General features: G+C 42.7%; 1 protein-coding gene across 2 annotated transcripts; it reads left to right on the forward strand.

The window, feature by feature from the left end:
- Positions 1-25,090: 25,090 nt before the first annotated feature.
- Positions 25,091-116,536, forward strand: kif3a (kinesin family member 3A). 2 transcript variants are annotated; one of them, XM_078551099.1, is made up of 17 exons: positions 25,091-25,243; positions 38,112-38,394; positions 44,498-44,642; positions 54,440-54,524; positions 54,985-55,090; positions 68,998-69,137; positions 72,465-72,662; positions 75,255-75,429; positions 75,512-75,620; positions 81,516-81,668; positions 91,130-91,310; positions 100,698-100,808; positions 101,206-101,331; positions 102,770-102,823; positions 105,414-105,482; positions 108,681-108,808; positions 116,080-116,536. In XM_078551099.1, exons 1-17 carry the CDS (start codon positions 25,199-25,201, stop codon positions 116,126-116,128), a joined length of 2,157 nt encoding a protein of 718 aa, XP_078407225.1. In that variant the 5' UTR covers positions 25,091-25,198; the 3' UTR covers positions 116,129-116,536. The 2 variants fall into 2 exon arrangements, with proteins under 2 accessions (XP_078407225.1, XP_078407226.1); XM_078551100.1 differs by having other exon boundaries at positions 75,512-75,607; positions 81,512-81,668.
- The last annotated feature ends 27,643 nt before the right edge of the window (positions 116,537-144,179 follow it).

Below are 144,179 nucleotides of genomic sequence, written 5' to 3' on the forward strand. Positions count from 1 at the left end.
AGGGGGCGGGGCCCGCTCGCCGATGCGTAAAATGATGTGGGATGATGTCGGGCAGAACCCCCGACATCATCCTGGCCCATTTAAATTTTCAGGAAGGCGGGGGGACAGCAAAATCAGCTGCGGGCCCGCCGACCTGCCAATGGCCAATTGAGGACATTGACAGAATCAATTATACAATTAAAGGACCTGCCCGTCCAACCTTAAGGTTGGTGGGCAGGCCAGGAGCCCCGGTGGCAACTAGAAAAAACATGAAACCTCATCCACTGGCGGGGTGAGGTTTCATGTAGGGTTTAAAAAAGTTTAATAAATTTATTATGTAAATTATGAACATGTCCCATCTCATGTTACATTGTCACATGAGGGGGACATGTTAGGGAATTTCTTTTTCTATTTTTCATATTTTTAAAAGTGTCAGCGATCTCCCTGAGGCAGCGCTTAGCCTCAGGGAGATGTGCGCATGTGCGAAAGAGTGCACTCTCGCTTTTGGGGAATCCCACCTCCCCCCACCCCACACAGGAAGCGTATAGCACTTTCCGTCCGGCAGGCCTTTATTGGCCCACCCACGTAAAATGGGGGCGGGGCTTGCTTCTCCGGCAAGGATCAGCTCCCCGCCCGCCGGAGATTGGGTCAGGCCCGCCTGCCCAACAGGCAGAAAATTCTGCCCTATGTGTGAGAGAGAGTGTGTGTGTGAGAAAGAGTGTGTGTGTCTGTGAGAGAGTGTATGTATGAGTGTGTGTGTGTGTATGAGAGAGAGAGTGTATGTGTGAGAGAGTGTGTGTGTGTGTGAGAGAGAGTATGTTTGTGTGCGTGTGTGGGTGGGGCCAGAATTTAATGCGGTAGTAGCGGGCACGCACCTGACCTGAAAGAGCTTAAAACTTGTGAGATTGCACTGGTGGCGATATTACGGTCAGCAGGCATGTGCAACAATTCATCAGCCACTTAAGGCAGTTGAAAGTGCAACTGAAAGCAATTTTACGTTGCCCGTGCGATCTTGTGCTCTCACGCGGGCAGGTGGCCAACTCATTTTTTCACTTTTCTCATCCCAGTGCAGGATAAAAGGGGAGCGGAGCATTGCCTGTGTGAGTTGTTAGGAGTTCAAGTGAGAGTTTGCTGCTGCTTTATTGCTGAGATTTCAGACCTTTTTCTGTGGTTTCTTCTGAAATATTTGCTTCATTAGCTTTCTTTTGAGGACTCTTTTGTTTTGTCAACTCTCTTGGACCATCTGCATTTCAGCAGATTGGGATTGTGTACTCCACTGGGGGGAACCTCCTCTGAGGAGGAAAAGAGGGGCAGAAGGGAGAGGAGGCAGGTGTCCGCAGGCACTGTCACAGGGGAGGATGTGCAGGCACAGGGGGTGCAGGGCCAGCAAGGAGAGCGAGGCGGAAGGGACTGCAGAAGATTCCATGAGCAGAGATTACATGGCTGCCAGAGTGCACAGGCAACAATCCGGCTACCTCAACATGTCTGAGATCCAGTGCCAGAGGAGGGTCTGCCTCTCTATGGATACCATGACATCAAGATAATTGGTGCAGAGATCGTCTCCAGCTGTGTGGGTAGGCACCCAATGCCAGTGTCTCTGAAGGTCACAGTCCGGATCTTTCCGGGGTTGGTGTGGGATCTGAGTGGAGTGTCCCATCAGCAGTCCACAGTTCTGTCAGGCTCTTCACTGATGCTCTGTTCAGACGGGTCCTCATTCATTACCAAGCCAACCAGCCAGGCTGAGCAAGCCAGGGACTTTGCAGCTATTGCTAGGTTCCCCCACATCCAGGATGCCATAGACTGCACTCATGTGGCCACCAAGGTGCCAGCGGGTTAGCCGGGTGCCTTCATGAATAGAAAGAGTTACCATTCCATGAATGTGCAGATAGTATGCGACCACAAGACCCAGATTCTGCAAGTCTGTGCAAGGTACTCTGGGATGCATACACCCAGCCACGCTTCCAGGTGCCAAGGCTGTTCATGGCTCCAGCTCGGCTGGATGGTTGGCTGCTGGGTGAGAATGGATATCCATTGAAAAGGTGGCACATGACTCCATCCAACACCCAAGGACAGAAATGGAAGAGAGGTACAATAGGAGTCATGTTTCCACAAGGTCACTGGTTGAGGGGGCCATTGGGCTGCTGAAGATGAGGTTCCGCTGCCTGGACCAATCAGGAGGTGTCCTGCAATATCCTCCAGAGACTGTCTCACTTATTGTCGTTGTCTGCTGCACCCTGCACAATCTGGCAGTGGTAAGGGGGGTACGCATTGGAGGATGAGGATAGCGAAGCAGCTCCACAGGCCTCAGAGGAAGATGCTACTGATCGATCTGATGAGGAGCCCGGGCAGGCACAGGGTGAGGATGTGGAGACAGACTTAAGGAGCCTTCAGGGAGGCAGGGGCATCAGGGAGGCCTATATTCAACGCACCTTCAGCTAGGAGCCAAGGTATGGCTTCGATCTCATTGCAAGGGCTTTTCCTCCTTCACAGACATTTCTGAGGAGGAAATCCTAATGTCACCTCACAACCTCTATAATAAAGTTTGTTGCCCCTGCTATCTATCATGAAGCACTGATGAGGCCTGCACCTATCAGGGCATTGAAACAAAATCTTGATTTATATCTTTACCAGAGTTGCAAACAAGGAACATAACATAATATGGTTGCTACTGTCAAACAGGAACAATACATAACACTGATGAAGTGAAATAATGTCACCTGTGATAACCCATCCTGTGCTCATGGTGCCTTAAACCTATGCTTGTGAGTGCTACGTCTTGGTGCTCCCTATCATTGGGAGCGGCATTGGAGGGAGATTGCTGACCCTGCCGTCATGTTGGCCCTGATGACCTCGGCGGTCATCTTCTGGCTGGTTGGGCCTGAGCAGGCTCCACCTGGGAGGATGCAACCAGTGACAAGGCACTCATCAGGCCTCAAAAGATGCTATGGCCACTGGCAGAGGGGCAGAGGAGCTGCCTCATCCGGAGCGCTGTGAGAGGAGCCCACAGAGATGACTGGCAACTTGTTCACCAGTGTGAGGCACGTCAGGACCTCTCTGCTCACCATTGATGAACAGGCACCTAACAGACAGACTCTCACATTGGCAGTGACCGCCTGAAGTCACTGCCGGTGTATGGGCGTGCAGGTCTGAGCGCGACCCCAGGGAACTCCTAGCAGCCTCTCCATGAGAGTCACCATACTCTCCACAATGGAGGAGGCTGTGCACTTGGTACTCAGGGTCAAAGCAGTGCCATGACAGAGACCATGGTATGCAGACTCTCAGGGATCTCCGTCAGATCTTCCTGTGCATCCCACTGGACATCTAGCATCTGCTGCCTATTGACGATTCCAGAGGCTCATTATCTGCCTTGAACTCAGCATCGTACTGGTCTCCAGCATTCCTCCAACAGATGGAGCCCTGGCTACTCTCTGCCTCAGCCAGCTCCTCATGCGAGTGTGCTGTGACCTCCCCACAGTGCACAACCATCTGTGCCAATGAACTACAGCCCACTGATGTCCTTGTATCTGAGCTGATGCTTAGTAGCGAGAGGGAGTGTGAAGTGGATGGATCTGTATGTGTGTGGCTCCTCCTCCGGTGTCAGTTGAGGGTCCTGGGGGTCCCAAGTGCCCCTGGAGGATGGTGCATCTGAGGGAGGAAGATAATATGTTAGTGGTATCGATCATCACATATTGAATGCACATGCTAGGCGGCCTGGTGAACCTATGGACAACAGCATCATGGTGGCATCGTCATTGCTGGATCACTGGGGACTCTTGATTAGAAGTTATCTTTTGAGATGAGAGGACCCTACATTGTTTGCAGTCTCCGCATCTCCTCTGGACTCTTACCTTCCTCTGAGATGTCTGCCTCTCTGCGACCTGACGACCTTGGTGCGCGCTCGCACTGAAGCTCTAGGGCATCCACATCACATTTGCACAGGATGAGTAAGTTAGCCACCCCGCCACCCATTCTTGTGTGCTCAGCGACATTACGGCTTCTCTTTTCCTGTACAGAAAAAGGACAATTAATTCGTCCACTCTCTACCTGCAACACCATACCAGGCTTACTCTGCCGCACCACACCCGCCTCCGCCCCCCCCCACCCCCACCACCCCGGGAATCAGGTTTAAGTGCCCATCATAATTGCAAAATTGACCCTTATATGCACCCAGGGTACCGATCTGATCTCCCAGTCTTAATAGGCACAGGTAGATGTGTCATCTGCTACTCTGACTCTTACACCCCTGAACGTCACAAAGGACAGCCGCCCTTCAAGATTTCTCCACACAGTATTATGGCAAGTTAGTACTCAGCCATGCCGAACGCAGAAGATCATTAAACCTTTCTCGGCACTGAGTCCAAGTGTGGTGCACCACGTCATGCCCGCTGACCTGGGCTACCATCGCTGCCCAGGCCTTCTTCGTTTGGTGGGGTGGGCTCCTCTTGCCTTCCCGTGGCATCAGGATGTCCCGCCTGCCACTCACTGCCTCCACGAAAGTGCGCAGACACTCTTCAGAGAAGTGGGGGGAGGGGCAGAGTGCCCACCTGCATTGCCCTCCCCCCTGGCGTTTCGAGCGGGAGCTGATGGCATAACTTTAGCTTATATTTGAACAGGTCCCTCTGCCCCCTCTGGAACTCCTAGCAACCTTCAGTGTGCTGCCTCAGCTGAGTTAAAATCCCCTGCCGGGTTCCCATTAGACCCGGTGCACACCATGCTCCCGCCCACGCTGGCAGCCCTTCTCCAATGTGGAGGCGCCATTTTGGCTAGCCAGCGTGAAATTGCATTGTTTCAACATTTGCGGGTGGAAGCGGAAATTATGGCCACTTCCAGTCTCGTTGATCTCGCGTGCCCGACAGGCATGAAATTAAGGTCTGTGTGTCTGTATGTGTGTGTGTGCGAGAAAGTATGTGTGTGTGCAAGAAAGTAAGTGTGTGTGTTTGTGAGAGTATATGTGTGTGTGTAAGAGAAATAGTGTGTGTATGTGATTAAGAGGGTATTTGCGTGTGTGAAAGACAGAGTGTGTGAATGTGAGTGAGGGAGAGTGTTTGTGCATGTGTGAGGTAGAGAGAGTTTGTGTGTGTGTGTGCAGAAGAGAGAGTGTTTGTGTGTGAAAGAGAAAGGGGAATGTGCACGTGTGTGTGTGTGAGAGAGGAGAGTGTGTGTATGTGTGAATGTGTATGTATGAGAGAGGGCAGAGTGTGTGTATGGGTGTGGATGAGAGAGAGAGAGAGAGAGAGGGAGAGGAGAGTTTGTGTGAGAGTTTGGTTCACTCCCAGTCTCAGGGTTTCCATTCACCCTCACCCCCACACACCAATACACACTCACACCCACTCACACAGTGGGTGAGGGTGAGTGAGTGAGCACCCTGAGACTGGGAGTGAGCTGGGTGCATACAGTCTCACCCTCTCACGCTCTAATCCTTATTTATTACTCATTTTAAAAAATGATCAATTTATTGCATTGATGTTTTTTTTGCTGAGCAAGTTGTTTCTTTTCATATCTCAGCCTTTTAAAAAAAATTCATGTTTAATATTGTGCCAAACCTTATCTTTCTGATATTCACCATACCCCCTGACCTTCCCCTCTCCGACGCTGAACATTCAGTGCTCAGCAAAGGACTTAGTTTCATACCCTTACGCCCTCATCTCAATGAATTTCGGGCTCGGCACGATGCTGAACTCTTCTTCCGCCGCCTTCTTCTCCGTGCTCACTTCTTTGGGCAGGAGTCCTCTCCCTGTTCAACGGATCCTTTTGCCCACCTCCAATATTCTCCCTCCACCTGGACCCCTCCCTCTGGATTCTTACCTTCTCTTGATCTTTTCATTGAGAACTGTCGGCGTGACATTAGTCATCTCAATTTCTCTGCTCCTCTCACCCACTCTAACCTGTCTCTCTCTGAACTTGCTGCACTCCGTTCTCTCAGGTCGAACCCTGACATTGTCATCAAACCTGCTGACAAGGGTGATGCTGTCGTTGTCTGGCGCACTGACCTCTACCACGCAGAGGCTGAGCGTCAACTCGCAGACACTTCCTCTTACCTCCCCCTGGACCATGACCCCACCACTGAACATCACGCCATTGTTTCCAGGACTGTTACTGACCTCATCTCCTCTGGAGATCTTCCTTCCACAGCTTCCAACCTCATAGTCTCCCAACCTCGGACGGCCCGCTTCCACCTCCTACCCAAAATCCACAAACAGGACTGTCCGGCAGACCGATCGTGTCAGCCTGTTCCTGCCCCATGGAACTCATTTCTTGCTGTCTTGACTCCATTCTCTCTCCCCTTGTCCAGTCCCTTCCCACCTACATCCGTGACTCCTCTGACACCCTACATCATATCAACAATTTCCAGTTCCCTGGCCCCAACCGCCTCCTCTTCACCATGGACGTCCAATCCCTCTACACCTCCATCCCCCACCGGGATGGTCTGATGGCTCTCCGCTTCTTCCTCGAACAGAGGCCCGAACAATCCCCATCCACCACTACTCTCCTCCGTCTGGCCGAACTTGTTCTCACACTGAACAAATTCTCCTTAAACTCCTCCCACTTCCTCCAAATAAAAGGTGTGGCTATGGGTACCCGCATGGGCCCCAGCTATGCCTGTCTCTTTATGGGGTGCGTGGAACATTCCTTGTTCCAGTCCTACTCCGGCCCCCTCCCACAACTCTTTCTCCGGTACATCGATGATTACTTCGGTGCTGCTTCATGCTCTCGTCTGGACCTGTAAAAATTTATTAATTTTGCTTCCAATTTCCACCCCTCCATCATTTTCACATGGTCCATCTCTGACACTTCCCTTCCCTTCCTTGACCTCTCTGTCTCAATTTCTGGTGATAGACTGTCCACCAATATCCATTACAAGCCTACTGACTCCCACAGCTACCTCGACTACAGCTCCTCACACCCTGCTTCCTGTAAGGACTCCATCCCATTCTCTCAGTTCCTTCACCTCCGTCGCATCTGCTCTGATGATGCCACTTTCAAAAACAGTTCCTCTGACATGTCCTCCTTCTTCCTTAACCGAGGCTTTCCACCCACGGTGATTGACAGGGCCCTCAACCGTGTCCGGCCCATCTCCCGCGCATCCACCCTCACACCTTCTTCTTCCTCCCAGAAACATGATAGGGTCCCCCTTGTCCTCACTTATCACCCCACCAGCCTCCGCATTCAAAGGATCATCCTCCACCATTTCCACCTACTCCAGTATGATGCCACCACCAAACACATCTTCCTTTCACCCCCCCTGGCGGCATTCCACAGGGATTGTTCCCTCTGGGACACCCTGGTCCACTTCTCCATCACCCCCCTCCCACGGCACCTTCCCATGCAACCGCAGAAGGTGCAACACCTGCCCCTTTACTTCCCCTCTCCTCACCGTCCAAGGGCCCAAACACTCCTTTCAAGTGAAGCAGCATTTCACTTGCACTTCCCTCAATTTAGTCTACTGCATTCGTTGCTCCCAATGCGTTTTCCTCTACATTGGAGAGACCAAACGCAGACAGGGTGTCAGCTTTGCAGAACACCTATGGTCTGTCCGCAAGCATGACCCAGACCTCCCTGTCGCTTGCCATTTCAACACTCCACCCTGCTCTCATGCCCACATGTCCGTCCTTGGCTTGTTGCATTGTTCCAGTGAAGCTCAACGCAAACTGGAGGAACAGCACCTCATCTTCCGACTAGGCACTTTACAGCCTTCCGAATTGAACATTGAGTTCAACAATTTTAGATCATGAACTCTCTCCTCCATCCCCACCCCCTTTCCGATTCCCCCCCCCCTTTTTTTTTCCAATAATTTATATAGATTTTTCTTTTCCTACCTACTTCCATTATTTTTAAATGTATTTCCATCCATTGTTTTATCTCTACCTTTTAGCCTTTTTTGATTCCTTCACCCCACCCCACCCCCACTAGGGCTATCTGTACCTTGCTCGTCCTGCTTTCTATCCTTAATTAGCACATTCCTTCGATAATATCACCACCTTCAACACCTCTTTGTCCTTTTATCCGTGACATCTTTTGGTTAACTCCACCTATCACTGGCCCTCTATCCAGCTCTACTTGTCCCACCCCCCCTTAAACCAGCTTATATTTTATCTCTCTTCTATTTTTACTTAGTTCTGTTGAAGGGTCATTCGCACTCGAAACGTTAACTGTGCTCCTCTCCGCGGATGCTGCCAGACCTGCTGAGTTTTTCCAGGTATTTTTGTTTTTGTTTCTTATCTTTCTGAAAATTGCTCATCAACCCCTTGAGTGAGAAAAAAATTGAAATGTGCCCCCAACCCCCTTTGCAGATGAAGAGGCAACACCAGAGGAGCCAAACTAAGGTTTGCCCACAAATTGATAGACATAAAACACTATGAACCATATCAGTATGAAAATAACATGTACTTATTGATATGCTGGAAAAATTCTCCAAAGTCTGAATTTCCAGTGTGGTACCAGTGCATCAACATACATTTCAATGAATGCTGTTTTTGATGGATTCTGCAGCTGGTACCATGATATATTCTGTTGTCACTATGCTTGAAGGATATTGCTTGGCCACGTTGAAGCAGTCTTGTATAAGTTACAAGGAAGTCTTCATTAGCAATATTGAACCAAGCACATATTTACAGCAGGTATGGAGAGGGCTCCATATTAGGTCCTTACACATTGCTACTCATCTCTACACTGGCCCTAGCTCTAGGTCATGTGCCTTCCTACATCACTGTGTCAATGGTACTATACTCATTCTTATGTTAACCCTTTAAGTACCAGATCCTTCTATTACACCTCCTCCAAGTCCTTATCCCCTGGATTGAGACGGACATTAGTTTACTTCAAGTTTGCTTCAAGTCTTACATTACTATAAGTCTTGTGTACCAACTTTAATGTTACGACATTAACTATTCTAACCCTATGTTATTTCATTGTAAACATTAACAAAATTAGTATTAACGGCATGCATTAACAATGTTCTTATTACCCCATCTTCCCCCTTCAAGTCCTTGACATCAGAGATTCAGGCGGTCTGGAGGTCATATACCCCTGCCACATCTCGTGTGCCATCCGGTCAGAAGAGTAGTAGGCTCTAGAGGTTCTTGCTCTTGGCCGTGGTTTGGAGATTGCACTGGGATGCAGGCATGGCTTCATTCGCTTCATCCATTGCTGGATGGTGCTCCATGCCTGGTTGGTCTGGATGGTTTGGCAGTGACTAGTTGCAGTTAATCGTGATTGTTTCTTTCTGGGTGGATGAAACTGGTATTCATCAGGTTGTCAATATTTTTTCTTCTTCTTTCACCATTTTGGTCATCTGGAAGCTCTTTGCAGTTGAGGGAGAGCCTTTCTGTACATAGAAGAAGACTAGGTAGCTCACCTTTTTTTAGTTGCGTAGGTTGTGTGAGGTTTCTATCTGGTTACAGCAGATGCTGTGGTTTTGGCACACCGGCTGGAGGTTGCCGGGTTTACGCGGTGGTTGGTATGTCTACTGTCGCTGGTGGAGGTAGAGGCTTCTCTGAAGATTGTTCTGGCTCTGCCATCATTTCCACCAGGAGTGCTGTGGTAGCCTCATGCGTGGTAGATTGGTCTGGTGCTTGGGAAGGTTCAGGGACCTGGTATGGAGAAGAACAGACCTGCTCCACGAAAAGAGAAGAGAGGTTACAAATGAATTCAACATTTGAATGCTGTTTTATGATTGAACCTTTGGGAGGATGCCATTCTGGCTGGATGGGGACTGTGGTTGTCTTCACCTCTTCTGCTGGCTGGAGAAGATCGAGAACTATGCAGGCATCCCTGCTGAGGAGAGAGAAGGGTTGATTTCACATGACATACACCATCTCCGTGATCTGCTTATTGCCATACCTTAAGGATTCCTGTATCATGCCAATGACCGGGAGTTGGACTTCCCCTGCGCTGTAAATTGGGGTGTCCATCTTTTGGATCCAGAGGCTTTGGAGCCAGGGTTCCTCAATGGATAGGACTGTCATTCCAGCACCTGAATCTAACTTAAAGTTGGTTAGATGGCCAGAATGAAGAGCCGTACCCTTTGATATCACCCAAGAAGAAAGGCTGTGTGTGTTCTGGGTTGCTGGCCTCGACCTCGTGGATTGCTTTTGAGTTGCATGTGCGGTGCTGGGGTTTTGACTTGCACAACTTACTGAAATATCCCTATCTGTGGCAGTAGAAGTATTGGCACTACATTGGTCTTTCCTGTCAGGGCGCTTCACCTTGTGGTTCTGTGGCTTGATATGGTGATTTGAGGTGTGGCTTCGGTCCCATGGAGTGTTGACTACCCTAGGATGGTCGTGCCATGTTCGTGCAGCTCCAGTAGCCTATTTAGCTGGATGGCCTTGTGAATGGTAAAGAAGCCTGTGGCTAGCAGGCTTGTAGCCTTTGTGTTGAGGTCTGGAGTAAAGAAATTTTTGTGCAAAGGCTCTGAACTTGTGGCTGATCTGGGGGTCAGGAACTGGTTGCGGGTACAGAATTCTTGCTGGCTGGGGAGCCAAAGAATGTCAAGGTACTGGACTTTATGAAAAAAAATTTCTCTGTCTGTATTTTCCGTTCTGTTCCAAACTCGGGCACCACATGGGGAGGACACCAAGTCGGGGATTGGGCTAGCAACTTGAAATTAGCAACAGTGTTTCTGCTTGATGTGATTAAAGAGAGAAGGATTCACATGACTAGCTCGCCTGGAAATTTAAAATAATTTTCTCTCACCCTGCAGGCTGCTGGCTCTGCTTCTTTGAAGCTGAACTTCCACAGGGGATTCAGTGGAGTCTTCTGCCTGAGTTTAAACTTCTACCATTTTCCTGCTTCAGGCTCTCGTATCTCTGGAAATTCCCTGGTGAGTTTTCTCAGCATCTTAGCTTCTGGAGTGAGGTTGCTTCAGTGCAGAAAGTGTTGAAGGTGTCCTTTTCTTTAGTTCTTCAGTATTATAGTGAGGATGTAGATCTTTTATCCCTCGCTGCCACCATGATGGATTCTACCACTGGTACCATGGTATATTCTGTTGTTGCTACATTTGAAGGATACTGCTTGGAAACCATGAAGCAGTCGTGTATAAATTACAAGGAAGTCTTTACTAAAAATACTGAACTATGTACATATTTACTGTAGGTATGGAGAGAACTCCATACCAGGTCCTTACACAACTACTCATCTCTAGACTGGCCCCAGCTCTAGGTCATGTGCCTTCTTAGATCACCTTGTGGGTGGTGCTGTACTCAGTCTCTTGTTAACCCTTTAGGTACCACATCCTTCTACTACAGTTTTGATAGGATAGATTCAGACCATCAGACTGACTAAAGATCAGTCAGCAAAGACAGACAGCAAAGACCTGGAGCAAAAAAGGTAAATTTCCTTTTCTTTTGCATCTGGGGAATTGGTAATGGAAATTAGGGAGATGGCGGATGAATTAAATAGGTATTTTGCTTTGGTCTTCACTATGTAGGACACAAGTAACATCCCAGAAATAACATTAAATCAGGAAATGGAAGGGAGGGAGGAACTCGGGAAAATTACAATAACAGGGAAATGGTATTGAGCAAATTGTTGGGGCTGCGAACCGCATAACTAGGGAAGTAGCAAGGATTTTAAACAAAATAGTGGGGGCAAGAGATCAAATGTACGGTATATCCAAGAGTAGAGACAAGGGAAGAGAAGAGAGGGAGGTATTAATATGGGAAATGATAAACAGACCATGACAGGAAGGGATGGAGTCAATATCTAAGAGTAAATCGACAGATAAAGCTAGAGGTTACAAAGATAAGAAAAGGACAAAGCTTGAGACTCTGTATCTGAACGCACGTACCTTTTGAAACAAAACAGATGAACTGATAGTGAAAATAGCAATTAATAAGTATGATCAAATAGCCATTACAGAGATATGGCTGCAGGATGGCATAGATTGAGACCTGAATATTGAAGGGTGTGTGACTTTTAGGAAGGATAGGAAGTGAGGAAAAGATGAAGCAGTGGTTCTGTTAATTAAAGATGACATTAGCACAATAGAGAGGGGTGATCTAAGTTCATGAAACCAGGATATAGAAGCTGTTTGGGAAGAGATGAGTAATGATTAAAGCAAGAAGTCACTTGTGGGAGTGGTGTACAGTCCCCCTAAAAGTAATCATACAGTATATCTCAACGATATCAATAATGGGAAGCTTGTCAGAAAGGAGCAGTGATTAACATGGGGGATTTATCTACGTATAGACTGGAATAGTCAGATGAGCGTAGGTGACGAATGTTTTTGGAATAATTTCTTAGATCAGCATGTTCTGGAACCAACAAGGGAGCATGTTATATTAGACCTGGTGTTGTGCAATGAGATAGGATTAATTAGTGACCTCATAGTGAAGGCGCCCCTTGGTAGCAGTGATCTCATAGTGAAGCTGCCCCTAGGTAGGAGTGATCATAATATGATTAAATTTTACATTTAGTTTGAGGGAGAGAAGAGTGGGTCTAAGACTAGTATTTTAAACTTAAATAAGGGCAAATATGAGGACATGAAAGCAGAGCTAGTGAAAGTGAACTGGTAATTTAGGTTAGGGGATAGGTCAATAGAGATGCAGTGGCAGACATTTAAGGGTATATTTCAGAATACACAGAATAGATATATTCCAACGGGAAAGAACAATTCCAAGGGGAGAACCCGCCATCCGTCGTTAACTAAAAAAGGTAAAGACAGCATCAAACTTAAAGAAAAAGCATATAATTGCACAAAGCTGGGTGGCACATTAGAAGATTGAACAGAATATAAAAAACAGCAAAGAATGACTAAAAGATTAATAAAGAGGGAAAAATTAGAGTAAAAGAGAAAGCTAGCTAGAAATATAAAGACAGATAGTAAGTGTTTCTGTACATATTTAAAAAAGAGTTAACAAAGTGAGCATTGGTCCTATAGAAAGTGAGTCTGGGGAGTTAATTACCAAAGAGAATTCAAAAAGGGAGGGAGACAGAAAGCAGAAAACTAGGTCAGTTAGCCTAACATCTGTCATAGGGAAAATGTTAGAAGCTGTTATTAAAGATGTATAACAGGGCACTTAGATAAATTCAAGTCAATCAGGCAGAGTGAACATGATTTTGTGAAAGGGAAACCATGTTTAACCAATTTATTGTAGTTCATTGAAGGAGTCACATGTCCTGTGGATAAAGGGGAACCGATGGATGTACTGTACTTAGATTTCCAGAAGGCATTTGATAAAGTGCCACATCAAAGGTTATTGCAGAAAATAAAAGCTCATGGTGTAGGAGGTAACATATTGGCATGAATAGAAGATTGGCTAGCTAACAGGAAACAGAGTTGGCATAAATGGGTCTTTTCCTGGTTGGCAGCATGAGATGAGTGGTGTGCCACAGGGATCAGTGCTGGGGCCTCAACATTTTACGATTTAAATAAATGACTTGAATGAAGGGACTGAAGGAATGGTTAGGCTAGGCTTGTATCCACTGGAATTTAGAAGAGTAAGAGGCAACTTCATTGAAACCTTTAAGATCCTGAGGGGTCTTGACAGGGTGCATGTGGAGAGGATGTTTCCTCTTGTGGAGAATCTAGAACTAGGGGTCATGGTTTAAAAACAAGGGGCCACTCATTTAAGGCAGAGATGTGGAGAAATTTTTTCTGCGGGTTGTGAGTCTTTGGAACTTTCTTCCTCAAAAGGCGGTAGAAGCAGAGTCATTGAATATTTTTAAGGCAGACCTAGATAGATTCTTGATTAACAAGGAGGTGAAAGGTTATTGGGGGTAGGCAGGAATGTTGGTTGAGGTTACATTCAGATCAGCCATAATCTTATTGAATGGTAGAGCAGCCACGAGGGGCATGATGGCCTACTCCAGCTCTTGATTCGTATGTAGCTGACATGAAACCAGGAATGGAAGTTGGGTGGTCAACAACTTAATGATATTAGGGTCAAGGTAGCAAGATGTGGGCCTCAGAGATGAGATGAGCTTCCAGAATGTGTGGAGGAGATGGAAGGGGAAATAAAGAACAAAATGAGGGGTCTGGGTCTAGAATGAAGAGCTGCAGAGAGGCTGTTTTCCATTATGGGCAACAAAAAGACAGGAAGCACCCAGAGGCAGCTGAAGAAAAATAAAACAGAAAACGTTGAAAATGCTCAAATGGTCAAGCACCATCTGTAGAGAGGGAAACAAAATTAATGGGGGGGGTTTTCTGGCCCCTCCCTTTGGCGGGATCTTCTGGTTCTGCCAAAGTCAACGGAGGATTGAATGGCTTGCTGCAGCGGACGCATGGGGAACCTGCTGCGATGGGGCTGGAAAATCCCAGACAATGGCCAGAATCTTGGGGTCGGTGTGTGGGGGTGGGCCCTGCTTGCTGACGTGTAAAACAACGCGCGGTGACGTCGGGCATGTGTCCCGATATCACCGCGCGCCGTTTCGATTTTCAGTTCGGCAGGCGCACACCGGAGTTGGCTGCGCACCTGCCGATCTATCAAAGGCCGATTGAGGCCATTTAAATATCAATTAAAATAATTAACGGAACTGCCCATCCAACCTTAAGGTTGGCGGGCAGGCGGGGATCCCAGGCAGCCTTCGTAATTATCATGAAACCTCATCCACGGGCAGGGTGAGGTTTCATGAAGTGTTTATAAATTGAATAAAACTTTTTATTAAAGTTCATTGACATGTCCCAGCTCATGTGAAACTATCACATGAGGGGACATGTCTTAAAATTTTTTTTTTTCTTTATTTAAATTTTTAAAAATCAAACTAATCTCCCTGAGGCAGCTCAGGGAGATTTCTGCGCTCTTTTGCGCACAGGCCCCGACTCGGCCTACTCCCCCCACCTGCACAGGGAGCACACAGTGCTTCCAAGTGTGCATTATGCTGGGTGGGCCTTAATTGGCCTGCCCACGTAAAATAGTGACGCACAGCCAATCACCGCATGCCCACCCGCACCCGCTGGGGAGAAAATTCTCCCCAATGTTTCAGGTCAATGATCTTTCATCAGTGCAGGCAAAAAATTAGAGATGCAGCAGGTTTCAAGCAAGCAAAGAGGCAGGGGGAGAGGGGAAAGGAAGAGAGAACAAAAGGAAAGGGACTTTATAGGGTGGAAGGCAGGAGAGATTAAGTGACAAAAGGGTGCAAAGCAAAAGGGGATGATAAAGGGACAAGGTAAGGAACAAAGGGTGGAATTTTCCATTCCTGCTGTCATCAGGCATGTTTGGCGGCTTGAGCAGACAATATGGCGAGATGGCCAAAAATCAGTTTGACGACATCGTGAAACCATTTTGCTATCATCCGCTCAGCCTGTCGATGGTGGGCTGTGTTACCTGCCATCGGACGTCAGGCACCTCATTGTAATACATCCGCATATCATTATAAGTCTAGCCTGGCGGATTCATCCCCTCATGCTGGATCATCCACCCACGTCAGCGTGATTGCATATCGGTAGCTTTAAAGATGCAGGCGGTGGAATATATTGCAACAAGATTCAAGAAGTCACCAGGCAAGGATTCAACATCTTTAGCAGGAGATAAGAAATTTGGCAAGACAGAACAAAATTAAGTTAAAATTGTAAATATGAAGAAAAAGGAAATAGAAAAAAGAATTGGGTGAAGAGAAAATATATTGAACACAGTAAAATATTGTAAACTTTTGGAATCATTTTAAATGTATATTTTGTTAATATAATAACATTATCACAGTGTTGCAACTTCTAGAATGACAACAGCATTACTACTGTGAATTTAAGTGATTTTTCATTGCCATTATAGGCAGAATGTTACGGCCCTGTCAAGGCGTGAGCAGGGCTGGAAAATGCAGCGAGCCATTCAAAGCTCCATTGACTTTGGTGGGAAAGGAAGATCCCACTGGCAGGAGGGGCGATAAAATTCCGCCCCATGTGTAAGATTAAATCTTTAAGAATATTTGGCCCAGGGTACACAGAGTTCCCAGAATTGCAGGGAGCTTATGGAATGAAAAAATGCTTGTTTAAAAAAATATATAATGGTATTGTAAAATTTCGAAGATAAAATTCCAATTATTGTTTCAGTTAAAACATTATTTTTGCTGCCATACTTTTGTAGTATTCAGGTCTCTCAATAAATGGTGAAAATGATTGCTGCATACTTTCATAGTATAAGTGGAACATGAAGAATAAATTGTCAATCTAATTATAATCTGGAAGGTACAATTCACTTGTAACTTCATCAGATGGTCAGATAATGCATGAATAGCGTATGTATTCAATAACTCTTTGCTGCACAATATCTCTTTATAACAATGTCACAATAAAATCAATGGTTTAAGAAAGCTGAAAGTAGATCAATCCAGGACCATATAAACTGTGCACATCAACCTTTATTCTTTTTTTTGCTATTTTAAAATGGACTTTTGCTGAACTAAAGATGGCTGCTATAGGTCAAATGACTCACAGGATTGGCGAACTATCCTGGAAGCTTCCAACAGGAGTTAAAAGAACAAAAGAGTTCCCTTCCATCCTTGTGGAATCTCACACCCCATTGTAAGGACATTATAATCATAAAATCAGGGGTCTCACAGAGATCAAAACTTGTTGTTCCTGCAGAGTCATTAACAGACCCATCTCACACCTGGCACTGTCCAAGTTCATTTCAAAAGGCACCCATTGAAGGGAAAATGGACATCATTTGCACCTCGATAAGCTTACCCCTCTAGCAGAGTCATAGGATCTGCCCAGACAATGGCTTCCTGAAACAAGGTCCTCAACATGGATGGTGATTCTTTCAGAGGCTAATGACTGGGCTATTATAAGCCATAAAACAAAAACCAGACACAGACACCAGATCCCTTTTGAAATCATTGTGGAGGAAGGAGGTCACATGACTCGTGAACATTTTTAAATCTCTATATTCAGTTGAGAACTGAGGAACAAGCAGTCTGCAGATTACCTCCAACTTGTCTTGGGTGACCAAGCAACCTATCACCACCTCTCAACTCCTCGAAGCCTGTTTTATTTTAATAATATCTGACCACCACCTGCCAAGCTGTCTATGTACAGAAACCTCATCATCCTGCATCATCATTCGTCTCCAACCAGGGACTCATCTAAACTGAACTCCTCCACGAAGGAAACTCTCTCTGGACTTTGACTTTCTGGACTCTGGAAATCACATGAACTAATATTCATTTCTTTAACTGTTGTTATCCATAGTTGTAATGAGTTTGCTATGAGTTACTTATAAAATTGGACCACACAAACTGTGGGTTTGGGGAAACCTGCCACAGCCTAGTTTAAAAACAATTAAAAACACCTCTGCTTACAGACAAACAGTGAGATGATAAAGGAGTTCAGTTTGCCTCTCTCTCCTGTCCGTAATAATGTACTTTGTAGTAAAATGCACATTGTGGCATATCCATTTTGTTACTAAAAATGTGCTTAATAATGCTGGACTGCATAAGGTTATGGGAAATCTGTAACTTGTCTGTCAGTTCCACAGCCCTAGTTTTCTCAGCAGCCATCATGGTAAAATCTGTGTATGTTTATACATTCTATACTGAGTGAGAGCATTCTGTTCATTTGTGGTCTAAAAGTGAATCTGCATCAGATTCCTGGTGCAATAGTGAAGCTCAATGTATGTGTTTTCCCAATAGACTTGTAGACAAATCTTAGTCATGTGGATCAATGTTGACTTCACATTGCGAACGCAAAATCTCTAAGGTCTCTGAAACATGGGAGAGAATTTTGTGCGGGGGCGCGCGCATATCTGATTGGCCCCCCAGATCAGGTCTGTGCCGCTATTTTAAGGCCCGTCCAGCATGACGCGTACCCGGAAGTGCCCCATGTCATTTTACACCTTAGTGAGCGGGCCCCTGCCCCCGCTCACCGAGCCGAAGATTCAGCCCATGAGAAATACCTGACTGTTCAACTATAACTTTAGACATTTGAGAATTCTAACAGGAATAGATTTGATTCAGAAAGATGTATACAAATAAAAATAAAGAAAAAAACTACCTGATCTTGCACTTATATGATAGTTCAGAATCTGCTAAAGAAACCTACAAGATTAAGTTAATGAATAGCTGACTCAGGCTTATTTGTACGGTCAATATAATTTCTCCAATTTCCCCTTTTCTTTAGTCTAACAGCAAATGTCAGTATTGCAGATTTTTTTGCAACAAAGTACACAGACTGGAGATTTTTCATCCACTGAATTCAATTCAACAGAGTGTCAGCATGATTCAGCACAAAATACAAGCCCTTCTGTACACACAATCTGCTACATCACTCAAATAAAAACAAAATACTGTGAATGCTGGAAATCTGAAATTAAACAGGGCGCTGCAAATACTCAGCAGATCTGTGGATCTGTTTCAAGTCAAATATGACTCTTAATTAGATCCCAAGCCAATTGGCAAAGTATGAAACTAGATGCCAATCCTCTTCCTTGATAATAGGTTTATTTGCAGAGTGCAGAATTACATATATCTGCCTCTGACCAACTAACACCCCTGCATCCCAGCTGTCTGTCTTTATATATGTATAGGTACTTAATTAAACAATGTCCTTCACCCCTGCATCCTTAACCTTGATAATGGCCCGAATCCTCTGTGAAGCAACAATCACTGTTGGACTCTCAGAGGCTTTTGCGGAGGGTCCCGGGGAGTAGTGATTGTCCGTCGGAAGTTCAAACTTCTTGGGCAATTCCCATGGAGTCAGTGTGTCAAGACTTTCACAGGGTCCTGATGCGCATCTTGGGGGTATGTCCAGTTTCCGATGATCTAAAGACTGGAAGATCTGGCCCAATATATTTAATTTATCATTAACAATGACTCTTCTTCATCAGTCCTGAAGAAGAGTCATATTCGACTTGAAATGTTAACTCTGTTTTTCTTTGCCAAACCTGCTGAGTATTTTCAACACTTTCTGTTTTTATTTCTGCTATGCCAAGGTGGCTTAGTTGTTATATGACTGGACTAGTAATCCAGAGGCATGGGCTAATAATCCAGAGCTTCCCACAATTTGAATTTAGTATTAAAAGATTAGAAGTAAGAGCTGGTTTCAATTAAGGTGACCATGAGATTCCACTCCAGGCCATTTGCACAAAAATCAAGGTTGATATGCCAGAGAGGTGCTGTCTTTCAGATGAGATGTTAAATCGAGGCCCCATCTGCCCTCCCAAGTGGATGTAATTCCATTACACTATATTGAAGAAGGGCTGGGGAGTTATCCCCAATGTCTCGGTCAATATTTATCCCTCAATCAGCATCACAGAAACAGATTATTTGGTCATTTTCACAATGCTATTTGCGTGAATCTGCTGTGGTGAAATTGGTTGCTGAAGTACCTACATTATTATAGTGGCTACACTTCAAAAATACTTCATTTGCAGTAAAGCAATTTGAGATGTCTTGAAGTTGTGAAAGACCCCACATAAATGCAAGTCTTTCTTTTTTTTTGAAGTTGTTAGGTTGTCATAAAAACTGGTTTCTTTTATACGGAAGGAAACCTGCCATTCTTACCTGGTCTGGCCTATATGAGACGCCAATCCTACATCAGTGTGGTTGACTCTTAACTGTCCTCTGATGTGCCTAGCAAGCCAATCATTTATATCAAACTATTATCCAATGGTTGAAGGAGAACCAGCACCTTCTCAGGGCAATTATGGGCGGGCAATAAATACCAGTCTTGCTAGCGATGTTCACATCCTGAGAATGAATTTAAAGAAAAATCATTACCTGAACTTGACACATGGTTTTTGTGGTAATCTATTGATAAGTCATAAGAAATGATGAGCCTGAATTTGTAGTCAAAACAACTGTGAGGCTAATGGCACTTGGCGTAATTTATGTGCGAATGGTACATCAACTTCAGGCAAGAGGCAGGTGTATGGTTAAACTTAGGTATCTAAAACTTTCTGTCTGAAATGTGTCAGTCCACCATTAGTGAACAAAAATGGCACCTGCTGTCTGCCTCACTATTGAACGGCATTAAATGGTGTGAAGTTGCTGTATTTGCATGGTAGATATGAATTAAACTCACCACAGAAAGTTAATTCTTGTCCACTTCAGTCCGAACACCATTTGAAATATGTGTTAAATACTTCTCTTTCACTAAAGGTTTACTATTACAAGTGTGGAGACTAATACATTCAAGTTTTAATTAGGGGAGATTTTAAAAACATAAAATGCAATTTTTTTTACACTGCCTTTTTGTCTCTTCTTTCTCTTTCTTAATCCGCACTTTCTTTCACCGTCTGTACCTGATTTGACATTGAGTTCACCCACTCTAATTTACACTCCCTTCTAAGTTGTTTTATTGTTAATTTCACAATCCATCAATTCAATTGGCTAAGGGATACACTGTTGCTAATCTTGTTTACTCAAGTTATAGATGTGATATTTCCCTGATTGTAAATTGTTAGCACACGCTTTCAGCAATTTGCAACAAAATATATTTAATACCTAAAGATGCAAGGGCAGGTCTAACTAAGGGTAGAAGTTCAGAGAAGGTTTACTGGAATGGGCGGCATGTATTATGAAGAAAGGTTGGACAGGCTAGGCTTGCATCCGCTGGAGTTTAGGCGAGTAAGAGGCAACTTGATTGAAACATATAAGATCCTGAGGGGTCTTGACAGGGTGGATGCGGAAAGAATGCTTCCCTTGTGGAAGAATCTAGAATTAGGGGCCACTATTTAAAAATAAGGAGTCGTCCATTTAAGCTGTGAGACGAGGAGAATTTTTCTCTCTCAGAGGGTTGTCAGTCTTTGCCACGCTCTTCCTCAAAAGGCAGTGGAAGCAGAGTCCTTAAATATTTTTAAGGCAGAGGAAGATATATTCTTGATAAGCAAGGGAGTGAAAGGTTATTGAAGGTAGGCAGGAATGTGGAGTTGAGGTTACAATCAGATCAACTATGATCTTTTTAAATGGCAGAGCAGGCTCGAAGGGCTGAGTGGCCTACTCCTACTCCTAGTTCGTATGTAGATGCTGCTGATACCCTGCTGTAGCAAATTATAGCCCAGTAACTTTGTATCCAAAAGAACAAAGTAGTATAATACTAAACAAATTGTTAATAATTAAACAAACACCTACTAGCTTATTGAGGAAATGTACCACATAGAGGAAGAACTCCTCTGTCCTATGTATAACAGATTGGCAAAGTAGTTTATCAAAAATGGAATTTCCATTTTGTTCCAGTGAACACCATATCATTGGAGGGACTGAAGAAATTTCTAAGGCCACAATCTGAAGATGAACATGGCAGTGTTCAATGATGGAACTGATGATATGTGTAGCAGAATACCAATAGATGCAGTAATTAGACCCAACCACCAAGGTTGCATGCAAGCCATTCTGAACTGCCGGTCAGACTGTACTGTACTGAAGTAAAAGATAGTAATACACTAACTGAACAAATTCAAATAAACATGGTAATGTGAAGGAGAACATGTAGTCAGACTTTGCCAATATTCTTTTGTCTTTCTTCTTATTCACAAATTTAAATCCGTATTTATTTTGTTGCAAATTTGCAGTGATAGCATTGTACTGATGGGACAGTACAGATCATAAATGCAATTCAAACCATAAGATCATAAGGAATAGGAGCAGGGGTAGTCTATTCGTCCCATCGAGTATGTTTTACCATTCAATAAGATCATGGCCAATCTGACTGTGGATTTAACTTCACTTTCCTGACTGCCCCCCATAACCTTTGACTCCATTGTAAATCAAAAATCTGTCTATCTCAGGTTTGAATGTATTCAATGGCTGAGCCTCCACATCTCTATGTGGAAGAGAATTTCAAAGGCTAATGACTGAGAGAAGAAATTCCTCGTCATCTCAGTCTTAAATGGGAGATCCCTTATTTTGAAACTGTGTCCCCTAATTCTAGATTTCCCCAGGAGAGAATTCATCCTCTCAGCATTGAGAGATGGTGGTCTGGTGGTATTGTCACTAGACTAGTAATGTGAAACCCAGCTAATGCTCTGGGGACAAGGGTTCAAATCCCATAATGGCAACTGGTGATGACAGGAAATCTACCATCCTTATCTGTCCTGGCCTACATGTGACTCCAGACACACAGCAATGTGTTAAACTCTTAGCTGAACTCTGAAATGGCCTATCAAGCCACTGGATGAGTGGGATGGGCAATGATGCCCACATCCCATGAAAGAATACAGGAAAAAAAAAGCATGTACCCTGTCAAGCTCCCTCAGAATCTTAAATATTTCAATAAGATCGCCCCTCATTCTTCTAAATGCCAATGAGTATTGGCCCATTCTCCTCAGCCTTTCCTCATGAGACAATCCCTTCATCCCAGGAATCAGCCTGATGAATCTTCACTGAACTGCTTCCAATGCAAGTATGTCCCTTTTTAATTAAGGAGACCAAAACTGTACTCTGGGTGCGGACTCTCAATGTCCTGTAAAGTTGTAGCAAGGTGTCATTACTTGTATACACCACTCCTTTGCAATAAATGCCAAACATTCCATTTGCCTTCCTAATTATTTGCTGTACTTGCATGCTAACTATTTATGCTAACTTTTAAAAGGACACCCAGAGCCCTATGTACAGTAGCATTTTGCAGTCTCTCTTCATTTAAACAATATTCTGCTTTTCTATTCTTCCTATCAAAGTGGACAACCTCACATTTTCCCACATTATACTCCATCTGCAAAATTTTTTGCCCACTCACTTAACCTATCTATATCCCTTCCCAGACCCTTTGGGGAATTCAGCAACGGTAAAGCCATTGAATGTCAAGGGAACTGGTTGGATTCTCTCTTGTTGGAAATGGTCATTGCCTGGCCCTTGTGCAGTGCAAATATTGCTTGCCATTTATCAGCCCAAGCCTGAATGTTGCCCACGTTTTGCTGCATATGGGCATGGACTGCTTCAGTATCTGAGGAGTCGCGAATGGTGCTGAACATTGTGCAATTATCAGCAAACATCCCCAATTCTGACCTTATGGTGAAGCAGCTGAAGATATTTGGGCCTAGGCTCCTACCCTGAGGGACACCTGCAGTGATTTTCTAGGACTGAGATGATTGGCATCCAACAATCTCAAACATCTTCCTTTATGCTAGGTATGACTCCAACCAGTGGAGAGTTTCCCCTGATTCCCCTTGATTTCAGTTTTGACTTGTATATGCATATATAAGCCAAGTCTCTCTGTTCCTGTACCCCCTTTAGATTTGTGCCCTTTATTTTATATTGTCTCCCCATGTTCTTCCTACCATAATGAATCAATTAACACTTCGCTGCATTGAACTTCATCTGCCCCCGTCAGCCCATTCCACCAACTTGTCTATGCTCTTTTGAAGTTCCACACCATCCTCCTCACAGTTCGCAATTATCCTCATCAATCCTCTCTCTTACCTCTTCAAAAAAACCCAGCAAGTTAGTTAAAAACAATTTTCTATTAACAAATCTGGGCTGGCTTTCCTTAATTTGCCCAAATGCCTATCAATTTTGTCCGAATTATTGTTTCTAGAAGCTCTTCCACTACTGAAGTTAAATTGACTGGCCTGTAGTTGCTGGGCTTATCTTTACACCCTTTTTTGAACAAGAGTGGTCTTGCAATATTTGCAATTCTCCTGTCCTCTGGCACCAATGCTGAGTCTAAGGATGCTTGGAAAATGATGGCCGTTGCCTCTACAATTTCCTCAGTATCCTTGGATGCAAGTCATCCGGTCCTGCTGCCTTATCAATTTTAAATAGAGACAACCTGTTGAATACTTCCTTAACAATTATAAATATTTCTGGTGTATTAATTACCTCTTCTTTCACTGTGATCTGCACAGCAGCTTCTTCCTTGGTAAAGACCAATGCAAATTATTCAATTAATGTCTCAGCTATTCCCCCTGCCTGTGTGTAAATCCCCTTTTTGGTCTCTTATCAGCCCCACTCCTCCTTTTACCACCCTTTTACTACTTATGTGCCTATAGAAAACTTTGGGATTCCCTTTTGTGTTAGCTGCCAGTCTCCTTTCATCCTTTCTCTTTGCTTCTCTTAATTGCTTTTTCATTTCCCCTTTGAACCTTCCATTTTCAGCTTGATTCTTGTGTTATTATCCACCTGACATCTGTCATAAGCACACTTTTTCTTCTTCACCTTAATTTCTATTTTGTCATCAAGGGAGCTCTGGATTTGTTTTCCCTACCTTTCCCTTTTGTGGGAATATATCTGGACTGTGCCCGAACCATCTCTTCTTTGAAGTTAGCCCATTGTTCAGGTACTGTTTTTCACATGACCTGGCCCAGATCCATTCTCACCCCTTTGAATTCCGCTTTCCCCCAATTAATTATTCTTACTCCAGATTATTCTCTGTCCCTTTTCCATAGACAACCTAATATGATGATACAATGATCACTGTCCCCTAAATGTTCTCCTCATTCCCAAGAGCCAGGTTCAGCATTGCCTCCTTTCACGTTGGACTGGAAGCATAATACTGTAGAAAATTTTCCTGAACACATTCTAGGAACTCCTGCCTCTTCTGCCCTAGACACGACTGCTATCCCAGTCTGTGTTTGGATAATTAACGTCCCCCATTCTATAACAGAATTAAACGTACAAAAATAAATTGCGTTTCAAAAGAATGCAATCAGTAATTAAAATGATGCTAGATTTGACAAGTCTGACAGTAAGCATACCACTATTTAAAGAGGGCTGGCTGGTTGGTGCAGTGGCCGCTAGGATTCACAACTACCTCAGTCTCAAGGAAAGGAAATCTCTTCTGCCCACTGGCTGTGTTTGGTCTTATGTGAAGTGAGTTTCAGCAGTTTCACTCCTGCTGGCACAAAGCCATGTTTGCAAATCTCATTCGAATTCTCATACCACAGGTTGTGGAAAATTGTTCGACCTGCAGCTGGAAGCTGGTGTCTGAAATGGAAAGTGTTTCATTCCCCTTCATAATTTATATAATAAAAAGACAATATACGCACGTAATTTTTTTTTTACCCTCCCCGCTGCCATATATTTTCCTGCTGCGGACCTCTCTGGGCCATTGTTATTTCTCTGGTTCTCTCCTTTCTGTCTGTCAGCGGTGACCATGGAAACGTGACGCGCCCAGTCGCGGCATTGCCGCCCTCCGCCGTTCTGATTGGTCGCGGCGTGGCTGATCCCCGCCCCATTCCGCGAGTCGAGCGACGGCGATTGGTGGACGGGCCTGTCCATCCGGCGCCGGGGGGCGGGCCGGGGTTGCAGGGCGGCAGTGAGCCTGCGCAGAGCGGAGTTTTAGTTGGAAGCTCTTGTCGTTTAGGCTCGAGCGGTTTGTCGGTGGTCTCGCGGCCGGATTCAAATTTGAATGCGTTCGAGGCCGGCGGCTTCGGGCAGAGGCTTCAAGATGCCGGTGAGTGAAAGGGGCGCGTCGGCCGGCTGGTGGGCGGTAGGAATACGGCACGGCTTCACGGGCCTTTATTTAAACGGCCGACCGAGCTCGGGTGTGGGAGTCCACCAGCGGAGGATGGGCTGCGAAAAAAAAAACAAATCCCAATGCGGAGTTAGGCCTCGGTCCGGAGCAAAGCTGGACGGTGTCAAAAAAAACCAAAACAAAACAACCACCACCACCCCCGGCCGGGTACCAGTCAGACTGCAGTGCTGGGGAAATGGGTGGCTGCGGCAGAAATTGTGCCCGCATTAATCCAGATCTCCTCCCTGGATGGGAGGAATGAATGAATGAGACCCATGTATTTTTCCAACTCTTCTTTCTCCCCCCCCCCCCCCCCCCATTCATTTATCTTTAGGGCGAGGGAGCAATTGTAATAATAATTCTGCCAGCTATCCTGAGGGTAATGCTGTGATGGATGGGTTTGAGAAGTGGGGATGTGTAGATAGGCCTGTTGTATCCCCCCCCCCCCACCCCATCTCCTCTCTCTCTCTCTCACACACACACACACACATGAGAAGCTGTGAACCAAGCACAAAGCTGTAAACAGGATTGCGCTGTCAACAATATCAGGGTCGGCCTGAAGAGCTGATGACGTGCCCCTGAACTGCATCTGCAGCTTGATGGATGAGGAGGCGAATTCATCCGACTGTATCAGCGTAGATGGAGAGGCCTGTGTGCTTGTCCGCGAGATGGGTTACAATTGAAAGATTAATGCATGCAGCACACCTCGGTGGATGTCTTTGCAAATATCGACAGAATATAGTTTTTAAAAAAAAAAATGCTCTCTCTCTCTCTCTCTCTCTATATATATATATATATATATATAAATATATAAAAAAATGCTGTATATGTCCTCCGTTCCCTGGGCGCAATTTTTGGGAGTGGTCCTTCACCAGCATCTGTGTTATTTCATTTTTGTTCAAAAATTTTTACTAAGTTAGCAGGAACAGCGAGGATGGAGGATTTGCAAAATGATTTGGATTTGGTTATGCAATTGGGCTGACATGGTAAATTACTACTGATAAATGTATATTATACAAAATAATGAGTGGCAATGGAATGGAATTGGTGCAGGGAGATTTACTAAGTTCCTAACAGAAAAAATAAACTTGCAATGCTACAATTTGTTGACAACATGGAGAAAGTAAAAAGGAAACAGAATCATGGAATAAACTTGTTTGTCTTTGTCTCTAGTCTTGACTATTCTAATGCAATCCTAGTCAGCCTCCCATTTTCTGCTTTCTATAAACTTGAAGTTCTTCAAAAATTGAACCCCTTTCACTTGTCACTCCTGTGCTTGCTCACCCACTTAAACAGTGCCCCAATTTTTAAGTTCTCACCCTTGTTTTCAAATCCCTCCATTGTTGGCAGGAGGTCCACTAGATTGATTCCAGAGATGTGGGGCTTGTCTTATGAGGAGAGATTGAGCAGATTAGGCCTATACTCGCTAGAGTTTAGAAGGATGAGAGGAGATCTATTTGAAGTATATAAGATGCTAAAGGGGATAGACAAAGTAGATGTGGAGCGGATGTTCCCCCTTGTGGGGCATTCTAGAATGAGAGGCCATAGTTTTAGGCTAAGGGGTGATAGATTTAAATCAGAGATGAGGCGGAATTACTCTTCTCAAAGGGTCGTGAATCCGTGGAATTCACTACCTCAGAGTGCAGTGGATGCCGGGATGCTGAATAAATTTAAGGAGGAGATAGATTTTTAATTAGTAACGGGTTGAAAGGTTATGGGGAGAGGGTAGAAAATTGGAGTTGAGGCCAAAATGAGATCAGCCATGATCGTACTGAATGGCGGGGCAAGCTTGAGGGGCTGAATTGCCTACTCCTGCCCCTAGTTCTTATGTTCTTATACCTTCAGTGGCCAAGACCCTAGGCTCTGAAGTATGGTCCTTTAAACCTATCTCATCTGCTCTAATATTTTCTTATGTCATTCGGTGCCATTTTATTTGGCAACACTCCTGTGAATCAGCTTGGTTTTTTTTACATGTTAAAATACCATATGCACACAAGCTGTTGTTCTGAGCAGTTGTAGTGTACTGGTCCAAGACTGCACTTGGACTGCAGTCTACGCTTTTGGTAATCATGATTTGATAATTATACATAACAGTGGAAAGGGCGCAGAAAAGAGCAATAAAGATGACCTGGAGCCATGCTAGAATGTTAGCTTGCTTGTCACATTACATCATTATTTAATATATTTTTGCTTGGAGCCTTTGAATAGTGGCTTTTTAATTTGCAGGTTTGCAGGAAGGATCAGAAGTTGTTCTTATTATTCTGTTAGGTTTGTTAATTAATACATACTGTTCTATTAGTAGTTGGGGTTTTTGCACATTTGCAACAGTGTAAAGAAATTTCAATTCATTTAAAAGTTACAATATTAGCATTCATCCTAGATTTCAGGGGCATTTGTTTTCACCACCATTCCTTGTTCCATTTCTCTTCTTTGTAAATCTGAGATTACTATTTTTTTCTCGTGCATAAACCTTGGAAAGTCAAGATAATTCCAGATGACTTTTCTCAACAAAGAACTATCTTCTGACCCACCCCTATACCTGCCATTTGTGCCTCCAACACCAAGCGCAAGGGATAAGGGACTTTTTTTAGTTTTCAAGATTGAAAGTATCCATTTGGCTGCCTCAGTCTCTCCATTCTGCCCTTCACATCCTAGTCCTGACATTGTATCGTTTATGTAGCTTCTCTCCCCGCTCACTTATCCATCCCTCACTATGCTTCAAGCCCTTCCCAGTCCACCTTTGACCATGTAACCACATTTCCTTAACTACTGGCTCCCTTGATACAAGCGCTAGGAACACAAATTGGTAGATGAGAGAAGACCAAGGCACATCTTGTTTGCTACTTAATATCCTGGTAGTCACATTATACAATGAGCAATTAATCTGAATTAGTCTACCATAAGCCCATACACTTTATTTCCCTTCATTCCACCTCTGTCCTCTTCAACTATTTTTCCATATCTAATGCCCTTTTCCCTTTTTAAGATCACTGAATACATTGTTATCTACTAGTTCCTTACTCACCTCTCTTACAAGTCCCTGATAAAAAACCTTTAGGTGCTTTCTGCTGTGTCCATAGCACTGAATGCCTTGGTCAAAGCCAGGGTGTCCACTAATAGCGGACACCACTGCAACACATGGGGATTATGTCATCATGTGTGGAGGTGGTGTCATCGTATACTGAGGTTACGTCATCGCATACAGAGATACATTGTGGTTCAAGATGGAAAAGGCCCAGTTGCAAGTAAGCGTGAGATGACGGGGCAATAGTGGGGTGGGGGTTGTGGGGGTGTGAGAAAAAAAATGAAAACTAAATTTTGTTTGAGGCTGCTGCAGGTGGGGAAAGGATTGAGCACAGGCCTTGCTGGTGCTTCACTGCTGTAAGTGTGCTTACAAGATACTGGACATAGAATGGTTACAGCACTGAAGGAGGTCATGTAGTCCATGCTGGTTCTCTAAGAGCATGAAGCCATTCAGTACCACTCACTGGCCAGACTGGTTAAAAGACCGAGTTGAATGGCCACCCTGGTCACAACCACCACTGACATAACCTCCTGTAATTCACTTCTATTCCTCAGTCCTTCGGTGACATTCAACATAGACCCAGTAGACCATTCACCTCAACCTCTGGGGTATCATTACTTGGTGTACTCCTACCTCTTTACAAAACCCAAACCATTTCTAACCATCCATTGGCAAAACTGAAGCCAATTATTTGGCTGTCACCAAAATCCCCTGTACCCTTGCTCCAACCTTTATGGTATGTAACCTTGGTGTTCTGTTTGACCCAAGATGAGCTTCCAGAACCCCTTAATTCTACAATTGCATTGCTCCACCCATATCTCACCTACATTCTTACTGAAATGCTTATCTAAACTCTTTTTAAGCTATAAATTCAATTTCTCCAAAGCCCACAAGCTAGCCTGCTGAGCCACCCTACCTAAAATCTAAATGGTTGGGGGGCGGGGGGTGATAGCAGCATAGTGGTAATATCACTGGACTAGTAATCCAGAGGCCCAGGATAATGCTGTGGGAGACATGGGTACAAATCCCACCACGGCAGCTGGTGGAATTTAAATTCAATTAACAAATCTTGAATATAAAGCTAGTCTCAGTAATGGTAACAATGAAACTTACCGATTGTTGTAAAAACATATGGTTAGGGAAGGAAATCTGCCATCCTCTCCTGGTCTGGCCTACATGTGACTCTAGACCCACAGTAATGTGGTTGATTCTTAACTACCCTCAGTTCAAGGGCAATTAGCGATGGGCAACAGATGCTGACCTTGCCAGCAGTGCCCACATCCCATGAAAGAATAAAGAAAAAAACTCTTCCAAAACTTAGTTGCAAGCATCCTTTTATGTAGCAAGTCTTACTTGCTTATGACCCTTATCCTCATTTGCCTCCATTGGCTGCTTGACTCCTGACTAATTGAATACAAAATCCTCATCCTCATGTACAAATTCCATATACTGCTTTGTACCACCTTGCTTTCCAACCTCTTCTGGTCTTGTGTTCTTTAGTCCAATGGCTCTGGCTTTGCCCTCTAGGTCAAAATTGGGACTCGATCATACTATTTGGAAGAACTTCTTTTAACCTTTCCACCTTGCTACTTCACTTCTTTTAAAAACATTCTCAAAACTACCTTTAACTATGCTTTTAGTCGTCTCTTCTAAACCCCTTAATATTTGTTCAACATCATTTCTCATTTTTCATATATTAAAGAATTCTCTATAAGTGCAAGTTGTTGAAGTGGTGAACCTATATAAAGTTGCTGTTCATCACTAAATATCTCTAATATCTCTTAATAGACATAACAGTTCACCATCCTTTTGTATGATGTGCTTTCATAAATGCTATAAGAAATAAATTATTTCTGTACATACTGTTGTGTACTATAATGTAATTGATCTACATTTAGAAGTGATTTAGAGAAGTACTTGTACGGTATTGCTGAAGCCTGGTGTAAAACTAAGAAATTGGATACTAGAATGTATAGGACAGGAGTGCCTTACTCATTAACTAGATCTGGAAAATGACTTGATTCCCAATATTGGTGCATTCATTACCCGGTCTGGTCTAACCCTAGAAATGTTGCATGGTAAGTAAGTAGCAATACGTTCGTTGAAAATCATTAGGGTAGTTTTTTCTGTATTCCCCATGTGTTGTCTTAAAGGTTACTGAATTGGAAATGGCAGTGACTGGGCTGTGCTCTAATATGGCTACTGTTTCCACAGAATGGAGTTCCCTCCAGAGGAATGCTCCAGAAGCACTATCATAATAAATTAATTTTACTGAGTGCCTGTCACTATCGTTTTATGAAATACTTGATTACATTTTCAACTTGAAAGGGGTCCTACTCCTTTGATCCAAGTACTTCAGTGTATCTGGCTTGTTAGACTGCCACAAATGTAAAGTAGTACTACTTAGCTTGTTTCATTTAATGTGAATTAAAAATGTATATATCTACTATATCGCCTTCATATTTTCTCTCCCCATTCCCAATACATTTCTAAAAATTATAATTCTGTCAGATAAATGAAACCCTTATACCTTACTGGCTCGTCTCTTACATTGTTTTCCTATTCCTCCACATCGTTGTGCCCTGAAAATTGGTTTATGCATGAACCCACAATACTTAATGGTTGTTTATTCAATGTGGTTTTCAACAATTCGTTCTGCAAATAAGTTTTATTCAACTTCCAAACTGGCTGTAAGTTAGAACAAGTCATCTTGTGTTAATCTTTATCCCAGTACTAAAATAGTATTTTCCAGGTTATTTAATTATTTTAAAAACCTGTATCATATTTCCCCCTTAACCTTTATTTGCTCCACAGCAAGTAAACTAAGCTCTGTCAGCTGGTCCCTAAAGCACTTGGATGTGAGCCCAGGCGTTGACTATTTGCTCCACTGTACTCTTGGTAAAGCAATTGTAGCCTTCACTGATTTTCTTTTTAAGTTTGTTATTTCATGGGCTAAGCCAGCATTTATCACAGAGTTACAGAATTGTTATGGTGCAAAAGGAGGCCAATTAGCCCATTGTGTCTGCACCAGCACTCCAAATGAGCAACTCACCTAGTGCCATTCCCCTGTCTTTTGCCCGTAACCCTGCATATATCTCCTTTTTAAATAAGTCTAATTCCCCTTTGCTTCAATTGAACCTGTCTCCACCACACACTCAGGCCATTTATTGCCCATCTTGAATTGCCCTTGAGTAAATGGTGGTGAGCTGTCTCCTTGAACTGCTGCAGTCCATATAATGTAGGTATAGCCACAGTGCTGTTAGGAAGGAGTACTATAGTTCATGTAGTGTACGGTACACTCATAGTGCAGTTAGGAAGGAATTTCCATGCTTTTGACCCAGTGACAGTGAAGGAATGGCTATAGAGTTGCAAGCGGTGGCGTTCTCGTGCATTTGCTGCCCCTGTCCTAGTGGTAGAGGTTATGGGTTTGGAAGGTGCTGTCGAAGGAACCTTGATGAGTTGCTGCAGTGCATCTTGCAGATGGTACACACTGCTGCCACTATGCATTTGTGGTAGAGGGATTGAATGTTTAAGGTGGTGGATGGGGTGCCGGTCAAGCTGGGCTGCTTTGTCCGGGATGGCGTTAAACTTCTTGACTGTTGTTGGAGCTGCACTCATCCAGGCAAGTGGAGAGTATTCCATCATGCTCCTGACTTGTGCCTTGTAGATGGTGGACAGGCTTTGGGGAGTGAGGAGGTGAGTTACCCACTACAGAATTCCCAGACTCTGACCTGCTCTTGTAGCCACAGAATTTATATGGCTGGCCTAGTTCAATTTCTGGTAAATGGTAACCCCCTAGGATGTTGATAGTGGGGGAGTACTGGGGAAAGGGGGGGCTGTACCTTTGGGAAGGTCTACACTTAAACTATGCTGAGTCCAATGTCCTTGAAAACCACATAACTAGGGAAGTATCGGGAATTTTAAACTAAATAGTGGGGGCAAGAGATCAAATGTGTGGTATATCCAAGAGTAGAGACAAGGGAAGAGAGGAAAGTATTAATATGGGAAATGATAAACAGACCATGACAGGAAGGGATGGAGAATCAATATCTAAGAGTAAATCGATAGATAAAGATAGAGGTTACAAAAATAAGAAAAGGACAAAACCTGAGGCTCTGTATCTGAATGCACGTACCTTTCAAAACAAAACAGACGAACAGATAGTGAAAATAGAAATTAATAAGTACGATCCAATAGCCATAACAGAGATATGGCTGCAGGATGGCATAGATTGCAACCTGAATATTGAAGGGTATGTGACCTTTAGGAAGTGAAGAAAAGATGGAGCTCATTAGAGATTAGAGATGTGCTCATTAGCACAATAGAGAGGGGTGATCTATGTTCATGAAACCAGGATACAGAAGTGGTTTGGGAAGAGATGAGGAATGATAAAAACAAGAAGTCACTTGTGTGAGTGGCGTACAGGCCCCCTAACAATAATCACACGGTAGAACGGGGTATCAAAGAAGAAATAATAGCTTGTCAGAAAGGTGTGGTGATTATCCTGGGGATTTTAATCTACATATGGACTGGAATAATCAGATGGGCAACGGTAGTGTAGATTCATAGAGCGATTTTGGAATAATTTCTTAGGTGAGCACGTTCTGGAGCCAACCAGGGAGCAGGCTATACTAGACCTGGTATTATGCAGTGAGATAGGATTAATTAGTGACCTCATAGTGATCATAATATGATTCAATTTTTTACATTCCGTTTGAGGGAGAGAAGAGTGGGCCTAAGACTAGTATTTTAAATTAGGGCAATTATGAGGGCATGTTAGCAGAGCTAGTGAAAGTGAACTGGCAATTTAGGTTAAGGGATAGGTCAATAGAGATGCTGTGGCAGATATTTAAGGGGATATTTCAGAATACACAGAATAGGTACATTCCAATGAGAGAGAAATTCTAAGGGGAGAACCCACCATCTGTGGTTAACTAAAGGTAAAGATAGTATCAAACTTAATGAAAAGGCATGTAATTGCTCAAAGATGGATGGCACACTAGAAGATTGAACATAATATTAAAATAAACAAAGAATGACTAAAAGATTAATGAGGAGGGAAGAATTAAATTACGAGAGAAGGCTATCTAGAAATATAAAGACATTAAGAGTTTCTGTTGATATTTTAAAAAGAAGAGGCTAACAAAGTGAGCATTGGTCCTATAGAAAGTAAGCCTGGGGAGTTAATTGAAAATAAGGAGATGGCAGATGAATTGAAGAGGTATTTTGCATCGGCCTTCACTATAGTGGATACAAGTAACATCCTAGAAATGGCTGTAAATCAGGAATTGGAAGGGAGGGAGGAACTCAAGAAAATTAAAATCACCAGGAAAGTGGTACTTGTCAACCTGCAGTTCCAGCAATTTGCTAAGTCCCCAGGCCCCGATGGATTTCATCCTAGGGTCTTAAAAGGAGTGGCTAGTGAGATAGTTGATGCGGTGGTTTTAAGTTTCAAAAATTCCCTAGATTCAGGGAAGGGTCCATTAGATTGGAAAATGGCAAATATAACTCCTTTATTCAAAAAGGGAAGGAGACAGAAAGCAGGGAACTATAGGCCAGTTAGCTTAACATCTGTCATAGAGAAAATGTTAGAAGCTGTTCTTAAAGACGTTATAACAGGACACTTCAATAAATTCAAGGTAATCAGGCAGAGTGAACATGGTTTTGTGAAAGGGAAAACATGTTCAACCAATTTATTAGTATTCGTTGAAGAAGTAACAGGTGCTGTGGAGTTAGGGGAACTGATGGATGTACTGAATTTCGATTTCCAGAAAGAATTTGATAAGGTGCCTCATCAAAGGTTATTGCGGAAAATAAAAGCTCATGGTGTCGAGGGTAACATATTGGCATGGATAGAAGATTGGCTAGCTAACAGGAAGCAGAGAGTAGACAGAAATGGATCTTTTTCTGGTTGGAAGGATGTGACGAATAGTGTGCCACAGGGATCAGTGCTGAGGCCTCAACTCTTTACAATTTATACAAATTACTTAGATGAAGGGACTGATGGTATGCTTGTTGAATTTGCTGATGCCACAAAGATAAGAAGGAAAGTAAGTTGTGAAGAATACATGAGGCAACAAAAGGATATCGATAGGTTAGGTGAGTAGGCAAAGACCTGGCAAATGGGATATCATGTGGGAAAATGTGAGATTATCCATTTTGGCAGGGCGAATAAAAAAGCAGAGCTCTGAGATGCAGAGGGACATTGGTGTACTGGTGCATAAATCGCAAAAGATTAGTATGCAGGTGCAGCAAGTAATTAGCAAAGCTAATAGAATGTTATTGTGAATACAAGAGTTGGGAGGTAAGGTAATGCCTCAGTTATACAGGGCATGGGTGAGACCACATCTGGAATACTGTGTACAGTATTGGTATCCTTATTTAAGGCAAGATGTACATGCATTCGAAGCAGTTCACAGAAGGTTTACTAGCTTAATACCTGGAACGGGCAGGTTATCTTATGAGGAAAGGCTGGGCAGATTAGGCTTGTATCCACTGGAGTTTAGAAAAGTAAGAAGCGACTTGATTGAAATGTATAAGATGCTGAAGGGACCTAACAGGGTGGCTATGGAGAGGATGTTTCCTCTTGTGGGAGAATCTAGAACTAGAAGTCACTTTAAAAATAACAGGTCGCCCATTTAAGACAGTTGAAACATTTTTCTCTCAGGGTTGGGAGATTTTGGAATTCTCTTCCTCAAAAGGTGGTTGAGATCAGTCATTGAATATCTTTAAGGCCGAAGTAGATAGATTCTTGATGAGCAAGGTGGTGAAAGGTTATTGGGGGTAGGCATGAAGTGAAGTTAAAATGAGATCGGCCATGATATTGAATGGTGGAGCAGGCTTGAGGGGCCAAGAGGCTTACTCCTCCTCATTCATCTGCTCGTATGTATGTTCACATGAGAGTCATTGCCTGGCACTTGTGTGGCATGTATGTTACTTGCCACTTATCAGCCCAAACCTGAATATTGTCAAGATCTTGCTACATATAGGTAGTGAAAATGAATATTGACGATGAAAAGCAAACCTAACTACCGATTTTCTTATGGCTAAAACCTAATATCCCTAGTTTTTGCTAAATTTAGTGGAAAAAGTAGATGTCAATAAGTAATGGAATTTTACTACTCTGTATTCACATTAGCAAATCTTTTATTCAAATTAGAAAAAACAGCAATTTCAACCTTATTAAATGAGCGTTTATAATGCAGAGTTATTGTCCAATTAAAGCGATTTGCTCTTGGGATCAGTGCATATCCTGTTGTATAAATGCAGTTATAGCTGATCTGATTCCAGAGGAAGTCACATGTGAATCCAGTGTGGTGAGAAACTTAGTTTACAAAGCCAGAGGGTTAAATGGTTAATTTGGACTGTTTTATAAAATTTATCTGATAATTTAAATGTTTAGAGAGGGCAATTTCTCCATGCCTTCCCATGCATTTAAATTTTTTACAATATCTGGGTGTATCAATAGCTCTCTCCTGGACAGGCCTGAAGTTCCATCTATGCAAAAGCCAAGAAATGTAATCATGGTTCTGCCTGCTTGAAATCTGAACAATGGCTGCTAGTAGCTGTAGTGTAAATGACCTTTGGTGTGTCGTAAAAAATTAGCCAATATCATTAAGTTAATGTCAGGTTAGTCTTTGGAATTGTATATCCCTCCGGTTGTGGATGCTCCATTGTTGAGTATGTTTAAGACCAATATAGACAGATTTTTGGTCTCAGGAAATCCAGGCATATGGGGAACAGAAGGGAAAGTGGAGTTGAAGCAGAAGATCAGCCGTGCTCATACTGAATAGCGAAGGAAACTTGAGGGGCTGTATAGCCTGATTCTATTTCTTATCAAAAATAAAAATACCTGGAAAAACTCAGCAGGTCTGACAGCATCTGCGGAGAGGAACGCAGTTAATGTTTCGAGTCCGTATGACTCTTCAACAGAACTAAGGAAAAATAGAAGAGAGGTAAAATATAAGCTGGTTTAAGTGTGGGTGGGGGGGATGGTGGGACAAGTAGAGCTGGATAGAGGGCCAGTGATAGGTGGAGATTACCAAAAGATGTCATAGACAAAAGGACAAAGAGGTGTTGACGGTGGTGATATTAGCTAAGAAATGTGCTAATAGGTGACATTAAGGGTAGAAAGCAGGATGACACCAGCTTTGCTAGCACCTTGATGCCACACTTGGTCAAATGCAGCCTTTATGTCAATGGCAGTCATTCTCACTTCACACCTTGAATTCAGCCCTTTTCTTCCATATTTGGACAAAGCTCCTGACCTCATTACAGCCTGAGTGGCCCTGGTGGAGCCCAAACTGAGCGTCAGTGAGCAGGATTTTTCTGATTAACTGCCGCTTGATAGCACTGTCGATGATCCCTTCTATTACTTTGATGATCGAGAGTAGATTGGTGAGGTGGTAATTAGTTGGGTTGGACTTGACCTGCTTTTTGCGGACAGGACATACCCAGGCAATTTTCCACATTGCCAAGTAGATGCCAGTGTTGTATCTGTACTGGAACAGTTTGACTAAGGGCGCAGCTAGTTCTGGAGCATGAGTCTTCAGTACTATTGCTGGAATGTTGTCAGGGCCCATAGTCTTTGCAGTATCCAGTGCCTTCACCCATTTCTTGATATCATGTGGAGTGAATCAAATTGGCTGAAGGCTGGCATTTGTGATGCTGAAGACCTCAGGAAGAGGCCGAGCTGGTTCATCTACTCAGCACTTCTGGCTGAAGATTGTAGCAAATGCTTCAGCCTTATCTTTTGCACTGATGTGTTGGGCTCCCCCCATCAGTGAGGATGGGGATATCTGTAGAGCCTCCTCTTCCAGTGAGTTGTTTAATTGTCCACAACCATTCACGACTGGATGTGGCAGGACTGCAGAGCTTAGATCTGATCCATTGGTCGTCGGATCTAATCTAAATAAATGCCTCAGTTTAGATTCTCAACAAAAAAAAAAGCACCTCATTTTAGATTGATATAGATTTATCTCTGCTAAGCACAGCCCTCAGGGCATGAGAATACTGTGTCAGTAGTTCAATGTAAACCTAATCCCAAGTGCCTCCGTTGAGGCCTGCCTTTGATCTGCTTCTGTCTCCAGGCAGTAACAAGAATTGTGCCAAAATCCCTTTGGGTATAAGGTTTAATTTATATTTACCACTTCAATATGATGCAGATGTTTTGGGCGTTGAAGAATGTGGAAATCTCTAAAGATAATTTATATTTCAGTGTTTGGCTTTATAGCCAGGTCTGTCCAGATACCAGTGTAGAAAAAGTGCAAGCATATTATACATTTCAGAATTAAGCGTGCAACATCGACTAGAAAGTATCCATAATGAATTGACAATAGACCTTCCATTCAATTGCCTGACCAGAATGCCTTGCATGTAACAATGTATTTTATATGCACTAATCCATATGTAATTAATTTTAACGGAATAACTAAAATTGGCTTCCATACTCCTGGGCTATTGAAGAACTGTTTCATTCATGATAACTGACTTGATATTTACTAGAGACAGTAGAGGAAAGGATAGGATTCAGTTGTGATACCTTCGATAATCAATAATCCACTAATGTTGTTAAATGGTCACTTGGGGTGGACTGCAAGTATCCATGCAACTGTAATGTGCATGAGCCAGTGCCTTCAGAAGAGGAGAGAAAATTTAAGGATGGATAAGAGAAGGTTTTGTTCAAGGTTGTTTCACTTAAAGTTGACTTTAGCAGAAAGGGAAAATGTTGTAACATTTTCCTATGTTATTGGTGATCAGCCATTCTTGTTGCTTTACCCACAGAGTAATAAATTGGAGAAGATTGACCGTGTCGAGGCCAGTGATAATGTGAAGGTTGTGGTACGCTGCCGGCCAATGAATGAAAAGGAAAGAAATATGGGACACCGACAAGTGGTGAATGTGGATGAGATACGAGGAACAATCACTGTCTACAAGACAGATGCTGCCAATGAGCCACCAAAAACATTTACTTTTGATACAGTCTTCGGCCCAGAGAGCAAGCAAGTAGATGTGTACAATCTCACTGCAAGACCCATTGTTGATTCGGTTCTGGAAGGATACAATGGTAACTCGTAGATTTATAACTGCTTTCGGCTACTTATTTTATTTAAATTATTTTAATGTAAAGTTCCTATCATTGTTTTAGAGTCAGGATTTCAAAACCAGGAGGTTATGCAGACTCCTATATCCAGTTTGTGAGAGTCCAGTAACGCATACAAGGAAAATTATTTCACAGATTAATCTAGTTCATTATAAAATATTTATTTTCCTCAATCTGTTATTAAAAGAAAATAATGCAACTATCACTTAACCATAACCTTTATTCATTCTCTTCATTGGAGACCTGCCATCTTGAATCCAGTGAATTCCAAATAAGCATATAATAAATGCATCCCTCTGCTCATTGCTTCCAGTGTGGGGTGCTGTGGTCGGGGTGGATCATAGCTTCTAGTTGGTGTTGGTTGATGATCGTTGTTGGTTGAGCTGAGCTGTTACAAGCATTAGGTTGGTGGAGGAGGGAATTCCCTTAATTGAATCCAAGGAGGGCCGATTGCCTGGAAAAATACACTTTCTGAAGAATAAGGCTTTATTTAGGTGTATCCTTATCCTTATTTTCATAAATAATTTATGTTAATAACTACTTAACTATTGGGTATATTGTACATGGCTACAAATGTGTTTTTTTCAAGTCGAAGCTAATGAATTGACCAGAAATTGTGGGCCTAAACTTCTGGGGAGAGGCATTCAGAGTCAGATTGCCACTCTGCTCCTAGCTTCCTACCTGGAAATCCAGGTGATCCTTCCTCTCCCGACCTTCCGATGCAGGCTGAGGCCTTTTGTTGAGTGTTGCACAGTCGAACATAAGGAGGCCACACCCCTTTTTTATGGCACTAGCTGCCGTAAAGCAAGTACGTTTAAAGGTCCAGCCATTTTCAAGCCAGGGAGAAGGTAGGTTTGTATGGTCAGTGGGTAGGATTGGTTGGAGGGTGCGAGGGGGGCAGTGCTGGTTGGGGAGGGGTTTGGGTAGAAGTCAATGGGGGGGTGGGGTTGGGTGTTTGGAGTTGGAAGGCGTTCGGTTGGTCGCTGGGGGGTTGTAGTTGAGGTTGGGTGTGTTGTCGGCGGGGTGAGTGATCCTTTGCAGGGGGTAGGGACATCCTGTCTTTGGGGCACCCCCCAGATACAATGCCCTGGAGCTCAGATGTTATGGGCCATTGTTTCTGTTCTATGCAAAATAGAAAGTGGGTGAAGGGAAATAAATGATTTGACCTGGATAATTGATCATTACCTTTCTCTTTCAGTACTGTTCTTTTTCAGCACTTTTTGATTTTTAATTTGGATTTTAAGCAGTTTCATTTTTTTTTCCTGAGTGACCTTGATTGAACTACGATCATATTTGCATGTTGCAACTTGAAGGGCATTAGGTGTTATTCATGGTGGTTATTTTCACTGAGAATTGAACCACTTAAGCTTAATTAGTCTTAATTCACAAAATGAGATATTGCATTTTTCTTTTGTTTGTGTCAAATTAGCGACCTGCTTTCGCAGATGATTAAAAGTAGGCATGCTACTTTTGTCAATAATTATTAACAAAATTTGCTTTTCTAATTCAACAGACTTGGTTTTTAAATGGGTTCATCTGTATTAAAAGGTTTAACTGTCATCTTCCCTAAAATTCCTAAACAATAATTTTTTGTCTTTTCAGTAACATACTAAAAATAAGGAGGGAGAAGATTAAATATGAGGGTAAACTAGCCAGTAATGTAAAAGAAGATTGCAAGAGTTTTTTTAGATATATAAAGGGTAAGAGAGAGGCAAAAGTGGAATTTGGGCCGCTGGAGAAGTAGTAGTGGGGAACAAAGAAATGGCGGAGGAACTGAATAGGTACTTTGCGTCAGTCTTCACGGTGGAAGACACGAGTAACATCCCCAAAGTTCAAGAGAGTCGGGGGGCAGAGGTGAGTATGGTGGCCATTACCAAGGAGAAGGTGCTAGGAAAACTGAAAGGTCTGAAGGTGGATAAATCACCTGGGCCAGATGGATTGCACCCCAGAGTTCTGAAGGAGATAGCTGAAGAGATAGTGGAGGCGTTAGTGGTGATCTTTCAGGAATCACTGGAGTCATGGAGGGTCCCAGAGGACTGGAAAATCGTGAATGTAACCCCCTCTGTTTAAGAAGGGAGTGAGGCAAAAGACGGGAAATTACAGGCCGATTAGCCTGACCTCGGTCGTTGGTAAGATTTTAGAGTCCATTATTAAGGATGAGATTTCAGAATACTTGGAAGTGCATGGTAAAATAGGGCAAAGTCAGCATGGTTTCATCAAGGGGAGGTCATGCCTGACAAATCTGTTAGAATTCTTTGAGGAGGTAACGAGTAGGTTAGACAAAGGAGAGCCAATGGATGATATCTACTTGGACTTCCAGAAGGCCTTTGACAAGGTGCCGCACAGGAGGCTGCTCAGTAAGTTAAGAGCCCAAGGTGTTAGAGGCAAGGTACTAGCATGGATAGAAGATTGGCTGTCTGGCAGGAGGTAGAGAGTGGGGCTAAGGGGGTCCTTCTAAGGATGGCGGCCGGTGACTAGTGGAGTTCCGCAGGGGTCAGTGTTGGGACCACTACTTTTCACTTTATACATTAATGATCTAGATGAAGGAACTGAGGGCATCCTGGCTAAGTTTGCAGATGACACAAAGATAAGTGGAGGGACAGGTAGTATTGAGGAGGCGGGGAGGCTGCAGAAGGATTTGGACAGGTTAGGAGAATGGGCAAAGAAGTGGCAGATGGAATACAACGTGGGAAAGTGTGAGGTCATGCACTTTGGTAGGAAGAATAGAGGCATAGACTATTTTCTAACTGGGGAGAGAATTCAGAAATCTGGAGTGCAAAGGGACTTGGGAGTCCTAGTCCAGGATTCTCTTAAGGTTAACTTGCAGGTTGAGTCGGTAGTTAGGAAGGCAAATGCAATATTGGCCTTTATTTCGAGAGGACTAGAATATAAAAGCAGGGATGTGCTGCTGAGGCTTTATAAGGCTCTGGTCAGACCACATGTAGAATATTGTGAGCAATTTTGGGCCCCATATCTCAGGAAGGATGTGCTGGCCCTGAAGAGAGTCCCGAGGAGGTCCACGTGAACGATCCCAGGAATGAAAGGCTTAACATATGAGGAATGTTTGAGGACTCTGGGTCTATACTCGATGGAGTTTAGAAGGATGAGGGGGGGATCTGATTGAAACTTACAGAATACTGAAAGGCCTGGATAGAATGGACGTGGGGAAGATGTTTCCATTAGTAGGAGAGACTAGGACCCGAGGGCACAGCCTCAGAGTAAAGGGAAGACCTTTTAGAACAGAGATGAGGAGAAACTTCTTTAGCCAGAGAGTGGTGAATCTATGGAATTCATTGCCACAGAAGGCTGTGAAGGCCAGGTCATTGAGTGTATTTAAGACCGAGATAGATAGGTTCTTGATTGGTAAGGGGATCAAAGGTTACGGGGAGAAAGCGGGGGAATGGGGTTGAGAAACTTATCAGCCATGATTGAATGGCAGAGCAGACTTGATGGGCCGAATGGCCTAATTTCTGCTCCTATGTCTTGTGGTCTAAACCCAGGTTGAGGTGCTTTTTCAAATCAGTTTTCAGTACTGTTGGTTTCATTTGGTAACAGGACTTCTGATAGTTGCCCTAGTATAGATCTGTGCCAAAGTTTTCAGCACTAGAACTGCTTGATGCTTAAGGATCCAGTTTGATTATTTGGCTAGACCTGGTATTAGCATTACTGATATCAGAATGTAGTATTACAGTGATGTTTATGCCATCTCAAACCTCACACAAATATTTAACAGATTCTAACAATGTCCATTGTGAATACCTTTTGCTTGATCCCTAATTTGTCCTTTTCAAGATACTGGCTTTTGTTAAACATGCCAGGGAGCATCGTACAAACCTTCACTTAATTTGTATTTACAAGAGAAGCTGAATGCTGAATTCATTTCCATGACGTGCTGGGAAATAAATAGAATATTCTTTCTATTTTTGACATTCACAAGCTGGGTAATATATTGCCCCCATCATGGTGATGTAAACCTTCCAATATGCCTATTTCTGTATTGGACTGTTTTCATTTATTCTCCAAACTGGTCACCCTGGTCTTTTAAAGTGAGGTGGTTGAACTAGTGCCAGGGTTACTTACTGACTGTTAGGATGGTTCCCTCCTGGGGATTCTAGTATACCAGAAATTAAAGACTTTCCTCCTCAATAATTAGCAGGGGGAAAGTGGAGACAATTCATCCTGTTATCATGAATTTAAGTGCATAACCCAGGAGTGAAGTAAAAGAAAGACTTACATTCCTGTTGCACATTTCCTGATCTCAGGATGTCCCAAAGCGCTTTACAGCCAATGAAATATTTTTGAAGAGCAGTTACTTGTAAGATAGAAAATTCAGAAGTCAGTTTGCACGCAGCAAGCTCTCTCAAACAGCAATGTGATTATAACCAGATTTTTTTTTTGGCGCTGTTGATTGAGCGATAAGTAATGGCCAGGATATCGGAATGAGTCCTCTGCTGTTCTTTGAAGTAGTGCCATGGGATCTTTTGTGCTCACATGGGAGAGCAGATAGGGCCTCATTTAATGTTTGATTTGAAAGGCAGAATCTGACTGTAGTAGTTCAATACTGAATTGGAATGAAGTCTCCTATAGAACCACATTATAGACTAGGCCTGTGTTGTGGATACATGATATGTGTATGTGGAGTGGACAAGGACCAAAGGGTCAGAAGTGAAAGGCAGCTATTTTGTCCTTGTGCACTAACCAGTCCCAGCCTCCACCCTCAGTAAACTTCAGCTGAAGCTGTGTTGCCGATCAGGTCCGACTCACTCCTGCCCTTGCTGAACTACATTGGCTCCCAGTTCCCCAATGCCTCAATATTAAACAAAAACTGGAAATACACAACAGGTTCAGCAGCATCAGCGGAGAGAGAAATAGAGTTAACATTCTGATGTTCTGATGAAAGGTAATTGACCTGAAATATTAACTCCGTTTCCCTCTCCACAAATGCTGCTGATTCTGATTATTTCTAGTATTTTCTGTTTTTGTTTCAATTCCCAGCATCAGCAGTGTTTTGCTTTTACCTCATAGTTAGTTTTCTCCCTAAATCTCTCCGCCTTTCTATCTCCTTCTCATCCTTTTAAGTGCAACCTTTATGACCGTCTTGACCAAGCTTTCGGTTGGTCCTCTCTGTATCTCCCTCCTCTCCGCATACATTTTTGTTTGATTCCAACCTCTGTGCAATACCTTGAGTGTTTTTTCTACCTTAAAGATGCCATAACAGCGAGTTATTGTTACATAGAATTTACCACACTGAAACCAGCCAAGCTGCTGTCTATAAAAGCAAAAAACTGCGGATGCTGGAAATCCAAAACAAAAACAGAAACAGAAATACCTGGAAAAACTCAGCGGGTCTGGCAGCATCGGCGGAGGAGAGCACAGTTGACGTTTCGAGTCCTCATGACCCTTCGTTCATTCTGTTGAAGGGTCATGAGGACTCGAAACATCAACGGTGCTCTCCTCCGCCAATGCTGCCAGACCTGCTGAGTTTTTCCAGGTCTTTCTGTTTTTGTTGAAGCTGCTGTCTATATTTTGTGTGAGCCTCTCCTCGCTCAGGAGCTTCATCTCGCCCTATCAACTTATTCTTCTATCCTTTATTCTCCATATACTAGTTTCCCCTTAAATGCACCTGTTGTTCATGTCAACCACTTCATGTGATAGTTAGCTCTACACTTCCACCACTCTAAGTAAAAATATTTCTCCCAAATTCCTTATTGGATTAATTAATGGCTTGTCTTTATTTATGTCTTTAGTATTTAAGTTGCCACTAGTAGAAACACCTTCTCTATGCCTCCCTTATCAAACCCCGTCATACTTTTGAAAACCTCTATCAGGTCACATCTCAATCCTCACTTTTTCTTGAGAAAGGAGCCCCAGCTATTTTAATGGATTAGCCATCTAAATCTTAGATTGCTGAAGCAATAGAGAATTTCCAAAAGTGAATTCAGAATATTTATCCCTCACACTGTCATTCACAAAATTTTTCACTTGTAAAATTTTTAACATTATTGTTAAGTCTCATTCTGTTATATTTCAGCTACAAATCACAAAATACCTTTTTCCGTTTCCTCAGGTACTGTTTTTGCTTATGGACAAACAGGCACTGGTAAAACATTTACCATGGAAGGAGTGCGGGCTGTGCCTGAACTTAGGGGCATTATTCCCAATTCATTTGCTCACATATTTGGCCACATCGCAAAGTCTGAGGGTGACACCAGGTAAAGTTCCAACGTTAAATGTGTCTTTGGTCTGCAAAAGCATTATAGTAAAAATAAATGCTTATTTGTTCAAAAACTAATTCTAGATATTTTTGTAATTCACATTACAGACTCATTTAAAAAGTTTCTGCATTTGAAGCGTTAAACAATACTAAATTGTACTCTTGCTCTTGAAGGGGTTGGAGTATGTGTTCAATCCTTGGTTGAGTAATCTCATTTTAGCGATGGAGCCTGGCTTCTTATCAGTTCAGTGATGTTATACAGTCCCAGCCCTGTAAATCCATATTTTTAGTTTTATGGAGCCAAGTAAAACCATTGATTGGCACAGTCAGAATTTTTCACTTCAAACCGTATTCTATATGGTGAGGACCATGAATTAGTGAGGATGAAATTTATTACAAAGACTTCTCATTTGTAATAAGTACCTAATCCCATGTTTACTGATAAAGCATTAGTTCAGACTTTAGATACTGCAAATTTATTCGTAACTAATGGCCAATAACTTGGCATTCAACATGCAACTTTTTGGCCGAGAGTGGTGCAAAGAAAATTAACAAAACCGGGGATCAGATTATATGAATAATTAAATATTGATTAAATTGGGATTTTTTGTTTATTTTTCTTCATTCATGGGATGTGGGCATTGCTGGCTAGGCCAGAATTTATTGCCTATCCCAGCTGCCCTTGAGAAGGTGGTGGTGAGCTGCCTTCTTGAATTGCTGCAGTCTGTGTGATGTAGGTACACCCACAGTGCTGTTAGGAAGGAAGTTCCAGGATTATGACCCAGCGACCGTGAAGTTCCAAGTCAGGATGGTGAGTGGCTTGGAGGAGAACTTCCAGGTGGTGGCGTTCCCATGTGTCTACTGCCCTTGACCTTTAGATGGTAGCGGTTGTGGGTTTGGACGGTGCTATCTATGGAATTTTAGTGAATTTCTGCAGTGCATCTTGTAGATTGTACACACTGCTGCTACTGTACGTCGGCGGTGGAGGGAGTGAATGTTTCTGATGGGGTGCCAATCAAGTGCGCTGCTTTGTTTTGGATGGTTTTGAGCTTCTTGAGTGTTAGATTTGGCAACTCATCCTGGCAAGTGGAGAGTATTCTATCACACTCCTGAGTTGTGCCTTGTAGATGGTGGACAGGCTTTCGGGAGTCAGGAGGTGAGCTACTCACCACAGGATTCTGAGCCTCTGACCTGCTCTTATAGCTACAGTCTTTATATATGGCTAGTCCAGTTCAGTTTCTGGCCAATGGTAATCCCCATTTAGTGGGGGAAATCAGCAATGGTAATTCCATTGAATACCAAGGGTTGGTGGTTAGATTCCCTCTTGTTGGAGATGGCCATTGGCACTTGTGTGGTGCGAAGGTTACTTGCCACTTGTCAGCCCAAGCCTGGATATTGCCTAGCTCTTGCTACATTTGGACAGGGACTGCTTCAGTATTTGAGAAGTTGCAAGTGGTGCTGAATGTTGTGCAATCGTCAGCAAATATCCCACTTCTGACCTTATGGTGGAAGGAAGGTCATTGATGAAGCAGCTGAAGAAGGTTGGCTCAAGGACACTACACTGAGGAACTCCTGCAGTGATGTCCTGGAACTGAGATGATTGACCTCCAATAACCACAATCATCTCCCTTTGTGCTAGATATGACTCCAACCAGTAGAGAGTTTTCCCCCTAATAACCATTGACTCCAGTTTTGTTAGGGCTCCTTGATGCCACACTTGGTCAAATACGACCTTGATGTCAAGGGCAGTCACTCTCACCTCACCTTTGGAGTTCAGCTCTTTTGTCCATGTTTGAACCAAGGTTGTATTGAGGCCAGGAGCTGAGCGACCCTGACAGAACCCAAACTCAGCATCAGTGAGCAGGCTATTGCTAAGCAAGCACCGTTTTATTTCACTGTTGATGACCCCTTCCATCATTTTACTGATGATTGAGAGTAGACTGATGGGGCAGTAATTGACCGAGTTGGAATTGTCCTGCTTTTTGTGTACAGGACATACCTGGGCAACCTTTCACATTGCCAAGTAGATGCCAGAGTTGTAGCTGTACTGGAACAGCTTGGCTAGGGGCACAGCAAGTCCTGGAGCACAAATCTTTAGTACTATTGCCAGAATATTGCCAGGGCCCATAGCCTTTGCACTATCCAGTGCCTTCAGCTGTTTCTTGATATCATGTGGAATGAATCTACTTGGCTGAAAACTGGAATCTCAAATGCTGGTGTTATGATACAGCAGTTGGTAAATGCTGAGCTGTTCAAATCCCAGAGGGAAACTTGAAACAACTAATTTTCAATTTATATGTTTCGAGATGCGGGCTTTGAATTCAGTAATAAGACCGAGTCTAAAGAGGTTTTTGTAAAACTAAATTAAACATTTATTAATAAAAGAAAAGATTGTAAGCACATATGTATGTCTACAAATTACTACTATAATAACTTCTAAATCCCCTAATTAATTTAACTCCCAGTTACACTTTTGTTAAGGCAACAGTAAGACACACAGATTTCAAAAGACCCAGGCAAAGTAAAGGATACCCTGAACAATCGGATTCAATATGAGTTCTCTTAACTTCAGTCCCTGGAGGTAGCAGTTTGGTACATACAGGCTGCAGGCTTTTTCACATTTGTTGGATCTTAAACTGCCTCTCTTACAAACAGCATTTGCTCCTTTATGCATATTTTCCCCTTTGAATGCAAATATCCATTGTTTCACTGTCTATGGACTTTACCCTCCTGATAATAAAAAGCTCTCATAGCACTAAGTTTTACCATAGAACCATAGAAAAGCTACAGCACAAAAAGGAGGCCATTTGGCCCATCTTTTCCATGCCAGCCTGAGGACACCCAGGTGCACTTTCTAATCCCACCTCCCTGCAGCCCATAGCCCTGCAGCTTACAGCACTTAAGGTGCAGATCCAGGCACTTTTTAAAAGAGTTTATAGTTTCTGCCTCTACCATCAACTTGGGCAGCGAATTCCAGACACCCACTACCCTCTGCGTAAAAAAGTTCTTCCTTATGTCCCCCCTACACTTCTGCCACTTATCTTGAATCTATGTCCCCTGGTTCTAGAATTCTCCACCAAGGGAAACAATTTTATCCTGTCCGCTCTCTCTACTCCCCTCATAATTTTGTACCAGTAATCTTTGGGAAAAATAAATAAACACGCTATTTCTTAAGACTTTTATGCTGGCTAGATATACATTAGACCCCCATTTTTGAATTCAAGCCACACTAGTTTGTTTAGAAATACAAATGTTCCCTTGATACCTATGTTTCTAAACTTCCCCATGTTTACCTAATTAACATTTCAAACCTAACTTCTCTTACATCAAAGCACCGAGACCACCTGGCTCTAAGACAATTAAGTTTCACATTCTCTCTCTCACGCTCTTGCTCGCTCTCTCTCTCTCTCTCACACTCACACTCTCTCTCTCACACACACACACACACACACACACATCCCATTATTATGCTTTTTGCAATAAATTCCAATAACATTATGGAAATTATTATATCTTCCTGACACTGGGGACCCCTGGAAGAGACCGAGGTGAGTCATGCACTTGACATTTCTGGCTGAAGATTCTTGCAAATGCTTCAACCTTTCCATTTGCACTGATGTGCTGGGCTCCCTCAAAATTGAGAATGGGGATATTTGTGGAGCCTCCTCTTCCAGTTGTTTAATTGTCCACCACCATTCATGACTGGATGTGGCAGGACTGCAGAGCTTACCAGTGGCTGTAGAATCACTTAGCTCTGTCTATCATTTGCTGCTTATGTTGTTTGACATGCAAGCAGTCCTGTGCATTAGCTTCACCAGGTTGATACCTCATTTTTAGGTAAGCCTGATGCTGCTCCTGGTATGCCCCTCCTGCACTTTGAACCAGGGCTGACCCCCTGGGTTAGTGGTAATGGTAAAGGGATATGCCAAGCCATGAAGTTACAGATTGTGGTTGAATACCATTCTGCTGCTGATGGTCCAAAGCACCTCATGGTTGCGCAGCCTTTAGTTGCTAGGTCTGTTCCAAATCTATCCTATTTAGCTCAGTGGTAGTGCCACACAACACAACGGAAGGTATCCTCATTGTGAAAACAGGACTTCGTCTCTGCAAGGACTATGCGGTGGTCACTCCTACCGATACTGTCGTGGATGCACCTGCGGCAGGCAGGCTGGTGAGGATGAGGTCAAGCATGTTTTTCCCTCTTGTTGGTTCCCTCACCACCTGCCGCAGACCCAGCCTAGAAGCTATGTCCTTTAGAACTCAGCCAGCTCAGTGTGTAGTGGTACTTCCGAGCCACGCTTGGTGATGGACAATGAAGTCCCCCACCCAGAGTATACTCTGCGCCTCTGTTACCCTCAGTGCCTTCTCCAAGTGGTGTTAAACTTGGAGGAGTACTGATTTATCAGCTGCGGATGGTGCGGTATGTGGTAATCAGCAAGAAGTTTCCTTACCCATGTTTGACCTGATGCCATGAGACGTCATGGGGTTGGAATCAATGCTGAAGTCTCCCAGGACAACTCCCTCCCAACTGTATACCACTGTGCTGCCACCTCTGCTGAGTCTGTCTTTCCAGTTAGACAGGACATAACCAGAGATGGTGATAGTGGTGTCTGGGACAGTACCTGTAAGGTACAATTCCGTTAGTATGACTATGTCAGACTGTTGCTTGACTAGTCTGTGAGACAGCTCTCCAAATTTTGGCACAAGCTCCCAGATGTTAGTTAGGAGGACTTTGCAGGGCCGATAGTGCTGAGTTTGCTGTTGATGTACTTTATGTACAGATATATTCTTTTAAAATATTTTAGCACTTTTTAGTGATTGTGCCAATCGTGGTATTTATCTTACAGTCTAACTGTCTTTTGCACAGCATGTAATGAAAGGATAAAAGCAAAAAACTGCGGATGCTGGAAATCCAAAACAAAAACAAAAATACCTGGAAAAACTCAGCAGGTCTGACAGCATCTGCAGAGGGGAACAAGTTAACGTTTCGAGTCCGTATGACTCTTCAAGAGAGCTAAGGAAAAATAGAAAAGAGGTGAAATATAAGGTGGGGGGTGGGACAGGTAGAGCTGGATAGAGGGCCAGTGATAGGTGGAGATAGACAAAAGGACAAAGAGGTGTTGAAGCTGGTGATATTATCTAAGGAATGTGATAATAAAGGTACAGATAGCCCTAGTGGGGGTGGGGTGGGGGGAAGGGATCGAAATAGGCTAAAAGGCAAAGATAAAACAATGGATGGAAATACTTTTAAAAATAATGGAAATAGGTGGGAAAAGAAAAATCTATATAAATTATTGGAAAAAAGGGGGATTGGAAAAGGGAGTGGGGATGGAGGAGAGAGTTCATTATCTAAAATTGTTGAACTCAATATTCAGTCCAGAAGGCTGTAAAGTGCCTAGTCGGAAGATGAGGTGCTGTTCCTCCAGTTTGTGTTGAGCTTCACTGGAACAATGCAGCAGGCCAAGGACGGACATGTGGGCATGAAAGCAGGATGGAGTGTTGAAATGGCAATCGACAGGGAGGTCTGGGTCATGCTTGCGGACAGACCGATGGTGTTCCGCAAAGCGGTCACCCAGTCTGCGTTTGGTCTCTCCAGTGTAGAGGAAGCCGCACTGGCAACAGCGAATGCAGTAGACTAAATTGAGGGAAGTGCCAGTGAAATGCTGCTTCACTTGAAAGGAGTGTTTGGGTCCTTGGACGGTGAGGAGGGGGGAAGTAAGGGGGCAGGTGTTGCACCTTCTGCGGTTGCATGGGAAGGTGCCGCGGGAGGGGGTTGAAGTGTAGGGGGTGATGGAGGAGTGGACCAGGGTGTCCCGGAGGGAACGATCTCTGCTGAATGCTGCCAGGGGTGATGAGGGGAAGATGTGTTTGTTGGTGGCATCATGCTGGAGTTGGCGGAAATGGTGGAGGATGATTCTTTGAATGTGGAGGCTGGTGGGGTGATAAGTGAGGACAAGGGGGTCCCTATCATGGTTCTGGGAGGGAGAGGAAGGTGTGAGGGCGGATGCGCGAGAGATGGGCCAGACATGAAAGGAGTTATTTTCTTCAAGTTCTTGTTAATGTAACTCCGATAGTGACAATAACCATTGCAGCAAAAGCATACCCTGGCAAAATCCAATGTCTGTTTTAGGATGCACCTATGACATTAGTGCTTTGAATAGATAGCCTTCTCCATGTCACCAAAAACCATTTACTTCTACCAAATAACCAAAAGATTTTATTGCAGGTGAGGTTTAATGAATTAAAAACTTAGAATATATTGCAAATTAATCATTTAAATATTCAGTTTGAAATGATGAAGCCTGATAATGGCCTGGTAAGGTTACATCTTTCAACTCTGGCCTGAGAACAGTTTCCAAGCAATGGTGCAGAGAGGGGCCAGAAGATTGATTCTAAATTTTAGAGGACTGAGTCACAATGAATGAACAGAGTTATGAACTATAAAGAGGAAAATGAGAGCTGATTGATAAAATTGTATAACTGGAATGGAGTAGGTTAATCCAAAGCACTACTTCAAGTTCAACCATAGCTGCATGCAATGGGGATAAACATGTAAGCTGATCAAAGGCATGTTCAGGACTGATATCAGTATACAATTCTTCTCTCAGATTAATTTGAATCTGGAGTGTCTTCTGTGTTGGGAAATGGAACCAAAAACTCTGGAATCATTCAGGTAGCAATTAGGTGATAGATGCACTAAGTTTTTATGGAAGAATTAGCTAGTTAGAACAGATAGCCTCTCTTATCTTTTCCTCTGATCATGTTACTCCAGGATGTTGATTCCAAGCTAAAACCACACAATATTCTTTTGTTATGTACACTAATAGGAATGTTTTCTTTTAATTTTAACTCTATTTTCTTGCCTAATTTCTTTTCTCCCATCTCTCTTGAAGAAGTTGACTCCTTTTTATTTGCAGAGAAACTATGGTGAATGGCCATCACAGAGGTGTAAAGGAGCTGAGATAAATTAAGAAGTAGTGATCACAGAATAGTTAAGCACAGAAGGAGACCATTTGACCCATTGTGTCTGCACTGCCTGTCTAAAAGAGCAGTTTACTTAGGGAGAAGGTGAAGGAGTGGCACCATTGCCCTGCACACTCCCCCTTTTCAGATAATAATTCAGTTCCCTCTTAAGTGCCTCGATTGAACCTTCCTCCACCACACTCAGGCAGCACGTACGTACCACTTGCTGCATGAAAATTTTTTTTCTCATATGTCCATTGGCTCTTTAGCCAATTGCTTCTTGCACCAATGGGAGCAGTATTTTCCCAATCTACCCCACCCAGACACTTCATGATTTTGTGTACCTCTGTCAAATCTCTTCTCGACCTTCTCTTCTATCTACATAACTGAAGTTCCTCATCCCAGAACCATTTTCGTGAATCTTTCTGCATTCTCTCTAATTCCGACACATCTTTCCTTAAGTGTCTCACTCAGAACTGGGCACAGTACTCCAGTTGAGGCTGAACCAGTGTTCTATACAAGTTAGCAATAACCTCCTTGCTTTTGGGCATTATGCTCCAGTTAATAAAGCCTAATATGTTGTATGCTTTAACTGCGTTCTCAACCTGTTCTGTTACCTTCACTGACTTATGCACATATACACCGAGGTCCCTCTGACCCTGTACCCGTTTTAGAATTATAAACTTTATTTTACATTGTGTCTCCATGCCCTTCCTACCAAAATGAATCACTTCACACTTCTCGGCATTAAATTTCATCTACTACTTGTCAACCCATTCCACCAACATATATATGTTCTTTTGAAGTTCTAAACTATCCTCCTCACTATTCACAATGCAAATTTCGTGTCATCCCCAAATTTTGAAATTGTGCCCTGTACACCGAGTTGTAGGTGATTAATATGTATCTGGAAGAACGAGGGTTCTTACACCAACCCTTGGGGAACTCCACTACAGACCCTCCGCCATTTTCACCTAGAAATTCAAACGATAACTCAGGACAAAATTAACAGCCACTTGGGGTGGGGGTAAGGAAAGCAAGAATGGACTTGTTAAAGGCAAATCGTGTTTAACTAACTTGGAGTTTTTTGATGAGGTAACAGAGAGGGTTGATAAGGGAAATGCTGTTGAAGAGGTGTACATGGACTTCGAAAAGGTATTTGATGAGGTGCTCCACAACACACTGATGAGCAAATTTATAACTTACAGAACAAAAAGGAATGGTAGCCACATGGATACGAAACTGGCCAAGTTAATGGATGTTTTTCGGACTGAAAAACGGACAAGGTTCTTCGTACCCTTGGATACACCTCTTCCGTTCCTAGTACCTTAGCAACTTTAAGTACTGACAGCCTAACCAATACCACCACCTTATCAATTTTAAACCCTTCAAGTGTCTCACGTACCTCCTCTTTCACCATGACCTGGGCAGCATCTTCTTTGGTGAAGACAGATGCAAAGTATTCATTTAGTGCCTCCCCTTTCTCCATGCGTAAATCTCCTTTTTGCTCCCTAATCAGCCCCACATGTCCTCTTCCCACCCTTTTACAATTTATATGCCTATCGAAGACTTTTGGATTCCATTTTATGTTACCTACTGGTCTCTTTTCTTACTCTCTCTTTGCTTTTCTTTGATTTTTTCACTTCCTCTTTGATTAGGTGACTTAAGTTTAGGTTGTAAGTATCTGCAGATTATGGAAGAAAGGGGAGATTGAGGAAATAGGAAGTTTACAGATTTGAATTTCTAGGGGAAAATGATTTACAGTGGAGTCTAGAATGGAGGAAAACTTAAAAGAATATTATTTTTGGAATTTAGAATAGAATTAAAGTTCAGCGGAGTCCTTATCACAGTCGTGGTGATAGATCGAGAAAGACACATCAGTTTCGTGTGAGCAAGTGCCCATCAATGATTAACCTTTTTGCTTGTATTGGAGTGATATAAACAAACTTGGCAGATCTATGAATAGTATTGAAATAGTTGATAACTTCAGGTTTGCAGACTTGGGTTGTTTAGGGCAACTCATATTTGGCAAGAAAGTGGAAACCAAGCTCCTTGGAACCAGAATTATTAGTGGAAGACATCTGGTACTTGTGTCATATGACTATAGAAATTTACAGTGCAGAAAGAGGCTATTCATCTTGGTATCTATGCTGGCTTTTGTTAAAGCACTTTGAAACCTAAGTTCACTGTCCAGCTATGTCGTCATACTCGTGTTGTTCTCTGTTTCAAATGCTTGCTGTTCCCTTTAAAGGTTACAATGGGTTACAACTCGACTACAGCCTGTGATGAAGAATCCTATCCTTTAACAACTGTCCATAATAAAATTCCTCTTCTCTCCTCACTGTGACCATTTTAATTTGATGACCTCTTGTCAATGACTCATATCTGTGATTCATATAACAAACTTGAAGAAAGAAAATATTGCATTTTTCCAAATGCAGCCATTGAGTTATTGATTTTATATGTAGTGTGAGGTAATGCTTCTACTGCATGACTAGTTTGACAAAAAAAAAGCATGAAGAAAATAGACTCGTTAAACATGTTTAATAAGCAAGACTTTAACTCCACGTTGCTGATTAATTAGGAGATCTATGAGGGTAAATTTATCTCTTCCATGCTCCCAGTGAAGAGCCATACTTGAAATGTGCAAGTTAGAGAATTCTTTATTATTATTATTATTATTATTATTATTATGATGTAATCTTATCTCTAATCCATGCTCTCTTTGAGTGTGGCTCCCTGCTGGCAGTTTAAAATTATTGAATTTAACCTCAGAAGTATGAATACGCTTTTTCCCCCTCCCACCCTCACCTCACCGTTTAACTTTTTAAGGTTCCTTGTGCGAGTATCCTATCTGGAGATTTATAATGAGGAGGTTCGTGATCTTCTTGGAAAGGATCAGAGTCAGAGGCTGGAGGTAAGAAATTCAGCCCTTGTACAACCAATTAATGAGAAATAAAGGAAAATATCCCTGAACTGATAATTTTATTTGTTTCCCACATGAGAGTAGAGATTACAGGCTTTAGGATGCAATGATGGCTTTCACCAGATATGAAGGGCTATTTCAAATGTTTAGTTTCTTCTACTAGAGAATTCCACAGAGGAGCTTTTGATAATACTAATTTAACTTAATTTATATTTTAATGAATTCCTCTCTGACTTAATTGTACAGTTGACTTATGAGGGTAATTTTCAAGCTCAGTGCCAGGTGATAACCTGGCAATGCCACTTGATCTTTATCCACTCCTCCAGGTTACTTTCTGGACAGTAACATTGAAAATTACTCCTGTTATTTCGGTTCACATGGTGATGAGACACATGTAGGAATGTCTCATTTCCATGCCTTTCATTTCTAATTTTTGTGTTTCATTGAGCAGGTCAAGGAGCGGCCTGATGTTGGAGTGTACATTAAAGATCTCTCTGGTTATGTGGTAAACAATGCAGATGACATGGATCGTATTATGACTTTGGGGAATAAAAACCGTAAGTTTAAAAAAGAATTGATATGCAATGTATGAAAGTCACAATGGCATCCAATGTGATTAACCATTTTAATCTGCCCTTTCTCGAGCTGCCTGCAGCTTTGAAACAGTTGACCACACCACCCTAATCCAACATCTCTCCTTTGTTGTACAACTGGAAGGGTCTACTGTTGCTTGGTTCCATCCTTGTTTATCCAGTCATAGGTGAAGAATCACCTGCAATGGATTCTCTTCCTGCTCCTTATCGATACCTCTTGTGTCCTCGAGGCCTCCTGTGATTTCTGATATGTACACTGCTTCCAGGTGATGTCATCCGAAAACAGAGCATCAGATTTCACACGTAGTCTGATGACACTGCCAGTTCTGGCTCACCACCATCCACTGTCTCAAACCTGTCATGTTGCTTGTCTGACATCCGGACGTGGATGATCAGAAATTTCCTCCAGCTAATTATTGGTAAGACCAAAGCCATTGTCTTCAATCCCTGCTGAAAACTCCATGTGAAATCATCCAAAACCCTGCTGCCTGTATCCTAAGTCATATCAAGTTCTATTCAAAACAAAAACAAAAATACCTGGAAAAACTCAGGTCTGACAGCATCTACAAAGAGGGATACAGTTGACGTTTTGAGTCCGTATGACCCTTCATCAGAACTAAGATATACAGAAATGAGATGAAATATAAGCAGGTAGAGGGGGGTGGGACAGATAGCGCTCAATAGGGGGCCAGTGATAGGTGGAGGACAAGAAGAGACTGCCAAAGATGTCATAGACAAAAGGACAAAGGAGTATTGATGGTGGTGATATTATCTAAAGGACGTGCTAATGGGGACGTTAAGGGTAGCAAACAGGACAAGCTAGTGGCAGATGGCCCTAGTGGGGGTGGGATAGGGGGGAAGGGATCGAAATGGGCTAAAAGGTGGAGATGAAACAATAGATCAAAATTAATTTAAAAATAGGTGGGAAAGAAAAAAATATTTGTAAAAAAAATTATAAATTATTGGAAAAAGGGGGTCGGGATGGAGGAGAGAGTTCATGACCTGAAATTGTTGAACTCAATATTAAGTCCGGAAGACTGTAAAGTACCTAGTCAGAAGATGAGGTGCTGTTCCTCCAGTTTCCGTTGAGCTTCACTGGAACATTGCAGCAGGCCAAGGACGGACATGTGGGCATGAGAGCAGGGTGGTGTGTTGAAATGGCAAGCGACAGGGAGGTCTGGGTCTTGCTTGCGGACAGACCAAAGGTGTTCCGCAAAGCGGTCACCCAGTCTGCGTTTGGTCTCTCTAATGTAGAGGAAACCGCACTGGGAGCAGCGAATGCTGTAGACTAAATTGAGGGAAGTGCTAGTGAAATGCTGCTTCACTTGAAAGGAGTGTTTGGGTCCTTGGATGGTGCGGAGGGGGGAAGTAAAGGGGCAGGTGTTGCACCTTCTGCGGTTGCATGGGAAGGTGCCGTGGGAGGGGGTTGAGGTGTAGGGGGTGATGGAGGAGTGGACCAGGGTGTCCCGGAGGGAATGATTCCTGTGGAAAGCCGCCGGTGGGGGGTGAAGGGAAGATATGTTTGTTGGTGGCATCATGCTGGAGTTAGTGGAAATGGCAAAGGATGATCCTTTGAACGCGGAGGCTGGTGGGGTGATAAGTGAGGACAAGGGCGACCCTATCATGGTTCTGGGAGGGAGAGGAAGGTGTGAGGGCAGATGCACGTGAGATGGGCCATACACGGTTGAGGGCCATGTCAACCAGCATAGGTGGAAAACCTCAGTTAAGGAAGAAGGAAGACATGTCAGAGGAACTGTTTTGGAAAGCGGCATCATCAGAACAGATGCGACGGAGGCGAAGGAACTGAGAGAATGAGATGGAGTCCTAACAGGAAGCGGGGTGTGAGGAGCTGTGGTTGAGGTAGATGTGGGAGTCGGTGGGCTTGTAATGAAAATTGGTGGACAGTCTATCACCAGAAATTGAGACTGAGAGGTCAAGGAAGGGAAGTGTCAGTGATGGACCACGTGAAAATGATGGAGGGGTGGAAATTGGAAGCAAAATTAATAAATTTTTCCAGATCCAGACGAGAGCATGAAGTGGCACCGCAGCAGTCATCGATGTACTGGAGAAAGAGTTGTGGGAGGGGGCCTGAGTAGGACTGGAACAAGGAATGTTCCACATACCCCATAAAGAGACGGGCATAACTGGGGCCCATGCGGGTACCCATAGCGACACCTTTTATTTGGAGGAAGTGAGAGGAGTTTAAGGAGAAATTGTTCAGTGAGAGAACAAGTTCAGCCAGACGGAGGAGAGTAGTGGTGGATGGGGATTGTTCGGGCCTCTGTTCGAGGAAGAAGCGGAGAGCCCTCAGACCATTCCGGTGGGGGATGGAGGTGTAGAGGGATTGGACGTCCATGGTGAAGAGGAGGCGGTTGGGACCAGGGAACTGGAAATTGTTGATATGATGTAGGGTGAGAGAGGAATCGCGGATGTAGGTGGGAAGAGACTGGACAAGGGAGAGAGAATGGAGTCAAGATAGCAAGAAATGAGTTCCGTGGGGCAGGAACAGGCTGACACGATCGGTCTGCCAGGACAGTCCTATTTGTGGATTTTGGGTAGGAGGTAGAAGTGGGCCATCCGAGGTTGGGAGACTGAGGTTGGAAGCTGTGGAGGGAAGATCTCCAGAGGAGATGAGGTCAGTGACAGTCCTGGAAACAATGGCTTGATGTTCAGTGGTAGGGTCATGGTCCAGGGGGATGTAGGAGGAAGTGTCTGCGAGTTGACGTTCAGCCTCTGCGAGGTAGAGGTCAGTGCACTAGACAACAACAGCACCACCCTTGTCAGCTGGTTTGATGACAAAGTCAGGGTTGGACCTGAGAGAACAGAGTGCGGCAAGTTCAGAAAGAGACAGGTTAGAGTGGGTGAGAGGAGCAGAGAAATTGAGACGACTGATGTCACGCCGGATGTCAACTTCTATTCATCCATTTTCCCTGTGCTGCTGACCAATATTGGCTCCTAGTTGATTAACGCCACAATGTAAAAAATTCACTTCCTTTATTATCAAATCCCTGCATAGCCTAACCACTTTCTATCTCCATAACCTCTTCCCATTCTGCAACTTTTCATGGTCTCTGTGCCCCTCCAATTCTGACCTCTTGCACATCCCTGATTTTAATTATTCCACGGTTGACACCTATGCCTTCAGTGGCTTAGACTGTAAGCCGTGGAATTCCCTTCCTGACCTCTCCACCTCCATATCTCTTTCCTCCTCCTTTAAGCTCCTTAAGACGTACCTCCTTGACCAAACATTTGGTTATATTCCATAATAATTCCTTGTATGGGTTGATGTCCAGTTCTGATGATAACACTCCTGCGAAGCCCCTTGGGAGGTTAACTTCATTAAAGACACTATATAAGTGCAAGGTGTTATTGGTTTTAAGAATACTCTTTTTGGCCCAGGATTCTTGATCTGTATTTTGGACATGTGAGATCTGGTGAAGTTTTTCAATTTTTTTTCCTCTAAAAGCCCCCAATCATACACTGGTCAGATTGCATCCTCTGTCAGTTGAAGCTGTCTACAAATGGAAGAAGAGATATCAGCTCTAATTAAAGGAGCAAAATTGAATTTCTTCTAGCAATTTTTTGGATTACGTCAATGTAAAATAGTCCAGCCAATCCCTCTGAGCTGTCTCCAGGTTAGCTAGAATGATGGATTGAATAAATTCACACCATTCTTTTTCTGTAGGTCTAGAAAACTGAATTATGTTGAATCAGACAACGAATACGCAATCCTGAGTCCATAAGCATGTCCATATGGAAAATGGTGGCTCTAGTATCATGCCTAGTCATTTTTGTTAACTTCAGTGAAAATTTAGAATATAGTCACTTTATTTATTATTATTATTATTATTATTCCAATTGCTATTTTTAAAAAATTTACCAAGATGTTAGGCATAACATCATCACAAACAAAATCCTAGCAACACCACAATGGGTCGCTGGGTCCAAACCCTGGAACTCCCTCACTAACAGCATTGTGGGTGTACCTACACCACACCGACTGCAGCAATTCAGCAAAGTGGCTCACAACAGTCTTCTCGTGGGAAATTTAAAAATGGGTCTTTCTGGTGACATGCATCTCCCATGAATGAATAAAATAAAGTTCCTTTATCAAAACCATAATGTTGGAGGTGTTAATTGTTGATGCTGGAGTGCTTTAGCTCTGACCTTGGAGTGCTTTTGTGCTGATAGTACAGCTAGTGTGACACCCTGAGCTATATTGCTAAATTCGTAAATGTATTAATGTTAAATTAAAAGTTCAAGAAGGGAGGAGGTATTAGTGGTTTTAGATTGCTTAAAAGTGGATAAATCCATAGGCCCAGATGAGATGTATCCCAGGCTGCTATGTGAAGCAAGGGAGGAGATTGCAGGGGTTCTGACACTAATTTTCAAATCCTCTCTGGCCACAGGAGAGGTGCCAGAGGACTGGAGGATAGCGAATGTGTTACCATTATTCAAGAAGGGTAGAAACATAGAAACTAGGAGCAGGAGTAGGCCATTCGGCCCTTTGAGCCTGCTTCGCCATTCATTTTGATCATGGCTAATCATCCAACTCAATAGCCTGCTTCCGCTTTCTCCCCATACCCTTTGATCCCTTTCGCCCCAAGAGCTATATCTAACTCCTTCTTGAAAGCATACAATGTTTTGGTCTCAACTACTTTCTGTGGTAACGAATTCCACAGGCTCACCACTCTCTGGTAAAGAAATTTCTCCTCATCTCAGTCCTAAATGGTCTACCCAATATCCTCTGGGAGGGTGAGCTGTGAGGAGGATGCAGAGATGCCTGAGTGTGATTTGGACAAGCTGAGTGAGTGGGCAAATGCATGACCCCTGGTTCTGGACTCCCCCACCATCGGGAACACCCTTCCTGCATTGGCCCTGTCTAGACCTGTTAGAATTTTATAGGTTTCTATGAGATCCCCCCCTCATTCTTCTGAACTCCAGCGAATATAATCCTAATCGACTTAATCTCTCCTCATCTATCAATCCTGCCATCCCAGGAATCAGTCGGGTAAACCTTTGCTGCGCTTTCTCTATAGCAAGTACATCCTTCCTCAGATAAGGAGACCAAAACTGCACACAATATCCCAGGTGTGGTCTCACCAAGGCCCTGTACAATTGCAGCAAGACATCCCTGTTCCTGTACTCGAATCCTCTGGCCATGAAGGCCAACATACTATTTGCCTTCTTTACTGCCTGCTGCACCTGCATGCTTACCTTCAGCGACTGGTATACAAGGACACCGAGGTCTCGTTGCACAATCCCCTCTTTCAATTTATAGCCATTCAGATAATCTGCCTTCCTGTTTTTGCTACCAAAATGGATAACCTCACATTTATCCACATACTGCATCTGCCATGCATTTGCCCACTCACTCAGCTTGTCCAAATCACACTGAGGCAACTCTGCATCCTCCTTACAGCTCACCCTCCCGCCCAGCTTTGTGTTATCTTCAAATTTGGAGATATTACATTTAATTCCCTCATCTAAATCATTAATATATATTGTGAATAACTGGGGTCCCAGCACCGATCCTTGCAGTACCCCACTAGTGACTACCCCACTGCCATTTGGAAAAAGACCCGTTTATTCCTACTCTTCGTTTCCTGTCTGTCAACCAGTTTTCTATCCATCTCAATACACTACCCCTAATCCCATGCACTTTAATTTTACACGCCGATCTCTTATGTGGGACTTTGTCAAAAGCCTTCTGAAAGTCCAAATTAACCACATCCACTGGCTCCCCCTCATCAACTCTACTAGTTACATCCTCAAATTCCAGCATGATTTCCCTTTCATAAATCCATGCTGTCTGTACAATTCTGCCATTGTTTTCCATGTGCTCAGCTATTAAATCTTTTATAATGGACTCTAGAATTTTCCCCACTACCGACGTCAGGCTGACTGGTCTATAATTCCCTGCTTTTTCTCTACCTCCCTTTTTAAATAGTGGGGTTACATTAGCTACCCTCCAATCTGTAGGAATTATTCCAGAGTCTATAAAATCTCGGAAGATGACCACCGATGCATCCACTATTTCTAGGGCTACTTCCTTAAATTCTCTGGGATGTAGATTATCAGGCCCCGGGGATTTATCAGCCTTCAATCCCATCAATTTCCCCAACACCATTTCCCTACTAATACTGATTTATTTTAGTTCCTCCCTCTCACTAAACCCTGTGTTCCTCAACATTTCTGGTATGTTATTAGTGTCCTCCTTTGTGAAGACAGAACCAAAGTATGTATTTAGTTGGTCAGCCATTTTTGTTCCCCATTACAAATTCCCCTGTTTCTGACTGTAAGGGACCTACATTTGTCTTTACCAATCTTTTTCTCTTCACATACCTATAGAAACTTTTACAATCAGTTTTTATGTTCCCTGCAAGCTTACTCTCGTAATCTATTTTCCCCTTCTTAATCAATCCCTTGGTCCTCCTTTGCTGAATTCTAAACTGCTCCCAATCCTCAGGTCTGTTGTTTTTTCTGGCCAATCTGTATGCCTCTTCCTTGCATCTAATACTATCTCTAATTTCTCTTGTAAGCCATGGTTTGGCTACCTTGCCTGTTTTACTTTTGCGCCAGACGGGAATAAACAATTGTTGCCATTGCCTATCCCTAAAAGGCCTCGCACAACTAGATTGCCAATTATTTCTTTCTCATTACACAATACCCAGTCGAGGATGGCCTGGTCTCTCGTTGGTTCCTCAATGCATTGGTCCAGAAAAACATCCCATATACACTCCAGGAATTCCTCCTCTACGGTATTGTTACTAATTTGATTTGCCCAATCTATATGCATATTAAAGTCACCCATAATTACAGATGTTCCTTTATTACATGCGTCTCTAATTTCCTGTTTAATGCCATTCCCAACATCACCACTACAGTTTGGGAGTCTATATACTAACCCCACTAACATTTTTTGCCTCTTAGTGTTTCTCAGCTCTACCCATATAGGTTCCACATCATCGGAGCTAATGGGCAGAACTTAGCCCTCGATGGGCGGGCAGGCCCCACCGGCTCGGTTGCAGGTGGGCAGCTGAACTCTGCCGCCGAAACGGGCCCCACCACCATTTTGAGTGGGCGGGTCGCCTGACGGGAAGCGCTATGTGCTTCCTGTGCGGGGGGTGGGGGGAGGGATTCCCCAACTGTCAAAGTGCGCTCTTGCGCATGAAAGAGCGCACTGCTCCCTGAGACTAAGTGCTGTCTCAGGGAGAGCGCTGAAAGTTTAATAAACCTAAAAAATAGCAAAATAAAAAAATTATTAACATGTCCCCCTCATGTGACAATGTCACACGAGATGGGACACGTTAGTAAATATTACATAAAGTTTATTAAAGTTTTTAAAAACAGACAGTGATTGAGGTTTCATGTCTTTTCAGAAGCCCGCTGGGGCTCCTGGCCTGCCCACCAGCCTTAAGGTTGGACAGGCAGGTCCTTTAATTGGGTTAATTATCCTGTCAATGGCCTCAATTGGCCATTGACAGGTCGGCGGGCGGACAGCTGATTTCGCTGTCCGCCCGCCTTCCTGAATGTTTAAATGGGGAGGGTCAACGTCTCGGGGGTTCCTCCCAACGTCAACCCGCGTCAGTTTTGCGTCGGCGAGCGGGCCCCGCCCCCAACTCGCCAACGGAAAAATTCTGGCCAATATCTTTTTTCAATATTGCGTTAATTTCCTCTTTAACCAGCAATGCAACTCTACCGCCTTTTCCTTTTTGTCTGTCCTTCCTAAATACTGAATACCCCCGGATGTTCAGTTGCCATCTGTGGTCACCCTGCAGCCATGTCTCTGTAATCCCGACTATATCATACCTGTTTACATCTATTTGCGTGGTTAATTCATCCACTTTATTGTGAATGCTCCTCGCGTTAAGGCACAAAGCCTTAAGGCTTGTCTTTTTAACATTACTTGTCCCGTTCCCACTATTTTTCACTGAGGCCCTGTTTGATTCTTGCCCTTGATTTCTCTGCCTATCATTTTTTTATTCCCCTTTCTGTCTTTTGTTCTTGTCTTTGATTCCCCTTCCTCTGACTCCTTGCATAGGTTCCCATCCCCCCTGCCATTTTAGTTTAAACCCTCCCCAACCACTCTAGCAAATGTTCCCCCGAGGACATCAGTCCCAGTCCTGCCCAGGTGTAACCCGTCCAGTTTGTACTGGTCCCACCTCCCCCAGAACTGGTCCCAATGCCCCAGGAATCTGAAACCTTCCCCTTCACACCATCTCTTCAGCCACGTATTCATCCGATATATCTTGCTATTTCTACTCTGACTGGCACGTGGCACTGATAGTAATCCTGAGATCACTACCTTTAAAAAGTAGGACCTCAACTTACTTCCTAACTCCCTATATTCTGCTTTTAGGACCTCATCCCTTTATTTACCTATGTCGTTTGTACCAATGTGTACCACAACCACTGGCTGTTCACCCTCCCCCTTCAGAATGTCCTCTAGCTGCTCTGAGACACCCTTGACCCTAGCATCAGGGAGTCAACATACCATCCCGGAGTCTCGTTGCGGCCACAGAAATGCCTATCTATTCCCACTTACAATTGAATCCGTTATAACTATTGCATTCCCACACTTTTTACTCCTCCCCTGTGCAGCAGAGCCAACCCCGGTGGAACAAATTTGGCTGTTGCTGCTTTCTCCTGAGAGGCCATTCCCCCAACAGTATCCAAAGCGGTATATCTGTTTTGCAGGGGAATAGCCACAGGAGATTCCTGCACTGCCTGCCTAGTCCTCTTGCTTTGCCTGGTGGTCACCCATTCCTTTCCTGCCTGTGGACTCTTAGCCTGCGGTGTGACCACCACTTAATTCGTGCTATCCACGATACACTCCACCTCACGGATGTTTCACAGTGCCCCCAGCCGCCACTCCAGCTCCAAAACCCGGGCTTCCAGGAGCTACAGCTCCCGCACACATGCTGGCCCCGGGCACTGGAAATGTGCCCGGCTTCCCACATAGAGCAGGAGGAGCACACCACGGCTTTGAGCTCTCCTGTAGGGATAAACCAGATAATTACAGACCTGTGAGTCTAACATCAGTGGTAGGGAAACTATTGGAAAAAATTCTGAGGGACAGGATTAATCTCCACTTGGAGAGGCAGGGATGAATCAGGGATAGTCAGCATGGTTTTGTCGGGGGGAGATCATGCCTAACAAATTTGATTGAATTTTTCGAAGATGTGACTAGTTGTGTAGATGAGGGCAGTGCAGTTGATATGGTCTACATGGACTTCAGTAAGGCTTTTGACAAGGTTCCACATGGGTGAATGGTTGAGAAGGTAAGAGCCCATGGGATCCAGGGCAATTTGACAAATTGGATCCAAAATTGGCTTAGTGGCAAGAGGCAGAGGATGATGGTCGAAGTTTTTTTATGCGATTGGAAGCCTATGATGGGTGGTGTACCACAGGGATCGGTGCTGGGAGCCTTGCTGTTTGTAGTGTACATTAATGATTTAGATGTGGATTTAGGAGGTATGATCAGTAAGTTCGCAGATGACATGAAAATTCATGGTGTCATAAATAGTGAGGAGGAAAGTCTTAGGTTACAGGATGAAATAGATGGGTTGGTAAGATAGGCAGAGCAGTGGCAAGTGGAATTTAATCCTGAGAAGTGTGAGGTGATGTATTTTGAGAAGACTTATACGACAAGGGAATACACAATGAACGGAAGGATCCTAGGAAGTACAGAGGATCAGAGGGGCCTTCGTGTACATGTCCATAGATCCCTGAAGGCAGCAGCGCAGGTAGATCAGGTGATTAAGATGGGATACTTGCCTTTATTAGCCACGGCATAGAATATAAGAGCAGGGAGATCTTGTTGGAGCTGTATAAAGTGCTAGTTAGGCTACAGCTGGAGTACTGTGTGCAGTTCTGGTCGCCATACTATAGGAAGGATGTGATTGCACTGGAGAGGGTGGAGAGGAGATTCATCAGAATGTTTCCTGGGCTGGAGCGTTTCAGCTATGAAGAGAGACTGGATAGGCGAGGGTGTTTTCCTTAGAGCAGAGAAGGCTGAGGGGGGTCCTGATAGTTATACAAAATTATAAGGGGCATAGATAGGGTAAATAGGAAGAAACTTTTCCCCTTAGTGGAGGGGTTAGTAACCAGGGGGCATAGATTTAAGGTAAGGGGCAGGAGCTTTAGAGGGGATTTGAGGAAATATGTTTTCACCCATAGGGTGGTTGGATTCTGGAAAACACTGCCTAAGAGGGTGATAGAGGCAGGAACCCTCACAACATTTAAGAAACATTTAGATGAGCATGAAATGCCATAGCATACAGGGCTATGGGCCACGTGCTGGAAAATGGGATTAGAATGGATAGGTGCTTGATGGCTGGCATGGACACAGTGGGCTGAAGAGCCTGCTTCTGTTCTGTATCACTCTGACTCTAAGAAAATTGCTTGTGTCCTTAATAGGGAACTATGGGAACAACTTCAAAGTGAAGCCTGGATGAAAGTATTGCAACAAACGGTTGTGCTACGCACCCATAAGCAAAAGGAGAAAGGGGAGGCAGTGGCGTAGTGATATTATCACTGGACTAGTAACCCAGGGTAATGCACTTGCACCCGGGCTGGAATCCCACCATGGCAGATGGCGGAACTTGAAGTCAATTAAAAAATCTGGAATTAAAAGTCTAATGATCAATAATGGGGAAGGAATTCTGCTGTCCTTACCTGGTCTGGCCTACGTGTGACCCCAGATCCACAGTAATGTGGTTTACTCTTAAATGCCCTCTGGAATGACCTAGCAAGCCAATCAGTTGGATCAAACAGCTACAGAAAATTGGATAAGGAATGAAATCAGACGGATCACCCAGCATTTGCCTAGAGACCGGAAGCGGTCCTGGACATTGCCATCACCATCCTCGGCTATGTCCTGTCCCACTGGCATGACAGACCCAGCAGAAGTGGCGGCACAGTGGTATACAGCCAGGAGGGATAAAAACAAAAAACTACTGCGGATGCTGGAAATCCAAAACAAAAACAGAATTACCTGGAAAAACTCAGCAGGCCTGGCAGCATCGGCGGAGAAGAAAAGAGTTGACGTTTCGAGTCCTCATGACCCTTCAACAGAACTGAGTAAAATTAGGAATAATTTTACTCTGTTTTGTTGAAGGGTCATGAGGACTCGAAACGTCAACTCTTTTCTTCTCCGCCGATGCTGCCAGACCTGCTGAGTTTTTCCAGGTAATTCTGTTTTTGTTACAGTCAGGAGGGAGTTGCCCTGGGAGTCCTCAACCATGAAGTCTCATGGCATTGGCCAAACATAGGCAAGGAAACCTCCTGCTAATTACCGTCCACCCCGCCTCAGCTGATGAATCTGTACTCCTCCATGTTGAACACCACTTGGAGGAAGCACTGAGGGTGGAAAGGGCGCGGAATGTATTCTGGGTGGGAAACTTCGATGTCCATGACAAAGAGTAGCTCAGTAGCACCACTACTGACCGAGCAGCTATATCATTTAGAGCTCAGCCAGCTAGACTGGGTCTGCAGCAGGTGGTAGAGGGAAAAACAAACTTGACCTCATCCTCACCAGCCTGCTGGCTGTAAATGCATCTGTCCATGACAGTATCGGTAGGAGTGACCACCACAGAGTCTTTGTGGAGACATCATGTTGTGTGGCATTACAACCATGCAAATTGGGATCGATTTGGAACAGATCTAGCAACAGACTAGGCAACCATGAGGTGCTGTGGACCAGCAGCATCAGCAGGATTGTATTCAGCCACAATCTGTAACCTCATGGCTTAGCATATCCCCCACTCTACCATTACCACTAAGCCAGGGGGTCAACCCTGGCTTAATGAAGAGTGCAGGAGGGCATGCCAGGAGCAGCATTAGGCATATGTAAAAATGAGGTATCAACTTGGTAAAGCTGCTACACAGGACTACTTGCATGCCAAACAGCATAAGCAGCAAATTGATAGCTAGAGCTAAGCGATTCCACAACAAAAGGATCAGATCTAAGCTCTGCAGTCCTGCTATATCCAGTCACGAATGGTGGTGGACAATTAAACAACTCGCTGTAGGGGACGCTACACAGATATCCCCACCCTTAATGATGGGGGATCCCTGCGCATCGCTGCAAAAGATAAGGCTGAAGCATTTGCAACAAGCATCAGCCAGATGTGCCGAGTGGATGATCCATCTCGGCCTCCTCTGGAGGTCCCCAGCATCACAGATGCCAGTCTTCAGCCAATTCAATTCACTCCACGTGATGTCAAGTAATGGCTGAAGGCACCAGATACTGCAAAAGCTATGGGCCCTGACAATATTCCTGCTGTAGTACTGAAGACTTGTGCTCCAGAACCTGCAGCTCCTCTAGCAAAGCTGTTCCAGTACAGCTACAACACTGGTGTCCACCTGGCAATGTGGAAAATTGCCCAGGTATACCCTGTCCACAAAAAGCAGGACAAATCCAAACTAGCCAATTACCACCTCATCAGTCTACTCTTGATCATCAGTAGAGTGATGGAAGGGGTCATCAACAGTACTATCAAGTGGCACTTGCTTAGCATTAACCGGCTCACTGATACCCAGTTTGACTTCAGCCAGGGTCACCCAGTTCCTGAGCTCATTATAGCCTTGGTTCAAACATGGACAAAAGAGCAGAAAAGAGGTGAGGTGAGAGTGACTGCCTTTGACAGTAAGTCTGCATTTGACCAAGTGTGGCATCCAGGAGCCCTAACAAAACCGGAGTCAATGGAAATCAAGGGGAAAGCTCTTTGCTGGTTGGAGTCATATCTCGCACAAAGTGAGGTGGTTGTGGTTGTTGGAGGTCAATCATCTCAGCTCCAGGACATCACTGCAGAAGTTCCTCAGCGTAGTGTCCTTGGGCCAACCATCTTCAGCAGTTTCAGCAGTGCCCTTCCTTCCATCATAAGGTCAGAAGTGGGGATGTTTGCTGATGATTGCACAATATTCACCATTTGCGATGACTCAGAAGCAGTCCATGTCCAAATTCAGCAAGACCTGGAAAATATCTAGGCTTGAGCTGATAAGTGGCAAGTGAACATTCGTGCTATACAAGTGCCAAGCAATGACCATGTCCAACAAGAGAGAATCTAACCATTGCCCCATGACATTTAATGGCATTACCATTGCTGAATCCCCCACTATCAATGTCCTTGGGGTTACTATTGACTAGAAACTGAACTGGTCTAATCATTTAAGTACCGTGGCTACAAGAGCAGGTCAGAGGCTCGGAATCCTGCAGCGCTAACTCACCTCCAGACCCCCCAAAGCCTGTCGTCCATCTACAAGGAACAAGTCAGGAATGTGATGGTATACTTTACACTTGCCTGAATGAGTGCAGATCCAACAACTCTCAAGAAGCTTGACACCATCGAGGACGAAGCAGCCCGCGTGATTGGCACCCCATCCACAAATATATCACTCCCTCCACCACTGATGCAAAGTGGCAGCAGTGCATATCATTTTACAAGATGCACTACGGGAACTCACCAAGGCGCCTTAGAAAGCACTTTCCAAACCCAAAACCACTACTGTCTAGAAGAAGAGCAGCAGACACTTGGAAGTTTCCCTGAAAGCCACTCGCCATCCTTACTTGGAAATATAATGCCGATCCTTCAGTGTCGCTGGGTCAAAATCCAGAAACTCCCTCCCTAAGAGCACTGTGGGCATACCTGCACCACATGGACTGCAGCAGTTCAAGAAGGCAGCTCACCACCACCTTCTCAAGAACAATTAGGGATGGGCAACCAATTCTGTCCTAGCCAGTGACGCCCACATCCCATAATTGAATGAAAGAAACTTTTGTGGATTGACTTTGAGTAATCCTATTTTGTATCTCCATTTTTAAAAAAAAATGCTGATCCATTGATATCTATTCTGTTTCTTTGTAGGTTCTGTTGGTGCCACAAATATGAATGAACACAGCTCCCGTTCTCATGCTATTTTTACCATTACCATTGAGTGCAGTGAAAAAGGAATTGATGGAAATATTCATGTTCGCATGGGCAAGCTACACCTCGTTGATCTTGCAGTAAGAACTGGCAGAATATCTAGAGAATCCTTGAACAAAATGGCAGAACATCCTGCCTGCTCTTCTGCATTTGTGGTTTACTCTTGTAACTTTGCTCTCACTGCTCCAGAATTTGTAGTATCTCTTAATATCTTGATTTTTTTTTTAAATTTTCAACTTCCAATGTTCCCAACCTATCTATGATTTCTTACTGAAGCCCAAGTTTCACTTACTTTTATCCCTCCCCACCTTCCAGTTTTCTTTTTGTATTCAAATTCATTCCTCGTGCAATCTTCAGGATTAAAAAAGAAACTCAAGCTGGGCATCACCTTATCACTTCCAGATTTACCTCATCCTTTTGAATTTTGCTTGTGTTCTGAACTTTGTTTATATTTCTCAATTAATTTTTTTTCAAAAACACAGCAAATTACTTGAACACTCTTCCATGTTGTACAATGGTGTTCTCAAATGTTTTCACAATTGGTGGCGACGGGTGCCTCGCCTGCTGGCTGGAGAGCTAGTGAAAGTCTCACTTCACCTCTTTTGAGGAAGATCAGCTGTATTAAGGACCCTGGGTATGAAAATCCCACCTGCTGAGAGGTGCTGGTCAACTATATTAAATGGCAGCACCACCGTGGAGGTAGTGGCTGCTGCCTTGGGACGCTCACCTGAGGCTCGATCCCAGGCCACAGGCGAGTGATGGTGGGAGGGGGCTCACAGTGGGGGTTGAGGATGGGGGAGGGAGTGCTTGGCAGCAAAGGCAATGTGATGCCTCTCAGTGCAATCCCCTCCTCTGTGCTGGGTTCCTTGATTGACCATTGAGTGCTTTTGAAGGAGTGATTTTTTTTTTTATTCTCCCCCTCCCCGCCAAACACCCCTCTAAGGAGCCTATAAGCAGCACTGCTTGGGTTTGTTTGTTATGCTTACCAGATGGTGAGTCTCCCTCCTGCTGCTGGGTTACTGGCAGTGGCGACGGAAACTCATCCAGGGGCCTGCCAGCCATTGATTTAATCAAGGTGGAGGTGGGAAGAACCCCACCTGTCACCATCCCACTTGACCCACTTGATTAAGTGCCCCCTGCCATCAAACTCACCATGGTGGAGGGAATTATATTCTGCCTGATGTATCTTTTTGCACAGCTGCTAACATTGACATAAAAAGCAATTTTTTGAAAATCCCAACTCCCTTAAAGGTTCTCTGTCACATATAAGTCACAAATCAGGATAGAATATTCTCCACCTGCTTGACTTAGTGCAGGTGTGGAAATACTGTAGAAACTCACCGCCACCAGGACAAAGCAGTCTGGCTTAAACATTCCTTTCAATATCTGTGTACCATGAGTACTTTCTATAAGATGCACTTCAATGTATCCAATCATCCATTGGCAGTACCTCCCAAACCCACAATTTCCATCAACTAGAACAACAAAGACAGCTGGTGAATTGGAGTACAGTCACGTCCAATTTCCCCATACCATCTTGACAAGAACATGCACTAACATTCTTTCATTGTTGCTGGGTTAAAATTCTAGAACTAGTAGTGTTGGCCCTGGTCTGATATCTTGAGGATTTCTGCTTCTGTGGTCGTCGTCTTATTTAGCTGCCTGAGCCATGGTTTGATGTTTCCATATTTCAAAAATCTGTCAATTTTTTTCTTTAATATCTCTAGCTCGCTTTTTTGAGCATTTTCCTACAAGGTTGCCAGGAAGTTTCTTTTCTTCTAGAGACAGTCTTGCACACCCACTTCTAGGCCTGCCCTTCTGAACTAAGCACCCGAGTTGCTAACTGTGCCTGATGCCAAGGAGAAGATGCCATTTTTTATTTGCCCAGTTGCTACATAGATTTTTTGCTTTTGGGACAATTGAGTTTTCTGCTTTTGCAATAAAACATCATTAAACACATGAGTGAACTGATTAGCAAGTAAATTATGAAGTCAGATTCTGCCGAAGGTAGCTGCCTGATGGATTGTTATTGGGAATCCGCAGCCTGAACTGAAAGTCTCATTCCTCTTGTTTTTTATGTCATAACACGCTTGTAATGAATGGAATTTCTATTGCAAAATTATATATTCGATTTTTATTCATAATCATTAATAAAATCTGAAAAGACATTAAGTTAGAATTCAGTGGAATTATTACCGTAACTACCCTCTTCTCCCTTATCCCTCCCTTAGCACCCAATCTATGCCTTGACATTCTCCCACTGACTTCATCTCTACATGTCCCCTATCAATCCTTCCCATAGGAATAATTGCATATGACAAGCTTGCCTATAGTTTCCATTGTAAGCATTGACATGGGAGTTTATAATGGAAGTATAAAGAAAAGTACAACTTTAAATGGAGAGTAAATTACATCTACAATCCTTGTTTCGAATATCCCTCCACCCTCTAATACTACTTCACTTGAAGGCAAACTTTGATCTTGACTTCACTGTCGCTAGGTCAAAATCCTGGAACTCGCTCCCTAACAGCAATCTGGGTGTGACTACACCACATGGACACAGCGGTTCAAGGCAGCTCATTCACCACCTTCTCAAGGGCAATTAGGGATGGGCAATAAATGCAGGCCTAGCCAGTGAAGCCCACATCCCATGAATGAATTAAAAAAAACTCCTTTGCAAATCCGTGAGAAATTGACTATTATTTATAATACTCATACAAAAACATTCTAAATAAGAAATGAGTTATTTAGCCTAATCGATTTCACCTTTTCAGACTACTGGTCTTAGGCGGCTCACTATTACTGTATCTGTCCATTTCATAAGTTAATCCAGAGCTATGATCTCAACTGTTATTCTTGGAAGCCTAGTCAAGGCATTGATCACAGTCTCTACAAATAAATATTTCTGTTGCAAGTCTGAATAATGATAAAATAAATCTGTATTTAGATGCAGTTCATTGGGAGAAAAATTAGGCCTTCCATATTTGTGGCATTTCTTGATATAACAGGGACCAAAATTGAAGGGAATGTAATGAACTTTGGCAACCAAAAGATCTTACAACGAGCAAACATGCATGTGTCATTTTGCAGTTAACATTTTTTTGCCCCAAAAAATGAATTTTATTCCTCAGTATTCTTGGTCTGCACATAATAGTTAAATTAAGTACACATTTTTTAAAAATTGTAACGAAACATGCACATCCAAAATGTCATGACCTGTCTTTCCTCTTTACAAATGTTAATGAACATTTTGTGTGTTTCAGCATTTTCCAATTTTAGATGAAATGATTTTTAAAAGTATACATCAGAAATAACTTCTGTAACCACGAAAAATGAAAAGTAATAATGACAATTTTTACAAGAATATGTTGAGCATCAAAGGATTGGCCCATATTATTTGCTTGCAGGGTTCTGAAAGACAAGGAAAGACTGGAGCCACAGGACAGCGATTAAAAGAAGCAACAAAGATCAACCTTTCATTATCCACCCTGGGTAATGTTATCTCCGCTCTTGTTGATGGTAAAAGTACACATGTGCCCTACCGTAACTCTAAACTGACACGTCTACTCCAGGATTCATTGGGTGGCAATTCAAAGACTATGATGGTGAATCTTCATTTTCCCTCCTATTGACACAGACAGTGCATTGAGAATAATTGATACAATTTTGGATTGCGTTTAAACAGTGTGAATGGCATATGCTTTGACAGCCAATTTTTCCTTTAATTCAGGAGATATCTTATTTAAAAAGTGGCTAAATAAGCAGCTAGATGATTCTGTGTTCTTATTAGATTGTTGGGTACTAAAGAATATAAGGATAGTGTGGGAAGGTGGGTTTGAGGTAGATCAGCCATGATCTTGTTGATTGGAGCAGGCTCAAAGAGCCAAATGGCCTACTTAGCTTCTGTTTCTTATGTAGTACTTATATAAACAGGGCTAACCACATAGTCTATTTCTGTGCTCTAATTATCTTGTGTAATCTTTTGTATCCCAATTGCCCCAGGCTGGCATTTATGCGCCAATCAAGCCTTTTCCCATCTTTCCTCACCTAAATCTATCCGTGTAATCTTCTGTTGCCTTGTCCCTCAAATGCTTGCCTTGCCTCTCCTTAAATGCATCTATGCTATTTGTTGTAATCGCTCCCTGAGGTAGCGAGTTACACGTCCTCACCACTCCTGGCTGAAGAAGTCTCTTCTGAATTCCCTATTGGTTTTCTTGGTGACGATCTTATATTGATAAGCTCTAGTTATGGTCTTCTCTACAAGTGGAAACATTCAACCCAATCTATCAAAATTTACATAATTTTAAAGACCTGTAATTGGTTATCCTCCACCTCCTTTCATCCTTTCAAGAGAAAAGAGATTTAGCCTGTTCACCATTCCCTGATATATATATATATATATACCCACACACTTCTGGTTTCTTTCTTGTAAATTTTCTCTGCACCCTCTCCAGCACCTCTATATCCTTTTAATAATATGGTGAGCAGGACTGCACGCAGTGCTCTGAGTGCGGTTGAACCAAAGTTAGGAATATTAGGGAACATAGGAAATATGAGCAGGACCAGGCCATTTGTACCCTGGAGCCTGCTCCACTCTTCAACTAGATCATGGCTGATCTTCTAACTCAATGCCACTTTCCTGCTCTATCCCATATCCGTTCATATCTTTAATATCTAAAAATCTATTGATCTCTGTCTTGAATATACTCTGACTGAGCCTCTACCTCAGCCCTCTGGGGTAGAAGTTTGATGCAAGTTTAACATAACTTCCCTACTTTTCAATTTCATCCCTCTGGAATAAATCCTACAGCTTGGTTTGCTTTATTTTATGGCTTTGCCAATGTGTGGCATAACTCCCAGTGATACTCTGAGATACCTTTGTTCCTTTACCCACCTAAACTTGCACCTTTCAAGTAATGAGACCTCCTTATTCTTCCTACCAAAATGTGCAACTTCACATTTATCTGTGTTGAACTTCATTTTCCATTTATTTGTGCATTCTGCAAGTTTATTAATGTCCTCCTTTAATTTGTTGCAGTCCTCCTCTGTATTGACTCCCAATTTGACGTCATCCACAAATTTAGAAATTGCGTTTTTGATTCTAAAATCCAAATTGTAATGTAAATTGTGAACTGTAGCGGTCCCAACACTGATTCATGTGGATCACCACTGCCCTTCGCTACTGTACCCTTTATTCCCACCTACTGTCTTGAAGCCAGCTAGCAATCTACCACCTGTTCCCTGATTCTGCATTCTTTGGCCTTATTCATTAGTCTGTTATGGGGCATTTTATCAAAAACCTTTTGAAAATGACATAAATTGCATCTAATGCATTATCATTGTCTACACTTTGTCACCTCCTCAAAAAATTTAGTAGGGTTGTTCAAGCAAGAATTTCCCTTTTAAAATCCATGCTGACTTTATTGTATTTTTCACTTTTAGATGTTCTTTTATTGTTTCCTTGAGTAGGGATTCCATTATTTTTTTCTCTACCATCGATATTAAGCCAGCTGGTCTATAATTCCCTGGGCATGTTCTATCACTCTTCTAAAATACAGATATTAGGTTAGCTGTCTGCTAAGGCCCCTGGCATTACAAGTTTTTATCACAAATTAAATATGTATGGTAATGCCTTTATCCTTGTATTCCTTTAAAGTTCTAATAGTATAATAGTACAATTAATAGCTACAACAAGTTAAAAATATTCTCCATATATATGTTAGATAACACCCTAATGTCAAACCTTTTCTGCAAGTGTGAGGGGAGAAGAGTTGTGATATGACTTAAGGTTTATCTAAAATCCAAGTTTTATTGGAAAGGTAAAATTTAGTGTAGTTAGCTGAAGAGTTCATGTTAACTGATCTATTTTGTCTGGCTGTATTTTTCAGAAGATTTTAACAGACATTGACTATTTTTAAAGGGTGGAAGATTTATTTTACTGATCAAGTTTAGTTACTCAGATGTGGGTCTCTCCCATATTCCTTTCTGATTTAATGACTTTCTTGGACCACAAACCACTTGCAGCTAAATGGATGAGCAGTCAACCTAGTTCCAGGGTTGTATTCACTTCACCTTGTAAGAACGCATCTATAATCTCTGCTTGGCACCTACTTATAGCAAAGTAACCAAGAATGACAGTTTAACATGCAGGATTGAACTTGCATCACATTTTTCTATTCACATTTTTTCTTTATCAGTGTGCAAACATTGGACCAGCAGATTACAATTATGATGAAACCATCAGCACTTTACGATATGCAAACAGAGCAAAGAATATCAAAAACAAAGCCAGAATTAATGAAGATCCTAAAGATGCATTATTGCGCCAATTCCAGAAGGAAATCGAGGATCTTCGGAATAAACTGAAAGAAGGTATAGACCCATGATGTAGAGGAACATTGAGCTACTGATGAAATAAGAATAGTGATTGATTGAAATTTTTAATAATTTGCAGGGGAAGAAATCTCTGGTTCAGAAATTAGTGGCTCTGAAGATGATGATGAAGAAGGTGAAAGTGGAGAGGGTGGAGAGAAGAAAAAGAAGCGAAGAGGTAGGCATTTGATGTAAACTTGGGTTATGTCCCTATTTGATAAATGATGAAAATGGGGATGGGAGTGTTCAAATTTAGTGTGATAGTAAGCTATGTTTTACGATAGATTTGTAGTGGTCAGCAATAATTAGCTTTCAAGTCTTATTTTGATTCTCTCTCCCCTATTTAACCTATTTTGAACTGGGAAAGTTGAAGCCACAACTTTGTTTAGCAAGAGTAATGGTGCTCCATTTATTTAAAAAAAACTTTGCATCAATATAAAACCAAGAAGAGTCAACCTTGTGGAACAATGCTGCTATAGTGTTATGATGCCTTTATGTAATGCAGGTTGTGTATTTGTGTCTGGAATTTGTCCTTTATTATTTCTCTGGTTGTGGGGGTTACTGGTGAGGCAAGTGTTTAGCTCCTATCCCTTGCTGTCTTGAGTGCTGCTTCTTGAATTGCTGTCCATGGTAAAAGTCTTGTTCTTTTTAGTGGTTTGGTACAACTAAGTGCCTTGCTGGTCTGTTACAGCCTAGAGGATTTGAATCAGCTAATTGAGTTTTTATGACTGTTAGGAAATAGAGAGAGTTTAAGTAAGTTATAAGTGTATTTTGGTGTGTTAGAAATAAGGTATACATTTAAGTTTAATTTGTTTGTTTTCTATTTGTGGCTCAAAAGATGAAACCTGGGATCTAGTTTCATTTTTTTAATGGGGAGGGCAGGTCTAAAGCTCTGTTTGTATACCTGCATTTATGATAAGAATTTTTGACTCTTGTTAAAGCCAACAAGAATAGACACTCACTCTCTCTCACTCACTCACTCTCTCCCTCTTTCTCTCCCCCTCTCTCCCTCTCTCTCTCTCCCTCTCTCTCTCTCCCTCCCGCTTTCTCTCTCTCCCGCTCTCTCCCGCTCTCTCTCCCGCTCTCTCTCCCGCTCTCTCCCGCTCTCTCTCCCGCTCTCTCTCCCGCTCTCTCTCCCGCTCTCTCTCCCGCTCTCTCTCCCGCTCTCTCTCCCGCTCTCTCTCCCGCTCTCTCTCTCTCTCTCTCCCGCTCTCTCTCTCTCTCTCTCTCCCGCTCTCTCTCTCTCTCTCTCCCGCTCTCTCTCTCTCTCTCTCCCGCTCTCTCTCTCTCTCTCTCCCGCTCTCTCTCTCTCCCGCTCTCTCTCTCTCTCTCCCGCTCTCTCTCTCTCTCTCTCCCGCTCTCTCTCTCTCTCTCCCGCTCTCTCTCTCTCTCTCCCGCTCTCTCTCTCTCTCTCCCGCTCTCTCTCTCTCTCTCCCGCTCTCTCTCTCTCTCCCGCTCTCTCTCTCTCTCCCGCTCTCTCTCTCTCTCCCGCTCTCTCTCTCTCCCGCTCTCTCTCTCTCTCCCGCTCTCTCTCTCTCTCCCGCTCTCTCTCTCTCTCCCGCTCTCTCTCTCTCTCCCGCTCTCTCTCTCTCTCTCCCGCTCTCTCTCTCTCTCTCCCGCTCTCTCTCTCTCTCTCTCCCGCTCTCTCTCTCTCTCTCCCGCTCTCTCTCTCTCTCTCCCGCTCTCTCTCCCGCTCTCACTCTCTCTCCCGCTCTCTCTCTCTCTCTCCCTCTCCTGCTCTCTCTCTCTCCCGCTCTCTCTCTCTCCCGCTCTCTCTCTCTCCCGCTCTCTCTCTCTCTCCCTCTCTCCCGCTCTCCCGCTCTCTCTCTCTCTCCCTCTCTCCCGCTCTCTCTCTCTCTCCCGCTCTCTCTCTCTCTCTCTCCCGCTCTCTCTCTCTCTCCCGCTCTCTCTCTCCCGCTCTCTCTCTCTCCCGCTCTCTCTCTCTCCCGCTCTCTCTCTCTCCCGCTCTCTCTCTCTCCCGCTCTCTCTCTCTCCCGCTCTCTCTCTCTCCCGCTCTCTCTCTCTCCCGCTCTCTCTCTCTCCCGCGCTCTCTCTCCCGCTCGCTCTCTCTCCCGCTCGCTCTCTCTCCCGCTCGCTCTCTCTCCCGCTCGCTCTCTCTCTCCCGCTCTCTCTCTCTCCCGCTCTCTCTCTCTCCCGCTCTCTCTCTCTCCCGCTCTCTCTCGCTCTCTCTTGCTCTCGCTCGCTCGCTCTCGCTCTGTCTCGCTCTGTCTCGCTCTGTCTCGCTCTGTCTCGCTCTCTCTCGCTCTCTCTCGCTCTCTCTCGCTCTCTCTCGCTCTCTCTCGCTCTCTCTCGCTCTCTCTCGCTCTCGCTCGCTCTCGCTCGCTCTCGCTCGCGCTCGCTCTCGCGCTCGCTCTCGCGCTCGCTCTCGCGCTCGCTCTCGCTCTCTCTTGCTCTCTCTCTCTCTTGCGCACACTCGTTGTTCTTAAGGAGAAGCAGTTTGAGTTCAGTTGGAAGCAGCTGCCAGAGAGGCAGATAGCAAGTCCCAAACTGAAGTTGAAGCCAGGATTCCAGAGAGACTGGATACTCTGAGAGGGAACTGCAAAGAGAGCAGATTTCCCAAAAGAACTGGAAGGCCCTAAGGCCAAGGGGTGAGACAGAGGAAAAGTCCCAAGAAGACCTTCTAGTCAAAGGAAGAACGGGAGTCTGGAAAAGGTCCTGTTCTGTGGAAGTGACAGAGCAGAGGGGAATGCTCCAAACTTAAAGGGAGAAAGCTGCAGGACACAGTTTTAAAGTAACATAGGCTTGGGAGAAGCCGGAAGTTCCAAACTCTTTACTATGGGCACGTGAAATGGTGGTGTTCTGTTAGCATAGCTGAATCAGTGAGAGAGTGTGGTGGAAAAAAGCTTGAATGCATGTGGTGATCCAGGGGAGAGGAACATCAGAAACTCTGGAGGTGGTCCCATGCAGAAGGCATCTGAGATAAAGCGTTGGTTCGGGAGAAGATTCCAAAGCAAGTTCTTGGAGAGTGGAGATTGGAAACCCTCATGTGAAAGATGAAGTTCAGTGAGTCTGATTGGCTCAGTGTGACAAGCAGCTGGGGGGAGTTGAGGAGAGATCTGTAGCATATGTCTGTTGTGGCATCTGTCACTTGGTTTTAGAGTGTGGTGTGGATGACCACAGGTCACCCATTGGTTTACATGGACTGTGTACTTACTGTGAACATTAAAGTATAAGGTAGCTTTTATAACTTGTGTTATCCTTACAAATCTTTATATATCTGTAAAGGTATAGTTGTGGGTGAAGACGTATTATAATATAGTTCATCTTTTCTCATTTAATAAATGTTTTATTCTTTTGTTAAAAGTTCATCAGCTGACTCCTGTGACTCTGTTCAGTAGCCACTCTCCACATAGCTAAACAAAAAATAAAAGTTAGGATCTATCAAGCTGTGTTCCACCCTGGGATTTTGCTTGTCCAGTAGTAACATCAGCTGGGATCATAACATGACAACTGATTTTTTATTTGCAGGTATTTTAAAGCTGATTTCAAATCCTAAAGCTGCCATAGTGGAATTTGGACTCCTGTTCTATTAATCCAGCCCTCTGGATTACTTGTCCAGTAACATAACCACTATGCTGTCATACCTTTTGTGTTTACGTATGTCAATTCTTGTATAATGCTTAGTATCTAACTGTAAAGGAGAATTGACGCTATGCTCTGGGGAATGAAGAGAAGTCGATCTGTGGAATTTAAATGAGGCTAAGGAGTTAAAATAGCTCTGACCTTAATTTTGGAACAGTGGGCAAGTTTCTGTTGCTCACGTGCCAAAAACTGGGCCAGGGGTTAAATTTGGGCTGGAGGTTTGCATTTTAGTCTACAATTCTTTACGGGATGTTATGGATTGCTTAAGCAAATTTTGAGAGAACTATAGTTCAAAATAAATTCTGTTTCATTGAATTATCTTGAGTCCCTTATGATAGTATCTGCTTTTTTAAAATTGCTAATCTATCTTTTGTGATTGGTTTAGTTTGTTTCTGGGTAAGAATTGTGAAACACAATATCTGTATTAACCATTTGTTTGTTTTTCATTTTAGTGTCAGCCTTCACTTAAACTTTCAATGCTGTGACTGCCTGAAATGCAGAAAATAATGATCTAATCTGTTTCTCTTTTTTCTCCCCGTATTTACATGCTGCCTACCTGTGGCTTGCTAACTCAAGATCAAACAGGTTTGTGGGCTCAATTTTTTTATTTTCATTTTCAGTGGAGTTTTTTTCTTTTATATATATTTTTCTGTAAGGGTGGTAGTTTGTGCAAGATCTGAACTTGGTGCCATTAAAAGGGATATGTTATTGCATGTTATTACAACATGTTTTACTTTTTTAATAACCTATAGAAAGATGAAATGAATGAAAGAATAAAAGCGATATCAAAATAGTATCAAAGGGAATTAAGAGTTTGGCACCGTGGAGAGAGAGCAAGTTTTAGACCCAAAACACAGGAGCCAGGAGAAGTAGGATTATGTCCATGGTACTGGTTCCTCATGGGCTCCTTATTTTAAATTTAAAAGGAAATACTTTGTAATATTGTTTATCTAATAATCAGTTTATTTTCTGTTTTATAGTAATCATGTTTTGATGTAAAATATTACAAGACACAATCCAGAAAATAGATCAGTGGTTATATCAAAACAGATCCATTATCTTGAAAGCAGATTCATTTTTTCATGAATAATGTTCTTTCTAAAAACTTTGGGATGCCTAGAATTTCATCTTCTAAAATGAAGGGGAGTAGAAATCCAAAATGGTGTGGTATGGTGGTGAACAAATTGTAGTTGTAATATGACTGAGCAATTAACGCAATATAACCTATGACTCTGATTTGTTCTAATCTGAACAAGAACAACCTAGGTCAAAACTTGATTATAGTTCACCCAATAGGAATCTAATTTCTAGTTTATTGAAGGAACAGGTTTATCAAAATTTGGAAAGAACATGGTATCAGTGAACAAAAACAGAATTACCTGGAAAAACTCAGCAAGTCTGGCAGCATCGGTGGAGAAGAAATCAGTTAACGTTTCGAGTCCTCATGACCCTTCAGTATCATAGTATCAATGAATGTAGTTAGCTACTACACCTATGATCTAATTGAATGGTGCAGTAGATTCAAGGGGCTGAATGGCCTCCTCCTGTTCCTATGTTTTTAGTGCAAGGCCACTTGTAGCATTATTTGAAAGTCTTGCAGTTAGTGCACCTGTAATGTATGGGGAAATTATTAACGAGTTTCAAAATCTCACACATCCAGAGTGCATGTCAGTTTGTTTGTACTTGATTAGCTCAAATAACCATTATCTGTTAAATTAATAATGCTGATTCATTACAGTGCAAAATATTAAGGAAAACAACCAGTTGGAAACTGTCCATAACAAGCTAATTAAATTAATATTTTTCTGATATCTTTGAACAGCTGTTTTATTTTCTCAGCTTGCCAACCTACTACACCTTTTAAAAATAGAATTCATATCATTTTACACAAAGCAGCTTAAAATAATTTCCAAAAGATGTTTGAATGTACCTAGAAAAGTTTTGCTGTTGGAATTCAATCAAATATCTTTTTTTAACCAGTGGCCTAACCCATCTTGGGAGTTGCTGCTTTCTGGAGTCTGTGTTCTTTCACTGGCTTTTTCTTAATGTTCTTTTAGTGTCTCTGCGTGGATGATATTGGTGTCCTGCAGTGAGCTATTCTAGCTCCTTCACATTAAATGTCGTTCTTTAATCGAGACTGTTCCTTGGTGTTAACTGACCCAGTCATGTGTGCTGCTCAGACAGCTGAGCACTTCTATCTTGGCATGATATAGCCTTACCTTAAGTGCCCCAGCTGCTCCAACCTTTCCTTGACAGCCTAGAATATCCAGGTACAAAAATAATCAACAGACAGCTCTTTCCTATCATGGAAAATGCATAACTGAAATTTGGTGTTCATTTTGAAACAAAATAAAGTTATCAGTATTGCTTATATTTATGCTTAATCAAATTATAGTTGTATTAATCAAGGTCACTCGACTGACAAAATGTAAATATGTGATCTGCTCAATGAGATAAAAGTTTTTTTTTCCCATTAAAGGAAGAAAGAAAGTATCTCCTGAAAAGATGGCAGAAATGCAGGCAAAAATTGATGAAGAGAGAAAAGTCCTTGAAGCCAAACTTGACATGGAGGAGGAAGAAAGAAACAAAGCCAGAGCAGAACTAGAGAAGAGAGAAAAAGACCTGCTGAAAGCACAGTAAGCAGAAGAATGTAGAAGTTCAATGAATGAATGAATGGTTTTGAGATTCAAGTCACTAAAGTTACTAAAATATATTAATGCAAGCCAATGCTTCACTCAAAATAAAAAATATAACAGAATTGGGTTTATTTTCATTGGAAAAAAGAACAGAAGTGGATGTGGTCCACACCATTGACTTGATTCTTCACTAATCAATCCATAGTCTTTACTTACTCACTTTAATGAACAGAAATTCATGGACTGGCAAGCAGAGAATGTCTTGACGTTCTGTACAGCATGAATGTATGCAAGTTTTAAACTCAAGATGTGAGACTATAAGTGTGTATCAAATTGGCCAGTTTTATGATGGAGAATGTTTGATAGATGAGCTTCCATCAGATCTTTTATTTTAAAAGGTGCTGCGTGTGTATCTGTATTTAAGATTGGGTCGTATAATGCTCCATGGATCATGGGGTTTCCTTCTTCTGAATGTGGCAACAGGCTGGAATTGAATAATTTTAGGTTGATATCTTTAAGGAGTAATAATTACATAGGGCAGAATTTTGCCGTTGGCGAGCAGGGGGCGGGGGCCGCTCATCAACGCGTAAAATGATGTGGAACCCCCGACGTCATCCCCCCACCATTTAAATTTTCAGGAAGGCAGGGGCGCAGCAAAATCAGCTGCGGGCCAGCTGACCTGTCAATGGCCAATTGAGGCCATTGACAGGATCACTTAAACAATTAAAGGACCTGCCCGTCCAACCTTAAGGTTGGCGGGCAGGCCAGGAGCCCCGGCGGCGAATAGAGAAAACATGAAACCTCATCCAGCGGCGGGATGAGGTTTCATGCAGGGTTTTAAAAATTTTAATAAAGGTATTCTGTAAATTATGAACATGTCCCATCTCATGTGACATTGTCACATGAGGGGGACATGATAGGGAATTTTCTTTTCTATTTTTAATATTTTTCAAAGTGGAAGCGATCTCCCTGATGCTGCACTTAACCTCAGGGAGTTGTGTGCTCTTTTGTGTGCATGCGTGAAAGAGTGCACTCTCGATTTCAGGGAATCCCCCTGCCCGCACAGGAAACGCATAGTGCTTCCTGCTGGACGTCACGCTGGGTGGGCCTTAATTGGCCCGCCCACATAAAATGGCGGTGCAGCACGCTTCGCTGGCAGGAATCGGCTCCCTGCCCGTCATAGATTGGGTCGAGCCCACTCGCCCAACAGGCAGAAAATTCTGCTCATAATCTAAAGAAAACTGCCCTAGCTAGCAAATCAATATTCATTCACATATATACATATGTAATTAATGTGCTGAGTACTGATTTTAAAAGTAACGGTTAGACAAACAGCACGCAATATTATTTATATGCAAATTGGCAGCAAATTCTGGCAAGCACACATGGGCAGTTAAACAGAAAAATCCTGAAGTTGCTGCCTGTGATGCACTGCCCCTTTGTAAGCTGCGTGAAAATTGCATCTCGCCATTCAAATGTAGTGAACTTTAAGTTCCCATGCTGCTGTTCTAGACACAGGTGAAAGCCTCCACAGAAAGTTAGGCCTTGTCCATTCTGGTGTGACGACTCTTTTAACACTATGGGATGTCCTAATTAGTGGCAAACAACCTCTCTGGCACTGAAAATTAACTTTCACATGTGGGAGTCTCATACCTTCAGCTTTTGTTGGAGATTAGCAAAAATGTAAATACATTATTTTTTACTCTTTCTTCCTGTCTTTTCTCTCTCAACCCCATATTTCTCTTTTTACTATTTCGCTTCCTTAATCTGATTTGACATTGAATTCACTGTTGTAGCTTACCACTTTCTGGCTAAGACACTGCGCTGCTCATTAACAATTCTTCAATCTGATTGATTGAAAAGATGCATATCTTACCCTGTTTGTACAGGTCGAGATGCTCTAAAAAGTGCACTGCACTATTTAAATATTTGGCTGGCTGCAACTTGCTGTTCAAAAGGCTGCAAAAAGTCAATGGGCAAGTGAAAGTCTAACAAAAGGCTGCTGCTGTTTGTCCTTCACTCATGGCAAAATCTGCCTCAGTATATAATTATCTGCTTTTGTAATTTGCTTTTGGAGAATTGTCAGCATTCACCATCATAACCCTATGAAACTGGCAGCAACTTCTGACAGTTGTGCAGTGAAACACAAAAATCTAGAATTTGCTATCGCTGAACCCCTGACCCTCCACACAGTGCAAGGCTGAAGGCCCTGCAGACAGCAATCTTGGGAAATCACTGAATTGACCATTTTATAGTGTAATATCATTAAGTAGATTAATGTTTTTTTTAGTGAGCTGTAACTGGATTTTTAATGGTGCACTAAGACATAACTATTGCAGAATAACCTTTCCTGCCCTGGAAGTTATATAATATCAATTTTGTCATGATAATTCTATAATTTTTTTTAGTCTCTTTATAATAATTCAGTTTCTAATGTGTATGTCCCAATCTTCATTTTGCTGTATGTAAAATTTAATTTAGTGTGAAGGATAATCAACTCGTTTCACTTTGTGGTTTGCAGTCTGTGAGAATTCTTCATTGTGATTGGCTGCCTAGCTTGCTTGATATTCACTGTGCTGACAGACTAGAAATTCCCTTGACTTTACACCAGATTCAAATTAATATTGGGAAAGATGAAATCCATGCCTCAGAGATCACTAGATCTTTGTGGGCAGCTTTCTTTGAAATCAGTGGCGAATGCTGTCACTTTGCCGCTGACCATAAAATCTAGGCCATGGTATCACATTGTTTATATAGGAGAGTGAGTTCATGATCTAAATAATTTTTCTGCATTCAGAGGCTTGTGTGCGCTATCGGGACACAATGTTGTTCCCATCCACCTAATGACTCCTTCTAGGTGATGAAGCTTGTGGATTTGTGCGGCACCTCTCAAAGAAGCCTTGGTGAGTTTTGATGATAGGTTATCTATGTTTGTTTCCACAGATGCTGCTTGTCCTGAGTATTACCAGCATTTTCTGGTTTTATCTCAGATTTCCAGCACCTGCAGTATTTTTCCTTGGCATACAGTGGTGTCTACTGGGGTCAATGTTAATGGACCTCTAGCATTTTCCCAATGACAGATGTTAGGCTGACTGGCCTATAGTTTCCTGCTTTTTGTCTCCCTCCCTTCTTGAACAGGGGTGTCACATTAGTGGTTTTCCAATCCGCTGGGACCCTCCCGGAATCCAGTGAGTTCTGGAATATTTCAACCAATGCCTCCATTATTTCTGCAGCCACTTCGTTTAAAACCCTTGGATGCAGGTCATCAGGTCCTGGTGACTTGCCTGCCTTTAGTCCCATAGTTTGTCAAATATTTTGTCCCTCATGACAGAGACTGCTACAAGATCTTTCCTCCCTTTAGCTCCTTGCATATCTGATATCTTTGGGATGTTTATAGTGTTCTCCACTGTGAAGACTGATGCAAAATATTGGTTTAAATTATCTGCCAGTTCCCTGTTTCCCATTATCAATTCTCCAGTCGCATCCTCCAAGGGTCCCAAGCTCACTTTAGCCACTCTTTTTTTATATACCCGTAAAAACTTTTGCTGTTTGGTTCTATATTTCTTGCCAATTTACTTTCATAATCAATTTTCTCCCTCTTTGTTAGCTTTTTAGTCATCCACTGCTGGATCCTAAAAAAATTCCTAATCCTCTGGTCTACCTCTAGTTTTCATCACTTTGTATGCCTTTTGATTGGATACTCTCCTTGACCACCTCTGTTAACCATGGGTGGTTCATCCTTCTCAACGAGTCCTTCTTTTTGATCGGGATACATTTTTGCTGAATGTTATGCAATATCTGTTTAAATGTCTGCCACAGCTCACCCACTGACCTTCCCCTTAGTCTATTTTCCCAGCCCTTTAGACAACTCTTTCTTCATACCTCTGTAATTGCCCTTATTTAAGTTGAGGACTCTGGTTTGAGACTCGAGTTGCTCACCCTCAAACTGAATCTGAAATTCTACCATATATTGATCACTACCCTCCAGAGGATCCTTAACTACGAAATCTCTTATTAATCTCACCTCATTACACATTACTAGATCTAAAATAACCAGTTCCTGGGTAGCTTCTACAATGTATTGCTCTAAGAAACAATCCCTGATGCCCTCTACAAACTCGTCTTCCATGTTACCCCTGCCAATTTGATTTGTCCAGTCAATATGCAGACTAAAATCACCCAAGACAATTGTAACACCCTTCTTTCACACCTCCATTGTTTCCCGATTTATACTTCGTCCTGCAGTGAAGCAACTCTTTGGGGGCTTATAGACCACTCCCACCTGTGACTTCTTCCCCTTGCTGTTCCTTATTTCCACCCAAACTGATTCCACAACACGATCTATTGCACCTATATAACTACTCACCTCCGCACTGATACCTTCCTTTATTAACAAAGCTACCCCACCTGATTTTCATTTTTGCCTATTTTTCCAGAATGTCAAATGCCCTTGAATATTAAGTTCCCAGCCTTGGTCACCCTGCAACCACGTCTCTGTAATAGCTATCAAGTCATATTCATTTATTTTTATTTGTGCCACCAACTCATCTATCTTGTTACAAATGCTTCATGTATTCGGATAAAGAGCCTTAAGCTTTGACTTTTTACCATTATTACTCATTCTGGTTCTAATTTTTGCTATGCTCTTCTGATTATATTTTCTGCCTCTTCCTGTCACACTTTGATTATCATTCGCCTCTTCACTACCCTGCACCTCTGCTCTCTCGTTTCTTTTTGATTTTTTAAACTTCGCTTCAGTTGAACCTTTCTCCCCCCACCGCCCACTAATTAGTTTAAAGTCCTATCTACAACCCTAGTTATACGATTCGTCAGGACACTGGTCCCAGCATGGTTTAAATGAAGCCTGTTCCAACAGAACAGCTCTCTCCTCCCCCAGTACTGGTACCAGTGCCCCATGAATCGGAACCCATTTCTCCCACACTAATCTTTGAGCCACGCATTTACCTCTCTGATTTTATTCACTTTACGCCAATTTGCATGTGGCTCAAGTAGTAATCTGGAGATTATTACCTTTGTGGTTCTGCTTTTTAATTTAGCCCCAAGCTGCTCATAGTCCCTCGGAAGAACCTTTTTCCTAGTCCTACCTATGTCGTTGGTGCCTACGTGGACACGACACCTGGATGCTTCCCCTTCCATTCCATGTTCCTCTCCAGACCAGAAGAGATGTCCTTAACCTTGGCACTAGGTAGGCAACACAGCCTTCGGGACTCTGCCTTTGCTGCAGAGAACAGTATATGTTTGCCTTACTATGCCAACCCCTATTACTACTACATTTCTCTTGTGTCCCCCGACTTGAATGGCACTCTGTACCACGGTGCTGTAGTCAGTTTGCTCATCCTCCCTGCAGTCTGTGCCCTTGTCCACGCCAGGAGCAAGAACCTCATACCTATTGGACAAGGGCAGTGGCTGAGGCTCCTCCAAAATGAAATTCTGGATGCCCATACCTGCCTCACTGGCAGTCACACCCTCCTGTCCCTGACCATGGTCCAAATTTGATGTGATTAATCTAAGGGGTGTGACTGTCTCCTGAAACAGTGTCCAAAAACTGTCCCCCTCCCTGATGTGTCGCAGTGTCCGCAGCTTGGACCCCAGCTTATCAACGCTGAGCCAAAGTTCCTCGAACAGCCAACACTTGCTGCAGATGTGGTCACGGTGGATTGCACTGGTGTCCACCAGCTCCCACATAGTACAGCTGCACACATCGTCTCCCAGCCATCTCTATTCTATTTAATTAATTAATTTGGATGTTAAATATTTTATAAGTGAATTTCTTAACTGTACTCTTGAGCTGTAATAACGTCTCCTGATTTAAACCACTTGCCAATCAAAAGAGACATGGAAGAGATACCCGCCAATCACCTTCCTGTTTTCTTTTGACATCACATTTTGGCTCTGACAGGTAGAAACAGGTTGAAGGGGCTCTCTGCCGCTGGTTTTTAACACTGCCCTTCTCACGCAGGTCCGCTTTCTGTGTGCACTATGTTAGGCTGTTTCTTGACTGGTCTGTATGACAGCTCTACCAGCGTTGGAACAAGTCTTTGCATATCAGTGAGGAGGACTTTGCGGTGGCCACTATGCTAGGTTTATCTTTGCTATGTTGGATGAGCAGATTGATGCCAGTTGGACTGTCCAATTTTATTCTTGTTTCTCATGGCGATTTAACCTATCTGAGTTGCTTGCTCAGCCATTTTTTGAAAATCAACCAAATTACTTTGTGTCTGGTGTCACAAATAGGCCAGACTTGATTAGGACAGCAGATTTCTTTCCCTAAACGATGTTAGTGAACCAGATGAGTTTTTAATGATGATCTGGCAGTTTAATGATCACTATTAGCTTTTCATCCCAGATTTATTTAATCAACTAAATTTAAACTTCTCTTGGTGGGTTTTGAGCTCATGGGCAGAATATTATGTTTGACATGCAGGCGCGTGCCCGACACGCCCGAGTGTAAAATGGCACGCAATGCGTGTGTCCGAATGTCATTGTGCACTCGCGCAATATTTCATTCGGGGCGCACGCTGGAGTTGGCTGCACACCCGCGATAATTAAAAGGCCTATTAAAGCCATTAACAAGCTAATTAAATTCAAATCTATGCTGCCCGTCCGACCTTATGGTTGGCGGGCAGGTGACAAGGCCAAGCGGCCTTTACATTTTTTAGGAAACTTCATCCACAAGCGGGATGAGGTTTCCTAAAGCAAATAAACATTAAGTAAAAACTTTATTTTGGAATTAAAAACATGTCCCATCTCATGTGACAGAGTTACATGAGGGGGCATGTTTTATTAAAATTTTATTGTCTTTATTAATTTTTTAAAAAACCACTTCAATCTCCCTGAGGCAGCTCCGTGCCTCAGAGAAATTGAAGCGCTTTTTCTCGCGCATGCGCGAACTGCGCACTAGGCCTGGCTCTCTCTCCTCCCCCTGCCTGCACAGGCAGTGCTGAGTGCTGCTGCTCGCGTTTCAAGCTGGGCAGGCCTTAATTGGCCCGCCCACATGAAATCTCAGTGCAGAGCCAATCGCGGTCGGCTCCCTGACCACCCCCGCCAAGGGCAAAATCCTGCCCCCTGTTTCTGGATTACTAGTTTAATGGCATAATCACTGTGCTATTACACCCAGCACATTGACATGTATTCGTCGATAGGTATTTTAACTTGTAGTTAAGTTTATGACCTCTAGTAGTGAAGTCTGAGGTCTTATGTTCTATTATGTTTCCTGCCAACAATTTTTTGATAAAATTAGTCAAATTTTTATGACATTGTATCCTGCCAAGACCAAGTATTGTCTTCAGGTGAAGCGAGGTTAAACATTGGAGGCTTGCTTCCATCCTTATTTTAAATTTGCATATAAAATACAAGGGCTGAATACAGTATTTTGAATTTATATTGCTCATAAGCAGCAAGACCTACCCTAATTTGGGAAACAGGTAGAGTTGATTGGAGGTGAGAGTTTCTCTGGATTACAGGTTGGGGAACTGAGAGATGCAGAATAAAAGCGTGACAGCAGCACCACTGAAAGAGGGAAATGTATTGACAGTAGTTAGCTTACACTGACAATGTTGATTATAAATTTTGACATAGGAATGTGTGGTGGATGAAGTTGATGAAACACGTACACAGGTGCAAGATTTATGTGCAGAGATGTTTTCTTGAGTACTCAATTTCATGGTTACATTGTTCAAATCTTGAACTACTTTTCTTTAAAGTACGCTTTAAGTATCTCAACTGTCGAATTTTACTTGCACATGTGGGGAAGTTATCAGTACAGAATAGAGCTTCCTTAAACATTCCATAAAACTATGTTTAGTTAAAGTGTATTATACTTGTCTTCTGTATCAGTTTTGTTGCTGTTATTGTTTTTGAGGTATTACAATACCTAATTATGCCCACCAGATGTAGCTAGCATGCCAGTGATGGGAAGATTCAGGTTTTGTCCGCAATGCAATTGCAAAGAATTCAAAGAATTACACCCTTCTAGCCCTTCCATTGCAATTATACTCCTATTTCTCCTCCTGTCCCTTAACTGTTATCTTGCTGCTCAACACACTGGCTGGAATTTTGTCAGCGCGGTGAGGACTCCAATGACTGGCCCAAACGCTGGGGAAACCCTGCCTTGGCAGCTTGTAGGACCACTGGCCACGTTTTTCGGCTGTCCGGCAGCTAATTAGTTACTGTTGAGGCTCCTGTCCCTTTGAAAAATGCCCACCCCCTAGAGCTGCTAGCTAATCAGAGGGCCAGCAACTCAGTAATCTCAGCAGCATTGTCCAAAATGGTGGCCGCTGCTGGCAACTCACACGAGAGGATGCCATGGGAGCAGGTGTCCCTCCCAACCAGGTAAGTGGAGTCTTGGGTGGTGGGACCAGTTGGACAGGTCCTAGTGAAGGTGAGGTGTGGTGGTTGGTGAAGGTGGGGTGGGGGAAGGGTTGTGAGGCCCTCAATTGGCCATGGAGTGCATGTTGGGAAGCCGCCAGGGTTCATCAGGCGGCCTCCTGTCATAGGGCCTGGCTATCAGTGGTGTTAGGAAGAAGCCATTGACTGGCCATTTAAGTGGCTAAATTGGCCTCTGGACAGGAAGGTCATTCTCCACCTTCCCCACAGCTGGTAAAATGCCATGGCTGGAAGAGGACCACAGGAACTCCAACCCGCACCTTCCCTCAACATTTTACGGGCCCCCACGCCACCTCACTGGTAACATCCAGCCCATTATCTTTATTGGGCACATTGGGGCCATAGTGGAGTTATTTTCAAATTACTACATTGGTTAGTTGCTAGGACATTATCTCAAATGAGTTAAAACTTTACTGTGAGCAAATGCAAGTGACTCCTCTGCATAGCTATGTTACCTGCAACAAGATATTTTAAGTTGTCTCTCTTTTAATAGACAATTTATATTTAGCTAGATTATGAACATAGAAACATGCAGTTACATGAACAAAATGGCATGGTATCAGAGCTCCTTAAAACCCTGCATAGTGTGATGTGCCAATAAGCCATTCAAAAGATTTTGTAAGAGGTGTTACAAAAAGTGTGTTCTTTAAAAATGTTTTTGCTTATATAAAAAAATTACTCTAGCGATTGGAAGGTTGTGCCAAGATGTAATTTCCTAATGAGAAATTTTGAATATGATTATCATGAGCTATTTTTTGAGGGCCCTTTAAGATATTTTGGTCAGTGTAATTTTCCTGGTAATATTTGCCGTTCTTAATCTGCTTCTGTCCCTCTGTGGAAACTGCTTGCACTTATTGACCAAAGTTAACAAGTCCAAAATCACAGATCAACCTGAATCGCACTGGTCCAAAGTCCAACGCTACTTTGATTTTCTTTTCGGTAACTTGTGTTATTCTTAATGATTTATATTTTTTACTCTCATTGAAGGGAATTTACATCTTAATGTTTGATAAAATAAAAGTGTGTAACGGGATCCATTCACTGGAATTCTTAAGGCAGGAGCATCAGACCTTGTTGGAAAAATTGTCAGCTCTAGAGAAGAAGGTGATTGTGGGAGGAGTGGATCTTCTGGCCAAAGCTGAAGAGCAAGAAAGACTACTGGATGAGTCAAATTGTGAGCTAGAGGCACGCCGGAATCGTGCAGAGCAACTTCGGAAAGAGCTGGAGGAAAAAGAGGTAATGCAATTTCTATTCTAATGTATTTTACGCCACAAAATTGAAACACTGCCTCGCTTAGTCTTGCTGTTATTTTTTCTCTTATTCATTCATGGGACGTGGGTGTTACTGGCTAGGCCAGCATTTATTGCCCATCCCTAAATGCCCTTGAGAAGGTGGTGCTGTGCTGCCTTCTTGTTCCGCTGCAGTCCATGTGGTATAGGTCCATTCGCAGTGCTGTTATTGGTGGGGGAAGGGGGAGAGTTCCAGGATTTGGACCCAGTGACAGTGAAAGAACAGCCATATACTTCCAAGTCAGGATGGTGAGTGGCTTGGAGGGGAACTTCCAGGTGGTGGTGTTCCCATGTGTCTAATGCCCTTGTCCTTCTAGATGGTAGTGGTCATGGGTTTGGAAGTTGCTGCCTAAGGAGGCTTGGTGAGTTCCTGCAGCGCATCTTGTAGATAGTACACACTGCTGCCACTGTGTGTCCGTGGTGGAGGGAGTAAATGTTTGTGGATGGGATGCCAATCAAGCAGGCTGCCTTTTCCTGAATGGTGTCAAAGTTCTTGAGTGTTGTTGGAGCTGTACTCATCCAGGCAAATGGAGAGTATTCCATCACACTGCTGCCTTGTGTCTTGCAGATGGTGGACAGACTTTGGGGAGTCAGGGGGTGAGTTACCTGCCACAGGATTCCTAACCTATGACCTGCTCTTGTAGCTACAGTATTTATATTGTCATGACCACAGATCATAGCCCCGAATTACATATGGGCATATTGAACTTTTAAGTAAGACATCTGTTTTTTAAAAAAGGACCTACAAGCAAGAACTGGCTGGGACTGTAAAGTAACCACTTGCTTGAAAATTCCTATGTGGATTACACTTGACCAACTAGTCCAGAGAATGGAATGTCACACTTAAAAAGATATCAATGCCTACTTCAGACAGAGACACTTCAAAGGAAAGGTGCAGTGCAAAAACTGAACTGCAATCGCCTGTGGCTGTGGAAGTAACGAAGTCTGATTACCATCTCAGCAGGAACCATCTCCTGTGAGTTATAACCCAGGCTGTGGACATGATGTGAGTTGAAAAGAAAGCAGAAGTGGGCGAAAGACGTTTTTTTTCCCTTCCAGGAATACACAAAAAAAAGGTTAAAAATCCAACTGGAACCCTGGTTCTGTGTGCTAGTTTTGGTGTTCCAGGCCTGGTGTGCGAGGGTGTGCTGTGAAGGTCACAGCTGAATAACATCAACTAGGCGTTCCTGCATTTGCAGGTAAAAAGTTTCTCTCTGATTGCTGGAAGCAAGTCACAAGTCAGCACAACCACAGTCGAAAAGGAAACAGGACAACTCCTTTCAGCTAACCTGCAGAACCAGGAATCTCCAAACCGACTGCTCAACTGCCCAAAGTCAGCTCTACTGGAATCATCCAACTTAATGGCTGCAATGTTATATCATCTATTCCTCATGGACCAGCCAAAGATTAATTCATATATATTTTTAACTTTTATTTCTGGACTTACTTCTCATTTCTAATCTGTGTATGCGTGTTGCGTTTTTATTATTTTTTTCCTCACGTTTTAGTAACTAATAAACTCTCTCTTTCTTTAACTCAAAAAAAGCCTGGCTAAGTTGGCTCCTTTTAAAACATATATACATCTGGACTAGGAAAAGGTGTCCACGAGGGAAGGGATGCTTTTTAAATTAACCTTGTTTCAACCAACCGAGTGGGTTGAATAAAGAAGGGGAGCCATTTCATCCCTCCTCCACCCGGGAGCATAACAATTTGGGGTGCCTCATCATGGATCATAACAAATTGGCCCGGGGGTCGGTCGTAACAATATGGTTAGTTCAGTTCAGTTTCTGCTCAATGCTAACCCCCAGCATGTTGATAGTCGGGGATTCAATGATGGTATTGCAATTGAATGTCATGGGGTGATGGTTAGATTCTCTCATGTTGGAGATAATTGTTGCCCTGCACTTGTGTGGCGCAAATGTTACTTGCCACTTGTCAGCCCAAACCTGGACATTGTCCAGGTCTTGCTGCATATGGACATGGACTGCTTCAGTATCTGAGGAGTTGCGAATGTGCGGAGCATTGTGCAATCATCAGTGAACATCCCCACTCCTGACCTTATGATAGAAGGAAGATCATTGATAAAGCAGCGGAAGATGGTTAGACCTGAGGAACTTCTGCAGTGATGTCCTGGAACCGAGATGATTGACCTACAACAACCACAACCATCTTCCGTTGTGATAGGTATGACTCCAACCAATGGAGAGTTTTCCCACTAATTCCCATTGACTCCAGTTTTGTTATGGCTCCTCGATGCTACACTCGGTCAAATGCAGCCAGATGTCAAGGGCAGTCACTCTCACCTCAGGAGTTCAACTCTTTTGTCCATGTTTGAACCAATGTTGTAATGAGCTCAGGAACTGAGAGACCTTGGGGTAACCCAAGCTGAGCGTCAGTGTGCAGACTATTGCTAAGCAAGTGCTGCTTGATAGCACTGTTGATGACTCCCTGAATCACTTTACTGATGGACCGGTGATTGGCCAGATTCGATTTGTCCTGCCTTTTGTATACAGGGCAATTTTCCACATTGCCAAGTAGATGCCAGTGTTGTAGCTGTACTGGAACAGCTTGGCTAGGGGCGCAGCAAGTTCTAGAGCACAAGTCTTTAGTACTATTGCTGGAATATTGCCAGGGCCCATAGCCTTTGCAGCATCCTGTGCCTTCAGCCACATGCATGAATCCCAAAAAGCTAGCATACAAGTTCAGCAGGTAATAGGTAAGGCAAAAGGAATTTTGACCTTTATTTCAAAGGGAATGGGGTATAAAAATAGGGAAGTCTTGCCAAAACTAAACAAGGCGCTAGTTAGACCACACCTAGAATACTATGAACAGTTTTGGTCCCCTTATCTAAGAAAATACTGGCATTGGAGGCAGTCCAGAGAAGGTTCACTAGGTTGATCCCGGGTATGGAGGGATTTCTTATGAGGAGAAGTTCAATAGGTTGGGCCAATACTCATTGGAGTTTAGAAGAATGAGAGGCGACCTTATTGAAATAAATAAGATTCTTAGGGGGCTTGACAGGGTAGATGCTGAGAGGTTGTTTCCCCTTGTGCGAGAGTCTAGGCATAATCTCAGAGTAAGGGGGTGCCCATTTAAAACAGAGATGAGGAGGAATTTCTTCTCTGAGGGTAGTCAATCTGTGGAATTCTTTATTGCAGAGGGCTGTAGAGGCTGGGTTGTTAGGTATATTCAAGGCTGAGAGAGACAGATTTTTAATCAGTAAAGAAATCAAGAGTTATGGGGAAATGGCAGGAAAGTGGAAATGAGGATCATCAGATCAGCCATGATCTCATTGAATGGCGGAGCAGAGTGGATGGGCTGAATGGCTTACTTCTGCTCCCACGTGTTACGGTCTTATGGCTTCTTGATATCTTGTGGAGTGAATCGAATTGGCTGAAGACTAGAATCTATGATGCTGGGGAACTCCGGAGGAGGCCGAGATGGATCATCCAGTTGACACTTCTGGCTGAAGCCTGTTGCAAATGCTTCAGCCTTGTCTTTTGCACTGATGTGCAGGGCTCCCCCAGCATTGAGGATGGGGATATTTGGGGAGCCACCTCCTCCAGTGAATTATTTAATTGTCCACCATTCACAGCTGGATGTGGCTTCAGAGCTTAGATTAGATCCATTGGTTGTAGAATTGCTCAGCTCTGTCTGTCACTTGTGTTATGTTCCAAGCTGATGTTACTACTGGACAAGCCAGATCTCAGGGTGGAACCCGGCTTGATAGATCCTAATTTTTATTTTTGTTTTGAAACGTGAAGGGTGGCTACTGAACAGTCTTGGGAGTTAGCTGATGAACTTTTAAGAAAAGAATAAAACATTTATTAAACAAGAAAAGATGAACTATATTACAATACTCCTTCACCCACAACTATATCTTCGCAGATTCGTAATGATAACGCAAGTAACAAAAGCTATCTCATACTCTCATGTTCACCATAACTACATAGTCCATGTAAATCAATTGGTGACCTGTGGTCAGGCACACTATACTCTGAAACCAAGTAACAAATGGCACCCCAAACGGATGCTATGGACTTCTGATCAACTCCCTCCAGATGCTTTTCACCCCGTGAGCCAACCAGTGTCATTGAATTCCACCTTTCACATGGAGGTTTCTGATCTCCTCTCTCCGCTTTGGAATCTTCTCCCAAACCATGCTTTCTCTTGGACGCCTTTCATAAGGGTTTACTTCCAGGGTTTCGAAGTGTCCTTTTGATGTTCCTCTGTGCTGGATCATCAGGTGCATTCTAGTTTCATTCCACACACTCTCTCTCAGACTCAACCGTGCCAACAGAACACCACTGCTTCATGTGCCCAAGGTAAAGAGTGACTGACCTTCGGCTGTCTCCTTGGATCTTCTGGCTTCTTGCAAGCCTATTTTGCTTTAAGTCTGCATCCTGCAGCTTCCTCCCTTTTAAGCTTGGAGCCTTCCTGTCTGCTCCTTACTTTCACTTCCACTGAACAGGATCTTGTTCCAAATTCCTGTCCTTGTCCTTTGAGTTAACTTAAAGGGCTTCTTTGAGCCTTTCTCTTTTTCTTTTTGGACCTGCTCCCTGCATTCCCTCTTGAGGTCCAGAACTCACTTGACATTCACTGTTACTTTCACTTTAGATCAACTATCCAAGGTTCTCAGACTTATTTTCCTCAGCAATCTGCCAATATGTCAGCTAGACAGAGGCTTAAAGTGCTTCCTCCATCTTAGAGCATAATCACCAACTGAACTCAAATTGCTTTCAGTTTCTCCATCTCTGTGGGGGCCTCCTGTTGCTAGGCATCAGCCTTTTTTTCTACCTTGTGTTTGTTTTAACTCCCCTTCAAGAGTCATAAAACCTCCTTATAATGCAGGCATTTATTAAAGTGTAACTAAAACTCAAGTTTCCCCCTTTCTTAACACACCAATCCAGAAACAGAAATCAAACTTAGACTCAAAGCTAAAATTTATTCCTAACACCCACAAATACAAATATAACTTACTTAAACTATCTCTAGTTCTTAACACTTGTGTGCCAAACAGCCTCAGCAGCTAGTAATCCTGTGTAGTAGTTTTACCAGGTTGACAGCTCATTTTTATGTCTGCTTGGTGCTGCTCCTGGCATGCCTTCCTGCACTCATTGAACCAGGATTGACCCTGTGGCTTGGTGGTAATGGTGGAGTGGGGGATATGGCTGGCCATGAGGTTACAGATTGTGGTTGAGTACAATTCTGCTGGCTGCCGATAGCCCACAGCACCTCATGGTTGCCCAACCTTGAGTTGCTAGAAACAATAACTCTTCTGAAGAAGAGTTATATGGTCTCGAAACATTAACTCTGCCTTTCTCTCCACAGATGCTGTCAGACCTGCTGAGTTTTATTTTTTGTTTTTGTTTCAGATTTCTAGCATCCACAGTATTTTGCTTTTATCTTGAGTTGCTAGATCTGTTTGAAATCTATCCCATTTAGCATGGCCACTTAACATGATGGAGGGTGTCCTCAATGTGAAGATGGCACTTCACCTCCACAAGGACTATGCGGTGGTCACTCCTAATGATACTGTCATGGGCAGATGCATCTGCGGCAGGCAGGTTGGTGAGGATGAGTTTGAGTATGTTTTTCCCTCTTGCTGGTTCCCTCACCACCTGCCGCAGACCTAGTCTAGCAGCTATGTCCTTTAGGATAAAAACAAAAAGCTAAAAGCTACTGTGGATGCTGGAAATCCAAAACAAAAACAGAATTACCTGGAAAAACTCAGCAGGTCTGGCAGCATCGGTGGAGAAGAAATCAGTTAACGTTTCGAGTCCTCATGACCCTTCGACAGAACTGAGTATAGTTAGGAGAAAGGTGAAATATAAGCTGGTCTAAGGTGGGGGGGCGGGGGGAGAGAGAAGTTGAGGGTGGGGTGATTGTGGAGATAAGCAAGCAGTGATAGGAGCAGATAATCAAAAGATGTCACAGATGTCTGTGACATCTTTTGATTATCTGCTCCTATCACTGCTTGCTTATCTCCACAATCACCCCACCCTCAACTTCTCTCTCCCCCCGCCCCCCCACCTTAGACCAGCTTATATTTCACCTTTCTCCTAACTATACTCAGTTCTGCCGAAGGGTCATGAGGACTTGAAACGTTAACTGATTTCTTCTCCACCGATGCTGCCAGACCTGCTGAGTTTTTCCAGGTAATTCTGTTTTTGTTTTATGTCCTTTAGGACTTGGCCAGCTCAGTCTGTAGTGGTGCTACCAAGTCACTCTTGCTGATTGACATGGGAGTCCCCCACCCAGAGTACATTCTGCACCCTTGCCACCCCCAGTGCTTTCTCCAAGTGGTGTTCAACATGGAGGAGTACTGATTCATCAGCTGAGGGGGTGTGGTATGTTGTAATCGGGAGGTTTCCTTTTACATGACCTGAAGCCATGAGACCTCGAATGGTCTGGAGTCGATGTTGAGAACTCCCAGGGCAACTCCCTCCTGACCGTATACCACTGTGCTGCCACCTCTGCTGGGTTTGCCCTGCAGGTGGGACAGGGCATACCCGCGGATGGTGATAGTGGTGTCTGGGATACTATCTGTAAGGTATGATTCCATGAGTATGACTAGGTTAGGCTGATGCTTGACTAGTCTGTGGACAGCTCTCCCAATTTTGACACTAGCCCCCACAGGTTTGTAAGGAGGACTTTGCAGGGTTGACAAGGCTGAGCTTACCATTGTCGTTTTCGATGCCTTGGTCGATGCCGGGTGGTCCATCCAGTTTCATTTATTTCAGACTTTTTAGTGGTTTGATACAATTGAGTGGCAAGCTAGGCCATTTCAGAGCGCATTTAAGAGTCAACCACATTGCTGTGAATCTGGAGTCAAATGTAGGCCAGATCAAATAAGGATGGCAGACTTCTTGCCCAAAAAGGACATGAGTGAACCGGAAGGGTTTTTACAACAATCGACAATGGTTTCATGGCCATCATTAAGCTTTTAATTCCAGATTTTTTTATTGACTTCAAATTCCACCATCTGTCGTTGTGTTAATCGATCCCTGGTCCCCAGACCATTACGCTGGGTCTCTGAATTACTAATCCTGTGACAATACCACTACGCCACGGCCTGCCCAAGAGGGCACCTGTGCCCCCTTTCGCCCACGCCCCACTGGACCCCGCCGTGGTTATCCGACCGTTACAAGCCTTTAAAACTCCGGCTTTGTGTCACTTAAACCCTACTTTTTGATTTACCTCTTGTTTCAGTTTTGGTGGGGTCCTATGTTTTAGATCAGGCTTGTCCAACAGTTGTGCAGGGGGGCCAACATTTCAATTTTTTTTCTCACTCAGAGGCCAATGAGCAAATTTCGGAAGGATTAAGTTTGGCACAACATTAAACATGAATTTCAAAAGAAAGCTACCAAATGAAAAGAAACAACTTGGAAAAAAAATGTCAAAGCAATAAATTGATGATTTTTAAATGAGTTCTAAATAAAGGTGCCCATCAGAGTGTGATTGTGTGTGTCTGTGTAACTGGCTCACTCCAGTCTCTGGGAGCTCACTTACCCACTGTGAGAATGGGTGAGTGTGTGTGTGTGTGTAGGTGGGGGCTGGTGGTGAGGGTGAATGAGAGTGAGCCAGACTGTCAGTCTGTCTGTCTCTCTCTCTCTCGCACGCACTCACTCACTCACGCACACGCATGTATTCCCCACACGCACACACGCCTGCACTACACCCCCCACCCACCCACCTGCGCACACCTTCCCGTCCAGGCATGCCTGCGCTCACCTTTCCTAACTGCGCATTCTTGGAGCAGTCAGTCCTGTATTTCGATGGGTAAAACAATACACATTAGGTCTGTCAGGTATTTGGCTTTGTAAAATGGTACACATTAGGTCTGTTGGGTATCTGGATTGGATATTTAGTGAAAATGTTGTCAGTAATCCATATGGATGGGTGCTCAACTCTCCAGTTTTCCCTAAGACAAATTGGATCATGCTGTAATAGACAATCCTAGTTGACCAACCACTTACTGCATGGCTCAGGGACATTGTGTGTAAATCAGCCTCACTCACTCACCCAGCTTCCAACTCAGTGTGGGGGCTACGATGAGATGGGAAGAGAGACCTGGAGCCATGCTTGAGGCCTAGCGGTGCCCAAACGTGGGGGAGAGTCAGGGGAGCCAAGGCCCCGCATGCCTCTTAGTCTCTTCCTGTTCCTGCCCCTCCTGAAATCCTCTCCTTTTCCCTCCACGTACTCGCAGCTGCAGGTGTACGCTCCTTCTCCAATCACAGGCTGTTTCTTTTCCATGTTTGTTGCTGATAGGCTCACCAGTGAGCCTATCAGCAGCAAACGCAGGAGAGGAATGGCTGGTAATTGGAGGAGCAGTCCCTTCTAGAAATCTTCAACTTCATCTACCCGTCTTACCAGCATTTTGAACAGTGGCTCCGGGGCAACAGGGAGGCTTCACGGGCCGCAATGTGGACTGTGGGCCAGGTGTTGGACAAGCCTGTTTTCGACCTTAGCCGTTTTGTTCAGCTTCCCTAATTTAAAAGGACAAGATTCAAGGTTGTAGGACAATCATTTTGCTGTGCAATCTGGATGAATAAACAACATTGGGGTATCTAGATTTCAGCAACTTTTTTTAACATTAGAGAAGCATGTACATTCAGAACAGTAAAACGGTCAATATATTTGATATTGAAAATAATTAAGGTGCAACCACTGACTCCATGTACATAGGGTCACTTCTTTAGCAAAGCTCCACACTGACTCAGACCATCTGCTCCCACCAAATCCTGCTTGCCTATCTTGCTCTGTCTTACCCTTGCTGACCTACATGTTAAATTCTCTTCATGTTTAAATACTTTCAGGTCTCTTATTTCTGTAACCTCAAACTCTACGAATCCCTAGAATTTTCTGTTCCTCTGACTCCGGGCTCTTGTGCAACTCCCCTCTCTTTAATTAACTGTTTGCCATCTGGACCACTTGCTCTAAATTCCTTCAGTAAGCCTCTTCACCACCTCCTCCTGCTTTCCCACCATCCTTAAAACTTACCTTTTTAATTGCCTTTTGATCACCTCAACTATTACGTTGTTTGTGTGTCTGTGTATATGCAAGTAGCCTCACCTGTCATCATGCTGCAATTATATTGGCTCAGATAAGTTAGTATCATTAGAAAGTCTCTTATATACTTATTGTAGGATAACCATAAATGGATAACCATAAATTTTCTTTGTTCGCAAGAATTACGCTGCAATGTTCCTGCTTGTAGCACGGTTTATAGGGGTAGGGTTATCCTGAAAAGGTGTTGCATCCATATATGTTGGTACTGGCCTCCCTTAAAAATAAATTGATATCCCTTTGTGGTCTTTTTTTCAATAAATAGCAAGAACGTTTGGACATTGAGGAGAAGTATACCAGTTTGCAGGAGGAGGCCCAGGGCAAGACGAAGAAACTGAAGAAAGTTTGGACAATGCTTATGGCTGCAAAATCTGAGGTGAGAAGGCAGGCACATTTATGGAGAAGCTTTTAGGCTATTTTCCTTGTATAGTATTGTTTATTCTACTAAAACATTACTCAAGTTTCACATAAGGATATAAAAAACTGAAAGCTAGTTCAGTTAATTATTTGGCTGAAAGAAACTCCATAAATGAATAGATGTACTACGAAAACAGTCCCAAACATTTTGCTGCTTAATTTTATTGACGATTGAATTGACTGTTCTACGTAAAAGTAAAGCTCTTTCACTTGACCTTGTTTGATAACCAGTAGCAGTCAAGCCCTACTGTAGGTAACTCCTTTGCCTAGTTTCTTTGCATTGCATCTTTCAGGCGTTGTGTGCTTCATGGCATGATGGCATTTCTGATACATTATTCTGTTCTTTTTATTCAAAGATGGCAGACTTGCAGCAAGAACATCAACGTGAAATTGAAGGACTGCTGGAGAATATAAGACAATTGAGCCGAGAACTCCGTCTCCAGATGCTCATTATTGACAACTTCATTCCGCAAGAATACCAGGTTGGACAGTGGGACTTAATTAATTGTTTATGTTGGAGGTTTTTGATGGAAAAATGGAATGCTTGACTTTCATGCCTTGGGGCAATGTAACATACAGCTTCCATGGATAAGGAATTTGTTTTCCAATAATGTGCACAACACTTATCCATATATGAGTCTTTGAACTTTCAATAGAAAATAGCCTAAATTGAAATATAGTACAGGAACTAAAGGGAAGTAGACATACACTTTGTCTTGTGAATGTTGATGTTTGTAAATTATGAAGATTTTCTTATTTTTGGTGAGATCAGTGTGCCATCCTTTGTGCATTCTCTCAAATTGAATTGGGAACAATGTTGTTAAAAACTGTTATTTTATACCACTAATGTGCTCTCTTTGTTCATCTTTCTCCACCAACTTTGCAATAATGAAGGAAAGCATTCCAATCAAAGCCATTTGACTGTGCCCCCCACCCCCCCGCATCCCCCAACATCCCAGTAATATTAGCAATTTGTGAAGCTAAGAGGAATATTTAATTCCATGCAGAAGCAAAAGATTAGTATGTTTTCTGTTGGTTTTGTAAAGATATTCAGCTCATGCTATTTCTATTTTGTATAGCATACGGTAAGTCTGAAGCTATTGCTATCTGATACCTGATTTGGCAGATTTACAGCATGGAACTTGCATATACATCCATAATGAAAATAACTTTGCTTGGTGGAAATTTTGTGTCACAAATTTTGGTGTTTTATAGCTATCATACAGAAACGCTTTAGGCATTTAGTTGGGACACACAATGTTGTCTAAATCCTCCTTATCTCTGTAGCCTCCCACGGCCCTACAAGCCTTTGAGGTTTCTACGTTCTTCCATTTCTGGCCTCTTGTGCTTCACTGATTTTAATCGCTCTGCCATTGGTGGCTGTGCTTTCAGTTGGCCTGACCCTAAGCTCTAAAATTCCCCCCTAAGCTTCTCAGCCTCCCTACCTCTCTTTCCTGTTATAAGATGCTCCTTAAAACCAATCTTTTTTGATCCAGCTTTTAGACATGTGTCCTGATATTCCTTTATGTAGCCCAGTGGTTTTTATAGATATCGTTTGAGTGCCTTGGGGCATTTTGCTATGTTAAATGCACCATATAAAGTAGTTGTTGATTGCATTTAATATTTCTAGGCCAGTTAGTGATTATGTCAGTTAAGAAGAAATTGACGTTAGTTGGTTTAGTAAGGAAGAAAAATTTCAAACAAAACTTTGCCCTGTGAAGATTCTGGTCCATATTTGGGAAAGATGATAACTGAATTGCAGGTAATGTAGTTCCCTCATACTCCATTGGTGCATGATGACTTTTTGTCAAGCACGATTGATCAAAAAACTGTTTACTAAACTGGATTATTGCTTGTCCTGTATTTATTATGTTGATAAAAGATGGCAGGTTTGCTTAAATAAATGTTTGTACCTTCTAGGAGATGATTGAGAACTATGTACATTGGAATGAAGATATTGGAGAGTGGCAGCTGGTAGGTTTGTCCAGTTAATAAATTGGGACAAAAATATTGTGCTCAACTGATGCAAGACTAGAAAATTTATGTTGACCAGTGATATCTGTAAAGCCACTGAATGATGCAAGTCTTTAGAACTGTCAACAAGAGGAGTTGCAGTATTTCTATTTCCACTGTAGACTTGATAACTCTCTATCATTAATATAGTTCTGATTAAATGTACTATTAAATCAAGAAATATATCAAATACAGTAGTTTACATAAGTCTAGTTTTATGTGGGATTATCCAGCAACAAGCCATTTGGCCCAACCAATCCATGCAAGCTTTTATGCTCCCTCAAGCCTCCTCCCATGTTTCCTCCTCTAAGCATAACCCTATATTCCATGCTCCCACATATGCTTATCTCGCCTCCCCTTAACTGCATCTATACTACTTGGCTCAACCATTCCCTGTGGCAGAGAATTCCACATACTCACCACTGGTTAAAGAAATTTCTCCTGAATTCCCTTTTGAAGTACTTGGTGACTGGCTTACGATGGCCTCTAGTTTGCCCTTCCCCACAAATGGAAACACCTTCCATCCAACGAAACATTTCATAATTTTAAAGACCTCTATTCACTCTTCTCCTCAGCCACCATTATTTGAAGATAAAAGAAACACAGCCTGTTCATCCTTTCCTGTTGGGTACAGCTATCTCTCATTTAGCATTCCTAATGTGTCCCCAAAAAACAGGGCGCTAAACGAAAACTTGCTAAACAAAATCTCTGTCTCATAAGAAAACATTTAATAAGCATGGATTACATTCCTAATCTGTAATCTTTACATTAAAAACCCATTGACCGTGATCCTAACTGGTCCAAAAATCCTCTAATTTGTTAACTCTTACTAACTTTCTTCTTGCTTCCCAACCTCCCATTCCCCATCCCTCTCCTTCCCTCCCCAACACTTCCTTCCCTAATTTCCTCCCATTCACCAATTCCCACTCTCCCTTCCTCCCACTTGCCACCTCCGTCTCCAAACTTCCTACTTGCTGCTTCTCTCTCCCACCTCCTCCTGGTCACAGCTTCCCTTTCCGCTTCCTCCTGCTCACGTGCTCCTTCCCTCCAACTTGCTGCTCCTCCCCTAAGCCCACCCTCACAGCATGGGATCCAGAGAGGGGCGGCAAACAAGAAGCGGCGAGGGTTTGGGGGAGGGAAGTGGTGAGTGGGAGGGGCTGCGGGGTGGAGAGGGGGAATGGCAAGCGGGAGGGACTGGGGTGTGAGGGAAGGGGCAGGGTGTTGCAGGAGAGGCTGGGGAGGGAAGCGGCGAGCGGGAGAGACTGTTGGTGAGGGAGAGAAGCGGCAAGTGGTGGAGGCTGGGGTGGGTGAGTGGGAGGGGCGGGACGGTGAGTGGGAGGGGCCATGGGGGCAGGGAGCTGGGGTGGGATGGGTGTGTGGGGGAAGCAGCGAGAGAAGCGGCAAGTGGTGGAGGCTGGGGTGGGTGAGTGGGAGGGTCGGGAGGGTGAGTGGGAGGGGCCATGGGGGCAGCGAGCTGGGGTGGGATGGGTGTGTGGGGGAAGCAGCGAACGGGAAAGGCCAGTGAGGGAGGGAAGTGGTGAGTAGGTGGAGTTGGGGGGAAGCAGCGAGCAGGGGGGTGGTTTCAGGATGGGGAAGGGCAGTTATGTTTTTTAAAAAAGCAGAGTAAGTGCACACTTTTACAATGCAGTTCTTGTGGTTCTTTCCTAATTTGCAAACCACGCTAAAATAAAAACGCACTATTGGAATGCACATTTAACAGGGGTTACCTGTATAACTTTGCATATCTGATATTACTTTCGTAAATCTTTTTTTCTACCCTCTCCAGTGACTCGATAGAGTTTGGATAATATAGGAACCTGAACTGTACACAGTACTCCCAAGTGTAATCTAACCAAAATTCAATACAGGTTTAACTTCTCTACTTTTCAATTCTATCCCTCTATAAACAAACATCAGTGCTTGTTTTTTTTATGTGGCGTTATTGGTCTTTGTCATTACGAATACACAAATCATTAAAAATACTTTCAGGTCCCTTTGTTTCTATACCCCATTTAGATTATATTTTCCAAGTAATACGTGACTTCCTTATTTTTGTTACTGAAATGTAATACCTCACAGTTGGGTTGAAAATCATTTTACCACTTAAGTGCCCTTTCTGCAAGCTTACTAATATTGGCTCAAAACTTGTTGCAGTCCTCCTCAGCATTGATTTATTTCCTTTACCCCTGCCCACCAATTTGGTGTTATTTGCAAATTTGGAAGTTGTATTTTATTCCAAAGTCAAAATCATTTTTGATTCCAAAGGCAACTTGTCTAAATTTCATACAGGTGTTAAATCTATAGAAAAGTAATATCAGCATTTTGTTGTTTAAGATCAATTTTACAGTTCTGCTTTGTACATTCGCACTACTAAGTCTCACCAGTGCACCTCATTACCAGTTGAGGTGCGATTCCAAGACTAGTCTACAGAAAATGATCTGCAATTCTTCCACACTTGATCTTGTTTTTTCAGTGCATCCTAAAGGATTGGTTACAATCTTTAAGAATGATACTAACTTTTAAGCTCACAAGATTTATCTTTTAATTGTAGAAATGTGTGGCATACACAGGAAACAACATGAGGAAACAGACTCCTGTACCTGACAAAAAAGAAAAAGATGTAAGTTTTGAATTCTTAGATTTAAAGGAAACAATTTCATCTAAATGTGTTCTTTGTTGCCCCTCTACCCCCTCTGTCTCCAATGCCCCAACACTATTTATTAATTATAATTAATAACAGGAAATTCTGGAAATACTCAGTAGTTCAGTTTGCATCTGAGGTGAGAGAAACAGTTAACATTTCAGGTCGGTGATTTTTGTCAGAACTAGAAAAAATTACAGATGTAATAGGCCTTTAAGCAAATACAGAAGTAGGGAAAGAGCAAAAGGAAAGGTCTGTGATAGGATGGAAGGGAGGAGAGATTATGTGATAAAGAGATGATGGTGATGGAACAAGAAACATAAAATAGACTTAACAGAGGTGTAAGTGGGAATAGCAGGATCAGTGCCAACAGGTGTCATCTGGAAAAGTGGGACAGCGATTATGATCTGAAATCAATAAACTTAATGATTGTGCCCAGAAGGCTGTAACTTTCCTAATCAAAAGATAAGGTGCAGTTCCTTGAGTTTATGTTGAGCCTTACTGAAACAGTGTAGGAGGCTGAGGCCAGCGTGTGAATAGCGTGGAGAATTAAAATGAAGCTCAGCATCATACTTGTGGACTGAATGAAGATATTTCACAAAGCTGTCATCCAATTTGTGTTTGGTTTCTCCAGTGTACATGATACTGCATCATAAGTAGTATAATAAATTGAGAGAAGTACAAGTAAATTGCTGTTTCCCTGCTGAGTATTTCCAGCACTTTTTATTTTTATTTAAAGGTTTAGGGCCCTGGATGATGGAAAGGGATGAGGTAAAGAGGCATATTTATTAATTGGTGTTTATGTCTTTGTTATCTTTTCCTGAATTGTAATATAATGGATCTATTGGAAGTGTCATTCATTTAGTTTATCTAGTAGAATAATTGGTTTTTTCAATTAAACATGGCTCTAATCTCTGCAGTGACTTTTTTTTAGAGGGTGTGTTTGTGCTTTTTGAAGAATGCTGCTCTGCCATTGATTTAAAATAGCAACAAAATAATTTTGGTGACTTGATCCTTTTTGGATTTTTATAAATCATGATTACTGTATCAAACTTACCCCAATATAGCAGAGGTGCGAAGTGCAAAATCACAAACTTAGGAGTGTGCAACTTTGCAGAAATCCAGTTATGTCTCTACACAGTTTATGCCATTTCAGATACTATGGACCTTAGCCTGAAGCCATACAATGGCTGTAGTACCAAAAAGATCAGAGTTTGTACTCTGCCAGTTAGAGGAGTCCTGATTTGGGCACTTAGTTCCTAAAGACATATAAAGGCTTGAAACTTCTGAAATGGGAAGCTGTGAATAACACGACTTATGCCTCTGATGTGCCTCGGGATCTTGAAGTCCCCATGTGTACACATGCGTGGTACTTATGCGGGAAGTTTAAACTTCCATTGGCGGTTTTACCTTGCCAGGATTGCTGCACAACAGTGGGATCAGATGGCCAGAACAAAGGAGACTTGGGTTGTTTGCTTTATACTTGTCTTGGTTTTTACACAGATTTGCTTAAACTTTTCCCAGCAGGTGTAAAGCCTGCTTAGGGGCGCAGCTTGAAGTAAATCAGCTGGATTGTCAAAGCACTTGAGCTCCACGGCAACCCTGACAACCCTGCCACTCCCAGCAGTGTTCACCCCCACCACCCATCCCCCTGCCAACTAGCCTTCCGGAATCGTTGGCTCCCGGCCGGGTGCTGTTGGGAGAGTTGTAAGCATTGTCAGATGTGTGCAGGGAGCGGGGGAGGGGGAAAATGAGCATTGTCTGGCGTGGAGAGAGGGTGTGCTGGGGGGCAGGTGTGGGGGAGGTAAGGTGAGCATTGTCGGGGTGCGGGTGGGAGGGTGAGCATTGTTGTGGGTGAGGGAGAAAGGTGAGCATTGTTAAAGGTGAACAAGGGTGTGGGATGGTTGTGCAGTGACGAGGTTGACAGATCCATTTAAAAACAATGCAAGTCACTGAACTGAAGACAGACCTTAAGGGGTGTGTCTTCAGTTCATAGTGAGGAAAGGGACTGACTTCACTGGAAATATATGCTTGCCATAAGGCCTCCCGACCCTATTCATCGCTGGATCTCTGATGAAGCCAGGATCAGAAGGTCTGAGGCTCCAGCAGATATGGTAAGTGGGCAGTTTAAATTGCAATCAGTGACAGGCGCATCCATTCAGCTGCTGACCAGAAGATCTAGGTCAATGTCTCACTACATTAGGTTATAAAGTACACAGAATATTCAATTTAAGCTTTTTTTCTCAATTTATGTAATTTTAAACCCATCCTTACTCTGATTTGACTTGTGTGCTTCTCAGAGTCAAACTTTGTTGACTTTAGTGCATTCTGCTGTTAGGGTGGGACCTAAATCCAGAGCATTCAGTAACTTTTATGTCAATGAGCACCTGAAACCACTTTGTATCAACTTAAAAGTGGCACTAGAACTCAGCCTTGGTCAACCTGGCAGAAATTACATTCTTATTTGTTAGAATTAGAAACAAAAAAATGATATAAGGACATAAACTTGGTTTAGTGGTAAGATTTCTCACCTCTTGAGTTACAAGGGTGAGGGCACAATTTGAAGACAAGCTGAGATTTTCTGGCCGTTATATATCCCTTAACCAACACCACCAAAGCAGACCATTTATTGTATTGCAGTTTGTGAGACCTTATCATATGTAATTTGACTGCTGCAATTGCTGACAAAACAAATGGATGCTCTTTGGGACATTTAGAAGAGTGAAAAAAGCTATATAAATGCAAGTTCTTTCTTTCTGTACCACAGAAGACTAAATACATCTTACAGTTCTATTGCAGAAGCATAAATGTTGCCCAGTTTTCCTACTAGCATCTATCATATAGTACATAATGTTTATTATATCATGGGTATTGATTCCTGCAATTATAATTATAATTCAAGTTTACCAAGTGCACAGGTGCATTTTCTGGATTGTATGTGAAGTCATTCCTGCGAGGCCTAATAAAAGTGCAAAGTGCAGCAAATCCTGTCTGAAGTGAATTTAATATTAAGTGATGCCATGATGCCTGTCAGTTTGAATGTATAGGATGGAAGAGATTCACACTAATAGTATAAATTACATTTGCAGAAATTCTGAACTGCACAGAAACTCTTTAATTTTTTTGTTTGATTCCCAACCTGCAACTAATCTTTGAGTGCTTTCTTTATTATTTTAGCCATTTGAAGTGGATTTGTCACATGTTTACTTGGCCTACACCGAAGAAAGTCTGCGGCAATCATTAATGAAGCTGGAGAGGCCAAGAACCTCCAAAGGAGGGAAATCCAGACCCAAAACAGGCAGAAAGTAAGGCAATGATGGGAATATTTAAATTCCATTCAAAATATATGTTACGTTCCTTACTTTTTATATTTTCATTTTACTCTAATTTCCTCTGCCTAAAAATTGTGACTTTGTTGAGATATGATTCTGCAGGGACAGGGAAACTTCTGATACATCATCCATGTAGCTATCAAAGGGAGGTACAGTGGCAGTCCTGATTAGGGAAGACATTGTAGTGTTGCAAAGAGGGGATATCGTTGAGTGGACGAGGACAGAATCCATTTGGTTGAGTCAAGAAGCAAAAAGGGGATATGATTAGGGCCAGAGCCACTCAGCTCCTAACCTCATTACAGCTTTGGTTCAAACATGGACAAAAGAGCTGAACTCGAGGCGAGGTGAGAGTGACTGCCCTTGACACCAAGGCAGTATTTGACTGAGTGTGGCATCAGGGAGCCCTAGCAAAACTGAAGTCAGTTGGAATTGGGGGAAAACTCTCCATTGCTTAGAGTCATAGCTAATACAAAGGAAGATGGTTGTTATTGTTGGAGGTCATCATCTCTGTCCTGAGACATCGCTACAGAAGTTCTTCAGAGTAATGTCCTAGGCCCAACCATCTTCGGCTGTTTCTTCAATGACCTTCCCTCCATCTCAACCTCAGAAGTGGGGATGTTCACTGACGATTGCACAATGTCAGCACCATTTGCGACTCCTTGGATACTGAAGCAGTCTGTGTCCATGTGCAGCAAAACCTTGACATTATTCAGGCTTGGGCTGATAAGTGGCAAATAACATTCACGCCACACAAGTGTCAGGCAGTGACTATCTCCAACAAGAGTGAATCTAACCATCTCCCCTTGACATTCAATGGTATTACCATTGCTGAATCCCCCCACTATCAACATCCTAGGGGGGGTTACCATTGACCAGGAACTGAACTGGACCAGCTATATAAATACTGTGGCTACAAGAGCAGGTCAGAGGCTGGAAATTCTGCAGAGAGTAAATTTCTTTCTGTATCCCCAAATCCTGTCCACCAGGCTACAAGGCACAAGTCAGGAGTGTGATGGAATACTCTCCACTTGCCTGGATGAGTGCAGCTCCAACGACACATAAGAAGTTCGACACCACCCTGGACAAAATGCGTGTTTGGCACCCCATTCACTCCTTCCACCATCGACACAGTGGCAGCATGTGTACTATCTATAAGATGCAATGCAGCAACTCACCAAGGCTTCTTCAACAGCACCTTCCAAACCCACGACCTCTACCACCTAGAAGCACAAAGACAGCAGACACATGGGAACACCACCACCCGCAAGTTCCCCTCCAAGCCACACACCATCGTTACTTGGAACTATATCGCCGTTCCTTCACTGTCACTGGGTCAAAATACTGGAACTCTCTTCCTAACAGTACTGTGGGTGTTCCTACACCATATGTACTGCAGCGGTTCAAGAAGGCAGCACACAATCCCTTCTCAAGGGCATTTAGGGATGAGCAATAAATGCTGGCCTAGCCTGTGATGCCCACATCCCATGAATGAATTTTAAAAAATCATGTTACTGGAAGCATTCTATAGGCCTCCAAATAGAGATCTGCAGTGAAATCACAGATGTGCAAGGACTATAAAGTGGTGATATTGAAAGACTTTAATTGCCCAAATATTGACTGGGTAACGTTTGAGTAAAGGGTAAGGAAGGGGGGATTTCTGAAATGAGCACAGGAGAACTTCTTTATTGGTGTGTTCTCGGTCCACCTAGCAAGGATGTTATGCTAGTCTGGCACTGGGGAATGAAGTGGGCCAAGTGGACCAAGTGTCTGTGGGGAAACACTTGCCTAACGAGGGTGATCATTGTGCCATAAAGTTTACACTAGTAATGCAAAAAAGCAAAGAACAATGTAAAGTAGAATATCTAAATTGGAAGAAGGCTTATTTCAATGGGCTGAGAAGGGATCTAGCCAGCATAAAATGGCACCAAACACTGACACAAAAAACTGTAATGGAACTATGGATGATCTTTAAGGAGGAGATGCTTCAGATATATAGACTAAGTACAATCCAACAAGGGGAAGAAAATAAGACTGGCAAAGAGAGAATAAATGGCAGTCAGATGAAAAGGGAATCCATAGCTTTTCCACATGTAAATAGTAAATGTAGGGTGAATCCTGTTAGGGACAAAGAGGGTGATAGCTTCTTAAGAGATGCAGGGCAAGGTTAGAATTCTTAATCCTTGTATCAGTGTTTACTAGGGAAGACGAATCTGACAAAATATCGATTGAAGTGGAGATAGTGGAGGTAATGGATGGGGTGAAATTTAAGAGGCAGGAGGTACTGGGAAGGCTGGCTATGTTTAGAGTGGATAAGTCACTTGGTCTGGATGACTTACATCCCAGGTTGCTAAAGGAAGTGGTAGTGGGGATAGCAGAAGGGCTAGCCACAATCTTCCAATCTTTCCTAGATATGGGGAAGATGCCAGAGGATTGGAGAGTGACAAATTTGATGCCCTTATTCAAGAAGGGGTGTTTCTAGCAGCTACAGGCCAGTTTTCAAAACAATAATCAGGGGAAAAAAATCAACAAGCGCTTGGAGAGGTTTTAGTTAATTAAGGAGAGCCAGCACAGATTTGTAAAAGGCAAATCATGCTTGACTGAAGTTTTGATGAGGTAACAGAAGGCTGAAGGGAATGCAATGGATGTTGTCTAAAGGAATTTAAGAAAGTGTTTGACAAAGTACCACACAAAAGGCTGCTTAACAAAATTGTGGCTCTTGGAACAGGAGGGTCAGTGTCAACTGGGATGGAAAATTGGCTTAATGGCAAAAAACAGCAAGCCATGGTAAATGGTTGTACTTGGAGGATGGTAGATAGTGGTTTTCCCCAAGAATTAGTGCCAGGACCACTGCTTTAATTGACTGCATCAAGGCATAGGTAGGCTAGCAGATTGGCCAAAGAATTGACAGATGGAATTTATACAGAGTGGTGTGAGTTGATTTATTTTGGCAGAAGGGAAAGGGAGAGGCAAAATAGACATAATGGCACAGTGACCATGGGATATAGGGATCTGGGGGCACATGTGCGTAGATCTTTGAGTCATATTGAGAATGTGCTTAGGAAAACATATGGGATATGAGGGCTTTATAAATAGGAACATTGTGTACAAAAGCAGGGAAGTTAAACTGAACCTTTATAAAGCTCTGATTAGACCACAGTTAGAGCATTACATCCAGTTTTGGTCGTCACAGTTTAGGAAGGGTGCAGAAGAGATTTACCAGAATGGTTCCAGTGTTGGGGGGTTTTAGCTACAGGTTTGGGTTGTTCTCCTTGGATTAAATGAATTTGGGTGGTGTTTGGCTAGAGATGTACAACATTATAACAGGTTTGGACAAGATAGATGAAGAAAATTGTTCCCATTGGCTGGTGCTACAAGGATTTTGGACACAGATTTAGGTTTTGGGCATAAATTGCAGGGGAAATGTGAGGAAGCACTTTATTTATGTAGTGAATGGTAATAACTTGGAACTCTGCCCAAGCGGGTGGTGGAAGCATTGACAGTTAATGATTTCAGAAGGAAATTGGATGGCGACTTGAAGGAAATAAACTTGCAGGGCTTCAGGGATAGAGTGGGGGAATGGGACTGACTGGATTGCTCTATGGAGAGTCTGCATTGATTCATTGACCCAAATGGCCTCCTTTGGTGCTGTAAATTATTTTTTGACTCTGATCCTACGTGAGCTTTAATGAGAAGTATCAATAGGCTATTCAACCATGGACGCGATCATGATCAAGGCAAAACGTGCCCTATTCCAACAGCCATACCAAGTATACTTCCCTCAGCTGCCTGGATATTGCTCAGGAATGTGTTTTACTTCTTAGCCAAAGATTGCTGCAGGTAATTGTAGCACTTCCATTGAAACCATCGAATCAATAAATACAGCACATTTTAAAAAATACCGCATAGAACATAGATAAAACTGAGGATTTTTGTGCTGTCATTGAGCAACTGGTTTCCTGTCATCTGTTATAGATTATCAGCAAATAAATTCTCCACATTAGACAACTTGGCCCTGCAAAAGGGGAGATAACCAACTCCAGTCCTCTGCTAATGCTCCTTAAACTAGCCAGTAGATATATAGAGGGACATTAATGTAAAGTTTCAGCCTCACCATACACATTTCTGAGGTAGTACAGTTGAGCATTATGAATATTGGGTGCAGTTGCATAAATAAGTGAAAAAAGCAAAAAACTGCGGATGCTGGAAATCCAAAACAAAAACAAAAATACCTGGAAAAACTCAGCAGGTCTGACAGCATCTATGAAGAGGAACAGAGTTAACGTTTCGAGTCCGTATGACTCTTCAACAAAACTAAGGAAAAATAGAAAAGACGTGAAATATAAGCTGGTTTAAGGGGCAGTGGGACAAGTAGAGCTGGATAGAGGGCCAGTGATAGGTGGAGATAACCAAAAGTTGTCATAAACAAAAGGACAAAGAGGTGTTGAAGCTGGTGATATTATCTAAGGAATGTGATAATAAAGGTACAGATAGCCCTAGTGGGAGTGGAGTGGGGGGAAGGGATCGAAATAGGCTAAAAGGCAAAGATAAAACAATGGATGGAAATACATTTAAAAATAATGGAAATAGGTGGGAAAAGAAAAATCTATATAAATTACTAGAAAAAAGGGGGATCGGAAAGGGGGTGGGGATGGAGGAGAGAGTTCATGATCTAAAATTGTTGAACTCAATATTCAGTCCGGAAGGCTGTAAAGTGCCTAGTTGGAAGATGAGGTGCTGTTCCTCCAGTTTGCGTTGAACTTCGCTGGAACAATGCAGCAGGCCAAGGACGGACATGTGGGCATGAGAGCAGGGTGGAGTGTTGAAATGGCAAGCGACAGGGAGGTCTGGGTCATGCTTGCTGACAGACCGAAGGTGTTACGCAAAGCGGTCACCCATAAATAAGTGCATTTGTTTAATACTGGGTATAGTTGTGCAGTGTATGGGATCCCAACATACAAATTCAGAGTGTTAGGACCTGGCTTCACACTCATGACCCTCCCCACCCCAGGAAGAAATTGGCAACTTTTGTTGTGGAAATTGCTTGGAGGCATCCAAAAAGGCCAACAGGAGTAAAATGTTACTCTCCCCTTTACAGCTGTTCTAATTCTTTATTTGTAAACTTTTCCTTACAACACTTTCTCAATTCAGCAGTGGAGCACCTTAAAATTGTGAAAGGCACTATATACAACGTTCTTTGTTCCAAATATGCACATTTGTAAGGGGATGTTCTCTTTCTCCCTCAGAGACCCTCCACACACTCAAGTTCGTGACACCAAATTCACAAGTGTATGGCTTGAACAGAATGACTAGCGAGACAAATTTCTTATAATTCACAATTGCTTTACTGAATTACCAACAGCCCTCAGAGAAGGGCTTCATTCAGCAATCATGAAATTCAGTTACAATTACAGTTACCTGGAACCCTGTCCCAACAGAGGCTAAACCCACACTTTGTTCCTAATTTAATAATTAAATCTTTATATCCTAACTTAATACTTACAATTACCCCTTGGTTGGTCTTCCAATGGTGGCGTTGGTCCCTAGGTGGAGTTGACCAGACTCTACCAACTTCCTTGACTGCCTGCAGAAAACAGTGGCATTCTACGATTTCTGTCCACAATTTTTTTTTGAAAAATATACCTTATAAAATATCTGGAAGAACATTACAAAACATTTCTAAATCGCCATCACAAAAAGTGCAATCAGATTCAACTTTTACACATGGATCACGAGTTGCTTCAAAACAATCAATGAATATTACAATCATTTCAATATGGTCATTACAGACAATCAGACAATGGTATTGGATTTATCAACATACATCATGTTGCACTCTGAGGTGCTTCAATACAATTATAATACAATTAGTATTCAATGCATACATTCATTGTGAGCTGCACAACCCGAGGGGCTCTAAACAATTCCCAGCCCCTCGGTGCACTATGGCAGAAAGGTCTTAGACAGTGACCTTTCCCCATTGCATTCTGTCCCCAATTATGCCATTTCTGCTGCTGGCCTGACAACTCATTTCAATGTCCAGTAGTTAACACTCTTTGTTTATTTTATGCATAGTCCAGACAAATACGATCAGCTCATGCTGGTTGAAACAATAGCCTTTCCATGGAAAATATATCTTGAATATAATCAGCTCTCACATTGTTTAAACAATTCCCCTGCTGTTTTGAGGCAATACAGCGCCTGGCTACAAGGTCAATGAAAATTTGAATATTAATGGCCTGTTCCTTGCGCCACTGTATCGGGTAATCAGTTCTCTTAATTGGGTTAATCAATGGCATTTCCCTGGTACCATTGACTGATTGCTATCATGGAACAATGTCCAATGCCCTTCTGATGAGTCAGTTTTTTTACTAAATGCCTGAATTAACCCCTTGTTGCATAGCTCTATGCTGTTGGCTGCAGCTTGGTTTCTGTATTGTGATTAAAAAAACATGAGGCCAAAATATGTCCTTGGGTTTGGGTTTTATGCTCCATAAATTTCCCAGTTGGAGGGGATTCCGATCGTACACATTTTATAAAAAATAGTTTACTTCATCAAAGTTAATGTGACACTTGAACACCTTAAAGTTTATTGCTTGCATATTATAGATTCAAGAATGCTCAGAAAATAAATGATTTGAACGATACTGTGTAATTAAATTTGATCACCAAAAGGAAAAAGGATATGTGTTCAGAAAGTTGGAAGTCTTTCAATATTGAATGGGTCAAAGCGCAGTAATGGTTCAATGTTGCTTTCGCTACAGGAATTCCCATGTTTTTCAGAAACGTTTTCCTTTCAAGGGAGGAAAGCTGACAACCTGTGGAGCAATTTACATGCTATGAACAAAATGAATAACTACAAATCCAACACAATGCCGGAGTTTTCAAACCATTTATTGGGATATTCCAATCCCCTCATTGAAAGACATCCCAAAAATGAGTCCGGGTTGGTAAAAGACAAGGCTGAGGAAATTCTTAAATGTTTGTAGTGGTGCTGTTGGAGTTAAATCCTGCTGTATGTCAAACTAAGATTACCCAATGGTTAGGGCATTGTCCTGCAAGATTATGCAAAGCAGAGTGGAAGGAGACAGCCCTAGGTTCACTTAAAGTACCAAGCTGGATGAGTAATGGAAAAGTATCCCGGAGTACTGTCATTTTTGTTACTATCTTAGCACTCATTCAGTTTAACCTTTTCCTAAATAAATTACCAAAAGACCATTGTGACCCATTTCTTTTTACATAACCAGGAAACGATCTACAAAATCTGAAGCTGGAATTGAATCCCTTCTTCAGTGATCAATAGATGAGACTGACCAAGGTGGATGGGCCAGATGTTGGACGGAAAATGTTTCCAGGCAATGGAAAGTAATTATTGTGCAAAGAACGAGTTGTCGCATTGAGGCTTTCTTGAACCATACTTACTGATCTGTAAGAAGAATGGAATAAGAAACAGGCTTAAATTTAATACTAATAACAAAATGAAATGCCAGTGAGTTTGTAAGTTTTATTAGTCAATATTCCAGTTGCTGTCAGAATGCTGGTAGTGAATGTTTACAACTAAATGTTTTGGGATTCCAGTGTTTAGTTGTCATTTCGTTCTTCTTGACATTGGTCTTGGCTTATATTTTGGTTGGTTTTAGTGGTGAGTAGAGAATGTATTACTGGCAGCTAAGCTATTAAAAGGAATTTGCTGTCTGAAAGAAATGCAAAGTCTAAATTAACATTTTCAAACATTCCTTCAAGCTCAAAGGACCTTGACTTCTAAAATTGTTTCAAACGTCTAGCTCCCAAGCAATTTAACAGAAATGAAACTGTCACCTCTCAGTCTCACCTTTCTTCTGCTTTAAAAACACAAACTTGGGTTCACCTCACCACTAGTTCTTTGTTTATCTTGTCTCCTATTAGCCAGAGGCTTATGTGCACTTTGTACAGATCTTATGGCAAGGGTTTGCAGTTCTCGAAATGTGTTCAATGACTGCTGTAAAATAAGATAATTTTGTTTTCTGTTAGATAATGTGGTTCCCTAATTTTGATTAAGATGGTATATTGCATCAGTCATTTCAGAATAGATTATTTAAACACAAGGCACGTCATTCACCTTAGAAGAAAAAAAATGTTTTACGGCAATGGTGAAATTGCTTGTTCTATTAAATTGTTCACTCTTCTCCATCAGGGATGCAAGACCGTAGAGAGGGTTGAGTGCAGTAGAGACTCACTAAGATGAGGTTTTGTTTCTGAAAAGAGACTGGAAACTAGGGTATTTTCATTAGAACAAAGAAGGTTAAGAAGAAATCTGATTGTGTTGAAAATGGAGAAGTTTTGGTAAATTCAGAAAAAACATCTATTTTTACTCGCAGTTTCATACCAAAGGGCATAAGTTTGGTATTCACTAAAAACACTGAGTAGTTATTCTATTTTTTTTATGCAGGAAGTATTGAGAACATGGAATAGCATACATACAATGGTAGAAACTGAATCTATACATACTCTATCTATAAAGCAAGTAAATAAATAATTTTTAAAAATAAAAGGATTTGGAGAAAGGGTCTGGGAATAGAATTAAGTGAATAACTCTTTCACAGAGTTGGCACTAGCACAATGGACTGAATGACCTCTTCAGTGCTATAACATTCTTCGATTCTTTCCTGGTTGAATCACATAAATATAATCAATTGGCAGGTGCCACAAATTACCATAATATGTGAGGAACTATTTAGAAGCACCCTTTGTACTAGCAACTGTTAACTTGAAAAGCTGACAACATAAATTTACGGAAACAAAATCAGATCACGAAGGAGACACTGCGCACAACAGGGAATCTCCATTTGACGTGCACGTGCTGTAGTTAGACCTATAATATTGTCATTCCAATTCTCCAACCCGCTCTCTCTACATGTCTCCACTAGAAGCTCAGGACTGCTGAACCAGCTCTTAATAGCCTTTTTAAAAAAACAAGCTCTTGTAGCTTTTACTTTTCAAACAGGATGAGTTAGTCAGAGATTTCACTTAAACATTCCTTAGTTATGCTTGTCTAAAGGAAAGCTTTGGTTTGGAAACATGTGACAGATTCTGGTAGGAGCTTTCATTCTGCAGCAAAATAGACGGGATCTATTCAAACTGTTTGCAGGATGGAAGATGACCAGGAAAAGCAAACTCTCCAAACAAAAAAAAATTGATAGGAATTGCAAGCTTTGAGTTCCTGTTACTACCGACACTATACCATAATCTTAAATATTATGAGTGCTCTGCTTTTTAAACATTATACAAAGTTAAAAACTTCAGCTCAGTGTTCACCACCCACTCTTGAGAACTAAGGTGGTACTTGCTGCTATAAATGTGAAAAACAAAAGTTTGAATGTGTACAGGTAATTGCACAGTAGCTAATCCATAGCAAGGATACTTTGTTTCTTGGTTTCACTTTTTGACTTGGAAATATGTAACCAGCTCATTAATGGCACCTATGAACCATTGTTGGTTCTTTGGCACACATTTATGACTACAGAAGTAGATTTGATTGTAATATTTCAGGCTTAGCTGGAAAATTGAAGTTTATGGAATCATAAATTTCATAATGCTTGACTACTGATTCCAAGGTTAAAATAAAATCATGCATTTATTTTTCAGCAATAAGCAAAAGGTCAACTAAATCACTAATACAAATGGAACTAAATTACTAATACAAACGCATAAGTTAAAATTTATTCACGTTGTAGAAACAGTAACTATGAAAGCTGCTAACTCCAACCCATCATATTGTAATGCACCATTTATAGCTTAAGTTGTTTCATGATGAACATTTTTAAGGACTGCTACTTGCGTATCACTAGAGCACTAAATTGATCACATTTTCATTGATCATATTTCTGCATGATTTGCAACCATGCCAGAAAGCTTTTACTACTTTTTGCTACGTATTAAATGGCACAGGGACCATGCAGCTTGTGACTCTTTGATAGTAAAAAGATAACAAAGCAGCCCAGCATTCAGAAACATAGCCAATACTTTTGCTACTTCCTTTGTTAACATGACTAGAAGATTTTTATTGCCACAACTCAGGGACAACTGTAAAAGGCTGATGGGTAATATGGGCTAGTACGTGCTTAGTAGTACAGGAACTGTGTCTGCATTATCCTTATCATTTGTAACTATCCAATACTGCAGTTAAACTGTTACAAAAAAGCTTTTTAACCGGTTCCAATAGAAGCTGCATTACAGTTAGTGGAACTCAGACCTCAATAAGATAAACCTGTGGTGAGGACTGCTAATTTGATGGCCTGCGTAAGTGTGAAATGAAGAGGCTTAACTGTATAATGCAGTTGAGATGTTGTAAATCAATGTCGGACTGATGAATTTGTCTGTCCAGTGTTTCTTCTGAATAGTTTATAAATGTCTGTGTTTTGTTCTTATTGTGAGCTTTAATACACACATGCAGTATTGTATTTTCTCAGAATATTATTTCAGGGAAAATTATATGCTGAAAGTTGTTTACTTATCAAACAGGAAAATAACCTTTATTCTTTTGTCTGCAACATAGTATCAACTATGTTTTAGCCTCTCTGATTAAACAGCAATTACCCTGGACTGCTGGACAAGAACTCTTCTTACCCTCTACGTATTTAAATTTAATAGTGAGTCTTGAATGCAATGATGTTGCACATATACACAATCCAAGGGGTTTATTATTGTGTTTTAAGATAGTAAACATCATATGTCAGTGTCTGTTAACAAGCCTATTGTAAAATGTTTAAAATCATTAATAGAAAACTGCACATTTTCTGAAATTTTAATGCTGGGTTGTATAGTGTGATTAATAAAGAGGTCCCAGGTTGTGTTTCTTTTTTGTTTCGCCTGACCTGAAATCTCTTGCTATATGCTATGTTCAGAGCAGTTGAAATAAACACCATACAAATGTGTTTTTTATTGATTATTCTTTGTAGCCTGTTATGTATAAATTATGCATTGTGTGATGTACATATGAGACCATGTATATGTATATATACAGCATGTTAATGTCCATAAATAAAGAAATCTCTATACACTTGTATGTTTTATCATTGGTAACCTCAACAATCTAAACTAATGCTTTGTCATTTTAATTGAATATCTTATGATTTTGCTGACATTAGTTATCATTAGTGTAAATGCACTCTGAAAAGACAGACTTGCATATATGTAGCACCTTACATGACCTCAGGACATGGCAAAGCACTTTGCAACCAATAAAGTACTTTTGAAGTGTGGTCACTGTTGTAATGTAGAAAACATGGTAGCAATTTGCACACACCAACCACTCACAAACAGAAATGTGGTTTTTAAAAAATATCTATTTTTGTGACGTTGGTTGGGGGATAGGTATTGTCTAGGACCCAGGAAATAACTCCCCTGCTTTTCAGAATAGTACCATGGGCTCTTTTATGTCTACCTCAGGGCAGTGACTTTGGTTTAACGTCTCATCTGAAAGATGGCACTTCTGATAGTGTAGCACTCCCTTGGTCAGCCTATTATTGTGATCCAGTTTCTGAAGTGGGGTTTGGGGTATTGAGTGCAAAAGCAGACAAATTATGCTGAACTAGGGTGACTAACTCTCAGGGAATAAAGGGACACTGGGGGCAGGGGGGCTGGTGAACCTATCAGAGTGGTTGGGGGCAGGGTTCCTGCAAACCTATGACAGACGTGGGAGGGGATGGGGTGTGGGGGTGGTGGATGTGGTGTACAAGACCTTGAGTGGGTACTACCTCAGCGGCCACAAACTTAGTAGAACATCTCTCTCCCACACCCCTCAAAAACCCACTGATAAGCCCAATGCACAAATCAGGGTACTTCTGGGGCCAAAAGCACACACAAACATAAAGGATGGAGTGACAGATGAATTCCGGTTTAAAAAAAAACTCCATGGCAAGGCATGACCAGGGAGGGTCCTAGAAAATATGTGACTGTTTATAACTCTGTTTAGTGCTATGCTGAGTGTTTTCTAAAATTCCGGTTAGGTCACAACTAAAGTATTGGGTCCATCTGCTTACCACACTTTAGGAAAGATATGAGAGTCCTTGAAAGGGTGCAGGGGAGATTTACCAGGATGGTTCCAGGGGTGAAGGTTAGATTGGAAAAATCAGAGTTGTTGTTCTTGGAGCAAAAGGAGTTGAAGGGAGATTAGGTAGAGGTGTACAAAATAATGACAGGTTTAGATAGGGTAGATGAACAAAAGCTGCCCTATTAGCTGATGGTGCAAGGTCGAGGGAACACAGATGTAAGGTAATAAAAACAAAATACTGGAAAAACTGTTCTGGCAGCATTTCTGGAGAGAGAAACAGCTAACGTTTTGAGTCTGTATGACTTCTTCAAAGGTTTTGGGCAAGTGATGCAGTGGAGGGGACGGGGGTGTGGTGATGGTGTGAGAAGTCAGGAAAACATGGTAATATCCTGGAACAACTTGCCTATGAGGCTGGTAAAAGCAGAGATGATGTATGATTTCATAAGGAAATTGGGTGAGCATTTGTGGAAGATAACCTTGCAGGGCTACGGAGGTAGAGCAGTGAAATAGGATTAACTTGTTTGCTCTACAAAGAGCTGGTGTGCACTCTGGACTAAGCCTACTGTGATGTAATGACTGTCAGGTGATCTGTATTTAGACTTAAAACATTAAAATCGACCAACATGCATCATAGGAACAGGAGTAGGCCATTCTGCCTCTAAAGCTTACTTTACCATTCCATTAGATCATGGCTAATATGCATCTTAACTCCATCTCACCTTGGTTCTGTAACCCTTCATACATTCCTAACAAAAATCAATCTCTGGTTTGAGTTTTTTTAATTGATCTGGCCGCAACTGTTTTTTGGGGAAGAAAGTTCTATATTTTCACTACTCTTATACAAAATAGTAGTTTCTGACATCAGCCCAGAATGACCTGGTTCTAACCTTAATGTTATGTCTCTTTGTCCTGGATTCTCCTGCCAAAGGAAATTGTTTCTCTCTACTCTATCAAGTTATTGATTCATAGTATTTCAGTTAGATAACAACTTAATCTATATTCAAGGAAATACAAGGCTCTCTATGCAACCTGCCCTCATAATTTAACCTTTTTAGCCCAGGTATTATTGTGATAAGATTGCTCTGCACTCCTTGATGGCCAACATATCCTCCCTGTGTCACCATGCCTGGATCGGAATGCAATACTCCACATTGGCTGTAACCTGAGCTCTGTAAAGCCATAACAATTATCCCGCATTGTATTCCAGCTGTTGAGATAAAGACCATCATTTAGTTAGACTTTTAAAATTATTTTGTACCTGTCCACTAACTTTTAGCAATTATGTACAGGAGCCATAAATCTCTTTGCTCACCCACAGGTCCTAGCTTACACCATTAAGAAAATACTCTGACCGACCTTTCTTTGGTCCAAAATGGATGAGTTCACACTTATTCCCCCATTGAACTCCCATCTGCTATAGCTTTGCTCACTTGCCTAATCAATCAATGTTCCTTTGCAACTTACTGCTCCCATATACAGAATGTTCAATGCTACTTAGTAACTCAGTAACTTAAGTATTTATAAATATTCATTTTTAAAGTAATTTTCGATAAATTTTGTGCTTATCAAGGTGAGGGATTTTGATGCTGAGATCCAGCTTTTATCTACATTTTGTGCACATTTACTGTACCCAAGTTAAATGTAACACTGGTTAGGTGAAAGATCAGTTTCTCTTCACACTGTCTCGATGCAGTTTAAGTCAAAATGTAGATGTGCGCTCAGTATGACAATGTTCCATTTCCCACACCAGCTGTTCTTATGCTCTCTCAGTTTAGCATCAATTTAGTCAAGATTGGCCGAACTTATTTCACTGTGGTAGAAGTAGGGGAAATCCCAAGATATTCTACAAGTATATTAATGGGAAGAGGATAACCAGGGAAAGAATAGGGTCCATTAGGGACCAAGGGGAAATCTATGGGTGGAGCCAGAAGACATTGGTAGAGTGTTGAATGAATACTTCACATCCGTCTTCACCCAAGAGAATGAGGATGAAGGTATCAAACTTGGGGAGAGAAACTGCGAGATTCTTGAGCAAATTGATATAGGGAGTGACGTATTGGAGGTGTTGGCAGGCTTAAAAGTGGACAAATCTCCAGGTCCGGATGATTTGTGTCCCAGACTGCTGAGGGAGGCAAGGGAGGAGGTCACAGGGGCTCTGACCCAAATTTTTAATTCCTCTCTGGCTACGGGGGAGGTGCCAGAGGACTGGAGAACAGCTAATGTGGTTCCGCTACCTAAGAACTCTACAGTTATCTACGGAGAACTACAGGCCAGTGAGTCTCACGTCAGTGGTAGGGAAACAATTGGAGAAAGTTCTGAAGGAGAGAATCCATCTCCACTTGAAGAGGCGAGGTTTGATCAGGAATAGTCAACATTGCTTTGTCAGAGGGAGGTCATGCCTAACAAATTTGATTGAATTTTTTGAGGAGGACACCAGGAGGTTTGATGAGGGTAGTGCAGTTGATGTAGTTTATATGGATTCCAGCAAAGCCTTTGACAAGGTCTCACATGGGAGACTTATAAAGAAGGCAAATGCACATGGGATACAGGGTAACTTGATAAGGTGGATTCAAAATTGGTTTAGTTGTAGGAGACAGAGGGTGATGACAGAAGGCTGCTTTAGTGACTGGAAGCCAGCGTCCAGTGGCGTACCACAGGGATCTGTGCTGAGTCCCCTATTATTATTCTTTTATATAAATGACATAGATGACTATTTGGGGGTAGGATTAGTAAGTTTGCGGATGACACAAAGATTGGCTGGGTGGTTAACAGTGAGGTTGAGTGTCTTGGGTGACAGGAAGATGTAGACAGGATGGTCAAATGGGCAGATAAGTGGCAGATGGAATTTAACCCTGAAAAGTGAGAGGTGATACACTTTGGAAGGAGTAATTTGACAAGGAAGTGTTCAATGAACGGCATGACACTAGGAAGTTCTGAGGAACAAAGGGACCTTGGCATGTGTGTCCATAGATCTCTGAAGGCGAAGGGGCATGTTAGTGTGGTGGTGAAAAAGGCATATGGGACACTTGCCTTTAACAATCGAGGCATAGATTTTTAGATCCAACAGAGGGCGCTGGTGAGAAGTGACTGAAGCATTCTGGGAGAAGTCACCGCAGCCACTGCGACTCAGGAGGGAATTGAGGAGGACCCACTGTCAAAGAATGGAATAGCCCCAAACATTACATTGCTGTAGTGTTTCCACCCCTCCCTCCTCCTCATACCTAAAAAAAAAAGAGAGAGGAAGAGGCAGTGCCTTCATGAGTGCACCAGACCTGCGAGGGACACTCTTATGAAAGTGGATTTTAAAGAAAAAGCAGCTGATTGGTGAGTAATTCCTGGGAGCAGACTCGGAGGGAGGACCACCGGAGCGGTGAGTATAAATCTAGCTTACCTCGGGGATTCGCGGCCTTGTCTCCAGGGAGCAGACTCAGAGAGAGGAGCACCGGAGCGGTGACCTCGGGGCACAGAGTAACTAAAGCCAAAACTGAAAATGTGACATCACAGGAAAGCTGTGACCTGATTGATTGGTAGGAAATCTGCACCAAATTTGAAAAAAAAACACTGCAAAGCTAATTAATGAATTCATTATCTAAGTAGTGGTGTGCTGTAGCTGTATGATGTGGGAGCTGGCAGATCCCATTGCGAGCCACAGTGACCACATCTACGGTAAGGGTGGGTTGCTGGAGGAACTCCGGCTCAGAATTGATGAGCTGGAGTCCGAGCTCCGGACGCTGCGACACATCCGGAAGGGGGAGAGTTACCTGGACGCTTTGTATCAGGAGGCGGTCACACCCGATAGATTAAGTACCTCAAGTTCGATCAGTGGTCAAGGTCAGCAGGGTGTGACTGCAAGCGAGGCAGGTAGAGGGATCCTGTGTTCAAGAACAGAGGAGTCTCAGCTCTTGACCTTGTCCAACAGGCACGAGGTATTTGCTCCCTGTGTGGATGAGGAACAGGGCTGTAGGGAGGATGAGCCAGCTGACCACGGCACCGTGGCACAGAAGGCCTTTCAAGAGGTGGGAGCAAAAAGACAAGTGGTAGTTATAGGGGATTCTATAATTTGGGGAATTGATAGCATCCTTTGTGAGCAGGATCGAGAGTCCCGTATGGTATGTTGCCTGCCCGGTGCCAGGGTGAGGGATATCTCTGACCGGCTTGAAAGGATATTGGAGAGGGAGGGGGAGGATCCAGTTGTTGTGGTCCACGTCGGGACAAATAACATAGGTAAGACTAGGAAAGAGGAGCTGTTTGGGGATTATCAGGAACTAGTAAATAAATTAAAGAACAGGTCCTCAAGGGTTATAATCTCCGGATTACTACCCAAGCCATGTGCAAATTGGCATAGGGATGTGAGAATAAGGGAAGTAAACACGTGGCTAAAGGAGCGATGTGGGAAAGAGGGGTTCTATTTCGTGGGGCACTGGCATCAGTATTGGAAAAGGAGGGATCTGTACTGTTGGGATGGTCTCCACCTGAACCGATCTGGGACCAATGTTTTAGCGAAAAGGGTAAATAGGGTGGTCAACAGGACTTTAAACTAGAAAGTTGGGGGGGAGGGAAGGGTAAAACTCCAAGAAGTATGACTAATGGGAAACAAAGCAGCGGGTTAGCGTGAGGGGGGGTGGATTCAGCTTCGTGGAAAGTTATGAAAAAACTGAAAGTTTTGAGAGCCCAGGAGAGGCTATTAAAGTCCCCAGAACACAAAATAGGACAGTGTTTGGAAAGGGCTAGGAATCTAACTTCAAGCACATCAGATAAAGGGACGACAACGAGAAAGGGGACAGGAAATACAGGACTGAAGGTGTTGTATCTGAATGCATGCAGTATACGAAATAAGGAAAATGAGCTTGTGGCGCAGACTGAAATTGGCAGGTATGATGTGGTGGGCATCACGGAGACATGGCTGCAAGGGGATCAGGACTGGGAGCTAAATATCCAAGGATATACATCCTATGGAAAAGATAGGCAGCTTGGCAGAGGGGGTGGGGTTGCTTTGTTAGTAAGAAATGAAATTAAATCGATAGCAAGAAATGATGTCGGGTCAGATGTTGTAGAATCTGTGTGGGTAGAGTTGAGGAACCGCAAAGGTAAAAAAACCATAATGGGAGTTATGTACAGGCCTCCGAACAGTAGTCAGGATGTGGGGCACAAGATACACCAGGAGATAGAAAAGGCATGTAAGAAAAACAAGGTTCCAGTGATCATGGGGGATTTCAATATGCAGGTAGACTGGGAAAATCAGGTTGATAGTGGATCCCAAGAAAAGGAATTTGTGGAATGTCAACAAGATGGCTTTTTGGAGCAGCTTATGGTGGAGCCCACTAGGGAACAGGAAATTCTAGATTTAGTGATGTGTAATGAGGCAAATTTGATAAGGGAGCTTCAGGTGAAGGAACCCTTAGGAGGAAGTGACCATAATATGATAGAATTTACCCTGCAATTTGAGAGGAAAAAGCTGGAATCAGATGTAACGGTATTACAGTTGAATAAAGGCAACTACAGAGGCATGAGGGAGGAGCTGGCAAGAATTGACTGGGAGATGAGCTTAGCAGGAAAGACAGTGGAACAGCAATGGCAGGAGTTTTTGGGAATAATTTGGGAGACACAGCAAAAATTCATCCCTAGGAAGAAGAAGCATGCTAAAGGGAGGACGAGGCAACCATGGCTGACAAGGGAAGTCAGGGACAACATAAAAGCTAAAGAGAAAGCGTACAATGCGGCGAAGAGCAGTGGGAAACCAGGGGATTGGGAAGCCTACAAAGACCAACAGAGGACAACTAAAAAAGAAATAAGGAGGGAGAAGATTAAATATGAGGGTAAACTAGCCAGTAATATAAAAGAAGATTGCAAGATTTTTTTTAGATATATAAAGGATAAGAGAGAGGCAAAAGTGGACATTGGGCCACTGGAAAATGATGCTGGAGAAGTAGTAGTGGGGAACAAAGAAATGGCGGAGGAACTGAATAGGTACTTTGCGTCAGTCTTCACAGTGGAAGACACCAGTAACATCCCCAAAGTTCAAGAGAGTCGGGGGGCAGAGGTGAGTATGGTGGCCATTACCAAGGAGAAGGTGCTAGGAAAACTGAAAGGTCTGAAGGTGGATAAATCACCTGGGCCAGATGGATTGCACCCCAGAGTTCTGAAGGAGATAGCTGAAGAGATAGTGGAGGCGTTAGTGGAGATCTTTCAGGAATCACTGGAGTCAGGGAGGGTCCCAGAGGACTGCAAAATCGCTAATGTAACCCCCCTGTTTAAGAAGGGAGTGAGGCAAAAGATGGGAAATTACAGGCCGATTAGCCTGACCTTGGTCGTTGGTAAGATTTTAGAGTCCATTATTAAGGATGAGATTTCAGAATACTTGGAAGTATAAAATAGGGCAAAGTCAGCATGGTTTCATCAAGGGGAGGTCATGCCTGACAAATCTGTTAGAATTCTTTGAGGAGGTAATGAGTAGGTTAGACAAAGGAGAGCCAATGGATGTTATCTACTTGGACTTCCAGAAAGCCTTTGACAAGGTGCCGCGTGGGAGGCTGCTCAGTAAGATAAGAGCCCATGGTGTTAGAGGCAAGGTACTAGCATGGATAGAAGATTGGCTGTCTGGCAGGAGGCAGAGAATGGGGATAAGGGGGTCATTCTCAGGATGGCGGCCAGTGACTAGTGGAGTTCCGCAGGGGTCAGTGTTGGGACCACAACTTTTCACTTTATACATTAATGATCTAGATGAAGGAACTGAGGGCATCCTGGCTAAGTTTGCAGATGATACAAAGATAGGTGGAGGAACAGGTAGTATTGAGGAGGCGGGGAGGCTGCAGAAGGATTTGGACAGGTTAGGAGAATGGGCAAAGAAGTGGCAGATGGAATACAACGTGGGCAAGTGTGAGGTCATGCACTTTGGTAGGAAGAATAGAGGCATAGACTATTTTCTAACTGGGGAGAGAATTCAGAAATCTGGAGTGCAAAGGGACTTGGGAGTCCTAGTCCAGGATTCTCTTACGGTTAACTTGCAGGTTGAGTCGGTAGTTAGGAAGGCAAATGCAATGTTGGCATTTATTTCGAGAGGACTAGAATATAAAAGCAGGGATGTGCTGCTGAGGCTTTATAAGGCTCTGGTCAGACCACATTTAGAATATTGTGAGCAATTTTGGGCCCCGTATCTCAGGAAGGATGTTCTGGCCCTGGAGAGGGTCCAGAGGAGGTTCACGAGAACCATCCTAGGAATGAAAGGTTTAACATATGACGAACGTTTGAGGACTCTGGGTCTATACTCGATGGAGTTTAGAAGGATGAGGGGGGGATCTGATTGAAACTTACAGAATACTGAAAGGCCTGGATAGAGTGGACATGGGGAAGATGTTTCCATTATTAGGAGAGACTAGGACCCGAGGGCACAGCCTCAGAGTAAAGGGAAGACCTTTTAGAACAGAGATGAGGAGAAACTTCTTTAGCCAGAGAGTGGTGAATCTATGGAATTCATTGCCACAGAAGGCTATGGAGGCCAGGTCATTGAGTGTATTTAAGACTGAGATAGATAGGTTCTTGATTGGTAAGGGGATCAAAGGTTACGGGTAGAAGGCGGGAGAATGGGGTTGAGAAACTTATCAGCCATGATTGAATGGCGGAGCAGACTCGATGGGCTGAATGGCCTAATTTCTGCTTCTATCTCTTATGGTCTTATGGTCTTAAAAGTAGGGAGGTCATGTTGGAATTTTATAGAACCTTGGTGAGGCCACAGCTGGAGTACTGTGTGCAGTTCTGGTCGCCACATTATAGGAAGGATGTGATTGCACTGGAGGGGGTGCAGAGGAGATTCACCAGAATGTTGCCTGGGATGAAACATTTAGGTTATGAAGCGAGGCTGGGTAGACTTGGGTTGTTTTCGTTGGAGCAGAGAAGACTGAGGGGCGACCTGATCAAGGTGTACACGATTATGAGGAGCATGGACAGGGTGGATAGGAAGCAGCTGTTCCCCTTCATTGAAGGGTCAGTCACGAGGGGATATAAGTTCAAGGAGACGGGCAGGACGAGAGGGGGGATGTGAGGAAAACCTTTTTTATCCAGATGGTGGTGACGGTCTGGAATGCACTGCCTGGGAGGGTGGTGGAGGCAGGTTGCCTCACATCCTTTAAAAAGTACCTGGATGAACACTTGGCACGTCATAACATTCAAGGCTATGGGCCAAGTGCTGGTAAATGGGATTAAGTAGGTAGGTCAGGTGTTTCTCACGTGTCGGTGCAGACTCGATGGGCCGAAGGGCCTCTTCTGCACTGTGAGATTCTGTGATTCTAGAGGAGGCTTACATGCTGTTATTCTGAGAAGTGAAAGTAGTATGCTCCAACTCATTGAGCTACCCACCTTTGTATACTGATTCAATAATTTTAAAAAGTTTGAATCTATTGTGAAAAATAAAGTAAATATATATAGCATATAAACTTGCACCTAGTTCTAAATAGTGACACCTAACAATGGGCAATATTGCTTACATTGACACTGAATAATGTTTATTTTAACCTTCCTTTAAATTACTTTTCAATCTCGAGTTTCTCTAAACATTCAATGTTACGAGAGAAAACAATCTGATCCCTGCGGAGTAACAAGTGGCTTATGTGGAGGAATTAGTAAGACTTCTATAAACCACATTTTTGTTCTTCAGAAGTAACTTGAGATGATGACAGTGCGGATGTTTTCTCTGTGGTGAAGGTGTGAATTATTTCTTCTAGCACTTTGAATGCAATTAAATGCGTAAACCAATGATGAATGCACCTCCAATCTGCTGTTTTATTTCTTAAAACAGGAGTCTATTGTTGCGTACAGTTGGAACCACATTGATGTGGTAGCTTATCCTGGTCATACTGCTAATGAGCCTAACAATAGCACTTCCCAGTTTGAAGCTTTAAAATTTATCAAAGCTTGACCTTGTAATGTCATAGTGACTTTTGCATCTGATATTGAGCCAATCCTAGGCCATTTTTTGCCCAATTTGGATCCCATTCTTCTATTTTGTTGAAATTTTGTTCTGCCACTCCAGCCCAGCCAGCATGATAGTACCACTTCAAACCCAAACAGTATTTCATCATTGCTTGAATTCCCATCAGTGTTCCTGTACATCAGCTCATTCAGAATATATCAAATCCAGTCAATGTCATAATACAGTGCTCAAACCTGTACCATCTTACACCACCTCAGTCAGTAAAAGATCCAATGCTCAAATCATTATTGTAGTAAAACAAAAACAAAAGTACCTGGAAAAACTCAGCAGGTCTGGCAGCATCTGCGGAGAGGAACACAGTTAACGTTTTGAGTCCATATGACTCTTCAATAGAACTAAGTAAAAATAGAAAAGAGGTGAAATATAAGCTGGTTTAAGGGGGTGGGGGTGGGGGGGTGTAGAGCTGGATAGAGGGCCAGTGATAGGTGGAGATAGCCAAAAGATGTCATAGACAAAGAGGTGTTGAAGTTGGTGATATTATCTAAGGAATGTGCTAATTAAGAGTAAAAAGCAGGACAAGCAAGGTACAGATAGCCCTAGTGGGGGTGGGGTGGAGTGAAGGAATCGAAATGGGCTAAAAGGTAGAGATAAAACAATGGATGAAAATACATTTAAAAATAATGGAAATAGGTGGGAAAAGTAAAATCTATATAAATTATTGGGAAAGAAAAGGGGGGGAATCGGAAAGGGGGTGGGGATGGAGGAGAGAGTTCATGATCTAAAGTTGTTGAACTCAACATTCAGTCCGGAAGGCTGTAAAGTGCCTAGTCGGAAGATGAGGTGCTGTTCCTCCAGTTTGCGTTGAGCTTCACTGGAACAATGCAGCAGGCCAAGGACGGACATGTGGGCATGAGAGCAGGGTGGAGTGTTGAAATGGCAAGCGACAGGGAGGCCTGGGTCATGCTTGCGGACACCCGGATCTTGCATTACCCATAACAGCGAGACTCAACATTATTACAGGGAAAACTGACAGCAACTTCTGACATCGATACATATGAAGTTAAATGCGGAAATCCAGAATTTACTATCACTCATAGCCTGCTCCTCCGCAGGCTGCACTGTTACAGTGCTCACTAAGGGAATCTGCACAGAGATCGGTGTAATGGTGTGAACCTGGGGTAATTATCCACAAGTCATTGACTGAAGATGGATGAAAAAGTTAGGACCTGTGCAATCCAGAATGATTGAGATATTTAATGATGTAATAAAGGATAGTTTCTGCTGAACAACCTCTATAATGCTGAAAAATATAATTTTAAAAATGTAGAGCTGAATTCCTTCACAAGAAAACTAATATTGCTGATTTTTAAAAACTACTTTCAGTTTTTCTGCATTTCCATTTTATGCCTCCCCCTTAATCCGATAGCTTCTTGTACAATGATTCAAGTATAATTTATATTTTGTTTTTTCACTTCCTGCTTTGAAGTCTATGGGCAGAATTTAATGGTCACAGTGGTGGACCCATCCTCTGCTTGGAGAGCTGGTGGAAACCATGCCTCGGCCATTTCAGGGAGCACTCTTGGGATTAAGTCCCAGTTAGGCAGCCTACTGGCTGCCATCAGGTTTCATGGCTCCACAAGGAGAAATTTCCCAGTGCGCTTTCTGCTGCAGGATTTGTGTCCTACCTTTGAGAGCTGCCAGCCAAGTAGAGGCCTACAGCTCTTCAGTACTGGCAGCACCATTTGGAGTGGTGGCTACTGCCAGTACTGCAGGAGGTCCGGACCTCAGGTAAATGAGGCTAGTCTGGGGCCAGTCCGAGAGATCCCGATGAGGGAGGACAGATCATTGTACAGGGCAAAGAGAGTGTCTTACCCCAGATCTCTCACTTGCTGCATGCTGGTCCCTCCATTGGGTACTGGACACCCAAGAAGGAGGGACCTCCTACCCACCGGGCTGCAGGCACACCTGCCAGGGTTTACCTGGTGGTTTGATCACATGGCATTGCCCCCCGCCTGCTGCTGATTGAACACTTTCAGTGGCCACTGAGATACCTCAATTGACCTCTGGGTGGGAAGACCATCCTCAACCCTTCCAGCCCTAGTCTTCACTGGGGCGGGTTGGTGGGGATGTCAGGAAGCTGACACAGTCTCCATCCTGCACCCTCCTGCCCCAGTATATGGTCCCCAGCATCCCAGCTCACCTCCAGGGGAAATTTAAATTCTGTCCTACGTCTCTGAGGATTCTTCAATCAGTTTGAAAGCCTCCCCTGCTGCTTGCCCTGTCCACAAATACCACAGATTGCTTGTAGAGGACGCCATACTGGATCAGCCACCTGAAAACTAGAAATTTCCACTGAGAAGATCACTAAAAGTCCCTGGGCAACTGTACCCTAGGTGAATAGTGAAAGCCAATCCTTTATCATTCACAGCAAAATCTAGGCCAATGAATATTGTGGTTTCTTTCAATTAGACAAGATTGCAGCTTATTCATATCTCTCATTAAACCAACAGCTCTTGCCTCTTGTGGTTAATGATTTCAGTTTTCATCATCTAGTCTTCATGATCTTCTCTTATTCAAACATCTCATCCATTGCCCAATATGCACATAAAAAGCTTGATTTCCTCTTTCATGTATGAGTACCATATTATATTGACTACTAATCTTACTTCACAGAATCTTTATAGTGCAGAAGGAGGCCATTTGGCACATTGAGTCTGCACTGGCTCTCTGAAAGAACATTCTACCTAGTCCCACTCCCCTGCCTTATCCCCGTAACCTTGCACATTCTCTCTTTTCTGGTAGCAATCCAATTCCCTTTTGAATACCTCAATCGAATCTGCCTCCACCACTCTTTTAAGAAGTTTGTTCCAGATTCCAACCACTGTCTGGGTGAAAACTTTCTTTCCTCACATCACATTTGCCATTATTTTGAATCTGTGCCCTCTAGTTCTTGATGCTCTCTTGAGTGGGAACAGTTTCTCACTACTTACCCTGTCCATACCCCTCAGGATCTTGAATACCTCTATCAAGTCCCCTTTCAGCCTTCTTCTCTCCAAGGAAAAGAGTCCCAACCACTCCAATCTATCCTCATAGCTCCAGTTCTTTATCCCTGGAATCATTCTTGTGAATCTCCACTTTACTCTCTCCAATGTCTCACATCCTTCCTCAAGTATGGCACTCAGAACTGGACATAGTACTCCAGATGAGGCCTAACTAGTGTCTTATCCAAGTTCAACATGACTTCCTTACTCTTGTACTCAATGCTCCTATTAATAAAGCCTAAGACACTACTTGTGGAATATCTATTTCATCAGGACTTCATCAGCATTGGTTAATTCTAGTTCTTGTTTTTTGTTGCTTGTTTGATAGATGATTCCTTTCTCACCTTATCTCTTAGTTTTTTTTCCTCAGTTGTCAATAGTTATATGATAGCTGTGTTATGATCCCAATTTAGGTTACACCTGGATAAGCCTGATCCCAGGGTGGAATCCAGCTTGATAGATCCTAACTTTTAATTTTGTTTGTTTAGATACATGAAGAGTAGGTCCTGAACAGAGTCACAGGAGTCAGCTGATGAACTTTTAACAAAAGAATAAAACATTTATTAAATGAGAAAAGATGAACTATATTACAATACTCCTTCACCCACAATGTTCAGATATATACAGATTTGTAACACAAGGATAACACAAGTTATAAAAGCTATCCTATACTCTATTGTCCACAGTAAATACACAGTCCATGTAAACCAATTGCGACCTTGTGGTCAGACACACCACACTCTGAAATCAAGTGACAGATGCCACCCCAACCAGATGCTATGGATCTCTCCTCAACTCCCTCCAGATGCTTGTCACACCATAACCCAACCACTGAACTCCGTCTTTCACACAAGGGGTCCCAATCTCCACTCTCCAAGAACCTGCTTTGGAATCTTCTTCTAAACTGATGCTTTCTCTTAGATGTCTTCCACAAGGGTTCACCTCCAGGGTTTCGAACTCTCCTTCCAATGTTCCTCTCTCCTGGGTCACCACATGCATTCAAGCTGTCTTCCACGCACTCTCTCTCTCTCACCAACTCAGCTGTCAACAGTACACCATTGTTTCACATGCCCATAGCAAAGAGTTACAGACCTTCAGCTATCTCTTTGGACATTTTTGTCTCTTGCAAATTGTTCTTGCTTCAAATATGCTTTCTGCAGATTTTGTCTCTTTAAATCTGAAGCTTGGGACCTTTCTGCCTCTCACTCTTCACCTAAAAGGACCTTTTCCAGGTTCCTGTCTTTCCTTTTGACTAGAAGTTCTTCTTGGGACTTTCTCCTGTTCCAATCCTCTGGATTTTGAGGTCATTTCTTTAGCTTGGGACTGGCTATCTGTCCCCTTCTAGGTTGCTTCTGCTTGACGGCTGTCTTCAAAACCAGCTTCCAAAATCAAACTGCTGTTTTCTAGTTTATTCTGTGTGTGTGTGTCTGTGGGAAGGACCTGCCTCTCTGGACCCCTCTTGCGAGGCAACTACCAGTTTTCTACTGTTGTGTTTGTTTAACTTCTCTTTAGGAGTCGTAAAAACCTCATTAGAAATGCAAGCACCCTTTAAAGTGAAACCAAAACTCAATTTGACCATTTCATAACACACAGATACAGAAATACAAATCAAACTTAAGCTTTAAAGCTGAAACTCATTCCTAACACCTACAAATACCAATGTAACTTACTTAAACTATCACCATTTCCTAACATTTGCTACCTTGAATTTTCTTCATTTGGTCATCCCTAGCTCCAAATAGAATTGTTCATATGATCCTTCTCCTTCCTGCATTCTCAATCTGCTGAAATTAAGACTCACTGCAGCAGTTCCTACTCTCATACTTTCTAAGTACCTTAAAACTGTTCAAGCCTCTTGCATCTGTCAGCATGGCCACCTTTCATAATCTATTATGTTTTTGCAATGCGAAGGAGAAGTTGAGGATCATAATGAAAGTCAACATCAATGAAATTTATAACCGAAGAAGGTTTATTTCAAAAACATTGTAAATCCTTTCTCACATTGTTCAGCTTCTGGTCAGCTAACCATCTTGCACCTTGTGTTCAAATCTGTCCTTGACCTTGCCCTCCCCTAGCTCTGAAAACTCCCCCAGCCCTACAATTCTCTGAGAACTCTACGTTCTCCAATTCTAGTCTATTCTGTGGGCTCAGCTTCCTACACCTGACTAGCAGCCATGCCTTCAGCTCCCTAGGTGCTAAGCTCTGGATTTCCTTCTACGAATCTCTCCACCTCTCTTCCTTTAAAATGCTCCATAAAACCTACCCCTTTAACCAAGCTTTTGGTCAAATGTTCTCATGTTTCCTTCTTTAGCAATGTTAAATTTAGTCTGAATATACTCCTGTGAGGTTTTACTACTTTAAAGTTGGTACATAAATAAAATTTACCCCCTCCCCAACAAATTCACAAGCAATCTTTGCACTAGTAATGGATAATAGACAATTTTCTAATTCAGGCACCCATCTTTTTTGCCACCAACCATGCTTGTCTGAGTGGCATTGTCAGTTCGTCACACACTAGGGGTAGTAGGCCCATATGTACTAGAAATCTGTTTGTGAATGCTCAGACTTGGACCCTCAAAACCAACTAACTAGACAGGGCATGGAGAGGGTCAACTTTCACCCTATCATTCTAGGCTGGCTTTGAACCCAGGCACAACATGGTGAAAGGCCACTGGCTAATCCACTGCTTTTTAGTTGCTTTGATGTTGTTTATGACAACATATAGGGTTTTTGATTATTGAAGTATGTAAAACTCGTGAGTACTTTAATTAACTTAAGTATGTCAATGCATAAAACTTCTACAATAAGAATATTTTTAAATAATGTTTGTGTGGGGTACTAGAGTAAGTTTTTGAGCTAACGTGACCATGTACAATTGAAATCGGACTTACAATTCTCTATGTTTAAATGTCAAAGAACATTACTCATAATCCCATAGGTTCCTTTACTGTCACTGGGTCAAGATCCCTTCCTAACAGCACTGTGAATATACCTACAACGCACGGACTGCAGCGGTTCAAGAAGGCAGCTCACCATCACCTTCTCGAGGAAAATTAGGAATAGGTAATAAATGCTGGCCTAGCCAGTAATGCCCACAGTCTGTGAAAGAATAAAAGAAAGTTTTTGCAAGTAAAATGTATGCTGTGTCATACATCTTTATAGTTGATGCAATCTGAATATACCACAATTCATGTCAACTTCCAGTGGCATGAGAAACATCAAGATGCTTGCTTGCTGCTTTTTAAAGGATGTTGGGCAATCTGATAAATTGTTTTGGTTTGAAACATTAATATGAAATGACACTGTTAGTGGTTATGTTTAGCTGTGAATCCTTTGAGCATAGGCTGCCGAAGTATTAATATCTGATTGAAATGGTAAAATGATTCATCTTTGTAATTCTCCACTGCGAAAGTGTTCTCGCACTTTTCCAATACTTGAACCAGTAGAAGCAGTAAATTTTCATTGTCTCTCCGTCAGATGTGCTTCTAGATTAGCCAATAGTTAAAAGAAAAGTTCAACAAACTGGTAAGAATATATCCAAGAAAAGTTGCCCTGAAAATGGATGAATTGGACAAGTGAAATAAGAAAGGCCAAGTCTACAGGATAAAACAAAGAGCAAAATATTGCTGGTATTGAAAATCTGAAACCAAAACAAAGATGGTGGAAATGCTCAGGAGGTCAGGCTGTAGAGAAAGGAAGGTAGGGTTAACATTTCAGGCGGATGACATTTTGTCAGAACCCTTAAGGAGGCACCTCTAGCTTGCAGAGACAGAATGAGAGCTCTGACAATGCCTCAGAAATATTTCTTCTGCAACCTTTCAAGAAATTCCAGCACAGGAGCATCTAAAAAGGCAACTGGGCATGGCCCTCTGGTTGCCTCAGGGAATTGGTACCAGGGGTGCACGATTTTTGTGGCAGTAAACCTGCCTGATATACCACATCTGTAACCTGAAGGGGAGTGAAAATAGAACGTGAGTGTCAATTCTGTTCACTGCAGGACTGCAGGCCACTTCCACAGAGATCAATGATATCTCTACGGCAGGCAAAATAACACAGCGGTCACTCCCCCTTTCTCTGGTGACCCTGGGAGCCTACAGACACCTCACCCTTTAAAAGGAACTCTTGTACAGCTAACCTTCGATAATTTTAAAAAATCTATTCTTTGTGGGCATCACTGACAAGACTAGCATTTGTTATTATTCCCTAATTGCCTTTAATCTGAGTGGCTTGCTAGGAAATTTCAGAGGGCAGTTAAGAGTCAACCACTTTGCTGTGGTTCTGGTGTCACACGTAGGCCAGACCAGGTAAGGATGGCAGATTTTCTTCTCTAAACAAATCAGATGGGTTTTTACAGTAACCAATGAAAGCTTCAAGGTCACCATTACTGAGACTAGCTTTCAATTCCAGATTTTACTAATTGAATTGAATCATGTTGGGATTTGAATCTGTAGCTTCACAATTAGCCTGGGCCTCCAGATCACAAGTCCGGTGATATTCCCACGACACCACCACCTCTGCCTAAAAGCATAATGGAAAAAAGGAAATTCTGAAAATACTCAGCAGGCCTACCAGCATCTGGGAAGAGAGGGAAAAACAGAGTTAACAGCCGGGATTTTCCGGTCCTGCCCACAGCGGGAATCGGCATGGGTGGGACAGCAAAATCTGGAGAGCAACCAAAAGCCCGTTAACTTTGGGCGGAAAGTTCTGGTCCCACTGCTGACAGGGCCAGAAAATCCTGGCCAACATTTGAGGTTGCAACCCCTTTCGTCAGAAATGGAAAAGCAGAAATGTAGAATCTTTTACATTGAAGAAATGGAGAGTGGGAAAAGGACAAAAGAGAAGGTCTGTGATAGGACAGAAGGTGGGAGACACTGAATTACAAAAGAGTTGGTGGGGCACAACCAAAGGGAGCAGTAATGGAACAAGTAAAAGAAACAAAGGATAAGTCCAGAGGACAATGGCTGAATAATTAACATCTGCCATTTTAAAGCAAGTACGAGAAAAACAAGATTAAGGTCGACACTTACAAAAAAAAATGAAACAAAATGGGGAGGGCATGGACTGAGATTATGGTCTGAAATTGTTGAGCTCAATGTTGAGCCCAGAAGGCTGTAAATTACCTCGAAAGCTGGTGTTGAGTTTCAGTGGAATACTGCGGTACACCGGGGACAAAGAGGTCAGCGTGAGAACAAGGTGGACCATCAGAGGCTCAGGTTTGCAGGCTGATGGGAGATATTCCACAAAGCTGTCACCCAATCTGCGGTTGACCTTTCCAAGGTAGAGGATACCGCATTGTGAGCAGTGAATACAGTATACTAAAATGAAATATGTATACATAAATCGCTGTTTCTCCTGGAAGGATTGGTTAGGGCATTGGACGGTGAGAAGAGAGGAGGTAAAAGAGCAGGTGTTACATCTCCTGTGCTTGCATAGGAAGGAGATGGTATGTTGGGCGTGACTGAGGAGTGGACCAGGGTGTCGCAAGGGGAACATCCTTTGGGATACTGAAAAGGGTTGGGAAAAAAGGATATGTTTGGTGGTGGCATCACACTGGAGGTGGCAGAAATGGCAGAGGATGATCCATTGAATACCAACGCTGGCGGGGTGGAAAGTGAGGACAAGGGGAATCCTCTCTTGGTTCTGGGAGGGGAAGGGGTGAGAACAGAAGTGAGAGAATTGGGTTGAACATGGTCAACGGCCCTGTCAACCATGATGGAGGGAATCCTTGTTTGTGATAAAAGGAAGACTTATCAGTAGCGCTGGCATGGAAAGTTGCATCATCAGAACAGATCAGACAGAAATGGAGAAACAGGAAGAATGGAAGGGAATCCTTATGCAGGGTGTGCAGAAGTGTAGTCAAGGTAGATCAGGCAGCAGCTGTACAGAAACAAAGTTAACCCACTTGTCTAACTAGTTGATGTCCCCTCATCTCTTAGTTCAGCTCTCCCAAGCCTCTTGGCCCATTCTTCCCAACTTTTAACCTTCCCTTCCTTTCCTAAGCCTGTTGCGGGAAAAATTGGTGCACTATGCCTGTAAGAGGCAGTCCATCAGCTTCGTTAGTACCAACCTTCAAACTGTCTTGTCTTATAAAGATAAGTCCATGGAGCTTATGGGAAGACACTTTGCTCTTGCTATGGGAGAAGATGATGCTAAATGCATATTGCAGATACCGGGTTAGTGCCTGAAAACTTACCCACAGTCAAGCTAGTATCTATGTGAACCGCCACACAGCCACAAATGTTCACCCCCTTCTTTGCCTCCTTAATCCCAAGAGTAATAGTGCACAGGCAAAATTAAACAACTAGGCCGTTCAGTCAAAATTCACTACTATTGAATTTTGCTGAAAAGAGAGGCATGATGCCGAAGCTTTTCATCTTGTACTCCTCAGGACAAATTGCAAGAATGCCAAACTTCAAATGATCACAACAATTTATATTACAGGAGAAAATGTTGCTACCTTCACCAGTCAATATTCGCGCTGGGATTTGTATAGCTCTGTGCGCTATAATATAGGTCTCATCAGCAATCTTGTGAATAGGAGTGTAGCCGTGTGCTCACCTTGCACATTAATTGGCCATGGTATGAGAAAACCATGGTCTGCAATTGTTAAAGCAACAGAAGAATATCATGGATTTTCATTCCCAACGATTGCCCATCCCAGCTCTGACTCTCACTAATCTCCCACTCCTCACATACTCCCAATAGTCTTCCACTGTGGCTCTGCCCCATGTAGCCCTGGCTGCTGTGACCCACTTTTCAACAAATTGGATGCAGATAATAGGGGTGTGGATCATTGAGTTTCCATGCAATGTTTATATAATCCAGGTTTTCTATTTTCAATACCCATTAATTTTGAGCAGTTTCATACAGAAAAATCATATGATTTCACACACGACTTCCTCAATATTCAAAAGGCTTAAAAATGCCCAGTTTGCGGATTGAGAATTGGAAACTTCATAAATGTTATCTGGTCTGAAACGTACCTCAGAATGAATCACCAACGGCAACTACAATGATTGTTGATAAGAGTTTCCTTCCTGCCCGCTTCAGTGCATGGGGGAAGACCTTAGATTATGCAATTAATTATATGGAACAATTCATTCTGGTAAATCTCATACATGATATGATGGTTTGGTGGTGCTTCAGTGGCCTTCTGGGTTTTTCCAAGTCATTGGAGGAATGGATATAAAAAAGGTGAGCTCACCCTTCAATTTTTCACAAGCTTCTGGTGACACTTTAATCAGTTATCACTTGTTCAAGTAATTGGAAGATTACAGGTTACCAGGAGCAAGATGTTGAAAGCTGTGATTTTGCTTTTCTCCATCATAGTGAGCATTGACTGTGAAGTCTCGACAAAAAGATCTGAGGACCAGACCTTAAAGGAGACCTTGAAGATTCTGAAGCATATAACAAAGGGACAGATAAATGAAGTAAGAATCTTTTATGTTAATAACAGATTACTACTGAATATTACAACGCATGAAATCTGGGTGACTATATAAATTCAGATGTCCAGTAAGATCTAGAAAAAGGAACAAATTAGGAAACATGCAAGTGTGCATATTCTTCATTGAAGACTAAATGTTTTCCTTAAAATAGAGTGGGAAAATATTTGTTATTTGTTAACATTATGTGCAAAAAGAACGGAGAATTACTTGTACTGATTTACCATTCTGTGTAATAGTCATGTAGCGCACATGTTTGTAAAATATTAATTACGTTATTTCTAATGATAAAATTTATTCTGAGTTTTTAGTTGAAATTAAGATTTGAGACAAATAGACTATTAAAATTCACATGTAGCTGCCTATAAATGTGTTAGAGTCAGTTCAGAATATAGCAATATTTTAATTCCATTGCAATAAACATTCTGTGCTGAAGTGTTTCAGGGACAAGTTACTTTGAATAGAAAAGTTCTAACAGCTCATTTCTTTACTTTGAAGGATGGCTGTCATAACACCATGGTGCCGGACGTTTTCAGGGATAAGGCAGTAAGTTAAATTGTTGTTTCATTATGAAATTGAAGTTTGCGAATTATATTTTAAAGACTGCAACAGTATCAAATATCATTACAGCACTACAAAGCTTCAATCAGTCTCAACTATCCTTTAACCAAATAATAGTTAATGACCTCCATCTTAGAGTCGGTTTACATGAAGGATAAGACCACAGGTTGTATCCATTAACTGGTATCCTACCAGATACCTGTAGTAATAATAGCAGTGGATTATTCATACTCATTGAGATTTGGATTCTTCTGCTGCTTCATCAGATGAAAATGATAGGCAGGAAAAGACCAGTTGGTACAGTAAACCTGGCACCCACGCAAGATGCCGGCATTGCCATGACTAGTTTTCTCCTATCCTGTGGTCAGATGAAATCTCCCAGCTGAGCCAAAAACTAAGGACCTGTAAGTGGGAAAAAAATCTGGGGAATTCTTCTCTGCACCCCTAAAGTGATTAAAGCCAGTGCATGTGATCGCACTGACATTAATTGTTAATCCACTTAGCTTTTATATGAATTTTCCTATCTCCTAATTTGAAATAAACTAGCACCTTTGAAAAGGTAGCAGACAATGGGCTTTCACATGATTTCATTAATATGCTAAACTGCACAGTGTGATTTCACCCATTTTGACTTTCAAAACTGCTTATCAAATGTTCTTTAGCATAATTGAAAATGATTGGATGTTAATATTTGGCCCATGTTATGATGCGGCAGAGGATGTGTGCCAGGCGGATCAAACCCATGAGGGAAACTTGATCACGAGTTCACAACAGTTTTGCAATTTGTATTTTATTTCGAGATGCGTGCCCTTGAATTCAGAAGTAATACGTCAACCAAGACTTCAGAGATTTTTGGAAAACTAAATTAAACATTTATTAACAAAAGAAAAGATTTCAAGTACATACATAGGTCTACAAATTACTACCACAATAACTCCTAAAACCCCGAATTAATCTGGCTCCAGTTACACCCCCGTCAAGCCAATGGGTGGGGAGGTGGTATTGTCACTAGGCTCATATTCCAGAAACCCAAAGTTATGCTCTGGGGACTGGGGTTCAAATCCCACCATGGCAGATAGTGAATTTAATGATGACCTTTAAACCACTGTTGATTGTTATAAAACCCATCTGGTTCACTAATGTCCTTTAGGGAGGGAAATCTGCTGTCCTCACCTGGTCTGGCCTACATGTAACTCCTGACCCACAGCACAGCAATGTGGTTGACTCTTGAATGCCCTCTGAGCAAGGGCAATTAGAGATGGGCAATAAATGTTGGCCTAGCTAGTGACATCCATATTCCATGAATAATTTTTTTTAATAAAAAAAATAGATTTAAACAGATCCAGGCAAGTCAACACAATACCCTGGACATTAGAATTCAAAGTGGCTTTTCCCAACTTCAATTTCTGTAGACAGCAGGTTTCATGCACAAATACTGGAGGCTTTTCACACCCCTGATAGGTCTTGCAATGTCTTCCCTAACACATCACTCATTCTCCTTTATACAAGTTTCTCCCTTTTAATGTAAATCCCATTCTTCCCATATGTTTTGGAATTTTACCTTTCTCATAATATAAATAATTTCATGGTGCTAATCAGTAACCTTTGGGAAAAATAAACACACTACTTAGCCTAGCTTCTCTGGCTAGGTATAACATCCTACCATCTCTTTGAAATTCAAACGACCCTGATGTATCTAAAAATGCAAATTCTCTTCACCTCACATTCTAAAACTTCAACCATGTTTACGGATTTAGCATTTCAAACCTAGCTTCTTTTGATGAATCAATGCCTCCAGACCAACTGTCTCTAATTCAATTAAATCGCACACACACAAACTATCCAAACTCCACTATTAACCTACTTTTACAATAAATCACAATAATATTATGAGAATTATTACATTTTCATGACAGTTGTGGTGTGGTCATATGTAATATACATCAATATTTTGCAAGTCCATTAAAGCAATTTCCAAACTGTTTAGTTACTTGAATAACGTTTAGATGTTTGACTATATGCTGAGTTCATGGACTTTGTACTGGCCTAATTTCTAGACAGGCGATTGAAGCTGAAAATGCTGGAAATGCACAGCAGGTCAGTCAGCACCTGAATGAGAAAGATAGATTAATATATTAGGTGAGATCCTTCATCAGAACATCAAACTGCCAATTATCCTGAATGACAAATTAATAACATTATTTCTAATTGAAAGTTTGAAACTAATTTTCAGCAGTATTACTGGTAATTATGGGATCTGAGCCAACTTAGGCTTTGAGTCATTTGTTTACAAACAACTGGTGTGTTTATCTTGAGTTTCTCACTTCATAATTTTAGCAAAGAAGTTCTATTCTTTTATAAACTACCGTAAGGATTTGTACACATTCAATTTCTGGGTCTTTGTCACCGAACTAAATGACATATTTAAATCTATTACATTATAAAAGAGAAAATCAGTGTTAATAATCAGAATGTTTCCCAAGTTGCTTGTCTAAGATTTAATTATAGATTGATTCAACGAAAAATGCATAGCCAAAGCCAGGGACAGTCTAATAGATTTCAATTTTGTCACTTTTTCAGTGTGTTTAACGCTTCAGTAATTTGATTTCCAGCATCAAAGCAAATCAGAAAGATTTTGCAAAGCAGCCAAAGCTCTGAAGAATATTACTCCTTGTCCACTTATCCAGCACAACCTGAACAACCTGCAAGTGAACTTGTTGAAAATTGGAGAAGAGGTAAGGATAATTTACAACAGACTGACTCATTCCATATTAAAACAGAATTAAATAGAAGCTCTGAAAATGTTTGCTATTATGGGAATATACTTGATTGGACTAGTAATGCAGAGGATTGGAGTTTGAATGCAGAGGCCTGCACTAACAATCCAGAGAGTAAGTTCAAATGCCACATGGCAATTTGAGGCCTTGACTTCAATTTAGAAAATAAAAAAAGCTAGTGTCAGCATAAGTGACCAGGGCAGATTGTCATTAAAAGAAAAACCCAACTGGCTGATAAATATTCTTCAGTGAACAAAACTTACTGTCCATTACCTGATGTGATATATCTGTAACTCCAGTTACACAGCACAGTGACAGACAGTCACTCTGCAGCTACCCAATTCTACTATTTAAATGTGCTTCACCAGCTTCAGAGGTTGTGGTTCCCAAAACCCACACCCAGGCATCACTAACACACTGAATAAAACTAGTCCTGACTTTCTGTGGGCAAAACTACAGGTGATCCACTGATCACCTTTAGCAAGCAAGTAAATGCAGTTGATTTTTTAAAATCATATTGCTGTTTGTGGGATCTTGCTATGCTCAAATTGGCTGCTGTCTTTCCT

The sequence above is a fragment of the Cetorhinus maximus genome, chromosome 10 (assembly GCF_964194155.1).
Source record: "Cetorhinus maximus chromosome 10, sCetMax3.hap1.1, whole genome shotgun sequence".
Lineage (NCBI taxonomy): Eukaryota > Metazoa > Chordata > Chondrichthyes > Lamniformes > Cetorhinidae > Cetorhinus > Cetorhinus maximus.

Excerpts from the sequence above, each read along its gene's own strand:
- kif3a (XM_078551099.1), top strand. The coding sequence starts at position 25,199 with ATGCGTTCGAGGCCGGCGGCTTCGGGCAGAGGCTTCAAGATGCCG. Across the intron at positions 81,669-91,129 it reads AAAGACCTGCTGAAAGCACA|GCAGGAGCATCAGACCTTGT; the intron begins GTAAGCAGAAGA and ends GGAATTCTTAAG. Across the intron at positions 105,483-108,680 it reads CTGACAAAAAAGAAAAAGAT|CCATTTGAAGTGGATTTGTC; the intron begins GTAAGTTTTGAA and ends TTATTATTTTAG.